Raw genomic sequence first — 142,823 nt, 5'->3', positions numbered from 1 at the left:
TGTCGAAAAAACAAATTAACCGATCCATAATTAAAATAACTGATGAAACCAAACTGATATAAATGAATCACACCAAAAAATCGGTGGGTCAGATTGATGATTTTTTGAAAACCAACAACAGTGGATCGATTATGGTTGGGTTTTCATACCTGCCCAAAATGAACCGAACCCATTATCTGTATTTTTTTTAATATTATGGATTAATCGTTACATTTTTTAACGCTGTGTAATATACTAATATATACAAATGCGTAATTTCAATTTATTCCATGGTTAAAATTTTAAGACCAAACTTTCAAGCCTAAATAAATAAGGCTTCAATTGTATTGTTTTGAGCCATTTTTAGCTAGGAAAAAATTCATGGTTAATTAACCAGCTTTAACCTTCAAAACCGCTTAACTGAAACTGTCATACCTTATTGCTTATGGTTGGTTACCCATTAACCGACATCTCGATTATTGTTATGGCTTTGGATCAAAACCGGCCAATACACACTCCTACCATAATATACTCCTTGTTGGGATTGATAATAATCAGATTATCAATAAGATTGTATAGTACAACACTACATATTACAACAAACTAAATTTAAAAAAAAAAACATTAAAATGAAACCTTGACACATATGTGCTTAAAAATAGGTTATTTTGTATGTGTGTAACATCTAGAACAGAACACAACTGCAGAGGGGGTGTCAAAGCACTTTTTGTTTAAACTTTTTTAACTATTAATTTAAAAAAAAAAACTAATCACTTAGAGCCACCTCACCCACCACCACATTTCAAATTTCGCACTTCTGCGATAAACGTTCATGAGTGTAATATGTGAAACTCTCCCTGTGCACGTGAAGTTTTACTTGGTGTCACTTTCTTTCTTTTAATTATTAATTTATTTTTAATTTTCTCTCACATTTCACACTACCATAAAGATGACCAAACAAAGAAAGTTAACTCTCCATTCAATTTACTGAATTTAGTACAAAACATATTACAAAATGTTTAGTTTAGATCAAGAGATGCAATTCTCACATATGAGAGAAAAAAAAAATTATACACATAACAAAAGGACTCTCCTGTGTTATTTACCCTTTTCTACTTTATGACTTCATCTACTTAAGGACCAAGAAAGTTTCATATATGCATAGGAGACTGTAACACAAACTTTAAAGTAAATGGTGTGTACTTTCTTTTGCAGAATCTGATACCAGCACAACATCGGACAATGATTGCAGAACCAGGGTGGCTGTTTTCAAAGAAGTTTATCAGTTTGATTTACAGGTTTTTTCAATTAATTCAGTTGTAATTGAAAAACCAAACCAAATCGAATTTAGTGTGGTTCACACCAAACCGAATAAGAATTATGTTCGGTTTTCGGGTGATTGAATAACTGAACTCAACCCACATATTATTTTATCGAATAACTGAAAATATTAACCGATTAAAAAGGTTTATTCAATTAACCGAATTCAATATTTGATATCCGGACCGAACACCGATTTGGTCATTCGTTTACAGTTAAAACTCGAACTGAACAACAAACTCAATTCTATTTTTCACGTTGATTCAATTTAATTAGTTACAAATTGAATAATGAACATCTCTAGTCGGTCCCTTTGCGAGAGAGAATTTACAGTCATCAAGCATCCTTGAACATGATTTAAAAAAAGATTCATAATGTGGATTTAGATAATGTTATTAGTGCTAGTGAAGGTAATAGATTTGTAGTTTTTTTGTGCGAATAGAATAAAATGGATTTCATATAGGACAAAGATTCGAATTTGTAATAAACTGGTTTTAATGATTTAGTGAGTATGCTAGATAGGATTTTAGCATGCAATGGTACATTTTCTATCCTTGCTCCCATGAATCCAAAGTGTTTAAAAAGAAGAAAAAAAGAAAACATATGCTACTTTTCTAATCTACACAGTTATTCTATTGTTATAATATATTTATGTACCTACACATTATTCATGATTTTATGATAAATAATCGAACAACTGTTTACCCACACGCGTGCAATTGCATGTGACTTATTTTTTACCATGCATTGTGGATTACTTTTACTAATCTACCTACACATGTAATTAATGACAACCCGATAACCATTTTACTGGTCTGAATAAATGTGTTACGTGAGTCATGTTTGAAGCCTCATGCCACATGGTTTTAAATATGTTCGTATTACAATTATTGTATCAAACATGAAAAATACATAACTCATGTTAACATTTATGAATTTTAACTTGTTATCACGATACATCTATTGGGTTTATGGAGGGTATGGGCTTCAAATTGGCCCGATTACTTGAAGATATGCTATCGAGTAATTTAAGATTGAAGACATGAGATGTTAGTGTATGCGTAGTGGAGTGACAAGTTGGTGGTTTTTTGGGCTAAAAGGAGTTATAACACCGCCCCATAGGCAATAAGTTTTTTTTTTTTTTTGGGGGGGGGGGGGGGGGCGATATAGATTTTTTGTTCGGATGTGTTATGAAAATAATAATAAAAAATTAGAAAGGGGGCGACAAAGGGCGAAAATACCACTACGCCTCTAAATTGAAAAGCGTCCATCTGCAGACGTGGCGCTACGTGTTGAAAATCCCCTCATTTTGTAACCCTCCACTACACATAGTATTATAGACCGACCCTATAACTTTTATTAGGGCCCGTTTATGAACTTTTTTGTTGACTAAGTTTGTAACTCTAGTTAGTCTCTCTCTCTCTCTCTCTATATATATATATATATAGAGAGAGAGATTTTGTATTTGTAATTCTCTCATCATGAAACAATAATAATATATCCTGATTGCAAGGGCGAAGCTTGTATTGTGACCCGGGATGGCTTCGACCGCCCCTGTTTTTTTGCCCAACAGTGTAAATTTATGCGTTTTCGTTAAAAATTTTTATATGTAGTGTAAATTATCATATTTCGTTCGAAAATTTAGAGCCATGCCACTCCGGTTTATGAAAAGTTTTATAAGTATTTAATCCGGTCATCTCAGTATTTTCGTCCAAGTTTTACTATCGTCTAGTTGCAGCATGTGTACATATGTCGGTCAGCTTAAACTAAACCCTGTAAGTTCTCGTGTAGTTACTTTTCCTATGTAACAACTAGCATCCATATATAGAAATAACATAAAATCATTTCAAATAATAATAATAGTCTTGTAATCACCAAAACAAACAAACGACACCACCTGCAGAACTATTACCGATTCTCACCGATTAGGCTGAGGGGTGTGGGGGGCTCTAACGGGGGCGCGAGTGGGGGCTCCAGCCAATAATATTGTGACGTGTGGCAGAGAGAGAAACTGGATAAGATGGGTGTTGGAGCCCCCGCTGGAGCCCCTGGCCCTGGTGTGGAGGGGCTCTAGCAGGGGCTCCAGCGGATTTTTTTTTATTTTTTTATAAATATATTCAAAAAACGTATTATTAAAAAAACTCATAAATTATTAAAAAAAACACACATTAAAAAAAAAACACATTAATATCTAAAAATAAAAAAAAAATTAAAGTACTAAAAAAACATTATTCTTATTCTTCGGCTTGGTCTTCTTCGATCAACCTCTTTCGGATACGTTCCTTTTGCTTTTCCATCAGCATTTGATCGACCGGATTTAGGTTACTGAAGTCTCTTGTAAGGAAGTCCAAATCTCTCATTCGACTTTTTTCCTTTTTGTCATTAGAGACCACCTCTATGGTTTTGTTGAATTTATTGAGGGATTCAACAAGATCGACGATGTTTACGGCCCCCCCCTCAGCCGGTTTTTTCCACTTGGCGTCCCGTCCCAGTGGCCGCCTCCTCGGCGGTGAAGATGTTTCCTCCCCCGCAATGTTTAGGTCGAATCCAACGCGGCAATCCGACCCGACAGAAGTGCTATACGCTCCAGACGAACTAGTTTTAGTCCGTTTCGGCCCTACTTCCGCATCATGGTCCGGCGCCACCAGCTCAACCCACTTGGAACACCTTTTCAACATCTCCCACAACTTTACATCGTCCCACGTCTTCACCGTCCCATACCTCCGCAAACACTCCTGCTTCCACTCTTCGACAGTGAAATTGTAAACCGCCAAATCATCACTGCCACTTGGTCTCATACGACCGGCGTTCCTGTTGAAAAGATTAGTAAACAAGCCGACAAATTTTCTGATTTCGGACCACCGACCCGAAATTATATCGGCGTTTCGCTCTGTACTCCCAACGAGCGTATAGAACGTCTCCCTAACCTTTGTCCAAAAAACCTTGCTTTTTTGGTAGTCGGCTGCAAAATGAATAATTAAATTAGATTTCCAGTTAACTTTCTTATTTAACTTTTTTATTAAAAATCATTTTTAAAAACGTTAAAACAATTACCGCAACGCCGATCCTCAGAAATGACTATCCAAGCCCGACACAAGGCTTCCTTCTCATCCGATGACCACGGAGTGGTTTTCCGTTTCATCCTCGGAGTCGAAGCCGGTCCCGGCCCGTCCGTTGCAAGTTGTTTTTTCCGGTGGACGCGTCTTCTTGCTCCCGTAGCATCATCGTGTGATTCTTGTGTCTCCGGAACAACAAAGTTAGGAGACGGTTGTATGTTGGATGGTTGAAAGCCGGATGTTTCTTGCGACCCCGAAAAAAACATCGATTGGTCTGGTGACGACCATAAATCGTCGTAACTATAACCTGAATCTAGGTTTGGGTACCAATTTCCAGACATGTTTTTAAAAAAAAGTTTGGAAGATGGGTTGATTTTGGGTTTTTTTTTGAAGTTGTGGTAATTGTTTTATGTGATTTTGGGTGTGGTAATTGTTTTATGTGATCTTGGGTTTATATATAGGAAGAACACTTTTTTTTTATTAAATTAAAGAGCCCAACGGCTCATTTCCCATGTCCCAACGGCTCTTTCACGTCTCCCAATGTCCCTTTACGCCTACAGGTCCCGCGAACCACCTTACGCCTGCTTTGAATTCCGTGCTCGCACCCCTCTCGCGCCACGGTGGTGTGGTGCTCGCGCCTGGGGACGCGAGCGGAGGGGCTCTCGCACCCCCGCTGAAGCCCCACACCCCTCAGCCTTACGAGTTTAACAAACACAAAAAAGTCCTAAATAAAAGCAAAAAATATAAAAAGCCAACAAAGTGCCAAAAGATACCATGCTCTCTCTCTCTCCTTTATCCGCATGTCACCATTTTATTCCGTCACCACCAATCACAACCCTCCACGTACACTCCTCTACTAGTCACCACCCGTCACTTTACCGAACCCCACTCCATCAAGACACAAGCCGGAACTCATCACCTATATAAAAGGAAGAGAGAGAAAGAGAAACAGTTATACATATATATGCATAAATATATATATAGAGAGAGAGAGAGAGAGAGAGCGAGAGAGAAAAAAGGAAAAAGAGTGAGTAGAAAGCAAGACGTGTTACTGTTTGTGCAGTGCAGAAGTTGCTGTTGAAAGTTGAAACCCTAACTTTGACGCTCGTGACTCGTCTTGTGAGTTTTCGATGAATAATTTGTACTGTTTTGATGTTGTTTTTTGAATCTGTATGTGTGTGTGTAGGTTCGATCTGTATGAAGTTGAGGTGATGTTGATTGTGTAGGTGCGTTGTGAATGTGGTTGTTAGTGTTTGTAGATATGATATTTGTGTACGGATGTTAAAATTAGAGGACGTTAGGTCATTTTGTGCTTAATTTTGAAGTTGTAAGGTTATAATTATGTAGTTATGAGTCTGTTTTTGTGTAGGCTCGATCTGTATGAAGTGCGTCTAATTATTGTGAGGTGTGTTGTGGATTTGAGGTGATTTTGATTGTGAAAGTGCGTTGTTAATGCGGTTGTTAGTGTTCGTAGTTGTGGAATTTGTGTACGGTTGTTATGATTAGAGGACGATAGGTCATTTTGTGGTTAATCGTGCTTGTTTTGGAAGTTTTATGGTTATAATTATGTAGATAGAGTCTGTTTTTGTGTAGTTTCGATCTGTATGAAGTGCGTCTAAATATTGTGAGGTTTGTTGTGAATTTGAGGTGATTTTGATCGTGTAGCTGCGTTGTTAATGCTGTTGTTATTGTTCGTAATTGTGAAATTTGTGTACGGTTGTTATGGTTAGAGGACGTTAGGTCATTTTATGTTTAATGATGCTTATTTTGGAAGTTGTTAGGTTTTGATTTTGTAATTAGAGTCTGTTTATGTGAAGTTTGGTGGTTGTGATTTTGTAGTTAAGTTTTTTGAGAGAGGAAGTAATTGGTGTTATAATTAGAGGACGTTAGGTCATTTTTGTGGTTAATGATGCTTATTTTGGAAGTTGTTAGGTTTTAATTTTGTAACTAGAGTTTGTTTATTTGATATTGTAGATTAGTTTTTGAGAAATTGAGTAAACAGGGGAAGTAATTAGTGTTATTCAGTGTAATTTAGATTTATATGAAGTTTATCTAAACGTCGTGAAAGTTGTTGTGAATTTGAGATGATTTTAATTGTTAAGGCGCACTGTTAAAGCTTTTGTTATTGTTCGTAATTATGAAATTTGTGTTGTGAAGTAGGAGTCCCTGAAGTTGAATTAGGCTGTTAGATGATAAGGATGTGTATGATTATTATACGTGGAGGACATTAGGTCATTTTGTGCTCAATTGGCTTATTTTGGAAATTGTAAGGTTTTAATTTTGTAGCTAGAGTCTGTTTATGTGATGTTTTGTTGTTATAATATTGCAGCTAAGTTTTTGAGAAATTGAGTAAACAGGGGAAGTAACTAGTGTTATACTGTTATTCAGCTATTGTAAGGTTGTACATTCTGCTGATATGATTTGCAGATATTGATTGAATGCATTTGTTGCAGAAATGGTGTACTGAATTTTGAAGACACTGCTCTTATTGATTCTAGATTATAGGGTGTTGGATCTTTTGGAATTTATTCCTTATTTATAAATTTTTGTGTTCATAACTGAATTTTGCGCTGGAGTGGTTGGGGGTACCTGCTGGAGGAGCCATGTCATCCTTAAGCCGGGAACTAGTTTTCCTAATTCTGCAATTTCTTGATGAGGAGAAATTCAAAGAAACCGTTCACAAGTGAGTGTATTTTTTTAATAATATTTGGAGCATGCGTTTTTAATACCATGGATTTAGAAAAGTTTTCTGAGATAACACTTCTCAAATAGCATTGTAATCTGAAAATATAACTGCCTGATTGATAGTATACGGTACTCATTTTCTCATGTGAACTACATATGTTCAGGTTGGAACAAGAATTTGTTTTTTTCTTCAATATGAAATATTTTGAGGATCAAGTTCAAGCTGGTGAGTGGGATGAAGTTGAACGATATCTATATGGTTTCACAAAAGTTGAAGACAATCGTTACTCAATGAAGATTTTCTTTGAAATAAGGAAACAAAAGTACTTGGAAGCCCTTGATAGGCAAGTCAAATAGTATAGTTATATAACTTAGCTTATGCATCCTTGCCTACTTAATTTTCTACACAAGTCTGTTTATTGATATTTAAGTTGCTGATATCAGGAATGACCGAGCAAAAGCTGTTGAAATTCTTTGTAAGGATTTGAAGGTCTTTTCTACTTTCAATGAAGATCTCTTCAAGGAAATCACACAGCTACTAACACTTGACAATTTTAGGTACTTTTATGACTAGCTGTACTTATCATAGTATGTTACAACTTAGAAGGTGACCTTATTATTTTCCTTATTTGTAATTAGGCAGAATGAGCAGCTTTCAAAGTATGGGGATATCAAATCAGCTCGAAGCATTATGTTAGTTGAGCTGAAAAAGCTTATAGAAGCAAACCCTTTGTTTAGAGAGAAGCTTGCTTTTCCGGCTTTTAAAGCTTCACGACTGAGGACATTGATAAATCAGAGGTCTTGAAACCAACCTTGCATTCTAACATTCTTAATTAATTAATTATTAGTAGAATTTACAAATTTTAATGGGATCTTATCTTATTTTGCAGTCTTAATTGGCAGCATCAACTTTGCAAGAATCCCCGTCCCAATCCTGATATTAAAACTCTTTTTATTGATCATACTTGTAATTCTAACAATGGAGGTCGCGGTCCTCCCCCTACCAACAGTTCCCTTGCTGGACCTGTTCCTAAAGCTGGTGTATTTCCTCCTATTGGAGCACATGGCGTAAGGGTAATTGAGTACTTTTGTCGTTATTTAAATATAATTATATACAGTATATTTGAAAATTTTATTCTGTACAGCCATTTCAACCTGTTGTTTCTCCTTCTGCTGGTGCAATTGCTGGGTGGATGGCGACTGCTAATCCTTCCATGCCTCATGGTCCTGTTGCAGCTGGACCTCCTGGCCTTGTGCAGCCTCCAGTAGCAGGTTGGTGTTTCACATTTTGTCATTTCATGTGCAAATTTTGTTAAAACATTATTGGTCTTTAATTGATGTTTTGCTCTTATGTGTAGCTGCATTTCTAAAGCATCCACGAACACCTCCAGGTGGTCCTGGATTGGAATACCAAATGGCTGATTCAGAGCACTTAATGAAACGTATGCGTGTGGGCCCATCTGATGAGGTATGCAATGCTCTTATTGTTTGATTTTCATTGCTTTTAGGTTATTGTTGTTTCATACAAAAATGCTCTGATATGTCAAAACAGCTGTCATTTTCTGGTTCAACTCACCTTCCCATTCTATATTCGCCGGACGATCTTCCGAAAATTGTGGTTCGGACCCTTAACCAGGGTTCTAATGTCGTGTCCATGGACTTCCATCCTCAACAACAAACTATTCTCTTAGGTTAATCTCCAATTCATTGGATTAAATTCTTTGCAATATCTTAATTCAATTTTACATTTGTGAAAACTGTCCTGCAGTCGGAACAAATGTTGGTGACGTAAGCATTTGGGAGGTTGGAAGTCGAGAAAGGATCGTACATAAACCCTTCAAGGTTTGGGATTTATCTGCTTGCTCTATGGCTTTTCAGGTAAAGTTTCTTTTCATATTGACACACTTTCAAGTTGTTAATTTGTGCTCATAATGCATGCCTCTTATGTATAGCGTCCTTACTATAGTTATAATTAACTTCATGTCCAGACAACTTTGGTGAAAGATGCAGTGATAGCTGTTAATCGTTGCATATGGGGACCAGATGGAGCAATACTTGGTATAATGAAAAGTCTAAATTATGTCACAAAACTTAATAGATACTTTGTGATCATCAATTTTGGGTCCCACTTCCTTTTTTTTTTTTTTTTTGTCATAGGTGTTGCCTTTTCTAAGCACATTGTTCAGATATATACATACAACCCGTCAGGGGAGTTAAGGCAGCATTTGGAAGTAAACCCTCCTGTCTTTTTATTTTTCATTTCTTTCTTAAAAGCATTGATACTTGAGTTTATGATGGATCTTGCACATTACAGATAGATGCCCATGTTGGTCGTGTAAATGATATTGCTTTTGCTCATCCTAATAAGCAACTGTGCATTGTCACTTGTGGCGATGACAAGACAATTAAGGTACAGCTGTCATTTAAAAACAAAATTTCCTGAATCATTTGTATAACCATTGCTGCATCTTTTGTCATAGGTATGGGATGCTGTAGCAGGACGCAGGCAGTACACATTTGAAGGCCATGAGGCTCCTGTATATTCTGTCTGCCCTCACTTTAAAGAAACAATACAGGCAAGCATTGTTTTGTGTCCTTATTCTAAAATATTAGGTGACCTGTGATATTTACATGGAATCATCTGCAGTTTATATTTTCAACATCAATTGATGGGAAAATCAAGGCATGGCTTTATGATTGTTTGGGACCTAGAGTAGATTATGATGCCCCTGGCCTTTGGTGCACGACAATGGCATATAGTGCTGATGGAACCAGGTCATTCTCACATACTGATAATATAAATTATAAAATATACTTTTTTTTTTGAAAAATAATATGTAAGAGGCAAGTGTTAGTTCTTAACTCTTAAATGTACTATTGTTTCAGACTGTTTTCCTGTGGAACAAGCAAAGAAGGAGACGCCCACTTGGTTGAGTGGAACGAGAGTGAAGGAGCAATCAAGAGGGAATATTCTGGTTTTGGAAAGCGGGCCATGGGGGTTGTTCAGTTTGACACAACTAGAAACCGTGTCTTAGCTGCTGGAGATGAGTTTCAAATAAAGTTTTGGGACATGAATGATGTTAATATTCTGACTGTTACTGATGCAGATGAGAGATTACATGTAAGCATGGCATACAAAAATATTTTAATTCCATTAATCAAAAGACTAATAATTATAGTATTATACTAATGTTCATTTGTATTAGGCAAGGCCTAGGTTGCGGTTTAACAAGGAAGGGTCATTACTGGCAGTCACCACAAGTGACAATGGAATTAGAGTATTGGCAAATAATGATGGGCAGCGAATGCTAGCACGGACGGTACAAAATCAAGCTTATGAAGGGTCTCGATTTTCTGATACAGTAAAAGTAATTTGTTTGACCTCATTTGACTGATTTTTATTCTCTATAAATCATGGAATTATCTAATTACTCTCTTCAAACTTCCTCTGCAGCCTGCAATCCCTGGCTCATTAGGTCCCATCCCTAACGCCTCTTCTTCTATGCTATCTGCTACAGAACGTGAAAGAATGCAAACGCCATTATCTATCACCAATCTTGTAAGTTAAAGTCCTTTCACCATTTACCATGTTTTTATCTATGGTCAACTTTTTTTATGTATATTGTGTACAATTGCAGGCTAATGCTAATGCAGAAAGCAGTAAACTTGTGGATATTAAACCTAGAATTACAGATGATGCTGAGAACACTAAAAGCTGGAAGCTCCCTGAAATAGTTGATTCTGCTCATCTTAAAGCCCTAAGGTTGCCTGATCCAGTGGCTTCCAGCAAGGTGTGTTAGTTTGTTTGGCTTTTTACCTTGATAATTTGTTTTGCTTTTTTATCAATATTATTAGTTAGTCTAAATTTTTTTTGAGCGGTATGAGTTAATCTATATTAATTATAATCTTCAGATTTTGCGCCTTATCTATACAAATTCTGGTCTTTCTTTACTTGCACTTGCTTCTAGTGCCATTCATAAACTATGGAAATGGCAACGAAATGAACGGAATCCATCTGGGAAGGTTAGTGGGCCCGGTTAACATTTTAGAATGACATACTCCTTTATTGTTGAATTCTGATTGGTCTTTGTACATGTTCAGTCAACTGCATCGATTGTTCCACAATTATGGCAACCCGCAAACGGGGCCCCCATGTCTAATGATGTAAACGAGAGTAAACCTGCTGAAGAGTCAGCAGCATGCATTGCTTTGTCAAAGAATGATTCATATGTCATGTCTGCCTCTGGTGGGAAAATCTCCTTGTTCAACATGATGACTTTCAAGGTATCTAAAAACTGAAATATTTATTTCATTTTATTTCATCATGCAATTTTGAAATACCAACAATAGTTGAACTGATCTGGTCAAACTTCAGGTCATGACAACCTTCATGCCTCCACCGCCTGCTGCCACCTACTTGGCTTTCCATCCTCAGGACAATAATATTGTTGCCATTGGAATGGAAGATTCTACAATACAAATATACAATGTTAGGGTTGATGAGGTAACTGTTTTTCGCTTTTTAACATCACTTGTTATGTGTTCATCACTTAACTAAGCTTTCAAAATGCTGATTAATGGTCAAAATTGTTTTATTTTAGGTCAAAACCAAGCTCAAAGGTCACCAGAAACAAATTACAGGGCTTGCCTTTTCACAGACTTTAAACTCACTGGTTTCATCGGGAGCTGATGCTCAGGTAAGTGGTAGTAAAATCGTAAAGTTATGCTGATAAAAAGAACATTAAATTCATGTTTTTTGTTCTTACCAGACCTGTATGTTTTGACTGAATTACAGCTATGTATCTGGAACATTAATGGATGGGAGAAGAAGAAATCAAGAAGCATACAATCGCCACCTGGCCATACATCCTCATTGGTTGGAGAAACTAAAGTTCAATTCCATAATGATCAACGCCATATCCTCGTTGTACATGAAAGTCAAATTGCTATTTATGACCACCAACTGGAATGCTTAAAACTGGTACATTTAGTCGTCATTTGATGCTTTTTTTTTAATAATAGTCCGACAATATATCACTTAGAATTTATCCTCTTTTAGTGGTCTCCAAGAGAATCTCTTTCTGCTCCTATTTCAAGTGCAATATACTCATGTGACGGCTTGCTATTATTTACTGGATTTTCTGATGGCGCGGTTGGAGTTTTTGATGCTGATAATTTAAGGCTTCGATGTCGAATAGCACCTTCTGCCTACATTTCATCATCAATTTCCAGGTATGGAAAATATTATTTTGCAATAGAAATGTTAATCTTTGACCCATTTATGCCACATTTAAGCATGCGATTTGTTTTGTTTTGTTTTGTTTTGACAGCAGCAACAGCACTGCATATCCCATGGTGATTGCAGCACATCCATCTGATGCTAATCAATTTGCTCTCGGAATGAGTGACGGTTCGGTTCATGTTATTGAGCCAGCTGATGCAGATCCAAAGTGGGGCGGGTCAGCACCACAAGAAAATGGTACCTTAACATCAAATCCATCAAACTCTGCGTTGAATAGCCAACCGTCAGAAACACCGTCCAGATAAAAGGTAGAGAGTATAACCCGTTAAGAGGATGATTATAAGGAAAACATTAGTGTAGTAATGTAAATTCTAGACTATATTTTTGTTTAAAACTGATAGAGAAGATGTATGAGGTGTCTTGCTACCTCAAAACTATTTCAACCAGATGCTTTCTATTGTATTTTGGTCTTAATATCATTCTCATCAAGTTACAAAAGCTGATATTTGACACAAACTTACAAGGTAATATTAGTCGGGCAGGTTCATGTCACAAGTCAGAATGGTTGATTCAAAACAGGGGTTTTCCTCTGTAACGCACATACGGCTACCAGTTAAAATTGCTTTATCTAATATAGGAGAATACATATACCAGTGCTAGCCGTTTGAGAGCCACCTTTATGTAAAGGCGAGATGGTTTGGCTTCACTGTTGGTTGGCTGGTTTGAAAAAGACCATGTGAAAAGGTGCAATGGTTCATGAAAAAGAACCTGGACCAATGTGATGGCTTGCTAAAGGTGTAAAGGATGTCTCGTTCAAACTAGAAATTAGTCAAGGCCCTTCGGGTTGACATGTTTATATGATGCTTGTACAAATTGGCAACACTCTAGTTCATCACGGTTATCGCCTCTGTGTGTAGAGTTGATTAACAGTACGCACAATTTATAATTGTATCTAGAGGCAATTTACCAACACCCAAGCACACGAGTTAGAATAGACTGATTGAGGTGAAATTGTTTCAAAGGATAAAAATAAGTTAAATTTTTGTTAATGAGCTATTTTTTGTTAAGAATGGGCAATTTTTCACTTTAATAAAGTAGTCACTTGTATAAATTGAAGCATTAAAAAAAGTAACACAAGTTATTTTCACATGTTATTATTTTCCTCTGGATTAATTACATTAGTAGCAGTTTAGTTACGATGTAAGAGCTAGAACAGGTAATGTTTGACGAGATTCAAAATGTGCATAATAAAAATCCATCTGTTGTTTAAAATGTACACATGTATATATCAAAAACCCATTATTGTCTACCATTTACGCATATGCATTGAACTAAAACCAACAGAAAATATAATTTCTAAAGAGCACGGGGAAAAATGATGGGTTTAGAATGAGAGGAATGATGTATGCTCTTATTTTGAATACTTTTGTATCTAGAAGCATATCATATTAGGTGTGATTGAAGATTTAGTGTGTATACTTATGTGTGGGTAGCTGCTTGCTAGTCTTCTTTTAGACCATGTGTATTTATAAAGCCTCACCTCCATGCGTTATGTGATACGTGACGCCCAGTCAGAGTTATAGCTTTATACATAAATATGGTGTAGTCATTGCTCTCCACCCCCAGGCGTTATGCGCCACGTGGTACCCAGCCACCATTAATTGTTTTTGTTTTTTTTTAAATAATAATTCATTTAAATAATAGATGTAAAATTAAAAAAAAATACATTAAACTCACAAATTAAAACTAAATTAAAATAAAAAATACATTAAATTAAAAAATATAATAAAAACTAAATTAATAAGGCTACATGTTGTATTTTTCAAAAAATTTATTTTGCCGAATTGCTTTTAGAGATTGGACTCTCGGGTCGTCTTCGGATAACTCCTTTGTTAGAATCTCGATGTCGTCCAATTCATTTCTTTTAAGTACTTCGACGGCGTCCAAATTTACTTGAAGACGTTTAGCTCCAAGTTCTTGTATATCTTTGAGTCGAATATTCATTTCTTTTAAATGACTTTCCTTCGACATTCGAACATGTTGCCGACGATGACGCGACCCCTTTCCCTTTCCATTTCCCTTGTTCCTTCTACCCCCTGGTTGAGGCATCTCGGTAATATCCGCATAAGGATTACCGGCTTCATTATCGCTTAGGTTGAAGTTTCGATTGTCGAAACGGGGCGTATCCGAATCAACCGAAGACGATGTTTTAGATCTTTTTTTAGGTGGGCCACCTTCGGTATCGGGCCGCATTTCGGTGAAACCTCAGGTATTGTTTCCAAATACCAAAGTATTGGAAAGTCCCGAGACCTTATGTTGATACTCTGTCAACGCCCTTTCCATTATTTCTGCGTCAGAAAGAATGCGACTCCACGTTCGAGTCATCCGAGAGTGAACCGTATGGAAACCTGTGCATTTGGTGTTGATGTCCTTCCATTTCGACTGTAATGAATCTTTTTCTCGATGTGAGTCTCTGTCAAGTTCGTGGAACAACTCTTTAATTTTGTGCCAAAATATGCCCAATGCTTGATAGTTCGCTAAAAAAATAAAAAACATCACAAGTTCAATGTTTTTCTAAGAAATTTAAAAAATATATATTTTTATAAAAACTTACCGCACTCGACATCTTCCGATATCGTGCACCAAGCATGAGCACATAGTTCGCACTCGTCGATACTCCACGGTATGGTGTTCTTTTTAGCCTGAGGTTCGCCGGCGGGCTTTTTTGCGTGTTTTCTCGGACGTCCGCGTGGGGTCGAACCGCCGCGAGTCGCCGGGACGGGTTGTCTCTGGGTTTATTTATGTCTCCGGCACCGTCTCGTTGTCGGGTTGGGAACCCGAACAGGCAAAAATGTTTGTAGTTGGGGTTTGGAAACCGGACACCGTATTTGGTAAAGGGGCTCCCGAACTTAGATATTGCATGTACGCAGCCATATGCGCTTCGAACGGATACGGGGATTGAGGGACGGAGACGGTTGGCATTGGGGCGATAGATGAGTTCATTTGTGGATTTTGGTTGCTTGCGTTGCCTTGACGGACAAATTGACCGAAGCCGAGAACATTTTGGTTGTTATTAAACGGAAACATTTTGGTAGTAGAAAGAATTGTGTAAAAAATATTTGGTAGAGAAGTAGTAGAAAGAAATGTGTAAAAAAATGAGGTTTGGGTGTGTTTTGTAGTATAGTTTGGTTAATATTTTAAAAAGTTTTTTTTTTAAACTCCAACGGCTATCCCCAACGGGCCCCCAAGGGATAATTTTTTGATTTTTGTGCCAATTCCAAATGTTATGTACAAAACGCGTAAAAAAACCCCAAAACACCGGGGGCGGTGTTCCCGGCGTGACTACGGGTGGTCTTAAATCTAAATCTAAATCTAAATCTAACGTTTCAATTTTCGTTTCGGTTCGATTCCGTTGACATCGGGTTAAATACATGATAAAACAATTGGTTAGCTTTACCCTACACCTACCCTCCACTGAAGGCGCACACGTCAGCACAAATCTACCGTTGAAACCAGCAATTGATGAATCAGCTAGCTTTCAGTCACCATCACCTTCAATCAGTTTGAATCAACCTCGCTCGCTCGTGAATCAACTTAACCAATTTGAATGTGATCTATCCACAAATCCTTTAGTTAGGGTTTTTGAGCTTGATCTAGCTTATTATTATTATTATTATTATTATTATTATTATTATTATTATTATTATTGCAATCGCAACCGTTTGATTGATCGGTTCGAGATGATTTTCGGTAGGTTATCACATCTGAAGCTTGTTCTTTATAATTGCGTTTAATATTTATGTTTAACCTAACCTCACTGCAGTTTCAATTGCCTTATTTGATTAATACTTTATCAAAATTTGTTTTCGATATTATTGGTAAAAGCTAGTTTTCCCTTAATTTGAATTAGTTATGTTTGTGTGGTGTGTTGTTATCTTCAATTTAGATGAATTGTAGGCTTAATTTGTTGTATCATGTTTAGGTTATGTGAATTTGTGAAAATCCCCAATTTTTGTGATTTTGGAAGTAGGGGTGTTGCAGGGTTCGGTTATTAGCGTCAATCGAAACCGAAGTCATTGGTTAATCTATTTTGTTAACCGGTTGGTTGTTGGTTAATCGGTTCGGTTATTCGGTTAATTTATCCGCTTTCGGTTAGGTTAGATTAATAACCAAAACCAAACTTGGGCTAAATTTTATACTTTGAAATACATGAAATGAAGGCATAAATACTAAAATACTTGAAAGGAGGCATAAAAGCTAGAATTATATGAAAATATGAATGGTTCGGTTAGTTTCAGTTAACCGAGGGTACCAAAAAAAAACTGTTTTTTTGTAAATTTCGTTTCGGTTTTGTTGGTTTGGTTTCGGTTAATGGTTCGGTTGTTGCTCACCCCTATTAGGAAGTTCATAGTGTCTTGCTGTATATGAGTCTCTGAGGTATATTTTGAGAACATCAATTCAGTTATGCAAAAAATAATCTTCAAATTTGATGAATGGTATGGTCAATTTGTTATATAATGTTTAGGTTATGTGAATTTTTGAAAATCCCTAAATTTATGGTTTAGGTTGTTATAGCGTTTTACTATATAGGAGTCTCTGAGGTATGTTTTGAGAACACCGATTCATATGTGCAAAATAATCTTTAACTACTGTTTATGAAGGTGAATTTGTAGCTTGTAGAGTTATTTCAAATGCAATACCTTTTTTTTCTTATTTTTTTAATAAAATCTAGTAATGCATGTGTTTTCAATTCCATTGGCAGGATGGTTGTAGGATACTTCAAGTTTTTACTCGTTTGAGTAATGGGAAGCAGCGAGAAGGATAAATCCTCCAAGGAGGAAAAAGACCCAACAAAGGAGTCAAAGACAACAAATTCTCAAGTTAATATCTTTCTCTTTTGTCTGCAGTCAGTTGTTAGAACTTTAATGGCATGTGTTTATATTTTTGTTTTATAACTATACTTTATTCAGGAGCAGACTTCTGGTGCTGCCAAGGGCACAGTCAATCCAGATTGGACTGGATTTCAGGTTCCGTCTCAAAAACATTTGAACTTGCACAAATTGGTCCTCTTAAAGATTTGAGATACTTTACTAATCTTAGGTTGTATGCCAATCTTGAACAGCCTTATCCTCATATGCCTCCACATGGGTTTATGGCATCAAGCCCTCAAGCTCACCCCTACATGTGGGGGGTTCAGGTATTATTATGTATAGACCTGCAGCTTATATCTTTGAACTGGTTGACAAGCTTAGGTTACGTATTTAGCTCCTTGAAGTTGGTAATGACGATTGCTATCTGACCATATGATGTGATGCCAATTTCATAAATCTTGAATATGCTGGTCGCATGATGTTATTTAGTTTCATCTATCCACTTCATTTTACAATGGATATATTGTTCATTTTTCTGATATCTACGTGCACTTGCAGCCTATTATGCCACCTTATGGTACTCCACCTCATCCATATGTTGCCATGTATCCTCCTGGTGGCATTTATGCTCATCCATCTATGCCCCCGGTATTTTTCTTATTAATTTTAATGTGTTATTTTTCTAACTTCCTTACTATCTTGAAAAAGTTATATTGAAATTTGTTTCATATTTAACCAGGGATCATATCCATTCAGTCCATATGCAATGCCTTCTCCAAATGGTGTTGCTGGAGCTTCTGTGAGTTGCCTGAGTTAGTATAATTTATGGATTTCTGGAGTGTATAGCTTAATATATTTACAACAAAATGTGAATGTTGTGTAGGGTAATAGTAATAGTCCTGGAAATGCGGAAGTTGATGGCAAATCACCGGATGGGAAGGAAAAACTTCCAATTAAGAGGTCAAAAGGAAGCTTGGGCAATATAAATATGATTACAGGCAAGAATAATGAACCTAACAAAGCAGGCGCATCTGCTAATGGAGCTTATCCAAAAAGGTATAGCTAGTGAATTGTTGAAGTTTAATGGGTCAAGTTATTCAACAAAGAAGAACAAAAATGAGAAGAATGAGAAGGATTTGTAGCCACACAAAATAACCCCTCCAAAAAAATAAGAAAAACAATAAATAAAAAAATTATAACTCAAAATTGAATAAACAAACAAAAAAAGTAAAAACACAAAAATGTTTCCATCGTCTATCTCGTTCTCACAAAAAAAACACACACACACACACACAATGGTAAGTGAAAAAAGTCATGTCTTTTCCTTGACATTGTGTCTTTTTTTTCTTTATATTGTGTTATATTTTGTTCGGCATTGTGTTATATTTTGCGATCTATTGTGTCTTTTTTAGTTATAATTGTGTCTTTTGTTCATTTTCGTCATTGTGCATTTGATCTCGGCATTGTGTCTTTTCGTCAATTTTTTTTATTTTTTTTAACGGGAATGATGGCGGAAACATTTTAGTTTTTTAATTTTTTTCGTTTTTTATTTATATTTTGAGTTATGATTTTTTTATGATATTTTTGGAATATATTTTTAAGAGATTTTTTGTGTGGTCGCAAATCCTTCTCACGCTTCTCATTTTTGTCTCCCTTTGTATTTTAACTTTACCCGAAGTTTAATATGGGTCTTTTCCATTAAAAAAAATGAAAAGAAAAATTACGTGTCTCTAATTTTGATTTGGGATTTTCAGTGCTGAGAGTGGAAGTGAAGGTTCAAGTGAAGGAAGTGATGGAAATTCTGAAAATGTAAATATTGTTTATTATTCTAATTACTTGTTTGGTGTTATTATTATTTTTTTTACGTTTAATAAGATTAACTTAAATTTGAGTTGTTGCAGGATTCACAAATGAAGTCAGGATCAAGGCAAGATTCTATTGAAGGTTTGGTTTCTATGAGTGTCTAATAGGTCGTTTATTGTTTTTGTGCTTCGTGGGATTGAAGCAATTGTTATTACAATGATATTGTTAGCCACAGGTGAAAATGGTAACTCTGCCAATGGAGCACCAAATGGACCTGTTTCTGTGGTCAATCAAACAATGCCTGGTCCCGCCACTAACTTAAATATAGGCATGGAATATTGGAACGGTACAAATCCGTCCCATGTTCCTGCGATGCATGGGAATATAACTGCTGCTCCAGTTGCAGCAGCGGGAATAGTTACTGCTGGATCAAGGGATAACATGCAGTCACAACTCTGGCTACAGGTGCACCTTATGTTATTCTTTCTAGTAAAAGTTTTAATATTATATTTCTACATAGTTGAACACTGAATTGAAACCAAATAACAGTTTAATGCTCACCACAATCCAGTGTAATTTTCCTGTCTGAACCAAGTCAAAGGACCTTTTTATCTTTCACTTTTTTTTTTCCATCTGTTAAGCAATATGTACATCATGTGTGTTGACTTATACCTGTATTTTTTGTATATCTAAAAGGTATATTTGTCGGATTTTTTGATGAAAAGTGAATGCCCAGTTTATGAATTAAAATTATGACTTGCGGTGAATTGCATATAAGAGCTTATTTTCTCTCCAATTTTATTTGGGAAGGAGGGATTAAATAGGTGGTTGCATTTTTGGCATCAAAAACCTTTTTATAGTTCCAAGATTGTTCATTGTGGTGTCCAATTTATTATTACCGACTCTGAAATTCAAATTGGGCTCCTATACTGGAGCGTGGGAAACAAATTCTCAAGTTCCTTATATGGCACTTGTATGCATTTAATGGATTATGTAACTATTTAGGAAACGCAAGGAAAAACACTTTGATGGCTTTTTCTTTATCTTATTGATTGATTCTTTATTTCAGGATGAAAGGGAGCTAAAACGACAGAGAAGGAAGCAATCCAATAGGGAATCTGCTCGTAGATCCAGACTGCGCAAGCAGGTGAATACTTTTTTCTTTAGTCAAAATCGAAACTGTTCTCCAAAGATGACAAATGGGCGGGTTGCCGGATCAAAGTGGATATTTTGGCACGGGTACAGAAAGGCTATTTGTCCAAAACGTATATTGTATAAATGATTTTATGAATGATTAGTGTGTCCATTGTCCAGTATGCTGCAAAGTCATATCCTTTCAATAATAATCTAATTTATTAATTATTAATAAAATAATTTAAGAGGCTTTGTGTATCTACAATAGGGAGAAAATATTAAATAGTAATCAGTTTTCAATAATTTTTACTAAAGTCGGTAAGTTTTTTTTTTTTTTTTTTTTTTCAGTTTAAAAAAATATTTGAAGTTTAAAACTGGGTAACTTAGCATAACTAACTAATTATGTAACAATATTGAAAGTTGAAGTTAAAACACGTAATGTGATTTTGGTTATTGATTTCTTGACTAATGCATTACAATAGATCCCTATATATAGGGTAGAATATTACATTCAACTACCATCTAAAATCAAGATTGTAAATATAAGATCTAACATAATATATTGTCTAACATTCCCCCGCAAGTTGAGGGCGGGGAACGACCTGCAACTTGGACCTTAGAAGTAGAAATCTTTGTGACGGTAGCGGTTTTGTGAACACGTCAGCGATTTGATCATTTGTAGATATGAATTGAACTTTAAGTTTGCCTCGAGCCACCTTTTCTCTGACAAAATGGAAATCAACTTCAACATGTTTTGTGCGAGCATGAAACACGGGATTAGCAGATAGATAGGTGGCACCTAGATTGTCACACCATAGCATAGGTGAAGACTTGGTGACAATACCGAGTTCATTCAAGAGAGCCTCCAACCAAGTTATTTCAGCAACCGTGTCAGCAAGAGCTTTATACTCGGATTCAGTTGAAGAACGAGAAACCGTACGTTGTTTACGAGCATTCCATGAGACAAGATTGGACCCTAAATAGACAACAAACCCCCCTGTGGATCGACGGTCATCTGGACATCCTGCCCAGTCAGCATCAGAGTATGCTTTGAGAGTGTTGTGCCAATGAGCATCGGTAAAAGCATGAAGAGTAGATCCAGAGTCATGTCGAATGAACAACCCAAAATGAGATGTACCATTCAAATAGCGCAAAATCCGTTTAATAGCTAACCAGTGGTTATCAGTTGGGGCATGCATAAACTGACAAACTTTATTCTCAGCAAAAGTGATATCCGGACGCGAGAGGGAGGCATATTGAAGGCCCCCAACAATTTGACGATATTTGGTAGGATCAGTAAGTTGAGGGCTGTCACCGCGAGATAAAATTTGAGAACTACTCATAGGCGAAGAAACCGATTTACAATCAGTAAGCCCAGCACGCGTAATTAGTTCACGGATATACTTTTGTTGAGACAAAATAAGACTTTTTCCATGAGGAATGATCTCAATACCCAAGAAATAGTGAAGATTGCCCAAATCTTTTATCGCGAACGAGTTGCTTAACTTGGTAATAACACCATCAATAGCTTTCGGATTGTTCCCTGTGACAATAATGTCATCAACATAAACAAGCACATACACAAGAGTACCCTGAGACTTCATAATAAAGAGTGACGGGTCAGTTTTGGAACCCGAGAAACTGAGTTGGTGTAGAGCAGCAGATAAGCGTTCAAACCAGGCTCATGGAGCCTGCTTCAGGCCGTATAAAGACTTATGAAGAAGACACACGTGATTTGGATGAGTCTTGTCAACAAAACCAGGTGGTTGACGAAGGTAGACGGTTTCTTTCAAGTCACCATGGAGAAAAGCATTTTGGACATCTAATTGGCGAAGTGACCATTGATTGGTGACCGCAAGTGATAGTACGACCCGAATGGTAGTAGCCTTGATAATGGGACTAAAAGTTTCTTGAAAATCAACACCCGGTTGTTGGCGAAAACCTTTAGCTACAAGTCGCGCTTTGTAACGAGTGACATTACCGTGCTGATCCCACTTTAACCTGTAAACCCACTTGGAATCAATAACATTAGTATTTTTAGCATAAGGGACAAGAGACCATGTGCCATTCTTAACAAGAGCACCAAACTCTTCAGCCATGGCTTGACGCCACTCCGGAAATTTGTTAGCGACGGTAAACGAGGATGGCTCAAGAGAAGGAGTTAGATCAGTGGATGTATGATAGGAAGATGGATTATAGCGAGTGGTGGGTTTCGGATTGGGCCGAAGATTAGCTGGACGAGTGCGAGATGGTATGGTAGGTGTTTGAATGGGAATGGGCTGAAGGTCAGGTTGTGGAGTGGTGGGTTGGTTAGAAGTAGGGACTGGTGCAGGTGGTGTAGTAGAGGCTGTTTCGTTAACAAGGGCTGTTTCGGTCACAAGGGCGGGTTCGGTAGCAGGAGCTGGTTCGGTAACATGGGCTGTTTCGGTAATGGGGGCTGGTTCAGGCTGTTTAGGAGTGGGCAGTGTAGTGTTAACATGTGTTGGAAAGGTGGAGAAATAAGGGGCTAGATTGGTGGTGGGCTCGGTTAAAGGAACTGGTGTAAATGGAAAAAGATGCTCGTTAAATCGAACATGACGTGCAATATACACACGATCAGTTGTCAAGTCCAAACATCGATACCCATGATGAATAGGACTATCCGAAAAATACACAAGGTGTAGATCGGAAATCTAATTTATGTCGATTATACGGACGAAGGTAGGGAAAACATTGACATCCAAAAACACGAAGAAAGGAGTAATCTGGTGTTCGTTTGAAGAGATGCTCAAAAGGGGATTTGTTTGAGTAGGTTTGGGAGGGTAGTCGGTTGATTAAGTAAACGGCTGTTTCAAATGCAAAATTCCAAAAACGTAGTGGAGTGTTAGAATGATAAAGGAGAGAGAGGCCCGTTTCGACAACGTGTCGATTTCGACGTTCAACGATACCATTTTGCTCACTCGTGTGAGGACAATAACGACGATGAATAATACCTAGTGAGGAGAAAAAATGTGTGAGATTGCAGAACTCTCCCCCAGTCAGTTTGCACATTTTTAAGTTTGGTATTAAAATGTCGTTCGACCATTGTCACAAATGATTTAAAAGTGGAATAAACGTCAGATTTTTGTGCTAATGGATAATACCACATATATCTTGAATGGTGGTCAACACATAACATAAAGTATCTATATCCATCAAAAGAAAGTGATGAAGCAGGCCCCAAACATCACAATAAACCAAATCCAAAATATTATTACTATGAAAATTTGAATTATTCAAAGATAACTTAGAAGATTTTCCCATTTGACAAGCAGAACATAAAGCTGGAAATAGTTTTGTAGAAACAGGTAAAGAACAACTAGAAACAATTGTTTGGAAAACACGAGCATGAGGATGTCCGAGACGTTGGTGCCAAATGGTTGAAGAAGCTCTAGTGGCGGTGAAGGAAAGACGTGGAAGAGACTTCAATTGGGGAAGACGGATCGAGTACAAACCACCATTACTTGGACCCGTGAGTAGGATGGACCGTGTAGATTCGTCCTTCACAACAAAAAAAGATGAGTGAAATTCAAAGAAAACATCATTATCAGTACAAAATTGTTGAACAGATAAGAGGTTCTTTGTAACATCGGGTACGTGAAGAATATTAGAAAGATTAAAAATTTTGTTTAGGGAATATATTTTGGAAGAGCCAATACGAAGAATGGGTAAAGGTTTACCGTCGCCGACATGAAGTTTGTCGTTACCAGAATATGCCTCGGAGTTATCCAAACTTGTGAAGTCCGGTGTGACGTGACTGTTGGACCATGTGTCGGGAATCCATGTAGAACCAGATTGTGACCCAAGCTCAGAAAAATTTGCATAGTTTGCTTGAGGTGATGCACGGACAGCAGAGGAATTGGACTGATTAGGGCATTGGGAAGGCAGATGCTGGATGCCACAACGATTACAGTGGCCATAAACTGTGTTCTGAGTTGAAGCCCATGCAAATTGCTGTTGTCGGTTTTGGTTGCTGCCGTGTCCACGAGAGTCATCATGAGTTCTGTTAGAATAATTACCACGTGTATTGCCACGTGAATTGCCACGCCTGTTGCCACGATAATTGTTTGACGGGCGGTTTGCATAGAATGCTTGAGGTTGAGGGTTTTGAGAGACGGTAGGATGAAGTTGATACCCTAGTTGGGATGCTAGCTGATGCAAAGCAGTTAATTGATTTTGCGGGAATGTGTTATTGATTTTGCGGGAATGTGTTTGGTTGCAGCAGGGGATTGGTAGTGGAGGCCATGAAAGCTTGTGGAGAGGGTTTCATGGATTTGTTTACCAGAAAGTCATAATCAGAAATAAGGCCATGCAATTTGTTAAATTTTACCGGTGGGTATCGGCCTAGAAGATTTGCCTTGAGGCCATTGTATTCATCACGAAGACCGGAGATGGCAAGCATAACCAAGTCTTTGTCTTTGGTTGGTTCGCCAATGTTGGCTAGGGCACTAGCATATTCTTGGGCGCGGCTGAGATAGGAGATTGGAGTTTCATCTCCTTTCATCTCAATCTTTAAGAGTTGAGTTTTGAGAGTGTATTCCCGGGAAGAATTATGTGGTGCATATGCCCTCTCAAGAGAAAGCTAGAGATCTCTTGATGTTATTCCTTGAACATGTTGAAAAGAAGCTTCAGATATAGTAGAGATGACAATCATTCTTACGTGTGCATCATTGGAGATTCAATGATGCTAGCTAGGATTATCAACTGATGCAGTATTAGTTGTGGCAGCTGTTTTAGGCAGTGGGCGTGGGATTGTCCCATCTATGTAGCCAAATAAATTGTTGGTGACTAAGAAGGGATGGATCATTGCTTTCCAATACCCATAATTTGTGGGTGATAGTTTGAAAGCGAATTTATGGGAGTTGTGTGTTGTTTTCTCCACAGTTGTAAAGGTAGTAATCATGGCCATGATGAATTAGGGTAGAGTTGTTGATCGACAGAGAAGAGAAAAAAAAATATATGATGTAGGCTGCAATTGGTTGTTGACGGCAGCTAGGGTTTGAATACCTTGGCTGTGATACCAAGTTAAAACACGTAATGTGATTTTGGTTATTGATTTCTTGACTAATGCATTACAATAGATCCCTATATATAGGGTAGAATATTACATTCAACTACCATCTAAAATCAAGATTGTAAATATAAGATCTAACATAATATATTGTCTAACAGTTGAAAGTTGAGTGTTTTTTATACTTGGAAAAAGTTTGACCAACTTTAATGGAACAATGATGAAAATAGTAACTAGGCGACTGGTGACATATTCTCTATAATACACACTTTGGGGGTACTTTCAAAGTATTTGATACGTTACCTGCTATGATCATTTTTCATTCCCGCTTCTTATATAATTTGAATATTATTATATCTGTATGTGGGGCCAGGCGGAATGTGATGAGCTAGCCCAACGAGCTGAAGTTTTGAAGGATGAAAACTCTTCTCTCCGAGCTGAAGTAGGTCGCCTCAGGAGTGAGTATGAGCAACTTCTTGCTCAAAATGTATCACTCAAGGTAACACACAAGTCATGTGTTTTTAAGGCATATAATCTCCTAAAGCATTTCGTTAGAAAAATATTTATTAGTGTAATATTATTTAACCACCCCACTACCGCCACCCCCTCCCCATCTTTATAGGAACGACTAGGTGAAACATCAGGGCAAGAAGAAATGGCATCTGCTGGAAATGAAGATCATTAATGAAGTTATGGTTTTCCCATGCTTAACCTAACGACAGTTAGCAACTACAAAAAACGTGTTTGTACATAGTAGTACAAGCATCTAGTGAAGAGTTCATCAAATACTGACCCTGTTGTCTGTCTTAGATGAGCAAAATAACCTATCGAATCATCATCCATTGTTCTCGATCTGCCCGTCTTTTAAGGCCCGGTGAACCCGGATGATATGTAGACAGACTGTAGTGTGAAATTCATGCCATGCCCTTGTATTCCTAATATGGGTGTTGGTCATAATTATTTTAACACTTTGTGTACTAAATATGTTTGTTGTTTGTTAGATGTTGCATTTGGCTTCATCAATTTATGTTGTAAGGGTGTTTATAAATTGTTGAAACCGATCGTTATATTCAAACCGAACCAAATCAGTCACTTTTTTCAATTTTTTATCATTTTTTAGCCTGTTTTGATCATGAGAGTATAGGAATGGGAATAAGTTTGTTTATTGGAGTATGTCAGTATCCTAAAAATTTTTGAAAATAAATATGATGGTGTCCTTATCTTTTTTTGGGAAAAAAAGTTAGGTTGGATTTATAAACGTATTCCTACTTATATTAAACATACATTTCTGGTCAATTTATTAAAAGTGTCACATTACCATCAATCATTTTAAGTCATTTTAAAGGCATCCTAAATTTCCAAGGTTGCTTAGGTTTATACATCATTGAGGTTCACTTATTTAATATCTTCTTTTGTACTTGATACTACATTAAACTAATACAAGATTTTGACTCAATACATTAGTTTGTATTCTAATATTATTGTTTTGGTTTTTGAATGTCCTAACATTATTTACCTAGTCAGCTGCCCAAAATCTTAACAATATATACTTTAATTGATTTTTGTCAACCAACACATTTCTTATTCTTCATGTTAATAAACAATTGCTTAATCCTAAACGATATTCAATTTATTAAAAACACATTACTCATTGAAGTTATAACATATAATCATAAGACTTTAATAATAGACACATGATATGCAAGTGAGTAATCTCTTATATTAAATCGTAATAGACTACTTTCTTTTTCCCTTACATATATTACTAAAGTATTCTCTCTAACTCAATTTTCATATAATATAACTTCTTCACTACCAACCACCTTCATCATATTTCTTTCTATAATCTCATATTTTATAAATTGTAACTCTAATAACATACATTTTGTAGAAGAATTTTATTTGTTCTATTAAGAATTTAATAATGACACATGTATGATATGTAAGTGAGCAACCTGTAGACCCAAAGCGCTAGTTATGTTAAATTGTGACAACCAACTTTTTTTTTCTTACATATATTGCTAACCAAAACTATCATCTCATACTCCATTTTCATAAAATACAAGTTCTTCCACCATCAAACACCTTGGTCGTATTTCTTTCTATAAATTCTATCATCTTCTATTTTATAACTTACCACTCAAATAAAAGATATATTTAAAAGTAAAATTTCATAAAATAAAAGTTGCTATTGACCTTATAGCCTTATGACAATATGAAAGTGATGGTTAAGATTTAAGATCTTAAGTTCGAAACATAACCAAGAGGATTTTTTTTATAGTGATGACTTCCTCCTTGATGAGTTGCTGGTAGTATTCTTAGGCGAGTCAAACATGGAATGCCAAAATCAGTACGAACATCTGACATTTCGTCTTAAGAACGTTCACTCATGTATTTTGATTAGTTCCAAATATAGATTCACAAAAAACCCGCAATCGGGTGTTTTTATACCCGAGTTTTACTATCCAAACTCATACCTGACCCTACTTGTAGGGTGCATATAGAGTATGCATTTCTATACAAAAACCCGTACCCGAAACCGAACCCGATTTGTACCTCACCTTACCCAAAAATACATGAAAAACACCAAAAAAACAACCAAAAAAGGTCCAACCCCCTTAAAAAAAACCTAATATATACCCGAAATATACTCGGAAAAAACCCGAATATGGGGTTTTTCCAATACCAGGTAATAGGGTATTCAAATACCCGATTTTAGAATACCTGGTTCTATACCTGACCCGAACTCGATGCATAAGTTATAATTTTTAGATACAATATCTAAATCCGAATCCGACCCGAATATTTTCAACACCCGATTCCATACACGAAACTAGGGATTAGCAAAACCCGAGTTATGCACCTCTAGTTTCAATAGTGGTAAAAAAAATTAAAATAAAAAAGTTAATCGTATATGTATAACTTTTAATTCACTCCTTAAGTCAGTCAGTCAGTCAGTCAGTCACGTTCCTTCCACAAGGAAGGGATGTATATATAGAGAGAGAAACAATGTATGTATGTATCTCTGTAAGTATATATAGATATGATGATACAATTAATTTAATAATTATTTAAGAATGAAGAAAAGGCATTAAAGCTTCCTCCTTGCCATCATAATCGCACATGGAATCATCCTCTTCAATTCTTAACCACATCATCATCAACAATTCATTTTCCAGATCTGTTTCACGTTTTCAAACGGTACGCCTTTCGATACTCCTCCTTCCAATGCTGCTAATTATATCATATCGATTCATTTCTATCTGCATTGTTTCTTTCTTTCTTTCAACCCTATCACATCTCCATTCGATGATAACCAATGAATTTTGGATCTGAATCGTAATTCTATTTCTAATTTATTATGTGTAGGTGTAATTAGGTTTCCTTTCGGGATTTTGAATTTCAGGATATCATATGTAATTATTATTATTATTGAATGTTGATTACGTTTAATAATGTTACCAGTATTGCTTCGGATTTAGGATTTCGGTTATTTGTAGGTATGCATCTTTCTTAGGGGTGAGCACGGTTCGGTTATTCGTCTAAACCGAAATCGGTTAATCTATTTTATTAACCAATTGGTGTTCGGTTAATTGTTTTTTTTGTTTGGTTACTTTTTCGGATTTCGGTTAATTTTGGTTAGTAACCAAAAGAAAACCTGGGCTAAAGTTGTCGCTTAGAAATGCATGATATGGAGGTGTAAATACATGAAATGAAGGTATAAAACATGAAATGGAGGTATAAAAGCTAGAAACATATGAAAGTATTGATGGCGCAGTTTGGTTTGGTTAATTTCATTTAACCAAGTGTAAAAAAAAACCAATAACCGATTTTTCGGTTTTTGGTTAGGTTAGTGCTTGTTGTTCTGTGGTGATAACGTTTGTTTTGTTTGAGGATTTTGAAATTGAGAATAGGAAATGATATTGTTTGGTGTGTTGATTAGCGTATTGAATGTGTTCTGATTGATTGGAACCTGAAAGTTTATTTTGAGAAGTTATTTGGTTCATTTGTAATGTTTTTTAAACTGCTTTTTGCTTTTTTTTTGTGGTTAAAGTTTATTTAGAGGAAAGATTTTAAAGTAAAATTGGCTCCCCAACGTCGATCGCAGCGCCACATGGGCGGCCAGATGCAGCAGAGAAATACTGGCTCTCTGTATGATCAACCTGCGGATGGTGGGAACCATCAGAATGCAGGTTCTGCTAGTGATGCTGTGATGGCAAGATGGCTCCAGTCTGCAGGTCTACAGCATCTGGCCTCACCCGTGGCGGCGCCTACTGGTGTTGATCAACGCCTTCTGCCAAATCTGCTCATGCAGGTATCTCTGAATTTCTGTTAAAATTTTAACTGAAAACAATGTCTATAATAAAGTGCATGTGGTGTGCATTTGGAATATGTTTAATGTGTTATCTTATTCTGTTTGCAGGGATATGGAGCACAATCTGCTGAAGAGAAGCAAAGGCTTTTCAAACTAATGAGGAATCTTAATTTTGGTGGTGAATCTGGTTCTGAGCCATTTTCTCCAATAGCCAAAGGTCCGGGAGGGATTGGTGCATCAGATGGTTTTTTATCATCTGAGTTCAGGGGTGATTTCGGAGCAGGGCTATTGGACTTACATTCTATGGATGACACTGAACTTCTTACTGAGGTAAAAATATCTTTCTTTAGTATCTTTTGCCCCTTACACAAGTTTCCTTGTGTAAAAATGAGCACAAGGAGGGCTGATGATTTATTTTTATTGTTTGTGTTTTACTCATAAATAACATTGTATATGTCATGATTGCTATTGTTCGTAAATAAGTATGTTATAAAGTGGATGCGAAAACATGCCTCTTACATTAGTTTCTTTTGCATTTGGTGACTCGTGCTTTTTTCGTTTACCAGAATGTTACTTCAGAACCATTTGAGGATTCACCTTTTATGCCTGCTATGACTAGCGCAGTCGACAACGACTATGATGTCCTGTCAAGCCGGCAGCAAAGAGGACAAACAGATATAGATGCTTCTTATGGTTTGCCTACACTTGAAAAAGAAAGCAGCTCAAGGGAAAATAATGTGGCTAAGATTAAAGTTGTGGTATGTAGCTCCTTTCACTTATGGTCAGCAGTCCCACTTTAAGACATGTGCAATAAATAGTATATAGTTTTTGATGCCATATGTGTGCTCAACATGTTGCTTATTTTTATAACATGGAATGATTAGTTAGAAGTGATCAACTGCTTTAGGAGTAAGCCACTTATGTTATTTGAATGATTGCATTCTATTCTGGGATAATTAAATTTAAAGGAGAAACCAAGACATCTATTTGGTTAAAATGATATGTGGGAGTCGATGTGTTAATCAAGTTGATGCTAATATCAGGTGCGCAAAAGACCACTGAATAAGAAGGAACTTGCTCGCAAGGAGGATGATGTTGTGAGTGTATCTGGAAATGGACTAACCGTCCATGAACCCAAGTTAAAGGTTTGGACATTTCTTAACTTGAAGTTATATTAGTTTTCAGATTCAACAGGTAAATAAAAACTTTTTTTAATTTTTTTTTATAAAGGTGGACCTGACTGCATATGTGGAGAAACATGAATTCTGTTTTGATGCTGTTCTTGACCGGCAAGTAACCAATGATGAGGTAATATTTCTAAAGTTGATCTTCAAGTTGCATCATCTTTTCTTCCAAGTAAATTACAATTTACAATCTTTATGCAATGCAACTGATTATGCTGAAATGTTTAAAACTTTAAATGTAATTGTGCTACTTAATTCAATGGTTTACCTAAAACAGGTATACCGCGAAACTGTACAGCCAATCATTCCCATAATATTTCAAAGGACAAAAGCAACTTGTTTTGCTTATGGTCAGACAGGTATCTTAGGATTTCTAATCCATTTTTTGAATATTATTAATTTCTGTTTGCTTTTTCTGGTATTGTATTAAGCTGAAAGTAAGAGAATATTCTTTATATGCAGGAAGTGGTAAGACATATACAATGCAGCCATTACCTCTTAGAGCTGCTGAAGATCTTCTTAGATTATTACACCACCCAAGTTACCGTGATCAAAAGTTCAAACTATGGCTTAGTTATTTTGAGATCTATGGTGGAAAGTTATATGATCTTCTGAGTGATAGAAAGTCAGTACTCTACCTGATAACTGTTTTACACACTTGTTTCTTTTAGTTAATGTTTGGTTGATTGATTTTAAGTTATTTTTTTTATATTTTTGTAGGAAACTTTGCATGAGAGAAGATGGAAGACAGCAAGTTTGCATTGTTGGATTGCAAGAATTTGAAGTCTTAGATGTACAGATTGTTAAAGAATACATTGAGAAAGGGAGTAATGCTAGGAGTACTGGCTCTACTGGTGCTAACGAGGAATCGTCAAGATCACATGCAATATTACAATTGGTTGTTAAAAAACACAAGGAAGTAAAGGAGACTAGAAGGAATTTTGATGTCAATGAATCCAAAAATGGGAAAGTTGTCGGGAAAATCTCGTTCATTGATCTTGCTGGCAGTGAAAGAGGAGCTGATACGACTGATAATGACCGACAAACACGGTAATCTGCTCACATAAGCACTCTTTTTTACCCATTTGAGTCGAGTTTCCTTATTGTAATGCTTAATCTGTATTATATGTGACCATTATAGGATGGAAGGTGCAGAAATTAACAAGAGTCTTTTGGCTCTTAAAGAGTGCATTCGTGCACTTGATAATGACCAGATTCATATCCCGTTTCGTGGAAGTAAACTAACTGAAGTGCTTCGTGATTCGTTTGTCGGGAATTCCAGGACCGTAATGATATCTTGCATTTCACCAAATGCTGGTTCTTGTGAACACACTCTCAATACCCTGAGATATGCTGATAGGTATTTTTTTGTTTTGTTTTGTTTTGTTTTTTTAAATTCTGTTATCTTATTTTCTTATTACAACATATTCTAATACATTGAAATCACAGGGTTAAAAGTCTTTCAAAAAGTGGAAACTCCAAAAAAGATCAAACTGGAAGCTCACAAACAACTAATAAAGAATCTTCATCAGCAAGTATGCTAGTTTCCTCTGATGTAGATGACAATTATCAAGAGGAAAAAGTTGTGGATACAGGTAAAAGGGGTCCACAAAGATCATACAACGCCACATCAGATTTTGAGAAACAACCACCTCCAAGTTCTTCAAACTATTCCTTCAATACTAGGGATTATCAAGAGGAAAAACTTGTGGACACAGGTAAACGAGGTCCACAAAGATCTTACAGCACCACAGCAGACTTTGAGAAACAACCACTTCCAAGCTCTTCAAACTATTCCTTCAGTAGTAGGGATGACAATGACTGGAATAATCAGAAAGTATATTCGATGCCAAATTCATTTGATACAGAAGAACCCGTGCAAAAGGTATCACCGCCACGAAGAAAGAGTTACCGAGAAGAAAAAACCGAAAGGGGTAATGAAAAATCTGACAAATTTGGGTGGCTAAAACGAGACGGTTATAATACCGACATTCCATCTTTTGGTAATAAGCAACAGGGATCAAGTATCCCCAGTTATATGGCAACAAAACAGTCAGAGTCTGAGCAGCTTCAGGATGAGAATGTCAATGAATTACTAGAGGTATGTTGTCAGTCGATCTCTGATTGACTTTGACCATGTTTGACCTTGACTTTCAGTTACAGCTTTAAAGAGGATTTATGGTTTTGTAGGAAGAAGAAGCTCTAATTGCAGCACACAGGAAGGAGATCGAAGATACAATGGAGATAGTACGCGAAGTAATAATAATTTTATTTAACTGGTACTATCACATACTCAGATTCATCTAAAACCGTATAATTAATAGTTTGATTTTTGGTCAACCAGGAAATGAAATTACTGGCAGAAGTTGAGAAACCAGGCAGCCTTATTGACAATTATGTGACCCAATTGAGTTTCGTGCTGTCACGCAAAGCAGCAAGCCTTGTGAGCCTTCAAGCCCGCCTTGCTAGATTCCAGCACCGACTCAAAGCACAGGAAATACTCAGCCGTAAAATCGCACCTCGTTAATACAAACACGCGGGTCAAAGCACTGGTAATTCTATGTTACAGGTCAAAATGGGTCTGGTTTTTTCTAAAATTAATTATAGTAGTTTGTTTAAAAAATTAGACTATTTTACTTTGCATGAAGCTTTCAACCTCTTTGACTTGTTAGAGATGAAACTACGCTTTATGCTTTGATTGTTTTTGATTTGTTGCGGTTTGCAGAAACAGGTGGCATAGCGGATGGATGTGGGTTGTGGATATTTGATTGGGTGAGGTTTGAAAGATATGTATTGGTTTTTGAATGGTGTTGTGGGGAGATTTGGATTTTGCAAAAGACTTGTACAAGACAAGATAGAAGTGGAAAAGAAATAGAAACATAAAAACTAGTGTTGGTGGTGGTTTTTATGTAATATTGAATTACAGCTTCCAACATAAAACTCAAAACTAGTTCTACTCACTACAAAACTATTGTTATTATTTTGTTATATGTATAAATGAAAAATATGTAAGTTTCGTATATCCCAAATCGTTCCATTTTGAATTGCATTGTCATGTATTCCATTAGTTTATTAGCATACAATTTTTTGGGCCCATTTTATTACATGTCGCCGACAAGCTCAAGCTTAAGTTAAACTAAGTTAAACAAGTCAAGTAGCTCGTGAGTCATACTCAATACAAACTAAGTTAAAATCAAGTTAAGCATAAACAAGCTCAAGCTTATATGAAGCTCGTTTAATAAACGAGCTAGAGCCTTCGCATATCATGCTGAACTAGGCATGCAAAGCTAGGTGAGCTTAAACTAGCACATTACTTGCATAGTTTCCTTTGATTCTCTAGCTTGTTGCTAACGTTATCTTTAAATTGAATGACACCGCTCTAAAGAAAAACTTATATATTTTTTATTTAATTATATATATATATATATATATATATATATATATATATATATAAAACAATTACAAAATGTATATCAATGAAATTATTAAAGAATTATAAATAATAAAAAAGCCAAATCCAAGTTAGAAAAACCACTCACAAGCCAAACTCAAGCTTAAGTGAACTCAATGTCGGATCGACACCCTATACACCTCTAATTACATGTCTCCATTTACCCCCAACAATGAACCAACATATATTTGTCACATCTGCATTGTTTCCAGTGGCGTACCCACCCTTTGAGTAGGGGGGTCGGCCGACCCATGTGAATTTTTTTTACTGGTATATATGTGTTAAAATCCCGACCAACCCTGTATAATTTTGACCCCGACCCATGTATGATTTCGAGAGCGGCACAACGACCTAGTTGGAATTTCGAGAACAACCTTATGAAATTTGAGACCAGCCCTAATAATTTCTTTTTTACATATTTACAAATTTAATTATATAAATGCATGTATATATATATAATATACCAACTAAATTTGAGTTTAATAGGAAACATTTTAAATACGAGTTTAAGCAAAAATGCTCAATTAATCTATGCTTAATTTTTAAGCACAAGTCTCAAAACTCTCGACTTAATCTACATTTAAGCTATTTTTTTTTTAAAAAGGAGTATGATGGTAGAAGTAGCAGGTCAGATAAATTTAATGGATTAAGGGTATGTTTGGTTGGAGGTAATGGAATGAAGTGGGAATGGAATGGGAGAAGGAATGGAATGAACAATGGAATGAAATGGATCATTACCATTCATTTGTCTTGTTTGGTTAACCTATGGGAATGAAATGAATCAAAAGTTAATGTTATTTGGTATCCAAAAAAATTATAGGAATGAAATATAAATAATAAAAACACTTTTTTCTGTAAGTTATTTAAAAAAAAAATGGTGGTGGTAGTTGCGGTCAGGCGTCAAGGGCGGTGGTTATGGTGGTGGTGGTGGGAGGGGTGGCGGTGGTCAAGCAATGGTAGCATTGGTAGTGATGGCGATGGTAGGGTGGTGGTGACGGTGGTTGAGGTCAGGTGGTGGTGGCGGTGGTCAAACGATGGTAGCATTGGTAGTGATGGCGATGGTGGTTGAGGTCAAGTGGTGGTGGCGGTGATAGTCAGGCGGTGACGGTGACAATGGTTGCGGTGGTTACGGTGGAAATGGTAGTGGTGGTTACGGTGACAATGGTGGCGGCGGCGTGGTGGCGGTGGTAGCGCTAGTGGTAAGGTGGTGGTGGTGGCGACGACGGTGGTGGTGACAACGGTGGTGGTGACGATGGTGGTGGTGGTGGTGGCGGCGGCGTCGGAGGTGGTGGCGGAGGTGGTGGTGGATACGGCGAAGATGGCGGCAGGTGGTGGTGGCTATGGTAGTGGTGATGGTTGATGTTGTTAGGTGGTGATGTTAAGAAAGTATGGTGAATGAGGATGGAATGAAAAAAAAAGAAGACGGGTGGAAAGAAATGGTTTTGATGGAATGGGATTCCATGCGTAATGGATGATTGCATTCCATTAAGCAACCAAACACCATATTTTTCATTCCCAAGCAATGAATCATTCCATTCTCTCTATGATTACTGCATACCAAACGCTACCTAAGTGTTTTAATCTAAAAAAATGTTTTGGCTATATATTATTTTGGTCACTTACTTCATTTGCATTGGTGTATTGTTTATTCGTTAATTGAAGTTAGACCTCGCATCATTATTACCCATTGCAATCGTATGCGTTGAAATTTGCTTTTCGGCGATGGAGTACGTGAAATCTGATTTGCGTAATCATATGAGTGATGAGAGTTTAAATGATGGTTTTATTTATTTCATTGAGAAAAAAACTTGCTTATAAATGTCCAAACTAGATGATGTTTTGTTTAGATTTCTAGAAAATGAAACCCTGTATAGAACAAAGCTAAATATATTGTTAAATAATTATGCATTTATAATGAAGTTTCTTGTACTTTTTTTTTTTATATAATGCTGTGTTTGATTATCATTTTTTTCTATTTTTTTCTATATATATGACCGACGCAATTCGACCCGACCGGATAGTCAAAGCGGACCAAAAAAGATTTATACAACGATGGTTAATTGTGTACGGATACAAAAACTTTCTGACCCCCGTGAGAAAATTTCCAGGATCCGACGATCGTTTCTTTAACTTTGTAAATTCAAAATTTTTGTAATATATAATGATATACATTACAGTAGTCAATTAGAAAAAAAGCCAACCAAGCCATTAATATAAAAATAATTGGCTTCCTACCCTCAATTCACCTCTAACCAAAAAAAACACAGCAAATTCTGCCATTGTTGCAAATCACTCTTAATGTTGTATGGACCAACATGTTTCAGGCTTATTTATAGAAACTTTCAGTTGGCTCTCAGTTCCAATATTTCCTTGGCTGTCCTCAATCTAAAATATGGCATGTGCTCCTGCAAAAATAATAAAAATAAAAATGTCAACTTTTAATCATTCATATACTTAATACAAATTTTATGTCTTCAATGAAATTTCAACTAGGGGTGTGGCATGAAACTAAGAAAATGGATCTGTAACTGAAATAACCGAACCCAAACAACAACCGACGTTTTGGTTTTATGTTGTGTTAAATCCGAAATTTCGGTCTGGATTCGGGTTTGCATATAATTAAACAGGGAAAACCTAACAAAGCCGAATTTATGGAATTTCATTTATTATATTGAATGTTAAAGTAATTTATCAGATGTTAATAAATAGTGAAACCCATATATATTAGCCTAGATATATAAAAATCTATTAATCATTATTTCTGGATAGGTCAATTTTGACTATGTTTATCATATCGGGTCAACAGGTAAATTCAAAAGGGTAAGCGAAAAAGAAAACGGTAATATATATCAACACTTACAACCTTTTAGATCACTTTAATTTTAGAAACTTAGTTAGTGTTGTAATAAATTGTTAGGATTAAACGCACACACGAAACCGAACACACACACGAAAGCAGTAAACGAACACGAGGATTTAACGTGGTTCGGTCTAAACTGACCTACGTCCACGGGTGGCAACTAGGTATATCTTTATTGAGTGACCAATATTACAAGTACATAATGTTGTTTATATAGAGACTGAACTAGGGTTAGTAAATTATTATGCAAGAAATCTAAACCGGGCCGGGCTTGGGCCCGACCGCCCACACCCGTCTCCTCTTTTGACTTCATATAATAAACCGGGCCAACAAGGCCTACGAACCCAACAATCTCCCACTCGGAGGCCTTGAGTACTCTCGTCTGCACTCCTGATTGTACTTCTGTAATCTGAACATTAAACTTCTTCTAGTTGCCACCGCCTTCTCATCAATTAACCTGAAGGCCCGTTGAAGCTCCCCGGAGCTCCAACACGTCAGTCACGGCTAAAACTGCCCCTGACCCGTTCTCTGTCCCTACCGGCTCCCACTGTAACGAACTACCGGATCCTGAGATAACCTGAGAACAAACACTCTCCATATTCAGCAAGTAATTCATTGGAGAGACTTTTACAGCTGGAATACTGGTTTTCTTAATCCACTGTCGACCTGGAACTGTAACTGAAACACGAACCGTGCTCCCACTGTCACGATGTCCCCCAACTGATTTAACCTTTCTAGCTCGTTCATCCTGAATCTTCACTTTGGCTCTGGGTTTGTTACTTGCAAAACGAACCTTCTTCTGCCCACGAGATTCTGTGAACCGGACTTTGTCTTTCACCAAAACTGGATCCACTCCTTTCGATGACATATCGACCATATACAGCGAACCCATTTTCTTGCCACGAGCAACCACGAGATTCCCTTTGACTACCTTCCACTGCCCATTCCCGAACTTAACATCGTGCCCTTGGTCATCCAACTGCCCAACTGATATCAAACGTTTCTTCAAACTTGGAATAACCCTCACGTCTTTCAAAGTCCAAGAAGTACCGGCTGAAGTTATCAAATCAACGTCTCCCATACCCGTAACCTCTAAAATATCATCATTCGCTAGTCGAACCTTTCCAAAATCCCCAAATTTAAGATTCTTCATCGTTTCACTACAGTGAGTGGCATGAAACGATGCACCAGAATCCATCACCCAAGCATGAACGCTACTCTCAACACTACAAACCAAAGCCTCATCACTACTGACCCCGTCATCTGTGTCGTCTTCTGTAACGTTCACCTCTTTCTTACCATTCGGACACTGATTCCTGAAGTGTCCTTTCTCTTTACAACCCCAACATTCAATATCCTTACGAGTCTTAGACTGACTCCTCTTCCTGCTCCCACTGCCTCGCTGTTTTCCCCTACCTCTACCTTCTGTGACTAGCATATTGCCTGATGATTCACCTGAACTTCTGCGTCTTGAATCTTCTCCCAGAATCAGATCTCGAATCCCATCGAAAGTAATATTTGTAGACGAACTACAAACTGCAGTCACTGTTTGCGACCAACTGTCGGGCAAAGAGGATAATAACAAGAGACCTTGAACTTCATCATCAAACTTAATGTCAACTGACACTAAGCGGGACAAGATCGAATTAAGATTATTGATATGAGTTGTAACTGACCCACCCTCTTTCATTCTTGTTGTCACTAGCTCTCGGATAAGATAGACCTTATTCGCTGCCGAAGGCTTCTCATACATGTTGGATAGTGCGTCCATCATACCACGGGCTGTGGTTTCTTTCATGACGTTAAACGCCACATCTTCCGACAACGACAATGTAATACAAGCCCTAGCTTTCTTGTCTAACTTCTTCCAATCTGCTTCTGACAACTTTTCTGGTTTTTCATCCTCAAACACTACATCCAAGTCTTTCTGACAAAGTAGTGCCTCAATCTGCATCTTCCACCAACCGAACTTCTGTCCGTCAAACTTCTGTATCGAAACCTTTCCGTCTTCTGCCATGGCAATGACTAAAACGAAAAACTGGATAAAACAGAGACAGACACAGCAACACGAGCCTGAACTTAACGATTGTTCTACTGAACTCTGTTAAAAAATCAACCTATTTATACGCAGCGGAATATCGAACTGAAAATCAGAAATTGAAACTTTAAACTGAAACGATAAACCTGACAAACGCGGTTGGCACTGGTTCTAAGTTTCTTTAAATTTCTTCTGACTTGAAACTGTTCTTCAACGAAAATAGGATCTTGATTCGCTGTTATTGACTCGTACTTTGCAAAGTAGGATCTCGACTCGCAAAACTTCTGCCTTCTTTTCAACCTTCCGGTCGATCGCTGGATACGTCGGCTAGCTGCCAACACCGAAAACCTAGATCGACAACCTGAATCTGACCTGTGGCAACTGGTGGCAGCGAAACCTAGCAGCAGTTAGCGGTAACGCGGCGGAACCCTAGCCCCGATCACTGTAGCGGCGGCGCGGTACTGTAGCGGCGGCGGTACTGTAGCAGCGGCGGTGGAACTGTAGCAGCGGAGCGGCGGCGGCGGAACCCTAGCGCAGTAGGGTGGCGGCGGCTGGATGGTTCAACGTGTTCTTCGCGTGATCTGAACCTAAGCTCTGATACCAGTTGTTAGGATTAAACGCACACACGAAACCGAACACACACACGAAAGCAGTAAACGAACACGAGGATTTAACGTGGTTCGGTCTAAACTGACCTACGTCCACGGGTGGCAACTAGGTATATCTTTATTGAGTGACCAATATTACAAGTACATAATGTTGTTTATATAGAGACTGAACTAGGGTTAGTAAATTATTATGCAAGAAATCTAAACCGGGCCGGGCTTGGGCCCGACCGCCCACACCCGTCTCCTCTTTTGACTTCATATAATAAACCGGGCCAACAAGGCCTACGAACCCAACATAAATATACCTACTTTAATAAGATTTACCGTACTAATTTTTTGTAATATATTAGCACTTACAACCGCTTAAATGCTTGAGATTTAGTTATTATTGTATTAAAAAAAGAAGATTTATTTATTACAATAATATGGTGACTTCGTTTAAAGAAGGGTTATCCTACCTGGCTGAAGCATAATCCTATGCCCCTGCTATAGAAGTCTGCGTACTTGATCATAAACATGCCACAGTCATACCTGCCAAGAAACAAAATAATTAAATTTTCACCCAACAATCTAATATTGCTTTTTCCGTAAAACATTAAAAACATCATTAATTTTCTCGAATAAAGTTCTTGGTATACACACCCGTTCTCTTGATTAGGAAGGTCGGTGACAAACTCTTGATCCCAAGAAGTAACATCAATGCTTTTACCACTCTTATCTTTAACTTCATCCGTGATGTACTTGGCCTGAACACATAACACCACATAATAATATTATATCTTAACAGGTCAAAGAGAATGACAAAAATAATGTTATGCACAAAAAGACATGTAGGATTGACATACCAACATTCTCAAAACTTTCTTGTCGGCTCCTCCAAGCGAGTCAAGGTACTGGAATTTTTCTTCCTTTTTGTTAATAACAGCTAAACACCAATGTATTTCTTTATGGATAGGGACAAATATCTAAATAAAGCTAATATCAGCATACCAAGAAAAAAAAAATTAATCACAAAAATAGCAAGTAGTTTATAATGTCACCTTGTCACACTCAAATAGACCGTATCCCAACTTCTTTTGGGTCGTCCATCTTCTTACTGAGTTATAATCATATCCATTCTTTCCACTTACCAACTGCCAAATAAAAACATATAATTGCAAAAATTAGCTTAATAACGTATACATACTGCCAAAATAGCCAAATATATATTTAATTAACCAACCTTCTTGTAGAAAAATGTGTTGAAGAAATGGCATTTCAAAAACTTTTTCGGCTCCCTATTTTCCCTCTCTTTTAGCAACTCAAGATACAAATTGATAACCTGAAATAAGATAATCAACAGCGTATGCGCACATACATAATACGTTAATGCATTCAAGTATAGAACTTATAATATATAATCACCTCATCGTTTAACCATGCATGAGGACTCAAACATTGCAGAAGTTGCCCCGTGATCGTAATATTTGAGTTCTCATGATTGACCAAAACCTTATTCCTACAAATTTGGAAACACGTTTAATAAAAAAACGTCCTATCGCAAAAAGTAAACGTAACACAATAACATCGAAATTTACCGATCAGAATACAATAAGGCATTAGCAACCATTTCCTCTTCTTCCTCAGTAAGAGGCCTAAAAAGGTCATTTTCCACATCCTGAAATAACAAACAAACTAATATAATAAACCAACCACTAAACATACAAATTCACAATCTTTATACCTCTTTTTTCTTAACCGGACGCGCTTGTTGTCGTAAAGCTAGTTTCGCTTCCAGCAACTTGATATCAAACCGTAATCTACTCAAACTCGGATCCCGTTTTTCAACCGATTCATTATGCAAATTCTTATGTAAAGGCAACTCATCATCTAAATCAATAACACCCTCCTTTTGATCCAATTCCATATACCTCGCCACAATCTCCCGTCTCTCCACCGACACATTATTACTCTGTTCTTCCCTCTCATCCTCAACAATCTCAATCACCTCAACACTCGAACCGCCCGAATCATCCTCATCATCATTGTCATCATCAACATCAATTACCTCAATACTCGAAGTACCCGAATCACTCTTCACATTTTTACACCTTCTAATTGCAGGCTCTCTTAAATTCTTACACTTGGAAAACAGAGCATTACCCAAATCACCAAATAAACCCAATTTTATATCGTAAAGTCTTGAAAGTTTGGCAGTGAACCCACTAATAAACCTACACGGAGCATGAATCTCTCTTAAAACCCATGTTTTGGGATAAAGACCGAGTCTTGAAACGTTACTGTGAGATGAAGAAGAGTTCAGTTTCTTATTAATATGAAGATTGTGATCAAACCCACATGGTGAATGTTGAGATGATGCGTCACGTTTGTTTCGATTGCTGATTAATGCGCCCATTGTGACTGAATTGGGGATATATGTGATTTAGGGTTTTGTAAACCCTAGGATGGATAATTGGGAAATTGGTTGATGTTAGCATGCAATAACGAGATGGAATTGAAGATGGTGAACAGTAGACTGAGAATTGATCGTGAATTTGAATGAGGTTTTTGGTTTACGTATTTAGGGTTTATGTTCGTAATGTGTAAAGGGGGTAATGACTAATGAGTCAATGTGTAACCTCAAGAAACGGTTGCCGGTTAAATTTTTAAAATTTAAATTCTGCGCGATGCAGCGGGAGTTTGAACACATACATTGTTTAATCACGTAACAAATATGAGTGTTTATGGTTCGTTTAAACCTTGAAATCGTTTAAACCGGTCATTGGTTTGACTTCTTTTTTCTTTTTCCTTGTTTACTTTCGGTTTGTTGGTCGGTTTCAAAAATTTCAAAACGTAGTGAACGATTCGTTTGTGATTTATACTGGAAACCGGCCACATGAAACCAGACCAAACTGTAAATGTTGAACGCATTTTAATTTTCTTTATTATTAATTATTAGATAGTTTTGTTATATATATTAGATATAGTTAAAATGTAATTGAACATAATCTTTTTAATACAAATAACTTGGCTATTACAACTTTAAATTAATCTAATTGCAGTACAATTCTTTTCGTAATTCTTGTTATTATTTCACGTTGTAGGTCTTCCATTAATGTTTACCATTTATATATCTAAAACTATCATTCTTTATTATGATCATCTCAAGTAACATATTATGTTGGTGTTTAGTTAAAATTGATGATACAGTTAAATTAATAATTATTTTAAACTAAATTTATTGTTAAAGTTTAAAGTGTGAAACCAAACTGGAATCAGGCCGTTGGTAACGATTCGATTTCAACTTTCAGTGGTTCAGTTTGGTTTTGGAGAACAAAAAATCGGTATTAACGGTTGGGCTCACAAGCTTAACTTAAAAACCATCAAAACCGATACTGAACAACCTTACCTGACATATTAATTTATTCAAATTGAAAAAAATTATAAAATATCATATTCAAATTAAAGACAATAAAATGCCCGTTTTTATGGTATAATTTTTTATAAAAATATTAACGTATGAAAATGTTATAGTCGTTTAAAATCATGGGTGGGAAGTTAGTTACTTAGTTTAAAAGTTAAATTAAAAACATAATATGGTTAAAAATAAGGGACCAAACTTGTAAGTTGAGGGATTGTGTTTAAAAGACAAGTTTACACATACTAACACATGTATATTATGCATTAGCATTTGTAAAACTCTTAAAATCAAGCGTCTTAATTTACCTTTTTCTCATGTATTCATTACCCTTTTCTCATGTATAACCGAGTACTTACAATTACTAGCTCTAGCATGGCTTCTGCAACGTCTCACATCTACTGGAATTATCTCCAACATCTATATTTGAATGACTCTATAACAGGCGGTTACAATATATAACTTTGGATTGATTTAGTAAAGATGTTAACCTTTTACCATTATTTTAAATTTTGCGCGGGTATTTTTGAAAAAAATATGTACATATTATACTGCAAGACATTGGCTTTCACTTTCTGAACGGGACATTTATCTACAAATCTATATTTAAAAGAAATAACAACAAATATATAATAAAAACATTGACATGGAAATAGTGGACACAAAGCCATTTCAACATAAAGATGATCTACAAATAGTGCAGCTACATAGTATTTTCTATCAATGATACTTCATTTGCTTCTGAGTTCTTACATAGAAAATATGAGACCAACAACATTAAGATGAAACATAAACAAACATGTATTCTGAGCCTTCTCTTCTTCATCGTTCTCATCTTTTCCAGTGGTAAACAACCATTTTTGGTAATTCTGAATCACTAACACACGATACGTTCTGAATGCATTTTTTGTTCACATTTGTAGGAGCTTCAGGGGCTACAATTTCGGTTATCAATGATTGTGGCTTCACTGTTTGGCCTGGAATTTCTGGCAGCCCTCCGGTTTCGAGCTCGCAGGGGGGAATAGGCACACCTTACACACTCCAGAAGTATGGCAGGGAAAAATCTGGGGCAGGACCGGTTGCATCTTCAATGGGTCAGGCCATGGATCATGCAAGATCGGTGATTGTGGCTCCGGTGAAATGGAGTGCAACGGAAGATCAGCAACTCCACCTGTTACGCTTGCGGAGCTCACCATTACAAGATTCAAAGATTATTACTATGATGTCAGTCTTATCAAAGGCTATAATTTACCAATGACTATGGAGGCTACTGGTGGATCAGTTAACAGTTTACTTAGTTGCATGAAGACAGGTTGTGTTGACGATTTGAATAAACGGTGCCCAATGGAGTTGATGTTGGAGGGAGGGGGAGGGTGTCAAAGTGCTTGCCATTTATTTGAAAAGCCAGAGTACTGCTGCTCTTCTTTTTCTTGCAAGCCGACAACATACAGTCGGTTATTCAACTCAGCATGCCCGAGATCCAATAGTCATGGGTACTTCTATAACTCTTATTGGTGTGATAGTGACAATTACACTGTTAGATTTTGCCCCCCTGCTGACACATTTTCAACAATCAAAGTGGGCGGCCAACTCAACTACTATGACCGGCTTCTCTCTATCCGGGGAAATGTCACTTTAGGTTTCTTCAACAGCACTGATGGTAGTTACATGGGAATCTGGTACACTAGTGACGATCAAGCTCGAAAAGTATGGGTTGCTGAAGAAACACTAAGTGACCCCGGCAGATTACGGATAATCTTAGGGTCAAGTAGATGTTTCCCACGAGGGTTAGGTCTGGCAAAGATGGTTATTCTTCTGAGGACCTGCAAAACAGACACCGTGAGCTCGTCACTGAGAAGGGGGGGGGGTACCTCCTTGTGACCACCCTCCGGCGTGAGAATCAGACTAGATTGCTCTGAATATAAGTGTATATTAAGAGAAATAGCTAGGGCAGATAAGATATGTGATGGTATATGATAAGATATAAGATGTGATACCGTTCCAAGGTGTTGGAGTATTTATAGCCGAATGTAGGTTTCCAAGCAGGTACAGCCAGCTGTATAATATTCCTTTTCTACCAACTGTGGGCTACGCACGTGCCGTGCTGGTGGTTGGTGGGTAGGCAGCGGCTGATAGTGACATGGCCGGCTGTGTACTATTCCTTTTCCACCAACAGCAGGCTATGTACGTGCCACGATGAGGGTTGGTGAGTAGGCAGCGGCTGATAGTGACATTTTGTACTAGAGCGTGCTCCTCGTCGTACTGTTGTCAGTGAGCTGTCACCCTGTGATGGGCTGCTTTGGTCAGATCTTGTCTATTTTGTCCATACCTTGGCAGGTATAGTACAAAAGATCCTCCAGAAGCGTACGGACTGGCTCATTTGGGCGGGAGTATTCCCGGCTTGCTCGTTCCTTCTTCAGGTGACATTACTGAATTATTGAGAGTTAGTGCCTTGTGCGTGTAGCCTTACTATTAGTGCGGGTAGACTCCGCTGATGGCTTGTATCCGCAGCTGCGGGAACAGGCGGGGTACTTCACCATTGGGAGGCTTTTCCTGCGGGAACAGCTGGCGTATGCGCGTAAGGTCTTCATCTCTCTGAGCATGGTGGGTCCTGCGGAACCAGTTGGTCTTTGCGCAGACGTCCCTCTTCAAGGTGAGTCTTGCGGGTCCAACTGGGCTCTGCTAGGACCTACCTCTTCAGTTGCCAATCCTAACAAGCCTATTATATCCACATCAGCAGCTATCATTGCCCTTTCCATCGACCCCGACACTGGAAACTTGATAATCGTTTCTGGAGGGACGACTCTAATGAGTATTACTAATGTTCAAGTTGGGCCAAACCCAAACGTGACCGCAACACTTGAAGACACGGGCAATTTCCGACTGATCAATGAAATAGACAAGAGGGTTTTGTGGCAAAGTTTTGATCTTCCAACGAACGTGCTTTTACTGGGTATGAAGCTTGGGTTTAACTTGACAACAAGGCAGAATTGGACTCTGACTTCTTGGTTGAGTAAAGAATTCCCTCGCTCGGGAGCTTTTACTTTCAGCATGGAAACTGATAATATAGGCTATTTGACATTAATGATTCGTCGAAGAGGCCAACCCTACTGGACGAGTAGGCTGTATGATCAATATTCATTTGAAGATTTGTTCGCATTGTATCGCCCAGGTCGGCAACCTTACTATACTCTAACTTCTGTTAATAACACAGAAGGATGGTACTTGAGCTATGAGAGTACTAGTTATCTTGAGTTTCCCATGTGGATTTTGACACCAGAAGGGCGAATTACCGATGATGATGGTTCTATTTTTTGGACTCCCGAATTTTGTTACGGGTATGATTCAAGTAATGGTTGTGTAGAGTCCAGTTTGCCCCAATGCAGGAATGACACCGATAACTTTGAGGAGAAAAATGGAGAGTTTGATTCTGGCACTAAAAGTGCTACTGATAGCAACTCAAGCCTAAGCATCGGTGATTGTTTTGCTAAATGCTGGAACGATTGCAGTTGTGTGGGGTTTAACAGCCATACCATCAATGGAACCGGCTGTGATTTTTGGAGTGGAAGCAATAGTTTTTGGGAATATCCTCATGAATCTTTAGGGTCAACTCTAGATCAAAGTATGTGATTAGTTCAAGTACAGGTATGAACATTGAATTTCAATGCTGTTATTTTAATTGTTTCGCATCTAAACAAGTCTTCGTGCAGGAAAAAAAACCAAAAGAAATATGAAATGGATATGGACTCCCATTGGTATTTGTGTTCCTTTTGTTTTTCTTTGTTTGGTGCTTTTATGGTATACGCAGAAAAGAAAACGAACACAAGAAGGTATGGAATTATACGTAACAATAAATGTCTACTTTTGTTTCCTCAACACAGTTGCTTCCGTTATTGAGTCATTGATACCGATTGTAGAATACCAAAGACGAAAAAGAGTTGAATATTCCCTTGAAATGACAGCTTCCGAAATCTTCAAGGATGCGCACCAACTTGAAAGCAACACCGGGCATGGAAAGGACGTGTTATTGTTTAGCTTTGTCTCCATCATAGCTGCCACGAGTGATTTCTCCAATGAAAACAAGCTTGGACCAGGTGGTTTTGGACCTGTTTATAAGGTGTTGTTACATCGGCAACCCAGTTTCATAGAATAGTTTTTATTACATCCTCAAATCCAACTGAAGAAAATAAATATACAATAACAGGGAAAGCTAAGCGATGGACGAGAAATTGCAATAAAAAGGCTTTCAAAAGCATCAGGGCAAGGGCTTGTGGAATTCAAGAATGAGCTAATCCTGATAGCCAAGCTCCAACACACAAATCTTGTCAGGGTTCTTGGTTATTGCATTCACAGGGAAGAAAAGATGTTGATCTACGAATACATGCCCAATAAAAGCCTAGATACTCCCTCTTTGGTATACGTGTTTGTAACATATGCGCTTGACAGTTCATTTCTTGATTTTTGTAATAACAGTCTCTTCCAAATTCTAGATGAAAGCAGAAAGGCGGAGTTGGATTGGCCTAGAAGGTTTAACATCATTGAAGGAATTGGCCAGGGATTGCTATACCTGCATAAGTACTCAAGAATGCGAGTTATTCACAGGGACCTAAAGGCTAATAACATTCTGCTAGATGAGAATATGAACCCGAAGATTTCAGATTTTGGATTGGCAAGAATATTGAAGGAAAACGAGACTGAGGCAATGACTAACAAAGTTGTTGGAACATAGTAAGTCAGCTCTTTCCTTTTACAACATAGAAGATTAGGTCATAAATGGAATCTCCAAAATATATGCTCAATACCTTTTATGTTTGTCAAATTTCATTGCATTTTTTCTTCTAACACAATTAGATTAATTTATAAAGCGTAGTGGTTATATGTCTCCTGAGTATGCAATGGAAGGGACATTCTCTGTGAAGTCTGATATCTTTAGCTTTGGAGTCCTAATCCTGTCAGTGGAAGAAAAAATATCAGTTTTGTTTATCTTGATCGCACATGCAATCTTATTGGATATGTTAAGTGTTACTAAACTCACTTTTTGACACCTTTCGCATACCCTAGCATCTTATAAATGAACTCTTATGATTTAGGCATGGGAGCTATGGCAACAAGGGAATGCATCGCAATTGGAGGATCCAACACTTGGAAGTACTTGTGATGCACAACAATTATTGAGGACTGTTCATGTGGCACTTCTGTGTGTACAAGAAAGTGCGATGGATAGACCAACAACTGCATATATGATCTCCATGCTTCTCAACGACAACATATTGTTACCTTCTCCTAAAAGACCAGCGTTCTTTAATGGCAGGCTCTGGTCGAATTCAACTCCGAAAGAAAGCGAACTGAAACATTATTCTGTGAACAATATGACCCTCACTGTTATGGAGGGTCGAAGATAGTTGGTTTTTAATAAATATATTGATAATTATTTATCTGTGTAATATTGGTTGGTGCATACTCTCATGCATGTAATTTCCATTGTGTCTGCTCATTATGAGATTCCTACAATAAGCCTTTTTGTCTTATTGTCATACCCCAAAAATAATCCCTGGATTGCTTGTTAATTTACATAATCAATCACCTTGAACATGCATCATATTCGAAACTAGCTAACTCTTATTTTTGTTCAAGAACGTATCTATATAAATGGGATTCTTTTATGCTATTCGAATGCCATAAGTTTTCTCCTTAGGATAGTCAACTAATGCCTTAAGTCCTTAACTTTTCTCCTCATAAACCTCTCTGATTTACATACTAAAAGGAGTCAACTTATGCCGGTTTGTTCCACATATACCACTTCCAAAACATGATCATAAACGGAAATTTACAAACATTTATATAAACCCATTAATAATTTTCGTTGCCTACTGAAACGGAAACTTGGCAAAATCCACAAACTTTAGATTCTTTGCCGTTGCCTACTGTTAGTGGCATGAAACGATGCACCAAAATACATCACCCAATCAATAACGTTACTTTTAACACTATAAACCAAAGCCTCATCACTAATGACCCCGTCATCTGTGTCGTATTCTGTAATGTTCACTTCTTTCTTACCATTCAGATACTGATTCCTGAAGTTTCCTTTCTCTTTACAAACCCAACATTCAATATCTTCACGAGTCTTCGCGCTCCCACTGCCTCGTTCTTTTCTCCTACCTCTGCCTTCTGCGACTAACATATTGTGTGATGATTCACCTGAACTTCTACGTCAATCTTCTCCAAGAATCAACTCCAGACCATTAAAAGTAATTTTTATAGACGAACTACAAACTGCAGTCACTCCAACTGTCGGGCAAAGAGGATAATAACAATAGGCCTTGAACTTCATCATCAAACTTAATGCCTACTGACACTAAGCAAGAGAGGTTCTAATTAAGATTATTAATATGCGTTGTAACTACCCGCCCTCTTTCATTCTAGTTGTCACTAGCTATCGGATAAGACAGACTTTATTCACTGCCGAAGGCTTCTCATACATGTTGGATAAGGCCTCCATCATACCACGCTTTGTGGTTTCTTTCATGATGTTAAACACCATATATTCCGACAACAACAAAGTAATACAAGCCTTAACCTTCTTGTCTAACTTCTTCAAATCTTCATCTGACAACTTTTATTGTTTTTCATCATCAAGCACTACATCCAAGTCTTTCTGACAAACTAGCGCCTCAATCTGCATCTTCCACCAACCAAACTTCTGTTCGTCAAACTTTTGTATCGAAATCTTTTCGTCTTCTGCCATGACAATGACTAAAACGAAAACCTGGATAAAAACAGAGACATACACAATAATGACACGGGCCTGAACTTAACGGTTGTTATACTAAACTCTTTTAAATAATGAACCTATTTAAACGAAGCGGAATAACAAACTTAAAATCAGTTTCTGAAACTTTAAACTGAAACGATAAAACCTGACAAACGTGGTTGGCACATATTTTGGTTTCTTTAACGCTCCTTTTGATTGACAACTGTTCTTCAACAAATAGGATCTGATTTGTGTTCATATATTATAAAATATTTCCAATCCATTTGAATAGCTAAACAAAAGAAAACTAAAAAAAAAGACATTTCTTTTTCTTTGATGTTAACTACACGAACAAGAACAAAAGGGAAAAGTGTTCCTTTAGACTAAGGGGTGTGGGGGCTTTAGTGGGGGCAAGAACCAATAATATTATGACGTGTGGCAGAGAGAGAAACTGGATAAGGGGGGTGTTGGAGCCCCTGGCCCCTGGTGTGGAGGGGCTCCAGCAGGGCTCCAGCGAATTTTTTTTTATTTTTTTATAAATATATTCAAACAACGTATTATTAAAAAAACTCATAAATTATTAAAAAAACACGCATTAATAAAAAAACACATTAATATCTAAAAATAAAATAAAAATTAAAGTACTAAGAAGAAACATTCTTCTTATTCTTCGGCTTGGTCTTCTTCGATCAACCTCTTTCGGATACGTTCCTTTTGCTTTTCCATTAGCATTTGATCGACCGGATTTAGGTTACTTGCGGCTCCGAATAAAACATCGGTTGGTGCGGTGACGACCATAAATCGTCGTCAAGATAATCTGAATCAAGGTTTGGGTACCAATTTCCAGCCATTTTTTTTTAAAAAGTTGAGAAGATGAATTGATTTTGGGTGAAGGTTTGAAGTTTTGGTATAAAAATGGGTGATGGAGTATAATTATATAGAAAAAATATTTTTTTTTGTTTTTTTCGGCTCCCAACGGTCCAAAAAACCTCAAAAGGTGTGCTCCTCTCTCTCTTCTCCCGCTAACCACCTCACGCCTCCCTTGTTTTTCACGCTAGCGCCCCGTTCGCGCCCCTGGTGGTGTGGTGTTAGCGCCTGGGCGCGCGAGCGGCGGGGCTCTAGCGCCCCCGTTGAAGCCCCACACCCCTCAGTCTTACATTTACTTGAATGTCACGTGAGCACCAATTTCTCCCACCAACAAAAAAAATCATGCACCTGCCCACCTCTTTACCAATCTTCAGATCTGCTACGCAAAACATAAACATGGCGGCTTGATTTCTAAAACTGTGAGGTCACAATTGCAAGCGACGGCTGTTGAAAATCCGGCAAGACAAATCGGCAAAACTGTCGAGTCTATTTTCTTTCTGATCGGTGTTGTTGCTAGCGGCGGCACTGTGGCGGTCAAACGTTGCTGATGCGATGCTCGACTTTCAAAACAGATACCCCCTTCAATCTTCGCGGCCGATACGAAATTAGGGTGACGACGTTTGTTTTGCCGACAAAACCCTAAAGCGAACGGTCTACTACCTATGCTTTTGATCGGCTGACTGTGTGTAACCCCGATCGAGAACCGTAGCTTTGATACCACTTGTTAGGATTAAACACACACACAAACCGAACACAAACACGAAAGCAATAAGTGAACATGAGGATTTAACGTGGTTCAGTCTAAACTGACCTACGTTCACGGGTGACAACTAGGTATTTTTTATTGAGTGACAACGATTACAACTACATAACAATCATAAATATAGAGATTAAACTAGGGTTTGCATTTTATTCAACAAGAAATTCAAACAGGGCTAAGCTTCGGTCTGACCACCCTCCACCTATCTGCCCTTTTGACTTCAATTAATAAACCGAGCCTAAACAAAAGGCCTACGAACCCAACAAGAAGTTGAATGAAGACACTCTATGGTTAGACCCATTCGGCGTTGAGGTACTTCACTATACTTTGTAATCTTTGATTTTGATAGTGTGTGTAGTATAAGCTCCTTATGCTTAGTACCCTTTCTTTTTCAATATTAGTTCTCCATTTTTATTAGGAAATGGGATGTGATTAGTTCTTTATAATACACAATAAAATATATGAAGTTAAGAACAATTCAATCTCTCTCTCTCTCTCTCTATATATATATATATATATATACATATATACTAGTGTTTATCCCCGTATTACGGAGCTTGTTTTATGTTATTCTTATTTAATATTTATATAGTTTTTGGATTTTAATTTATTTATTGTAAAAAAGTTAATAATATACTTATGATTTGATGATTAAAGATTTTCACGAATAAATGGGATTTTATAACCTGTTTTAAAAGCTATTTGGGTTTGTTGAGGTCCATGACATGCTTATTATTTTTACTGTAAAATTGTTTTCTTGATTATAAATAACTAGCTTTTATCCCCCGTATTACGAGGGTCGTTTTATATTATTTGTTTTTTAATATTTATATATTTTTTGAATTTTTGTTTTTTTAAATTATGAAAGTTAATAATATATTTATGGTTTGATATTAAATTGTTTCACAAATAAGTGAGATGTTATAACCCGGTTTAAAAGCTATATGAGTTTGATGAGACCCAAGACCTGTTTATTTTTTTACTATAAATTTGGTTTTTTTAATTATAATTAAATAACATATATATTTTTTTAAATAAATCATATATTAATTATTAGTGTACTCCTACTTTATAGAATTTTTGTATCAAATATTTGGTAAGATTAGTTTCTAATTTAATGAGATGTTATAACCGATTAAGAAATATCTGGGTTTGATAAAACTCATACCTATGAATTCGGGTCAAATGCATGATAAGCCTCCATTTAAAAATACAGCAAATCTGGTTACTCCAAAAAAACGGGGAGTGACCACATCGCGACACGTAGGATTTTTATGTTTTCGTTTATATATATTATAGATATCTTTGTTAAAAAAGTTGGATATTAACTTTTAGTATATCCTTATTTTATAGGATTTTCATATCAAATATTTGGTGAGATTAATTTTTAATTTAATGAGATGTTATAACCCGTTTATGGGCTATCTGACTTTGGTTAGACCCATACATGTGAATTCGGGTCAAATGCATGAGAATCCTTCATTTACAAATAAAGCAATCTGGTGACTTAAGAAAAAGTAGGAAACAACCACATAACTTTTAAAGGTTTCGTTTATATATATCTAAGATATCTATAATATATATAAACAAAACCATAAAAATCTTAGATGTCGCGATGTGGTCGCTCCCCCCTTTTTTGGAATCACCAGATTTGCTTGATTTTGAAACGGAGGCTTATTGTGCATTTGACCCGAATTCACGGGTATGGATCTTATCAAACCCACATATTTCTTAAATGGGTTATAACATCTCATTAAATTAAAAACTAATCTCACAAAATATTTGATATAAAAATCTTATAACGTAGGGATATACTAAAACTTAAAATATGATTTATTTAAAAAAATATATATATTATTTATAATTAAAAAAAACCAAGTTTATAGTAAAAAAAATAAACGGGTCTTGGGTCTCATCAAACCCATATAGTGTTTAAACCAGGTTATAACATCTCATTTATTTTTGAAACAATTTATCATCAAAGTATACGTATATTATTAGCTTTCATACAATAAAATTGTTTCACAAATAAATGAGATGTTATTAACCGGTTTAAAAACTATATGGGTTTGATGAGACCCAAGACGCGTTTATTTTTTATTATAAAATTGGTTTTTAATTATAAATAATATATATATATATATATTAAATAAATCAAATATTAATTTTTAGTATATCCATACTTTATATGATTTTTATATCAAAAATTTGGTGAGATTAGTTTTTAATTTATTGAGATGTTATAACCCGTTTAAGAAATATATGGGTATGAAGAGACCCATACCCGTGAATTCGGGTCAAATGCATGAAAAACTTTCATTTAAAAATCAAGTAAATTTGGTGACTCAAAAAAAAGGGAGCAACCACATCGCGACACGTAGGATTTTTGAGCTTTCGTTTATATATATATATATATAGAGAGAGAGAGAGAGAAAATGGTTCAAATAAGAATATGGAGTTTCCTAAGAATGGTAAGAACCAACAAATTTTTGATATTTGACATTACAAATTATGGTGAAAGAACAATTTTAGTAAACTATGTCGGTTATAATGATAAAAGAGTAATTCTAGGAAACTAGTCGGTTATTGGTAATTTTAAATCTCAACCATTGATTAACAGACTATGATTTATTCATAGTCTTCCTAAAAAACTATTCATTTTTAGAATAACCCTCCTATATATATATATATATATATATATATATATATAAAGTTGTTCCCCTATATAATTTAATTCAATATGTATTTATGTATACATGCTTCAGAGTGAACACTCGTAGATACTACCATTCATAACATGATAATATATTATGGGCAAATTACCAAAATAGACAAGGTTGACCCAATTTTGTTTGAAAATAGACATATTTTAATTTAGTCTACATCTCTCAAATCATTGATTTTTTACCAATAAACAAGTGACACGTCAGCGATGTCGGCTGAGCTTAGCTGCCACTTTATGGACACAGATTTTTGTAAAAAGTAAACGGGACCCACCTTTAGCCAATAAAAAATCGACACGTGTCAAAGACGGCTAAACTTAACCTACATCTATGGTTATTTAGCCGACATCCTTAACTCTTAGCCGGCTTCGTGATGTGTGTCTATTCACTTAGCCGGCTCTATATATTCCTTCTTAGCCGGCTCTATATATTCCTTCTTAGCCGGCTCCAACTCGGATTTTATGCTAAAGCTTCACTTAGTCGTCTTTTTTTTTTCTTTTAACCTTCTAATTTTAGCCGCCAAAACTTAAAATATTTACCAACCTTACAAACCCTAGTAAATACATAGCCGAATTTTATCTTTTTATCTCTTAGCCGTCTTCTTAGCCGATGTAAATTAACCCCCGAAATTAAATACTTTTACCTACTCAATTAAATATTTAGCCGGTTTATATTTTTTTTCTTTTAGTCGTCAATTTTTATCGGCTAAATTACTAGGGTTGGTAAGGTTGGTAAATATTTCAAAATTTTGACGGTTGGTAAGTATTTAATTTCGGGAGCTAAATTTCCACTTGCTAAGAAGGCGACAAAGAGATAAGATGATTAAAGACGGCTAAGTATTTAATAGGGTTTGTAGGGTTGGTAAATATTTTAAATTTTGGCAGCTAAACTTAGACGGCTAAAGAAAAAAAAGATGGCTAAGTGAAGCTTTATCCTAAAAGCCGAGTTAACCGGCTAAGATGGAATATATGGAGGCGGCTAAGTGTATATACACATCCAGAAGCCGGCTTAGAGTCAAGGATGCAAATAACCATAGATTTAGGCTAAGTTTAGCCACCTTTGACACGTGTCGAGTTTTTATTAGCTAAAGGTGAATCCAGATTACTTTTTACAAAAATACGTGTCCATAAAGTGGCGGCTAAGCTTAGCTGGATTCGCTGACGTGTCACTTGTTTATTAGTTAAAAACTCAATGATTTAAGAGATGTAGGCTAAATTAGACATGTCTATTTTGAAAAAAAATTGAGCCAAACTTGTCTATTTTGGTAATTTGCCCATATATTATACAGTTCAATTGTTTTATGATAAATATAAAGTACTCTTTCTCCACACTCCCGTGTTCGTGTTGAATTGAATCAAAACAATTATTATATTTATATATAATAAAACAGAAGTTTGGCGACACAACCACGTGATTGGTCCACGTGGCCTCACGTGGTTGATTGGCCCTTTTTTATTTTGCTTTTTATTTGTTTTTTTTTTGTTTTAAATTCGCGTCAGTTTGCTGCCGTAAAACGCAAGTTTTTTTTACTATTAACACCGTCAAATGATTTTGGCCGAATTTGTGTCAGCTCGTGGTCGCAACTCGGTTTTTTTTAACACAAGTTTTTTTGTCGGACGACTCTAGGCGAATTCGCGGCCACAACACGCGTATATTTTCGGTTTTTGCCGTGTTTTTTTATTTAACTATGTTAACTTGTTGTATTTTGGGTGTAATTTTGTTGTATTTTGTACGATTTAGTGTCGACAACATCGATTCCAACCAAATTCACTTCAGTTTGCGAACGCAACACGCTATTTTTTCCCACATTTTTGTCCATTAATTTCGGAACCAACAAATTTATATTAGTTCGCAACTGCAACACATGTTTTTTTGTTTGCCGCGTTTTTTTATATCTTACGTATGTTAAATTGTTGTATTTATGTGTGGATGACTTTATGTTTTGCTTTACTTTTGGCGCCGTAGCAAAATACCAACCGAAGCGTCGCTTCGCCAGCACAACGCGTGGTTTTTGTTATGTTAATTTGTTGTATTTGGGCTAACAGAGGTTTTTTAGGTTTATTTCCAGTTTCGTAACCCGACACCGATCGAATTCATCTAAACTCGCAGCCGCATCGCACGGTTTGATAAGTTGTACGACTGTTAATGATATCAACCCGGCGCAACGCCGCGGGAAGCTACCTAGTTTTATATAATTTGGTGTTTTTTTGACGTTCGTCATAGATGCTTGAATCAGTTTTTAAAAGTTTAGATTTCTTGGTTCAGTTTTGAATATTTTGCAAGTTTATCTATTTTGTTAGAATGTCTAGAAGTTAGAGTTTGAATTTAATTATGTTAAACTTATGTTTAGTTTGAGTAAGATTAGTATGATTTATTTTAGTGAAAACAGATGTGTTAGAGGTCATTGTAAATGTGTCAAGAATTATAATAAAAAGAAAATAGTCATTCTTGAATGAGATCAATTCTGTGTTCATGCCTTATTGCCAACATTTAGTTCTTATATCAGTCAAAATTCTAAATCAAATATGGTCCACTATGAAAACATAATACATTAATATGTAACAGCCATTAATATGAGTAATATGATAAACACTATCTCCAACATTTGCCTACAAAATGAGAATTTTGAGCACTTGGGACAAAGGGGTTGATTTTTTCCCATCATCACAGAGTAGCAATCCCAATGCACTGCATGCCCACAGTACATATCTGTCAACGGCTTAATAGATTCAAATAGGTACTCATGACGTACAGGGCAGTCTCTTTTAATAGCGTTCTCCGAACAAACATGAAAACCTCGCAGCCCAACACTAAGACAGCATCCACAGTTCTGGCAATGATTGTAGTTTTTACGGCCATGGAGTCTGCATACGCCACAATCATAACAATGAAACTGCCGCTTTGATGTATCATCGTCATACAACTTGCAAATTGCACAAAAGTATTCGCCCATTTTCACCCCACAATTAGAACAAATATGAGAAACATGTTGCTCGGTGTTACAGATCAAGCATACAACTTTCTTAACATCTTTCAAGACCATTTTATGCCTTTCATTCGGGTCATTTAACGAGCTCGTGTATATGTCGTGGCAGTGACGACAGGAAAATAATTGGTTACAGCAAGGGGCACGGAGTTTGCATCGCCTCTTGTAGTGCTCACACCCGTGTAGCATTTTCCCGACATTGTAATCTGGAGCTAGCTATATTTATGTTTAAAATGTGATTCATAAGTCATTATAATCTATATTCAAATTGTTGTAACTTATAAGCAAATTAAGATCAGAATATGGGAATGAACATAAAAAGAATGAGAAACCATACTTGGATTTCTAGTGCCACTTCAAGTTCTTTCACGATGTGAGTCATTGTTGGCCGTTCCTCACGATCTCTTTTTAAACATCTATATGCTATTGATGCAAACACTTTCAATGACTCTGGATTTATTTGTTCCTTTATCTGATCAAGAATAATTTTGTTGAGTTTGTTGTTTTCAAAGCTTTGTCGCGCCAGTCCTACAAGGGGCCGATGCTCATCTTTGTAGTTACTAATGCACAACCTCCCACACAAGACTTCAAATAACACAACACCGAAAGAGTAAACATCCGATTCTTTTGTTAAAAACCCCATCTCTGCGTATAAGGGATCATAATATCCCACATGCCAACAGCGTGTGACACAAGAAACGTGTGTTGTTGGTTTGCGGGGCCAAGTTTAGATAGACCAAAATCTGAAATCTTCGCTTTCCAGTTTTCATCCAACAAGATGTTAGAGCTCTTAATATCCCGATGTAAGATTCTATGATGTGTTCCCTTAGGATTATGAAGAAACTCTAATCCACGAGCAGCCCCAACACATATCTTGAGGCGTTGAATCCATGTGAGATCAGTGCTACTTAGGTACAAGTCCAAACTTCTATTAGAAGCATACTCATACACAATTATTTTCTCACCACTCTCATCGCAAAAACCTAAGAGAGCGATAATATTTTCCTGTTTGTAAAGGGAAAGCATCATGATATCTTTCCAAAACTCAAGGTCTCCTTGACCATGCACACAATCTAAGCGTTTTACAGCAACCATGGTCTGCACCTCAGAATGAACAAGTTCTCCTTTGTACACTTTTCCGAATCCGCCTTTCCCAATGTAGTTTCTATCGTCAAAGTTGTTAGTGGCCGATTTTATAGCTCGAAGTCCAATCCTAAGGTGTTTGAATTCTTTTATGACGGACATTATGAACGAACATAAACGGAAATTAAACTGTGATTATCGGGCTGTCAAGGAGTGCATGATATATATTTAACAGCTGAGATATATCTCCACGATTTGATTTCCCCCTGTCGGAGCCTTCCTTGATTGTGATAGATTGAAATTTAAAACTACAAAATTTCTTATGTTTTATCATGTGGCAAGGAGCATGCACCTATATTTAGGTTGCTGTCAAGTTATCGTCGTCATCAGAGAACGAGTCAATTTATAGAAATTTACTAACAAGCTAGAATATTTAGGGGAAAATGACCAAAATGTCCATTTTAACCAACTCAATCCCCAAAACGTCCATCAAAATCCAACCGGGTTCATCTAGTCCCTTGCAAAACCAACTGGTCCGCCTGGTTATTGTACACCAATAAACTGCAGACATGTGTGCAATACCGGGCAAAAATGTTCCCTGCAGGGCATCCTGTAAGAATAAATATATTGATATATATATTTATGTATGCCCTCATGATCATTTATATTATAATAGATGAAAGTTAATTAATTATACCTTATTTGTTCATCGACCAAATTACCATTTCTTGCTAATCAAGGGTTTCCCCTTGGGTGTATATAAATATATGGAAAGGCTAATTAACATCATACAACATAACCCTAAACCTCACATAATCATTTTCGTGACCCTCTCTCTCCATATATTATTCGGTTTCTCAAGAACCCTAATCCTCATCACTTGCATTTCATCAGCCGTGGCTTCTCTATCTGCTGTGACAGGTATATTTTAATTGTAGATTTATCATAATATTCATGTTTTCTATTACATACATGAAGAACTAATCAACACGCCCGCCAGACAAAATTGTTCCCGACGCCGTCCCGTTAATTTAAAAGCAGGCGTCCAACTACATTTTTCGAAATCCAGGCGGCTACTAGATTATTCTAGGCGGCACCCAGTTTAGCTACCAGTCTTCCACAGAAAAAGACACGCACATACATTTGGGTTAGTTTATATTCTTTATCATCATTCTGTTACAGTGCTTCAAAGTTTTCTTTCACTAGAGAGAAGACAAAAGCTTTTTGTTGGTTCTTCATTAAGACCGTATATATATATGTATATTAGCATTTCCATTCAAGTATTGCACTACAATTGCTTTGAATACTTGATTCATTTTTCTCTCTGTATATATCATCCAAGCAATGGAGACTTTCTTCGGGGAGTTTCACATTTTTTTTGTGTGAAGTCATGGAATTCAATCTCATTAATTTGTCTTATTTTTCTGGAACAGATTCCAGCTTCAATTCAGTAGGCATTTTTACCATTTCCTTTCAAGTTCTGTCCATGTGAGATTGCTTAGAATAATGTTAAAAAATATCTGCATTCAATGTTCTAAGTCAACTAAAGAGACGTCATAACCACTTGCAAGTTCTTTAGAAGGTTGACATAATCATAGAATTCAACTTCATCAATTTGTCTTATTTTTATTAAACAGATTCAATGTTCTAGCTAGGTCAACTAGAGAGACGTCATAACCACTTGCAAGTTCTTTAGGGTAATAATAGCTGGATTTAAACATTTTTAATATAATCATCAATCATGTGATCTGGACTTCTCAGCTAATAATCAGAAAGATGCACATATAAACGTTTGGCTTAGTAGATTATATAAATAAATCATGCATTTGGCAAGTTTGGTGGTGTAAACTACAGGCCATCTCCGAGAATTTAAATATGTTGGCCGAACCGAAATAAAAAGGTCCGTAGGCTCTAACAAGTAACGAATTATATAAGCTAATTTTTGAAACTACAATTAACGTTGTAATAATAAGTTTAGTTTTGGACCCAATAGCTTAAATGGAGTAGGGATAAAAAAATTATTTATGGCCATGATATATTTAAGATGATTAAAATCCGTACCTATTTTAAAAAAAAAAAAATTGAAACATATATATAGAAAAAAAATTGGCCTCCGAAAAGAAAACTACGGGCCTAGCTCGGCCGATTGCCAAGCTCACACTACCCTAGAGCCAGCCTGGTAAACTCCAACTAAATATTGTGCTTTGAAAAAGCTTTATAAGGGCATTGTTTTCCATTGAACTAGTCTGATCAAATTAAACACATCTTTTGTGTATTGAAGTTATTCTTCTCACTCGTAATAATCAATTCACATCCAGTTAGAGAACTGTAAATTAGCATCACAATTTCTTTGAATATATAATTCATTTTTCTCATTATATATTTTCCGAGCAACAAAAATGGAGACTTTCTTGAAGGAGTTTCAGCATCTTAAAATCCATCTTGAAGAGATCAAATCAGCCACGGAAAACTTTGATGAAAGCAAAATTATTGGAACTGGTGGTTTCGGGAAGGTGTACAAAGGAGAATTGTCTCGCTTTAAGGGGAGAAGCATAGTTGCTTTTAAGTGTCTGGACCGTAGATTTGGGCAAGGCGACCCGGAGTTCTGGAAGGAGATCATGATGCTTTCTCGTTACACACATGAAAATCTAATCTCTCTAATGGGATATTGTGACGAAGATGGCGAGAAGATTCTTATTTATGAATGTGCATCTAACGGAAGCCTTGATCGCCATTTGAGATCCACTACCTTAACGTGGATTCAACGTCTTGAGATATGCCTTGATGCCGCAAGAGGACTAAGCTACCTACATGATGATAAGGGAACTCAACAAAGAATTCTCCACCGTGATATAAAGAGTTCCAACATCCTTCTTGATGATAACTGGAATGCTAAAATTTCTGACATGGGACTATCCAAAATAGGGCCAGCTAACCAGCAATACACGGCAATTATCACGAATGTTGTAGGCACCCTTGGATACCTAGATCCAATGTATATGGAGTTGGGAATCCTATCAAAAGAGTCGTATGTATACTCTTTTGGTGTTGTCTTATTTGAAGTTTTAAGTGGAAGGCTATGCTTTGAGAATAGCAATGGTAAGTTTCCGAGTCTAGTGCGTATGTGGAAACAAAAGTACAAACAAAAAAAGTTGGATGAGATTATCTTTCAAGATCTGAACCAAGACATGGATCCGCGGTCTTTGGAAACATTTACAGACATTGCATTTCAGTGTCTGCAGAAATATCGTGATAACCGACCAACAATGTCTCTTGTCGTGGAAAAGCTTGAGGCTGCACTTGAACTTCAACAGGATGAACCTGACAAGTTTTCTGTGGAGAAGCTTAAAGCATACGACGGCAGCAATCCTCAAAAGCCTCTTCTAGTGGCCATCAAAGGCCAGGTTTACGATGTCAGTCAAAGCAGGTATATTATTATCAATTAGTATTACTTTTGTGCCTTTATGTTAAAAAACCAGTATTCATGCTTCATCTTTTGGTAAGTTTATAATTTGGTGTCTTTTAACCTTCTGAATTAGCTCTCATGTTCTTACCATTAATTCACTGTGAATGCATCTACATGAACTTGGTAAAGTCAAAAGTTGATAAAATTACGGTTTCAAGTTGATCCTTTTGTTTTATTCTCTGTGAAATTAATGATGCACGACTGCACAATCTATATGTAATACATGATGCTGTTGATTCCTGTTCTTTGCTATGCAATTTTGTTCTGGATGCTTTTTAACATAATTAAGTAGTTTTTTTATATTGTGGCTTATAATTGGTGGTGTTTGTGGGTATTATTTCATGCTAATTTCTGAATTATTAAGAATGGTTATGTTGAAGTATGTGTTTCTTGATCATACATTTTGAACAGATGTTCACCTAACATGTAGTTGGATCGAGTGTTGCAATTCTCATGATTAATTTACCGAGCTTACATAATAAACCTTATGCATTATTTAAAATGTTGACTATTTATTTGCAATTTTTTCCTCATGAGGTTACTATATTTGTTATCACATCAAAATCACTACCTGATTTTGATTTAACTTCTCTTTTTCAGGATGTTTTATGGGCCAGGTGGGCCATATTCAGTGTATGCGGGAAAAGATGCCAGCAGGGCACTTGCTACAATTGTTGGTATGAGCAAGCAATAATAAAAGGTAATTGAATAGCAAATGAATCACTCAAAGATTACTTTCTGGAATTAACAATTGAAAGTGAAGGAAAATATCTATCTAAACAAGAACACAAAGACTCCTTAAATACTGAAACAAACTAACGTAAACTAGAGCTTTGACCAAATAAATAGGACCTCCAGCAACTACTTCTGAACGTCTCTTATTCAACAGAAATTACTAGAAAGTAGGAAACTTCAACCACTTCAATTTGAATTATATTTTAATATCCTCCCTTAATTCAAATTCTCGAACACCTATCAGATGTCTGAAATACACAAACTTCTCTCGAGATAAGGCTTTAGTTAAACCATCAGCCACTTGATCCTCGGTTCGGCAGAACTCCAGAGACACCTCCTTCTGAGCAACCATTTCTCTAATAAAGTGATGCTTTAGCTCAATGTGTTTTGATCTTCCATTTAACACTGGATTCTTGGTAAGACAAATTGCTGACTTGTTATCACAGTAGATGACCGTAGCTTGGTCTTGCTCAACACACAGATCCTTCAACATTCTTCTTAACCAAATGGCTTGACACGTTGCACCCGTGGATGATATATACTCAGCCTCAGTACTTGACAAAGCAACTGTATGTTGCTTCTTAGAACACCAACTAACCGCACCACTTCCCAATCCAAACACGTTGGCCGACACACTCTTTCGATCATCTACACATCCGGCCCAATCACTGTCACTATAGCCCACAAGATTTATTTCACAGCCCTTATCATACCAAATACCAAACCTTATTGTTCCTGCCACATACCTCAGAACCCGTTTCACTGCACCATAGTGAATTTTGGATGGAGTTTGCATAAACCGTGCCAGTAAGCTAACAGCAAAACTGATATCAGGCCGCGTATGAGTTAAATACATCAGCCCTCCAATTAGACTTCTATACAAGGTGGCATCCACCTTATCTGCACCATCCTCAACTTGCAGCTTTTCGCTTGGGTTCATAGGAGTCTCTTCACTATTGCAGCCCATCATTCCACACTTAATTAGCAAACTTTCTGCATACTTTCCTTGACTAACAAACACACCATCTTTTGTTTGTTTCACCTCTAGCCCGAGGAAATATTTGAGAAGGCCCATATCCGACATTTCAAACTCCACCATCATACCTTTCTTAAATTCTTCAACTAGTTTCACACTAGAACTTGTACAAACTATGTCATCTACATATAGACACACATAGATAACATTATTTGTACTATCCTTCTTAACATACAGTGTAGGTTCATTGTAACTTCTAATGAACCCGTTTGAGATAAAATATCCATCAATACGGGAATACCAAGCACGAGGTGCTTGTTTCAACCCGTATAATGCTTTCTTTAACATGTACACCTTATCCTCTTGACCTTCAACTTCAAAACCAGGTGGTTGTTGAACATAAATCTCTTCTTCAAGATCCCCGTTTAAGAACGCAGACTTCACATCGAGTTGGTGGAGGGACCACCCACGTTGAGCTGCTGTGGCTAAGACCATTCGGATAGTCTCAAACCGAGCAACCGGAGCAAAGGTTTCACTAAAGTCTATCCCCTTTTGTTGAGAATATCCTTTAGCTACAAGCCTTGCTTTATGTTTTAGAATCTCCCCTTTGGGCCCGAGCTTCGTTTTGAATAACCATTTCAACCCAACAATGTTTTTATTTGGAGGCCGAGGGACCATTTGCCATGTTTTATTCTTCTCTATAGACTCCAATTCGACTTTCATAGCATGCCTCCATTCTTTCACACGTGTTGCCTCATCGTAGGTTGTAGGGTCGGTGACATTAAGGGCAAATTGGCAGGCAGCAAATTCATCCACCGGTGAACTGTCATTGTAACACTCTTCCAAGTCTTTAAGTCTTCTCGGTGTTGTACTTGAATCAAGCATGGCTGAGTCATAACTTTGATCACTGCCTTGACCCGTACTTTGATTTGTTTGAGGGGTAACCGGCTCATGAGTCTGTGAACTAGGAGTAGCCGATTGATTAGCATTATTATTAGATTTGTGAGAGACATTTGTACCTGAACCCGATGATGTGGAATCAGTGGGCTCATTAGTGGGCTCATTGATCTGCTGAGGTAGAACTTCATCAAACCCACTAAGATCCCACATATATTGATACTTGCTTCTAACATCTTTGTTCCATTCCCACTTTGCACCTTCATCAAATATCACATCTCTTCTTGTGAGAAATTTTTCTGTCATGGGATTGTAGAGCCTATATCCCTTTGACTGTTGCGAGTAGCCAAGGAATATGCATTTCTCTGACTTGTCATCCAGTTTGTTTCTTCTTTGGGCTGGGGTATGACCGAAAACAATTGAACCAAACACCTTCATATAGTCGACACTTGGCTTCTTTCCATACCAAACTTGAAAGGGAGTTTTGTTTGCCAAGTTCTTTGTGGGTGAAAGATTAATATTGTGGACAGCCGTGGCTGCTGCCTCGGCCCAGAAATAACTTGGCAACCCCTTCCATTTGAGCATACATTTTAACATTTCGACAATAGTTCTATTTTTTCGTTCTGACACACCATTTTGCTCGGGGGTGTATGGGACCGTGAGTTCCCTTTTGATTCCATTTTCTTCACAAAACAAATTGAATTCATTTGAGGTATATTCCCCACCCCGATCAGACCTCAACATTTTAATGGGCCACCCAACTTCCTTTTCAACCATAGACTTGAATATTTTGAATTTTGAAAACACTTCTGACTTTTGCTTTATGAAATATATCCAAGTCATACGGGAGAAATCATCAATAAACAATACAAAATACTTACTACCACCAAGGCTTTGCACCGGCATTGGTCCACACACATCGGAGTGGACAAGCTCAAGTAGTTGGGTGGTTCGTTGTTTGCTGCTGTGAAATGACTTTCTTGCGTGTTTACCGAGAGCACAACCTTCACAGTTTGTTAGTTCCTTCATATTAGGTAGACCATTCACCATACCCTTGTTGTGTAACTGCTGCAGCCCCTGTGTATGAAGATGCCCGTACCTGAGGTGCCATAGTTTGGTTGCAGCATGTGGAGATGGAGAGCCCGCAAACATCTTAGTGGAATCAAGAGGGAACATGTTGTTAGTGGCCATCATAACTTTCATTAACACACAACCAGACCGCTTATGTGTTATGGTACACATATCATCATCAAAAAGTAGTGAATATCCCTTCCTCATAAGTTGACCAACACTAAGTAGATTATACTCCAACCTTGGTGCATAATACACATCATCCAAGAGCCTGAAGGAACCATCTTTCATGAACACTTTAACCGACCCCTTTCCTTCCACTTGAACTTGGTTCTTATCACCCAAATGAACCAATAACTTAAATGAAGTATCAAGATTCGTAAAGTTATTTTGCATACCGGTCATATGGTTTGAGCACCCTGAGTCTACAAACCACATACTTGCAGCCGTGTATTTTGGGTCATCGGTGATTGCCATAAACAGTCGGGGTATCTCTTGATTGTTTTCTTCCTCTTCATCTTGCCCGTTCACAGCTACATTAGCTTGTTGGTCATCATTGAACCAACAATCCCTCTTAACATGGCCATATCTTCCGCATTGATAACAACCAGGACCCCTATTTTGGTCCATCAGTCTTCGTCTACCTCTCCCACGAGCAGCCCCACAGGCTCTGCCTCTACCGTATGCGTTCCTGTCTCCTCAACCATTATTCTGCATAACTTGTAACGCTTGCTCATCTTGTCTTTCTCCAGATTTGTACTCACCCGAGCGACCCAGGATTCGTTCTTCTTGAGATTGGAGTGACCCCATTAATTTAACAGGAGTTAAGGTAGTGAGATCGAATGCAACTTCAATAGATGGAACAACGAAATCGAATTTTGGTGTGAGACTTCTGAGAATCTTTTCAACAATGGTTTGGTCGGTAATTTCTTCACCGAAGGCCCTTCGTTGGCTAACATTACCCATAACTCTAGAGAAATAATCGCCAACTAACTCTCCTTCCTTCATGATCAGGTTTTCAAACTCTCGTCTAAGCCCTTGTAGTTTGACAGATTGAACCTGAGTGTCACCTTGGAACTCCATACGTAGGGTTTCCCACGTCTCTTTTGCCGTATTTGCCGCTGCAATTCGTGAGAACAGCTGGTCATGCACACCTTGTTGTATAACAGCCATTGCTCTTTCATCTTTCCTCACGGCTGTTTTGTAGTCTTCTAGGGTTTCATCATCATTGGGAAGGCCTTCATTCACGAGCCCCCACAGGTCACGGGAACGAAGAATCGTCTTCATCCTTATACTCCAATGTTCATACCCCTCTCCTTTGAACACCGGGATGGGAGATTGAGGTTGTGATGTGCTTGAGCTGGCCATGAATGCTTTAGAACTCGATTGACTGATTAACCTTGCTCTGGTACCAAATGTTGGTATGAGCAAGCAATAATAAAAGGTAATTGAATAGCAAATGAATCACTCAAAGATTACTTTCTGGAATTAACAATTGAAAGTGAAGGAAAATATCTATCTAAACAAGAACACAAAGACTCCTTAAATACTGAAACAAACTAACGTAAACTAGAGCTTTGACCAAATAAATAGGACCTCCAGCAACTACTTCTGAACGTCTCTTATTCAACAGAAATTACTAGAAAGTAGGAAACTTCAACCACTTCAATTTGAATTATATTTTAATAACAATGTCATTTGATGAAAAAGATATGAATGATGATCTGACTGGTCTTAGTGGATTTGAGCTTGATGCATTACAAGATTGGGAATACAAGTTTATGAGCAAGTACGTCAAGGTTGGAACCATTAAGAAGCCTAAAGGTACACCCGAAGCTCAACTGCAAACCGAACCCACTGATACAACTGCCTAAATATTTTGTGTAATTTAGTAGTTACTAAAACGATCACTTGTATAAAATATTATAGTGGGAGATGCTCGAATCAAGAAGGCTTAAAATCAGGTTTGATTAAGAATATGAACGAGATAGATTTTGAGAATTGAGATGGTATAAACTGATCGAATAGTGAATAAATGAATAACAACACGGGTTTTCAGTATTTGAATGCAAGGATTGTACAGGAACGAAGTAATTTCATTCATACTTGTTATAACCTAAGTATTAATTGTGATTAAAATTCAGGAGTCTGGTAGTTTCACCTGTTATTCGATCCGCTTTGCAGTTTATACGTTTTGTTAATCATTGCCTGCAGGTGTTCGTGGTTTTGTTACCACCCATAATCAGGACTCGGGTCCAAAAACAGCAAAACTGGATCAGTTTTCTGTGGAGAAGCTTGAGACTGCACTTGACAAGTTTTCCGTGGAGAAGCTAAAAGGCCAGATAGACGATGTCAGTCAGGGCAGGTATGTTATTATCAATTTGCATGCTTCATCTTTCGGTAAGTTTAAAATTAGAGTTTTAAACTTGAATCTGTGTAACTTTTGGTGTCTTTTAATATTCTAAATTAACTCTCATGTTCTTACCACTGATTCACTGTGAATGCGTATATATTTACATGGAAAAGTCAAAAGTTAATAAAATTACTGTTTTCATTTGATCGTTTGGTTTTATTTACTGTGAAAACAAAAGATGCACGACCACACAATCTATATATAATCCGTGATGCTGTTGATTCCTGTTCTTTGCTCTGCAATTTTGGAGTGTTGCAATTATTTACCGAGCTTACATAATAAATCTTATGCATTATTTAATTTAGTATGTTCACTATTTATTTGCAAACTTTTCCTCACATGGTTACTATATTTGTTATCACAACAAAATCACTACCTAATTTCGTTTTAACTTGTCTTTTCCAGTTACGGGCCAGGTGGGCCATACGCCAGGTTTGCGGGAAAAGATGCCAGCAGGGCAATTGCTACAGTGTCATATGATGAAAATGATCTTGATGAATTTGAGCATGAGGAATCCGCAGCCAAGCCTCGTAGTCGAAAGTATCGATACGCTGATTAAAAGATTTGAATGGATCCTCTTCAATATTATCAAGAATCTGAATTCTTGGTCAATTAACAAGTTATTTTATTTTAAATTATGAATTTGGTTCCTAGTTAGTTTATCATTGTTTTTTTATCTTTTAGTACCCGTTACTTTTTATTAATAATCATTAATCATTGAATTTTATTTGGTTTCTCATCTTTTATTTTGTGTTCTTAGAGATTTAACGATTGTCTTGTTCGTTTCAACTGATGCTTTCATCCACTTGACCATGCTGCCTCGCTGTGAAAACCCCTCCCTCGAAGAATTGATTGCCAACTTAGTCGAAACATTGACCACTACTTTCCTCGGCCTCTAGAAAGATACCCAACAAGAGTTACCCATCCACAAACCTAATATCGCTATGGGACTTGCAAAACTAGTTGAAGACAAACTAAACTCAATGACTAGCGTTTCCACTCACGTCCAACACCACCCTTATGTACCACCCTTGCTCCAAAACAATCTCCTACAAACCCTCAAGTCCCGTCGATTTAAAACACGAACTAAAGAAATAACTCTCGTTTATATTAACTAGAAAATATAACTCAAAAAACTAATTACAATCTTTTAAACCCTAACTCGGTTGCATCTCATGTACTTTGATGAACCCTGGGCGCGTTTGTTTCATAGAATACGTGGGAATTCAAAGGAATTGAAATTAAAATCTCATGACATGGAGTGTTCATTTCGTTGGAATTGGAATCTTAATTACGTTTTGTTGTGTTTTCGGTTGTCAAAGAATTGGAATTGGAATTCAATTTTTTCAAATTCCTTTAAAATAAAGTAATTATAAATCCTTCCAAAATGTGAAGGAATTCAAGTAAATTTATTTAAATATTTTCTCGAGTTTTTTTTTAACAAGGACAACGAAACATTTTAGTTTTTTTTTAGTTTTTTTGTTTTTTATTTATATTTTGAGTTATGAATTTTTTTATTATTATTTTTTAGGGGTTTTTGATCGTAATAGAAAACCAAAAAAAAAAGTCATAACGTAAAATATAAATAAAAAACAGAAAATCTAAAAGAACTAAGATGTTTCCACCGTTATCCTCATTAAAAAAACAAAAAAAAATGATTTTAATTCATTTGTTATGATAGATAACAATTCATTTGTCAAACGAACACATGAGTAATGGATTGGATTTCTATTTCTTCCAATGGAATGTTCAGATTCCAAATCCAGTTCTTTCCAATTCCAAATCCTATGCAAATTCCAATTCCGATTCCATTCCATGCTGTGAAACGTACGTGCCCTAGGTCCTAACTCGAATGTTTTATTATTTAGATTTGTTTCCATCATGGCTGCCACGAGTGAATTCCCTGTTGAAAATAAGCCTGGACAAGGTGGTTTTGGACATGTTTATAAGGTATTGTTACTTTCTCCGACAACCCAGTTTCATGGAATTGTTTTCATTAAGTCCTAAAATCCAACTGAAAAAAAATACAATAATAGGGAAGAATAAGTGATGGGCAAGAAATTGCAATAAAAAGGCTTTTAAAAACACAGTTGAATGGCTTGTGGAATTCAAGAATGAGCTAATCCTTATACCCAAGCTCCAGCACACAAATCTTGTCAGGGTTATTGGTTATTGTATTCACAGGGAAGATAAGATGTTAATGTACGGATACATGCCCAATAAAAGCCTAGATTACTTCCTCTTTGGTATATGTGTTTGTAACATATGCACGCATGACAGTTTTATTCTTGGTTTTTCTAATAACAGCATCTAATTCATATTCTAGATGAAAGCAAAAAGGCAGAGCTGGATTGGCCTAGACGTTTAACATCATTGAAGGAATTGGCCATGGATTGCTATACTTGCATAAGTACTTAAAAATGCGAGTTATTCACACAGATCTAAAGGCTAATAACATTCTGCTAGATGAGAATATGAACCAGATTTCAGATTATCAATTAGCAAGAATATTCAAGGAAAATGAGACTAGGGCAATTAGTAACAAGGTTTTAGGAACATAGTAAGTAATTAACTCTTTCCCTTTAACAACATAGTAGATTAGGACACAAATGGGAGCTTCAAAATATTCGTTCAATACCTTTTAGATGACTTTATGTTTGTCAAAATTCATTTTATATATTTCTTGAAACATAATTAGATCGATTTATTATGCGTAGTGGTTATATGTCTCCTGAGTATGCAATGAAGGGATTTTCTCTACGAAGTCTGATATCTTTAGCTTTGGAGGCCTATTTTGGAAATAATCAATGGAAGAAGAAATAGTAGTTTTGTTTATCTTGATCACACATGCAACCTTATCGCTTATGTTAGTGTTACTAAACTCACTTTCTGACACCTTTCATTGCACAACAATTATTAAGGATTGTTCATGTGGCACTTCTATGTGTACAAGGATGTGCGATTAATAGACCAACAACTGCATATATGATCTCCTTGCTTCTCAACGACACCATATTGTTACCCGCTCCTAAAAGACCAGCGTTCTTTAATGGCAGGCTTGGGTTGAATTCAACTCGGGAAGAAAGCGAACTGAAACATTATTTTGTGACTAATATGGCCCTCACTGTAATGGAGGGTCAAAGATAGTTGATTTTTATTAGTTATATCGATCATCATTTGTGTAATATTGGTTAGTGCATACTCTCATTTATGTAAACTCCATTGTGTTTGTTCATTATGAGATTCCTACGATAAGCTGTTTTGTCTTATTGTCATGCCCCCAGAATCCCTGGATTGCATGTTAATTTACATAATTCATCACCTTGAACTAGGGCTGTAAGCAAACCTAACATCCGGTCATCCATTCGGCAAGAAGTTTGTTTATGTTAGTCCGTTTAATAAATGAACTTGACATGGACAAAAAAAATTCCATTCGGTAAGCTTAACGGACTAATACGGACAAGTGCCAAGTCCGTTCGATAGTGTTCGTGAACGCCCGATCACGTTCGTCCGATTATGTCCGGTAATGTCCAACCGGTATTGTAAGTGTTTAAATCTATCCAGTATTGTACTTAAAATATGGATTTAGAAAACATCCATTCTTAACACATTTTACACCAAAATCTTGTATTTTGAACACCTTTTCACACTAATTCACACTACCAAACACATAATATCAACCCTGAAGCAAGAACACTTGTACTTTTGAGCTTGTAAACACTTTTTCTTCAACTTTAGGAACCTGTAACCCACTATAATACTTGAAACCCCGTATTCAACACAAATAAGACCAAAATCCAAGGCTGTGACCAAGATCCACAAGTAGTAGAGATCGAAAGCTCTGATACCAATTGTAGGTCCTATGGACGGATCAAACAACACAACAACCAGTCTACTTAAATCAATCTCAACACTAGCTAGCAAAAATCACTAGTGAGGAACCGAGATCTCGAATCTTGTTTGGTTGGTTTATTACCTGAAGAGGATAGAAGGAAAGTGAGAGAGGAGAGTTGGTAGATTAGAGGATAAGGTTTTGTATTTGCAAAAGGTTATGTTAGCATGTGCATGCTTCACCTTTTATAGGTGAAGCCATGCCATGCTATGCTTCATTATTAACGGCCCAATGGGCTTCATGCTATGCTATGCCATGTGCATGCTTCATATTACATGGCTTTAGGCCCAAACATACAAATAAACAAACTGACGAGCTAACTAAAATAAACGTTTGTAGTGTGAGTAAATACAAAATACTAATATACAATACGGGACCCTCCAATTATAAAGACCCCTCACATATCACCGGTTTTTGCAAAACCCTCAATTTCTAGGGTTTTAGATTTTTGACAATTAGCATTATGAATTCTATGAATATGATTTATGTGCAGAGGATGGAACTTATACTATGAAAATACATTTTGACTCATATGATATAGATGATATAAATGGATGAGTTGCAGAACAGAGACCAGGAGAGATAGTTTAGAGGGAGAGATAAATCTTATATATATATATACACACACACACATTAAAACGATTTTTGTATCTTTTCTATATATATATATATACACACACACAAACACATTAAAAATATTTTTAAAATGAATACGTAAAATGACTAACTTGCCCTCATGTGCAAGACACATGAGTAGAATTAACGAGAAAAACTAACTAGGTTATGGCCAAATGACAAATGTGTAGCATTTGTAAACGTAAAGTACAAAACAAGTTAATTTTAAAGATAGAGGACAACGAGTGAAATCTGATACAAACTGTTGAGTCACAAATAATCAAGTATTGAGGATATGTTATTCTTGGTGACCAGCCTAGATCAGTTATCCTTATGTAGAACTCCAGAGTCTTGTCAGGATCAAGGATCCTCGGTACTTGGTATTATTAACGGTTGTTTTCTGTATGTAGGTTGATATTTATCAGATGCAACGGCTCCAAGACTTAGTCCACCACCTATTTCGCTCTTGGACTTCTAAAGCACGTGGTCAAATGGCACGAAGGAAGTGAGTGGAGAGATGCCGGATTAATAGGACATAGTAGTTAGCTGTTATTTTTGTTTGTTATATACCGAATTATGATCGAAGATTAGGTCACGACACTTAAGTACACACTCATATACTTACTATTGATATTCACAAACACTCTCGAGAAAAACACTCAAGGCAAATCACACACTTAGTTTTATTGTAACCTTTGATCATATGCTCCACCTTTGTAACCCAATTTTGATATTAATAAATTGGTGATCGATAAGTTGTCATTACCAGGGTTTTTTTTTTCTTTAATCTGATTAAGATTAAAGGGTTTTTCCTCGCAACAAATCACGGTGTTCATCTCCATTTTGTTCAAATATTCATTACTATCACCATAGCACTATACCTCACAATTACGGATTTGGATACATTATCCTTAGCAGATTTTTGTCCAAAACAATTTGGCGCCCACCGTGGGGTAATTGGTGCTATAATCCAGAAAATACCCTATCAATAATCAACTTTTCACTACCCATATCACCATCAATGTCCTCTCAATCAACCTCAGCTTCATCAACCATGCCATCTTCGGTTCCTCTCTCCTCAAGAACTTTGCCACCGATGCCTCCTCCGATCACGGGGACAACAAGGGCTACTGCCGCTGGAAACAAGACGCAACTACCAGTCTTCCAGAGCTCGAAAACTACTACGGTCACTTCGGTAGTTAATACTAACAATGATGTTTCTAATATGTTTTCGCAGGTCAAAGCATACATGGAGCAACAAAACAAGACCAACCAGAGGATCCTTCGGGAGATAGAAGACCTCAAGAGGACTAAGAGGTCGGTAGAGGATCAAACTCCAATGATGCCAAGGATGTTGGATTTTAGCATTCCAATATCCTTGGCTCAACCTACTTAAGGATCATCCATCCTTCAACCGGGAGCCATGAGTCTACAGACTCACGGACCCTCAATTTTCCAGCAAGGATCTTCTATCCTTAACCCGGGGTCCATGGGTCAACAGGTTCAAGGATCCTCAACCTTTCAGCAAGGATCGTCTGTCATTCACCAGGGTCCATGGGTCAATCAGCTCAATAATCCTCAACCTTTCAACAAGGACCATTGATCCTTCAACCAGGATCCTCCGGATTGTATCTTCAAGGATCCTTCAACTCCCAACCACTAGGATCCTTCATCCACAATCAAGGATCCTTCTTCCTGGATCAAGGATCCTCAGGGGTTCAACATGAACAGTCCTCTAAAGTCCATGAAGGAGATATAATCCCCATGCAGAGCATAGCTTCTGGTGGACCAACTCCTGTTGCAGACGCTTCTTACCTCAACCACTTTTCTGGGATACCAACCTTTACCCAACAAGGAGGTAACACACATGATCCTATATCCTTAAATGCTAACCGTGGTCCCATGCAGGATGCAGGTATTAACCAAGCTATGGCCAAGGAACTGCAAAAGCTCAAGGATATGATATCCAGCGTACCAGGGATGGTCCGGCCGATTCCTGAGATACCTGAAGGGAGTCACAAATTATCTAGATTTGCTCCATCTATCTGTGATTTCGAAATACCAAAGCGGTTTCAGACCCCAACATGAAGACTTACGACGGGACCACTGATCCTGAAGAACATGTCGCTCAATACAGGGAAAGGATAGAAATCAATCCAATTATTGAGAGACTCAAGGAGGCTTGTTTGCGCAAGGGTTTTGGATCCACTCTAATAGGATCTGCGCTCAAATGGCTGCTAAGTCTCCCTCCTTACTCTGTTACTTCATTTTCTTATTTAGTTAGCTTGTTCAATAGTCAATTTTCCTGTAGTAGGAAATTTGAGAAGTTAACTAGTGATTTATACCGAGTTATCCAACCTTATGATGAATCCCTTAAGGATTTTGTTACAAGGTTTGGCAGGGAAGCCTTGGAAATTCCCAATCTTGATATGGCTACTACTGTTGAAGCATTCAATATGGGACTTCAGAGGGGCTCCCCCTTTTATGATGATCTTGTGATGACTCCTTGCAGGTCTTTATATGAAGTAAGGAACAGAGCATTAAGGTTCATACGGCTGGAAGACGACAAAAGGATCCAAGAACGGTTGGGGGCTCAAACGAAGCAAGAATATCCTGACAAAAAGCAAGGATCCTCGTTCAGAAACAATAACTCGAAGCCATATTCCAAATTCAACAATCAAAATGTCCGAGCAGTTGAAGAAAGAGATGATGATGAAGAATACCCCCGCATCTCTGAATATTGCTTCTTCGTAGATACTCATGGCTTGATTTGTGCCATGAAGGATCTAGGGGAGAAGGCAAGGTGGCCCCGAAAGAATGAGAAGTCAACCAGCTTCAGAGACAAATCCAAATGGTGTGCGTTCCATGAGGATTTTGGTCACATGACAGACGATTGCATCGGTTTGAGGAGGGAAATTGGATACCTCCTAAGCAAGGGCCATTTTTAAGGAACTGTTGGGAAGAAAAAAGTCAAGGATCCAGGATCCTGAAGAGGTTCCTCAAAAAGCGACTCCACCTCCACTGGATGCTCAAGTAATAACTTCATCTCCGATGGCTCAGATATATGCGGCACTTCTTTCTGTTAAGCAAAAAGGCACGTCAAAGAGACCAAGTTGGAGAATGGAGAACGACCGGCCATATCCACCACTTTAACGACTGACAAAAGGATCTTCTTCTATTAAGAAGATAAATCAAACATCCAGGATCCACATCATGACGGTTTGATTGTTACTCTGTTTATTGCTAACCATTATGTTCGCAGGATCCTAGTTGATGGTGGAAGCTCGGTTAATATCATCCAGCACGATGTACTTCAGAAGATGAATGTCCCAGACTCTGAGATCATCCCAAGGACATCAGTGTTAGTTGGTTTCAGTGGCGAAACCAAGAAAACATTGGGGGACATCAAACTCCCAATATACACCGAAGGGTTAAATTCTTACAAAAAAATTCTGTGTTATAGATAACTTATCTTGTTACAATGTTATTTTGGGCAGGCCTTGGCTACATAGGATGAAGGCAGTGGCCTCTACTTACCATCAATGCATCAAACTATCAACTCCTTGGGGAGTAGTAAGGATAGATGGTGACCAAGTCGAAGCCAAGAACTACTATTCTTCATCAATGAAGCCAGCAGCTAAACAGACGATAGCATAGCAACCACAGCAACATCATAGGGATGTGTTGGAAGCTCGGGAGAAAAACATAAAGGAGGTGTCTTTGGATCCCGAGGATCTAGATGTGAAGGTGTTCCTAGGATCCAGTATCCCTAGTGAGATCGAGGAGGATATAATATCATTCCTAAAGCGAAGAAAGTCCACGTTTGCCTTCAAACATTCAGACATGACAAGTATTTCTAAGGAGGTAATTACTCACAAGTTAGGCCTTGATTTATCTGTTAAACCCGTCCATCAGAAGCGAAGGAAATTCGCTCCTGAGAAGAACACGATCATACAAGAAGAAGTTGAAAAACTTCATAAGGCCGGTATGATCAGAGAGATTAAGTATCCTCGATAGTTTGCTAATGTGGTTGTTGTTTCTAAAAATAATGGAAAGTGGAGGGTGTGTGTCGATTTTACTGATTTAAACAAGGCATGCCCCAAAGATCCTTTCCCATTACCACATATAGACTCCATGGTGGATGCGACGGCAGGACATGAGATGCTCACCTTTATGGATTCTTCCTCTGGATTTCAACAAATTCGGATGGAACCATCTAATCAATAAGATACAACATTCATGACTCCTACCGGCATATATTGTTATATTTCTATGCCATTCGGACTAAGAAATGCAGGGGCAACATATCAAAGATTAGTCAACATGATGTTCAAGGATCAATTAGGCAAGGCTATGGAGGTCTACATTGATGACATGGTGGTGAAATCAAAAAGGGGCAGAGGATCATCTCAGAGATCTAGAAGAAGCTTTCAACATCCTGGATCAGTACAATATGAAGCTGGATCCATCAAAATGCCATTTTGGTGTCAAAGTTGGGAAGTTCCTAGGATACATGGTGACCAAAAGAGGAATAGAAGCGAGTCCCGAACAGATAAAAGCCATCATCAATCAATGTCTCCTGTGAATGCTAAGGATGTCCAGAGATTGACGGGAAGAATAGCTGCTCTCAACATATTCATTTCCAGATCCTCCGAGAAGTGCAAATATTTCTACGACATCCTTAGGAAAAACAAGAAGTTCGAGTGGACGGAGAAGCATAAAGCTGCCTTAAAAGCCTTAAAGGATTACTTATCTTCAGCACCAGATTTAATGAAGCCTGTGGATGGAGAATCCTTATATCTGTACCTAGCTGTTTCAGGAAATGCAGTAAGTGCAGTCCTAGTAAAGGATCATGAAGGTGAACAGCATCCCGTCTATTATGTAAGTAAAAGTCTTTTAGATGCGGAATCCAGATATTCTCATTTAGAAAAGTTAACTCTTGCACTTATTATGGCTTCTACTAAATTGAGACGTTACTTTGAAACACATACTATTATTTTGAGAACTAATTATCCTGTTAAGAATGTGCTCAGAAAAGCAGAATTATCAGGAAGGATGGCCAAATGGGCTATAAAGCTGAGTGCATATGATATTCAGTACGAGCCCAGAACAGCCATTAAATCGCAAGCACTAGCAGACTTTGTGGCTGATTTCAGCAGTGACATGCAAAAGGAAGCTGATTTAGAAGTACAACAACTAGAGGAGACCAAGGATCCTTAGATCCTTTTCACAGATGAAGCATCCAATGTAAGAGGAACAAGATTAGGTATCCTGCTGAAATCGCCACAGGGGGGCATATTACCCCAGTCTATAGCCTGTGAGTTCCAAGCGACAAATAATGAGACAGAGTATGAAGCTCTGATCGCAGGTTTGCAATTAGCTAAACGCATGAGGATCATGTATCTTCAAGTATATATAGATTCGTTGTTGATAGCTAACCACTTTAATGGCTCATATGCTGTTAAAAGTGAAAAACTAATCAAATATCTAGATGTTGTGAAGGAATTAGCAAAATCCTTCGATTTGTTTAGTATTGATCAGGTACCAAGGGAAGAAAACGCTGGGGTAGATGCTATAGCAAATTTAGCCTCGTCTTTGAAGATTCCAGAAGACACAAATATACCAATCATCCATATACTCTCGCCAACAATAGGAGAACAAGAAGTTGGAGAGATAACAACTGACAAACAAATCGTACTTTGGGATCTATCATCCTCAAACAACCAAGAATCCTGGATCCTCCCAATCAAAAAGTACATCCAAAATGGAGAAATCCCAGCCACAAAGAATCCGAAGTCCTTCAAATTTAAGATATCACAATACATTTTATTACATGATATTCGGTATAGGAAATCTCTTGCAGGTCCATACTTGAGGTGTATCGAGCATCCTGAACTTCAAGAGGTGCTCAAAGACTTTCACGAAGGAGATTGTGGTAATCACACTGGAGGTAGAGCTCTATTTTCTAGGATTCTAAGAACAGGATACTTCTGGCCAACCATGAAGAGAGACGCCATGGAGTATTCAAAAAAGTGTTATGCTTGTCAAAGGCATGCAAACATTCTTCATCAACCGGCAGAACCTATGTATCCTATATCCTCATCATGGTCTTTCATGAAGTGGGGCATGGATATCTAGGTAAGCTACCTAAAGCCCCTGGTGGAAAAGTATTCATGCTTGCAATGACTGATTACTTTTCAAAGTGGATAGAAGCAGAAGCTTTTGTTCAAGTACGAGAAAAGAGGTGATATCTTTTATTAAAAGAAATATCATTACTAGATTTGGTATACCTTCAGAAATTATTTATGACAATGGTTCCCAGTTGTTAGGGCGTGAATTTTATGCTGAGGATCCTTAATCCTTAACTGTCTTATAGATAGATTATCCTTGAGATATGTATCAAGGTATAAAGGATCAACGATCCTCGGTATTATTTGTTTACTAATGATTGTGTTTAGTATGGTGATGTGTTAGACAGGTGTAACAATTCTAAGACGTACTTGCATCAATTATCCTCATGGAGTATTCTCTAGCTGGAGTATGGATCCAGGATCCTAATTCAACGTAGCTGTTAATGGATAATTTCGTATGAAGATTGATGTTTAAATAAGAGCAACGGCTCCTAGACCTGGTCCTCCACATAATTCGTTACTGAACGGCTTTTCGCACGTGGTCAAAGTCATGGGAGTGGCTAGTGGAAGACTTCCGGATTATTAGGAAATCTAGTTATTTGTATTTTTTTATATAATCGAGTTATGATCGAGTAGAAGGACACATGTATCATCACACACACTAGAGCAGAAGCAATAAACTCTCTCTCTAATCACTAGTTTACTTTGTAATCTCGATCATCAACTCCACAACACTTGTAACCATCTTTTATTATCAATATAATCGACGGTGATAGTTTTCACCGTCCGGGGTTTTTTGTGCCGAAGATTACTATAATCACGCACTATCCGACCAAAGGTTACCTCGTTGATCCTTGACCGAAGTGATTCGACCAAAGATTACCTCGTGAATCCTTGACCGAAGTCAATCGATCAAAGATTACCTTGTTAAGTTTTGACCGAAATGAGATTATCGTATTCAAGGGCTTTTTCCCTCGTGATCAAATCAGTGTGTTCACCAAGATTTCGATTACACATTCACTATTATCGTGTTAGCACTATACCTCACTTGATAAATTTGGATACATTATCCTTAGCTGATTTTTATCCAAAACACCAGTTTATCGGGAAAAGAACCACTAACTTTTGTGACAGTTGGGGCATCAAGATGATTACCTCTACTCCAGTGCATCCTCAAGCTAATGGCCAAGCGGAATCAAGCAACAAGATAATCATCAACAATTTGAAGAAAAAACTAGGATCCAAGAAAGGCAAGTGGGCCGAAGAGCTACCTTATGTTCTTTCGGCTGACAGGACAACACCCAAGAGTGCAACAGGCCAAACACCCTTCTCATTGGTGTTTGAATTAGAAGCAGTAATCCTTACAGAGATGGTGGTCCCTACAGCCAGAACAAACATCCGTGTTCCTGAAGCCAATAAAGAAATCCTTCTCGAAGACTTGGATACTGTGGAAGAACTCAGAGACCTAGCCAAGATCAGGATGGCGGCATATCAACAAAGGGTAGCTGGGGCATACAACAAAAGTATAAGGATCAGAAGATTTCAAGAAGGAGATTTGGTCTTGAGAAAATCCTTCCAAAATACAACCAATCCGGCATATGGGAAGCTGGCACCCAAGTGGGAAGGTCCTTATTTGATTGAATCAGAGGCAGGAAATGGGCCATATCATTTGCTCACTATGGAAGGCAACAGGTTACCAAGAGCCTGGAATGCTATCCACCTCAAGAAATACTTTTTCTGATCAAGATTAAGTATCTCCTGAGGGTCGAGTATTCTTAAAGGATCAAGGATCCTAAAATCGGTAATATCTATCTGATCACTTATTCATTTAAATTTTTTATTTATTTAAGGATAACATATTTTTAACATTTGTTATTTCCAAGTTTTAAGTAACAATGCAGGATATTAGTGAGATGTTCAATGTCTAAGAGGTTGGCCACCTCTCCTTCACCTTTAAGGTACTTTACTACTTCCATTGGCCTAGCCCACGATTAAGGTATGACCCCGATGGTCATATCTTCCAAGGTTTAAAGGTTTTCACCTTTCTTATAAATTAGAGTTTCTACACTCTCGCCTGGAGCGCACGCTATCCAACGTATAGTCCGGGGCAGCGGGACCAGTACACGCTTGGTGGCTTACAATTTCGTTGTATTCGGATATATGGTGGATCCTACTATTTATGGTAGACGTACCATACCACCGGTTTATAACATTTTCATGTTATCTCAAGACAAAGGTTTCTAACATTTTCATGTTAGCTAAGGTTTTGGCGTTTTCACGTCACTTACATTTGGGCGAGTCCCCAGTTGACACCCGTATCTTTGGGCCAGTCCCCAGTTTGGGCTTGTCCCCAGTTTTTGGGCTTGTCCCCAGTTCACTGGCTTGTCCCCAGTTAATATATGGGCTTGTCCCAAGTTTGATGGGTCTAACCCCAATTAATCTTATAAGTTATTTGCAACAGATGTCCTAAGTTTAATTAAGAGGATCAAGACTTATGGATTCAAAATCCTTAATTTACTTCTACAAGGATCACAGAAGGGTCACTACTTATGGTAACTTAGATCTAGCCAGACCTTGTGGTATGATTTCTACCTATCAATTTACATGTATTTGGTTAAAATCTTTGTAAATTCTTTTATTTAAGGATATGAAATTCTTAATTTATTTTTACAAGGATATTGTATCCTAAAAATTGTTACTCAAATATATTTTTTAAAATTCTCAATAAAGCTAAAGTTATATCAAACAAACTTACAAAATAATAAATAACAAGCGAATAGTCAAAAGTTTTCAATTATTATTAATCATAAGTCACCTGGACTTACCCAAAATCCTTAACCCGGATTTCACCATACGAAAGATGGTCCATCCACCCGGGTTAAGCAGGTGTTACTAACCGTTCATGAAGTGCAGGAAAATAAAAACAATGGCACCAAAGGCTTCATCCCCACAAATAAAGGATCTCTTCACCTTTGCTACCCCTGATAATTGTCTTAAGGATCATAGATCCTTTACCCTAAGTTACTATTGTCTTAAAGTATACAACCACATTATCCATAAAAACATCAATAAAAGAAAAAACAAGAACGGGCTCAGGCCTTGGCTTTATCATCCTTCATTGCCCGTTTCCACAACATCCCCCTCCGTTGTCGTCTACTTTCCCTCATCCTTGTCAATTGCATCCTTTACGCCACTTTTCCTGGCTTCACCCTCATCCGCAGCCTTGCTTCCTTCTCCAGCATCCTCCTCGTCCTCTGCTGCTCCTAGTATAGCCAGAGATTTCTTCCATTCGTCCACTTACCAGTTAGCCTTATCAAGCGAAGGATCATTCGCCTCGGACACAACCTGGATCCTTGCCTGCAAGATGAGCTTTGCAGCAAAAATCTTGGCCTCATCAGTTGCAGCTTTGATTCCCTCTTTCATCTTCATTTCCATAGCATGGACTTGGGAGTCAGCCTGTTTATTCTCCTTTGCGAGCTTAGCAACCTGCTTGTCCTTAGCCGCAGCAATAGTCCTCATTCCGGTCAAAGTCTCCTCGAGCTCCTTGATGATCGACCCATAGTAGGAGTGGAAACCTTGGATGCCCTATAAGTCACAAGCTTTGGATCAACAATAAGTATATGACAAGACTGATAAGAAGAATATAGGATCCTTACCTGGGTGACTGCTTCTTGAAGCTGCTTCTCAACATCCTGAACTTCGGCTTGAGGCTCTGGTAGCTTTCTTTTCTTCCCAGACTGAGCCTTAGCTCTGGTAGTCACTATGTGAGGGCTAGGAGCAGGGTTGGCTTTGGAGGATTCCTTCTTCACCATCTTTGGAGAAATCAAATGGTCAATGTCATCCAGAGAGAATTGAGCAGCAGGCTTGTTGGCAGACTTGGTCATGTCTTCAAAACATAACAAAACAGATAAGTTTTTCATTATTTACCATACAAAATCAACATATATATCTTTTTAATTATACTTACTTGACATATTGCTTTGAGGTGAGATGTCTGACTGTTCAGCTTCTGAATCAGAATCAGGGATCCTGATCTTGAAAGACTGAATTGTTGGGCTCAATTCAAGAAATACGGCTACTCTCTCTTTGGTTCCTGGAAGCTTTGCCAGATGTGCGAAGTTGTCAACTGCATAAAGGAACGAATCAAATCAGTATTTCAACCTTGATCAGTAAGCAACAATATACACAGAAACCCTACCCTGCCTAATCCACCTAGTAGGAAGGGTATTTCCGTTTGAAATGGAATCTCGTTTGACAAAGAAAAACAGATTCTTCCAATAAGAATCGTTTTGTGTAACTTTGTCGAGCGGAATAGGCTGGTGAGGCTTGGATTTAAGCAGGAAACAGGTGGAGCCATGGGTGTACAGATAATATATGTACGACAATTCGGAGAGTCCAAACTCAAGGTTGTGGTCAGCTATGATTTCTTCAAGGGTCAACAATGCTCGCCATATCATCGGCATAGCCTGAATATAGTTAATGCCGGTAAGGGTAAAGAACCTCTGGGTAAACTCCAGGAATGGATACGAGAAACCAAGTAGGAAAGGACAGGCTGGAAAATAGACCCATACCTTTGAGGATATGTCGCTTGCGGTTGATGAATCATAGGGTCTAAATACGGTATTGGAAGGGAAGAGGGAGGCTATTTGGTTGATCTCGGGGCCCGTGAATTTGCAAATCTCCGACGAAGGATTTTGCAGTAACCCTTGACTCTTCATATCTCCAAATGAGTTTGAATAACAACTATCGATAGACATCAAATACGATGAAATATAAAAGAGAAAGGGGATAAAGGATTACCTGGGCTAGGATAGATAAAAGATGAGAAGCTTCCGGAATGAGGCGAATTAAAAGGGAGTTGATTATTTATCTTTAGTCCCTATGTTAGTTAATTATTTTTTATCTAACCCCTACTTATATCCTTTCATCTTATCAATTTGACAGCCTTTTTTTGAATTTTGAACGCAATTTGATAGTTGTGATATTATCATCAACCGCCAAATTGGGGGCAATTGTTAAGTCACAAATAATCAAGTACTGAGGATAGGTTATTCTTGGTAACCAGCTTGGATCGGTTATCCTTATGAAGAACTCCAGAGTCTTGTCAGGATCAAGGATCCTCAGTACTTGGTACTATTAACGATTGTTTTCTATATGTAGGTTGATATTTATCAGATGCAACGGCTCCAAGACTTAGTCCACCACCTATTTCGCTCTTGGACTTCTGAAGCACGTGGTCAAATGGCACGAAGGAAGTGAGTGGAGAGATGGCGGATTAATAGGACATAGTAGTTAGCTGTTATTTTTGTTTGTTATATACCGAGTTATGATCGAATATTAGGTCACGGCACTTACGTACACACTCATATACTTACTGTTGATATTCACAAACACTCTTGAGAAAAACACTCAAGGCAAATCACACACTTAGTTTCATTGTAACCTTTGATCATATACTCCCCCTTTGTAACCCAATTTTGATGTTAATAAATTGGTGATCGACAAGTTGTCATCACCCGGGTTTTTTTTTAACCTGATTAAGATTAAAGGGCTTTTCCTCGCAACAAATCACGGTGTTCATCTCCATTTTGTTCAGATATTCATTACTATCACCATAGCACTATAACTCACAATTACGGATTTGGATACATTATCCTTAACAGATTTTTGTCCAAAACACAAACATAAAGGACAATTTCTGTAATTCTGTATATACTAAATGTGATTAATAAGTCATTATATATATTCTATATTCAAATTGTTATAACTTATAAGCAAATTAAGATCAGAACCGGGGAATGACCATAAAAGGAATGAGAAACCATACTTGGATTTCTAGTTCGATTTCCAGTTCTTTCACGATGTGAATCATTGTTGGCCGTTCCTCACGATCGCTTTTTAAACAACTATATGCTATTGATGCAAACACTTTCAATGAATCTAGATTTGTTTGTTCCTTTATCTGATCAAGAATAATTTCATTGAGTTTATTTTGCTCAAAGCTTTGTTGCGCCAGTCCTACAAGGGGCTGATGCTCATATTTGTAGTTACTAATGCACAACATCCCACACAAGACTTCAAACAACACAGCACCAAAAGAGTAAACATCCGATTCTTTTGTTAAAAACCCATCTCTGCGTACATGGGATCACAATATCCCACAGTTCCCACCATGTGTGACACAAGAAACATGTGTTGTTGGTTTGCGGGGCCAAGTTTAGAAAGACCAAAATCTGAAATCTTAGCTTTCAAGTTTTCATCCAACAAGATGTTAGAGCTCTTAATATCACAATGTAAGATTCTATGATGTGTTTCCTAAGGATTATGAAGATGTTCTAATCCACAAGCAGCCCCAATATGTATCTTGAGGCGTTGAATCCATGTGAGATCGGTGCTACTTAGGTACAAGTCCAAACTTCTATTAGAAGCATACTCGTACACAATTATTTTCTCACCACTCTAATCGCAATAACCTAAGAGAGCGATAATATTTTCCTGTTTGTAAAGGGGAAGCATCATGATCTCCTTCCAAAACTCAAGGTCTCCTTGACCATACACACGATCTAAGCGTTTTTCAGCAACTGTGGTTTGCCCCTCACAATGCACAAGTTCTCCTTTCTACACTCTCCCAAATCCACCTTTCCCAATGTAGTTTCTATCATCAAAGTTGTTGGTGACCGATTTTATAGCTCCAAGTCCAATCCTAAGGTGTTTGAATTCTTTTGTGACGGACATTATGATATAACAGAAACGGAAAAGAAACTGTAATTATCGAGATGTAAAGGAGCTCGTGATATATACTTAATTAACGGATGAGATATAACTCTACAACTTGATTTCTCTGTGTCGTGGGAGCCTCCCACACATATATATAGGTTGCTTTTGAAGTTACTGTCACCTGGGAATGAGTCAACTTACAGAAACTTGTATAATCAAATCTAAGAAAGATGAATACAAAGTGCAGTTTATTGACAAGAATATATAATCATCTAATGAACAAATTTGTTGTTGAGTTGTCCATTCATAAAAATTCTAGAACCTAAACTCACAAGGCCAGATATTGTTGACAGAGGCCCAGTAAAAAAAAGTGTGATAGCCTAAAGATAGTCTGTTGGGCCCACCAAGTATGTAATCAGGTCTATGAAGAGATTATGAGATAAGTATACCGGCCTTAAAAAAAACAAAAAGAAACCATTAACGGGTCATGGAGCTTTTGGACCGACTCAGCAGGTTTCCAGTAAATAAGTTAAGCATCGATTCCAACGAACTGCTGCCGATATTACCAAAGGAACTACCATATTAATTGATTTGCGTATATATATATTCTGGTTAGAATTGTTGCTTGGGCACATGTGACAGCAGTTTGTTCGATGTGGTCATGTTAGTTAACAACCATCACAACAGATTGAATATCTATTGAAAACCTTTTGCTGGTTCTTTTTCAACATTACTTAAAGAGGTATAATAACATATATATACATTCTCCACTCGAGTACCGCATCATCTGCAATTGCTTTGAATAGTTGATTCAATTTTTCTTATTATATGTGTTATCCCAGCAACAATAATGGATACTTTCTTCGAGGAGTTTCAACATCTTAGAATCCAACTTGAAGCGATCAAATCAGCCACCGACAACTTTGATGACAAAAAAATTATCGGAACCGGTGGTTTTGGGAAGGTGTACGGGGGAGAACTTTCACACTTTAAGGGCCGAAGCATGGTTGCTTTTAAGCGTCTAGATCGTAGATTTGGGCAAGGGAACTCGGAATTCTGGAAGGAGATCATGATGCTTTCTCGTTACACATATGAAAATCTAATCTCTCTATTGGGATTTTGTGACCATAATGGCGAGAAGATCCTTATTTATGAGCATGCGTCTAATGGAAGCCTTGATCGTCATTTACGTTCCAATACTTTAACGTGGATTCAACGTCTCAAGATATGTCTTGATGTTGGAAGAGGACTAAGCTACCTACATGATGATAAGGGAACTCAACAAAGAATTCTCCACCGTGATATAAAGAGTTCCAACATCCTTCTTGATGATAACTGGAACGCTAAAATTTCTGATCCGGGACTATCAAAAATAGGGCCAGCTAACCAGCAACACACTGCACTTATCACCAACGTTGTAGGCACCTTTGGGTACCTAGATCCAATGTATATGGAGTTGGGAATCCTAACAAAAGAGTCGGATGTATACTCTTTTGGTGTTGTCTTATTTGAAGTTTTATGTGGAAGGCTATGCTTTGAGAATAACAATGGTAAGTTTCCAAGTCTAGTACGTATGTGGAAACAAAAGTACAAACAAAAAAAGTTGGATGAGATTATCTTTCAAGATCTGAACCAAGACATGGATCCGCAGTCTTTGGAAACATTTACAGACATTGCATTTCAATGTCTGCAGAAATATCGTGAAAACCGACCAACAATGTCTGTTGTCGTGGAAAAGCTTGAGGCTGCACTTGAACTTCAACAGGATGAACCTGACAAATTTTCTGTGGAGAAGTTGAAAGCATACGACGGCAGCGATCCTCAAAAGCCTCTTCTAATGGCCATCAAAGGCCAGGTTTACGATGTCAGTCAAAGCAGGTATATTATTATCAATTAGTATTACTTTTGTGCCTTTATGTTAAGTTAAACAGGATTCATGCTTCATCTTTTGCTAAGTTTAAAATTAGAGTTTTAAACTTGAGACATGGTAAGTTTTGGAGTCTTTTAATCTTCTGAATTAGCTCTCATGTTCTTACCATTAATTCGCTGTGAATGCATCTACATGAACTTGGTAAAGTCAAAAGTTGATAAAATTACAGTTTTCAATTGATCCTTTTGTTTTATTCTCTGTGAATTTAATGATGCAAGACCACAAAATCTATAGGTAATCCATGATGCTGTTGATTCCTGTTCTTTGCTTTGCAATTTTGTTCTAGATGCTTTTTGTAGTATAATATTATTAGGTTCTAACTTTAGTAGTTTTTTTATATTGTGGCATCACAACTGGTAGTGTTTGTGGGTATTATTTCATGCTAATTTTTGAATTATTAAGAATGGTTATGTTGAAATATATTTTTCTTGATCATACATTTTGAACACATGTTCACCTAACATGTATTTGGACTGTTGCAATTCTCATAATTTACCGAGCTTACATAATAAACCTTATGCATTATTTAATATGTTCACTATTTATTTACAAATTTTTTGTTGAGTTACTCACGCCCCTTTTTACGCTTTTACTTTTAGGGTAGCATACAATACTTAGTTTTACTTCGCTTCGTATATTCAAACTACAATTCGTTATCATGTATTTGGACTGTTGCAATTCTCATGATTTATCGAGCTTACATAATAAACCTTATGTATTATTTAATATGTTCACTGCTTATTTACAGTTTTTACCTCATTAGGTTACTATATTGTTATCACATCAAAATCACTACCTAATTTTGTTTTAACTTGTCTTTTTCAGGATGTTTTACGGGCCAGGCGGGCCATATTCAGTGTTTGCGGGAAAAGATGCCAGCAGGGCACTTGCTAAAATGTCATTTGAGGATAAAGATATGAATGATGATCTGACTGGTCTTAATGTATTTGAGCTTGATGCATTACAAGATTGGGCATACAAGTTTATGAGCAAGTACGTCAAGGTTGGAACCATTAAGAAGCCTAAAGCTACACCCGAAGCATCAACTGCAAACTGAAACCACTGATACAACTGCTTAAATATTTTGTGTGATCTAATATATAGTTACTAAAAAGATCACTTGTATAAAATTTTTGTAGTGGGAGATGTTGGAATCAAGAAGCCTTAAAACAGGTTTGATTAAGAATGTGAATGAGATAGATTTTGAGATGGTATAAACAGTGAGTAAATTGAATCATTGAATGAATAACAACACAGGTTTTCTATATTATTCGGTTGGTTCTTTCCCCCTGGTCTCTCACGGTTAGGATATGCGAATTTGACATGGATTTCTAGTCAATGTTATTTTTCTTGTCACAACTATTTTGAATTATCAGTTATTAAGCCAAAAATTAGGATAAATAATACTTATATGACATTCAGAGTAAAATGTAAGGTGATGTTTACAACAAATTTAAAATAAAAAAAGAAGTTAAAATACAATGAAGCTTATTTAGACTCATATATATTGCATACCTATGTGATTACTAATATCACTTTATGAGCACACATCTTATGGGACATCCTTCAGCTCCATATAACCTTAATGGTAAGCAATGGGCATCATATATTCCTGCTTCTAAGCCTTCAAGTTTCAAACCTTCAACAAGAATGATTTCCTAGAGAAGCATACAACATAGCAGTTTAATGATTTCAAATACACAAATAATTATGAAGTTCACACAAAATTAAACTGCAAAAATTAAATATGTTTTTGTGTAGAAACAATTTCTTGTTGGGAGATATGTATCACGTCCCATAAAGTTGCAAGGTTTTTCGTAATGCATGTTTAGGAAGATTTGCAATGTTTCAGTTTTTAAGAAGTTTTGGAATTACAAATACACGTATACTTATATTAATCATCACAAAAAGTACGATTTTGATGTTGCTGGGAAAAATCTATAACCACCAGCAACTTTACCCTCAAAACTTTAGCAGTTTCTATAAACATGTAAGTTATAACAAACCGTGTCGTCTTATAGTTGGAAAAGAAATATGAGTGTTGAGCTCGTAACAACATCAAAGGTTGACTTAAGTTGACTCATTCTTAATTATTGAAGGGTATTTCAGATATACAATAAATAATGTTCGTATGTATGTTCTGTGTCAATGTTACATAAGCGAGTAGCAGATGACTTACCCTGTTCTTTAAGAAGACGCGATGAGCAGAAACCAGATAATCATACGCAGCAACTGACAAGTAATCAGTGCCTACAAAATTATAACAAATGACTGATTATGTTATGCACACAACCAAGATAGGGTTAAGGTAGGTAGTTCCTAAAAGTCTATAACAAATGTTTTCTGATAGAATCTTAATTCAAGATATTAATGAAGTGAATCGACATAGGTTCCATTCAGGCAGTTCTAAAATGAAATGAGCATATTTGATTACCAACAAGTTTAATGTCAGTGTTGTCCTTCAGCCACTGGGCTCCATCCTTTGTAAATCCCACATAGCTTGTGTCAAATCGCTTTTCCCACATTAGCCGCCTGACAAACGTTATGATTCAAATATTGATGAAATCAAGGTAGAACAAGCACCATATGATTATATATTGATCCTAGTTGCAAATAAGAAGTGGGCATGATATTACCTATCAGTGTTTAATGTTCTGAAAAGCACACGCCTTACTCCCTTGGGAATGTTCAACGACTTCATAACTTCAGCTGAAATTATTTAACGAGTAATTAACACTAACCCGATAAGAAATTGAAAACACTAGTTGTATGAACAAACACACACATGCAAGCAGCCAATAGTCATTTGATTAAAACACCCATGACCAGCTTAAACATTATACTAATATCAAGTAATATTAATGTCTAGTTACCACATTCAACAAGTCAAAGTGGTAACTAGACTTACAGAGTGCTCTGTTGAACATAATTTGTAGAGTGAATATGTGTCGCCTATCGATCGACACGTAAAGAACCATATATAATTGAATAAACAAATACCTGTTATGTTAGTATCCCTTGGAACATCAACTAATAAAGCTGGACCTGTAAATAAAACAATATTATGTGTTAAGACTCTTGATGATTAATAAGACAACTGTTTCAACTATATAAGAGGTGCAAACTAGCCGAGCAGCTCAAGCTCGGATCGACAAAAGGCTCCAAACGAGCCGAGCATTTTCGAGCTCGAGCCCGAGCCTCAGATAAAGCTGGTTCAGCTATTAAGCCCGAGCTCGAGCCTTAAATGCAGGTGAAGCTCGTTTTCGTTGAGACTTAACGAGCTTTGTGTGTTTTTAAGTTTTACCTCTTTTGAACTTCTATATATTAATTTCATACTGCACAACCAAGCTCGAGTTAAGATTTGGCTCGTTTAAGACACTACACGCGCTCGAGCCGAGCTTAACCTCATTTAAAGTTTTTTCCAAAAGTATATAAAAATAATTAAAAACGTATATAAATTAATTAACAAATAATAAACGAGCCGAGCTCCAGTAAGTCAAAACGAGCCCAGCTCAGGCGTTTATGCCCTATATAACTTTCATAAACAGAAACTAACAAGTTAATAACAAATCATACCATTAAGTACTCGTAAATCAAGACTATTGACATCGAATCCAGCTTCATAGTAATTTTCATAAAAATGTCCAGGAGCATCAACATGAGTACCGGAATGAGCAGGCAACTTAATAATCGAGAAGTTATAATCGGACCCGTTCCTCATGCTGTCATGGAGTTTAAGGTAATCACTCCCAATCCCAGTTTGAGAGATCCCTGTGGGTGTTTCTGCAGTGATTCTGTGTGTAATATCATAGATTTTACCATTGTCATAAACATCCCATCATGGTGGAATCAACTTATCACTATCTTGTGATGATAAAACAAGATAAGGTAATAATAATAATAATGATAATAATAATAATATGATGAATATGAACGGAGGCTTCATGTTTTCAGGTTCCTAGGATCTTCAAAGAAAAAACATAAAACATAAGATTGGTCGAACCAGATTTGTATATAGGCGGCTGTGATTGTGTCATCTGTGACATCATTATATTTGTCATTTTTCTTCTCTTAAAGGTCACAAAAGTCTTATAGTGGCTAAGATGGATAATGAACAAAATGTTAACGATCAAGCTCGATAAAATGTCCATTTTATCCACCAATTTCTAAAATGTCCAATATGCAATATGTTGACCCAGTTACTTTGTAATCATTAACAAGCTTTTTTTTTACTCCCGTGTTAGGGCGGTTGATTTAAATAGTCAACAACAGACGACAACGGGTAAAGCAACCGTGACTCCAACATCACCCGGATGAAATCCGACTACGGTAGATTATCATACTTAAAACGTAAATTAAAATAAACATGTCCTAACTATATGTTCGGAATTTAAAAAAACATAGTATTTAAAAGATTGTAAGAGAAAATAATATATGCTAAAACTTAAATATGAAAATAAAAAAGATGTTAAAATCAAACTTGAAAATTAATGGAATTAAAATTTTATGTTTGCTATATATAGAGGTGTCTAATATGAAAATTAAAAATAAGTTAACTACTATCGACAAAGTTTGTACACGTGTGAAGAACTAAATGGTTTATTTCATAAATAGTGTTTATTGTGACATGACTGGCATTTGGTTTTTAATATATATATATATATATATATATATATATATAATTGATGAGATTTTTAACTAACCAGATTCTGTCACTAGTAAAAAAATATCGTTGAAAGCCAAAATAAATCTTGTTGGAAGCCTAAAATCCCTTTGGCTCCAACTATTTTTTAAAACTAGCAACCCGACGTTTTTCGTGTAGTAGAATCCGATTGTATGATTAAAAAGTCATCGGATCGACGAGTTTCAAGGTGCACATTTTAGAAATTAGTTGGTCAAATCGACATCTTGTCAACATTGACCAGTCAAATGATTTTTTTTTTTTTTTTTTTCATTTTCCTCATATAATCGTATATGTGGTCAAACTTATCTCAAATTTGGGAAATTTATGAGTGATTAGGTGGACTACAATCAAGGGTCGTTTTCTTGATATTTGACATCTTGACCAAACCAATTGTTTTATGTCCTAAAAGAAAAATAATTGCATTTTGACCATGATGCAACATTGAAACACATTTTGTTTTGATGCTAATCTTAAAAAACCTTTGATTTATAAAAAGATAGTCGGCACTTCATAGTTAAATGTTGATGTTATTCATAAGTTGAAAAGCAGCTAATTAAATCAAAGTTTCATTGAGACATTTAATCAAGCATCAACTATTTTCGACCACATGCACTCGCCGTCAAGAACATCAAAATAGTGATCACACACGTGTCCTGGAGCATCCATGTAGGCCATGATGAGAGAAATGAAGAACAAAATGCTAACAATAGGGAATTGTCATGTCAAAAGTTGGGGTTTTATAAAGATTTATTAGATGGTGTATGAAGATTAATAGAGAAAAATTGTTATAAATAGATGAAGAATAAAAAAAATTCAAAGTTATTCAAACTCATTAAGTAGAGTTCTTCACAATTTGCTATTTTTTATCCGTTTGGAATAGAGGTGCACAAAATCGGGTATTATTTAAACCTGGAACCGGGTAGGAACTTTGAAACCGCTGCCACGTACAAAGTAAAAAATCCTAGCTAATTTGCATTTTGTTAATATAAGCAGTATTAATGATCAATCCCAAACCACCCAAAAAAAAACAAGAAAACATAGGTGACAAACTGTTGATAACCTTCCCACTTGAAGCACAAACCAAGTTTTACAAACCTAAGAGTGTGCATTTGAAGTTGAAGTTAGAATACAAGTGCAACGATAATCTGGTATGATATACAGAACAAGATTGTCACCAATCAATGGGCCAATTTCTTAAGGTGATTAAACATCCTTTGTCTGATCCATTGCCGATCATTTGGCAGGTATGCCTGGATTGAGTGATCATAACTGCAAGCCAAAATAATATCTGTTTAGCAACAAAAGCGACGTTTCATGTAACAAGGAAGACTTTGATATTCATGTAGCATGTACAAAGCAAATATACACCAAAAGTGTGCAATTTTGACCCACTTATGAATGAAAGAGTCAATCTGGGTTATTTTTAATCTAAAATGGGTTAAACAAAATGGTATAGAGATATAAACTGTTAATGGGCCCCCAAAGTATTATTCTAATGCATAATACGATCTAGTCTTGCTTTTGTAATCCTATATAATGCATTAAAAAAATAGACCTAGGGGATGGGTCACTTTATTCAAAGATGTTGACTATTATTCTAACAGACTAACTTTTAGTCTTGTTTTCTAATCACAATTAATGCAATATTGATTATACAAAGACAAAAGGTGTTTTCATGTGATCCTGCCACCTCCAGCATAAAGTGTGAAAATTGAGAACTTTGAAATTAAATTGATGTATTCAAAAAACAATGTGGACTGAGACAGTAATTCTAAAATTCAAAGATCACCAAAAAAATAAAATCTGCATAATATTCTTAACAGCAACCGACTAATATATATTTCATATATACTCGCATGCAACCGACTAATACATATTTCATATATACTCACATGCCTTGTACACCTTGTACATTCTCACACACCTTCTAGGGTTTTTAGTAACTATAACCAACCATTGCTTCATCAATTCAAGTATGCAGGACATAAAATTCACAAATTTATTTAAGACCAGAAGGGGTTTCAAAGTATTTGATTTTACATTGTTTTAGCAGTTAGTAATGAATAATAATTATTAAGAATAAGAAGAAAACGTACACTAAAGCACTCAAGTCAGTAAGGCCATCAATGAAATTATAGAGATCTTCAATGTCATAAGTAATATTTCTCATAGCTGGATTCAATTCCTTAAGTTTTCTTTCATATAGTGCACATATACCTGCACATAGCACATGAAAAATTTAGACAGTATTGCACACAGTAGTAGATTAAACATATAATGAATGAAACTTGTATGTATACAACTATACACAGTTTTTAGCACACAGTAGTAGATTAAACACATAAGAATAAAATTTGTATGTATACACATTTTTTAGCACACAGTAGTAGTTTATCATTCTTGCTATCCATGATATGTTCAAAATAATAATCTCTTAGTAAACTTAATTTTTTGTCACTAATATCATTGAGCATCTACCTGGTAAAACAGCTAATCGCTAGGCAAGCTGTCTGGTGCAGTTTATGAATATATGAGTGAATATACTCCAAAACAATAAACTTACAGCTATTACAGTGCTGGAGATTTCAAAGTAATTTTAACCTGCTGCATGTATAGAAATTTATAAAACAACTATATGCAATTAAGTATGGGTTTAGACTATGTAGCATTCAATGGTGTGGCTTTGGATGATTGGGTCTAAATAAGTTTGAATGATTTTGACCTCTGATTGGCCTGGCGGTCCTCTTCTTTAAAAGAAAAAAACTTTACAGCATTTAGTAACTCCTCAAACATAAAGTTTAACCAGATGAGGCCTAGAGAGTGTCATTTATCATTGTGAAGCAAATAAAAGAATCAAACACACTTCAACATCATAACTAGTCCTCCTGACACTAAATAAATTATAATTTACATATTAAGTTTTACAGGAAATATGTAATGGTAAGTTATCAGGTAACTAATCAATAGAATCGAACACACTTCAACATCATAATCAGTCCTCCTGGCCGCTAAACGGATTATATTTTAGACAATAAGTTTTACAAAAAACACATAAAAGCAAATTATCAACCCTTTTGCCACAAAAACCTTGGGCATAAATTATACATACCATCCATTGCTTGACTTATTGACTCGTAATCCATAAACGTCCTAGTCGCCCGGTTATGAGAAGTCTGCATGAGTATAATTGTGTGCTTGTTGCTAGCCTGCACTCCAACAAAGAACAACAAATAATCAGCACAAGCAACAAAATGTCAGACACGTAAAATCACATATCAGCTCGCTAGCATTTCATATCATTCAACATAATTTACCACACCAAAACCCTGCAAATTAAATCAACATCTAAACCATTCACAATCATTTCGAACAAATCATTCAGATCATGTTACAAATAATGATTACTCAACCAGTCTATCACAGCTAAAAGCTAAAAGCATCTACAGTCGACCACTTGAGCTGCAGAACATTAAGCAGTTAATGCGGAAAAATATCAGATACCGGTCAGGAACCGATATTTGAGATATCGGTTATCGTGGTGGGATATCAATCAATTTAGTAAAATGCATAATTTATATATACAGCAATTTAACACTTAACAATTCAGTATACACTCGTACCATTAACAAATTAACATTGTGCAACTTACAAAACACTAACAATTGTAGCAAGTAGGAACTGATTTAAACACTAAGAGCTAAGAACTAAGACATCAAAAACTGATATCGGGAAATTCAGTGATATATCGGTCCAATATCGGTCAAATAAGAAATTTCATATAATATTATACATCATCAGATACATCTGAAGCATTAAATAATGAAAGTAACAAAAACGCGATAGCTAGGGTTTACAGGACTCGAATAAATTGCATATACAAATATCACGAGAACGCTTCGTAAATCAATTCATAATGATTGTGAGAGCTCACCATTAGAGATTCGCCGGGGGTTGACCGTTGACCGGAGCTATGAGCACTGCGTCGTCTTCTTCGAGTCTTTTGAATCAAAAAGAAAAAGAAAAAGAAAAAGCAGAATTGCTTCCGGTGTGGGTTCTTTTTAGCTTTTGGGAAATACAGTAGTAACCCCATGGTTTCAATAAAACTTTAAATTGGTCCTCTTATGTTTCACAATGCAATGTTAGATCCAAACATAAGAAGATAAGACGGAACGGACGACAAAATTCGGGTATTGAGTTAATTACATAAAGAAAAAGTTACTGCATTGCGACGGATTTTTGTGATCATATGTGGCGTCTGCATTGAAACACAACATATAAACATATTGTACACTTTTTTAAAAAAATACAATAACTGGTATTGTGAAATTGTTAGAACTTAGAACAAGTGGAGTATTTAATATTTTAAATTTTTAAGTTGATTTTCGGGGTTAGTTTAGGATCCGGTTTTAGATAGTGATAATCACTAACTTTCATATAAAACCATATACACGTACATTCAATCAGTGACGGATTCAGGAATTTTTTTCAATAGGTTCACTGTTTTTAAATGCTCTAATTTTATACCACCGACCATAAAATTTCTGGTTCGATTCGAAGGTTTGGGTCGGTTCAACGATTCGGGTAAGGTAAGATTCATTACATAACATAAATATGATAAATTAACAAAAAACAAACATCGTCATAAAAAGGATAACATACATAATAAAGATACGATTGGCTTTTAAAATTAAAAAAAAACTTACTTATAGTTGTTCTCTACAAGTTTTCATCTTTTGAAAACGTTGCATTACATCTTCGATCGAAACTTGTTGAATGAACCCTCTTTCAATGTAACAAATGCAAGTATCGTTCAAGAATCCATCACCCATCCTATTACGCAATTCCATCTTCAAATGCTTCATTGAAGAAAAACTTCTTTCAACACTCACCGTTGCAACGGGTAACACTAACGATAACTTTATTAAACGATAGACCAACGGGAAATCGATGTATTTTCTTGTTTCCGCCATCTTTTTGGCAACTTCACTTGCCCCATTCAAGTTGTCAAACCGTGTATCTTCTTTCACATTAGCAATGTAATTGCCTAGTTCATAGATAAGCTTGTGTTGTTGATCAAAATTAAAATCACATGGATACATCTCGGCCAACTTTAGCAAATTTAGTTTATCAAAGGCTCCAAAATTAAGACACGGGCTCAAAAAACTCATATAAATAAGCAAGGTAGTGGTTACCTCGTTAAAACAGTTACCAAGCTTTTGATATTGCATATCGAGAACCATGTTAAAATTGTTGACCACATAATGGTGACGATTAGTAATGCCAGTCTTTTTTCTTTGATTTTTCAGGTCAACAACCATTTCAATATCATATTTCTCACAAAAAGGATGTGACACCTATCAAAAGTGAGTCAAAACCTTCAAGTCGATAGGTTTGTAATTCTTCTTTAGTAGCTTTGACTAGCTTAACCGCATTCAATATATCTTGATCTTTTCTTTGAAGTGCTTCACACAATGTGTTAGTAACACCTGAAATGTGTTTCATCAAATGTAGATAAAACACAAAAGTATACGTTCTCATGTATAATTGAAGTCCATTTGCTAGACTTTTATGAGCATCAAGTTCTCCTGAATTTTCTATATATTCAAGCACATCAATAACACTAGAGAAAACAACACAAAACGCGTCGGTTACCGTGATAGGCTAAACCGATACCGATACCAATAAAGCAACATAAGTATCGGTGTATGTATTATCGGGACCGGTAACTATATAGTTTTTATCGCCCACTTGTCGGCATCTTTTAAAACATTAGTACTAGTGTCGATGTTATTGGACCGATAACGGTATTTGTTTTTTTTTTATGATTTTTGATCGATGTAAAAACTCTGCCATAACGCACGAGCATGTTTGGTAGTTTATAAATAAAGTATACAAAAAAATCTTTAGTGTTGACTATTGAGCTGTGTTTTTACCATTGAGAGTTAATAAAATAATATTTTTTATTTCCTACCTTGTTAATCTTATAGTAATCGGAGATGTAGTTGGAGCTCAGATTACCCATTGGACCATGTGGCAATATGAGTGTTGACTAATTTGTTATTTGGTTTAGTTTCAATGTTAGATGGTCTTATAACCGGATACCAATAGTTCACGTTGACTCGCAATTGAAATTCACAAGTATCACCAACCGTCTACACATCGTTTTAAATATGTTTTTTATATCATAAATATCATACGCTCTCTGTTACAAACTTAATCGATACCAACCGAACTCGCTAAGCTAATGCACACACACAGTTGTTTCTTATTATTCACGGAACCATTTATCACGCACAAAGACCCAATAATAAAAAGTTGTCGCCTCCACCTCCGGAGACCGGATTATTGCCTCCTGAATCAGTTTTCGCCGCCGATCGAACATCACGGTAACTTTTAATTCTATATCTAATAACTATAACTTAAATCGTTTATTGAATCCGGATATTTAGGTTAAAATTGCGTTAATTGAAACATGAAACATCACCTGTTAAAAATTAGGGTTTTTTTCTAATTGTGTGTGCTGCTGTTTATTTTGCGGTTAATCGGTTTAGATTGAAACTGTTAGGTAGTAGTATTCGAAGAATGTAGAAGCTTTGGTTTGAAATAAATGCTTCATGTGCTAGGGTTTGCTTCTGTTTATATATAAAACTAGGTTACAGATGCAATATGTTGGTTTGGTTTTATTACAGATGGAGCTCATTTTGTGATGTTAGAGCGCGTTTAGGTCTAATTTGTTATTTGAAATGTTTGATTATGTAAAGACATTATGAAACTCGTGTCGTAAAACTCTACGGGTTCTGTTTAACTGTTGCTTTCTGCATTTATGGAGAATGTAATTGTCATTGTAAAAGTGTTTTAAGTGGTTGAAGTTAATGAAACTCGTGTCGTATGAAAGGAGTCAATGAATTTGTCTACAACTTATTTGCTTGTTTCAGGTTAACGACTTAACGTGTGTTCTCGTATTTGAGTTTTTGGGAAACGCATGAAAGCTATTTGACGGAAAGATGAGTTCTTTTTCAATTACAAGGAAGAAGACGCCTTTTCAAAAGCACCGCGAAGAAGAAGAGGCGAAGAAAAAGGTAAGATTCTTGTGAGAATCTGTTACTGGAAATAGGCTTACATCTTTTGTAAGAATTCTAACAGATTGATTGAATGGTTATATATGCAGAGGGCTGAGGATGAAACAGCTCGTCTATATGCTGAATTTCTGGAGTCTTTTCAAGGAGATAGTGCGTCCGGGTTAAAATCTTTTGTTCGAGGTGGAACGGTTAACCCAGACGACAAAGTGAAGTCTGATACAGGTCAGTTTCTGTTAACAGATCTTCACATGCATTTTCTAGTTTGATTATTTAATATTAAGTTTTTGAGTGTGATATTGTTTTGTGCATATATATGGATAAATGAATGATTTATTTTTTATGGACACATTAATAAGCAAATGGGCCTTTTATTCATGCACAAATCGCAGGTGGAAATTCCAAAGATGTATCTGGTTCAAAGAAGGGGAGTAGGTAACAAATGCTTTTGATTAACTATGTTCCAATGCTCTTATTATAAGGTTTTCTGAATGTAGAACCTATAAGGTGATGGTGTCATCAGACTTTTGCTTATTTGTTTAGGATGATAGTTTTAGAAGCTAGGAGGCTTGTTATATGTTGCTCATAAATTGATTTAATTTAAGGCCCGCTATGCAATAATATATTGAATGTGAATCATGCTACCAAGTTCACATTTTTATATCCAACTCTTAATCTGTGCAATTAGTTTTACTTCCCTCATATAGGATCCTCATGGTCTGAAGTGTTTGTACACACTCTTGAGTCCTGACCGAAGAATTAACTTTTTGTATAAAATGTAAAGTTTGGATTATGGCTTTTAACTATCTGTTTGCAACTATGGGTATATTTCATAACTGGGATTGAGCTTGGTAGGGTTTAGGTTTTGCGCATAAAAATTTTGGTTGGCCCTGGAAGGCTAGGGTTTGGCTTGTTACTCCCCAAGCTTGAATACTTTGAGCAAAAGCTGTGTTCTCATAGACCTTGAATTTGGGCTTGTATAAACATTACTCTTATCTCTGCTTTTCTAGGGTTGGCTCATTTGTGCTCATATAATGATAATAATAATAATAATAATAATAATAATAATAATAACAATAACAATAATAATAATGACATAAGGTCGATCTTTCAGATGACTTTGCAGTTAAATTTTTCTATAGGGTTGATAGACAAGTGTCATTTGTGCTTACTGATTTACTAACACCTAGCCACTCTAGGGTTGTACTCATAGTCACATAAATCGCTCAGTATGCCGCGAATTTCGTTTTGGTACGAAATGTACCGGATCGGAATTCTTTATCGTTCCGATCGTTGTTCAATTCGTGTACCCAATTCGCCAGTCCGTCGATCCAATCTAACGAATTTGGTGTCCCAATTGAACAAAGTTGGTGTTCTAATCTAATGAATTCGGTGTTCCAATTGAACGAATTCAGTGCCGATGGTTCATTGTCTCGCCGGAAAGAGGAAGAAGGAATAGATGATGAGGAAGATGGAGAAGAAGGGAGCGGCTATATGTTATTTTAGGGTTTAAAAGTTTATATAATTTAACATGAACTCCCTATTTTTTCATCCTTAACATTTAGTCCCTAAAGTTTATAATTTTTTACATAAAAACTATTAAAAATGTAAAATTAATTTGTGTATTCTAACAATTCACCCCCTCTATTCTCACTAGTTTACGTTTGATCCTTAATAAAAAAGAAAATCAAAATGAATAGAATATGATAAAATATGAGAAAAGAAAGTAGTCAAAATAAAAATGAATCAGCACGTTCAATAAAAAAATTTCTTCTTCCCAGATTCTTCTTTTTTTTTCTTATGACACGAGAATTCAATCCGGATTCTTGGATTTTGACCACAAAATAGAAATCCGCGTTTGAATTCGGATGGGGGTTTGAATTGAAGTTAATAAAGAGTAAACCAAACTTATATTTATACATAAAAAGTATTAAATTAAATTTATAATATATATAAATTATAAGTAGCTAGTTTTTTATTTGGGTGCATCGAACCGAACTACATGGTACACCGTACCGGTTCGTACCGAAATGAACCTACCCCCCTCCGTACCGAATTCGTCTAGCCTAGCGAACCGGGTATCCAAAACGCGTAGCTGTACCGGAGCGTACCACGATTTATGTGACTATGGTTGTACTAGACTTTACTATGTAGTCTTCTTTCCTTCACCACATTCTTTTAACAATCTTAAATCAAGATTTTAGTAACCGGTACAAGAATGTGAAGGCTGCATGTTTTTATAGTTAAGAGAAGTAACTAAAGTCGAGCTTCTTGGTTGGCCAGACTAGCCTAAAGTATCATTTTCCTTGTGAGTGGGTGTTTGGGTTGACATGTCTTGATTCTGGTCTTCATATGAAGCATTCTGAAGTTCAGTCGGTCGCTCTTTTAGTTTTCTTTGGTCGTTTTATTCAATCAAGCAATATAGTTTACACAAATGTGATGTGGATCTGAGGAAGATCGTATTAAGTATGGATGTGGTAACAACACATAAAGTACACTAATACTGTAATAACCATCTTATGTGATGAGGATCATTATCACGATGGATTCACTTTTTTTTTGTAACCACCATTCTATAATCTAGAATCTAGGTAGGGGTATCATTGTGTGCATGTTTGAAGCATAGAGAAGCAGACATATACATGTGGTCTAGACCGTGCCTCATGTAGTGAACATTACACATCGTTATATTTCCTCTGCAGATATGTTCCTTCTTTCATACCTCCTTCTATGGCAACCAAGGGTAAAGAAGAGAAAAAGGTTAGTGAACAGATGAAGCATTCTTCTGCTGTTAGTTACCTTGTTGATTCTTGTATTTGTGATTTTGACTTTCTATAGTTGGTTCTAACGATCTTCTACTACTAACAGAAAGAAGAAGAGAGGCCAAAACACAAAGGAAAAGGGAAGGCTAGGAATATAGATTTTTTTATGGAGGAACTAAAACGTGAACAAGAAATGAGAGAAAGGCGAAACCAAGAGCGAGAACAATGGTCAGATGGGCGTCACACTGCTACTTCAACTGTACGATATATTACTTAATAAATTATTCTTTTTCTCATATTCAGTTTATAATTGCTTTTACACTTAATATATTTGTGTCTAAACTTTGTTTCAGTTATCTAGTCGGTTTGACGAGTTGCCTGATGAATTTGATCCAAGTGGGAAGCTTGGGTCCTTGGATGATGGAGATCCTCAGACCACCAACCTTTATGTTGGGAATCTTGCACCTCAGGTTAGATTGTGAATTGTGATGCTAACACGGTTCTTAATTTGGTTAGGTAATGCAAGTTGACCTTTTTGTTTCTTTCGCCAACTTGTTCTAGGTAGATGAAAACTTTCTTTTGCGAACATTTGGAAGATTTGGACCCATTGCTAGTGTGAAGATAATGTGGCCAAGAACAGAAGAGGAGCGCAAGCGCCAAAAAAACTGTGGTTTTGTGGCTTTTATGAACCGTGCAGATGGACAAGCTGCAAAAGATGAAATGCAAGGTTAGGTTCTTTTAAGAATTATTAGCATTTTAACTTCCACATAAGATGAAACTGAAAACACTTGTTGAAGGGAGAACTGACATGATTTGTAGGATTTGTAGACTGAAAATCCAGTAGTTTTTGAAGCGTAGTTGAATCATTTATGCAGCATTTAAATCACAAACGTTTATTAGCTTCAATGGTATTCAAAAGTTATTTAATGTTGCAGGAGTGGTCGTTTATGATCATGAATTGAATATTGGGTGGGGTAAATCTGTTTCTCTTCCTTCTCAGTCACTCCCCGCTCCTCCTCCAGGACAAATGGCCATCAGGAGTAAAGAGGTGTGCTACATTTTATATTTCTGAAAGACTGAAACTGTTTTGTTACCACAAGTATGCAATATGAAGATTATTGGAGATAATTATTTAAAATAGTAATGGTAATGACTTTGCATGGGTCTTATGAGATTATGGTTTGTGGAATGCAGGGTGCCACTGTGATCTTATCAGGTCCATCTGGACCTCCAGTAACTTCTATCCCAACTCAGAACTCTGAGCTGGTAGGTTAACCTTGTATGCTACTTTATCTTTGCAGAAAATAAAATTATTGCAAATGTAATATTATGTTAACCTTGATGACCAGGTTCTAACTCCCAATGTGCCTGATATAAACGTTGTTCTGCTTGAAGATGTTCGTCTTCGTAAAGTAATTGATACAATGGCTCTTTATGTTCTTGATGGAGGTTGTGCTTTTGAACAAGCTATAATGGAAAGGGTTCGTGGAAACCCTCTTTTCAGTTTCTTGTTTGAACTTGGTTCTAAGGAACACACTTACTATGTTTGGAGGCTGTATTCCTTTGCTCAGGTACACACTTAAGTCGATGCATCCTTGCACATGTGATTGAAGTACTCTTTACTTTTAATGACTAAACAGTAGCACATCAAACTTACTTTCTACACCAAAAAACAAGTATTATTTGATTTAGAATTCACCTTGATTTAGAACTCAGTTTCTTGATTTAGAACTCAGTCAAGTCACCTTGCAACCTTTTTTACCCTTTATGAAGAATATACTTATGAAATTAATGCTTAATGCATGTAATTATGTATATAACAAAAAACACAACATATACTAGGGAAGCATAGAAACGTGTAATGACACTTGCCGAACGTGATAGTATTCATTTCTATTAGTTTCTGGAATATGAGATATTATATTGAATAAAAGAATAATCTTTGGTCTCTCAAATGCAGGGTGATACTTTGCATAGGTGGCGAACTGAACCTTTCATCATGATAACTGGTAGTGGGAGGTAATAACTGCGCAGAACATATCTTGATGCTTCTAATTATTCATATGTTGTATCTACATGTTTCGCGACTTCATCTTTATTTGATTTTCGCTTAAAAATCATAATTTATGATATACCATTTGGTTGTGCAGATGGGTCCCACCTGCTTTGCCAGCAGGCAAAAGCCCAGAAGATGAGGAGACTGGAGCGACATTTGCTGCTGGAAGAAGCAGGGTACTATATTGTTAACATATTCCTTTCAGTTACACTTAATTCGGCTATATGTCCTGGAATTATATATAACACTTTTTAATTGATTCTTCTATGGGGCAGCGTGTGGAGGCTGAACGTACACTAACTGATGCACAAAGAGACGAATTTGAAGACATGCTTCGTGCGTTGACTTTAGAAAGAAATCAAATAAAGGAAGCAATGGGTTTTGCATTAGATAATGCTGATGCTGCTGGAGAGGTATGATGACATTAGAACTTACAAACTTGTGATATATTGTAGTGTCCATCTGTTGCTGAAGCAACTCTATTTGTTACAGATAGTTGAAGTGTTGACCGAGTCTTTGACTCTTAAGGAAACACCAATACCCACTAAGGTTGCAAGACTCATGCTTGTTTCAGACATTCTTCACAATAGTAGTGCTCCTGTAAAGAACGCATCTGCTTACCGTACCAAGTTTGAAGCCAATCTTCCTGATATACTTGAAAGCTTTAATGATCTGTATAGATCCGTCACAGGAAGAATCACTGCAGAGGCCCTAAAGGTAAATTTCAACCTGTTTTCAGCCTGAACCGGTTTTAACCTGTTTTCAAGTCTAACTATTCTTATCTACCAGGAACGAGTGCTAAAAGTTCTTCAAGTATGGGCTGATTGGTTCCTGTTTTCGGATGCATATGTAAACGGGTTACGATCAACGTTTCTTAGATCCAGCAACGCTGGTGTTGTCACGTTTCATTCCATTTCATCGGAAACTGAGGACAGGACTCATTATGATGACACTAGAGACGATGGAAAGATCAATCCAGATGCAGCATTGGCTATAGGAAAAAGTGCAGCCATGAAAGAACTGATGAGTCTTCCTCTTGCTGAGCTGGAAAGGCGGTGCCGCCATAACGGGCTATCTTTAGTTGGTGGCAGAGAAATGATGGTTGCTCGGTTGCTTTATCTGGAAGAATCAGAAAAGCAAAGGGGTTATGAAGTCGCTGACAATTTAAAATATTCACAGAATTATCCAAGAGAAAGTACTGTTGATACCGGGCCTGTGGGATTTTCAGGAAGGAATCAACAAGTGGAAGATGACATAAAGATTCCAACCTTAGCCTCAAAGATTCCAATCCCACAACCTGAGTTAAAACCTTTTCCTAGTAAAACGAAACCCGATTCTGTACTGCCTGCCTCTAAGTGGGCCAGAGAAGAAGATGAAAGTGATGATGAACAAAAAAACAGTAAAAATCTTGCATTGGGTTATTCTTCTTCTGGAAGTGAGAATGCCGATGGTGGGTTTAGTAACACGGAGGCAGTGGAGCCCACACGCGTTCTCACGAGTTCTGATAGTGGACTAAGTGAAGAAAAGAGGTATGCTTATACAGTTATACTTCATTTTAATTGAAAGTATTAGTTATTCTAGCTACTACTAGGATCATGGGTGTTTGGCTAATTGATTGTTCCACTTGCGCAGGCAAAAGTTGAGGCAGATTGAGGCGGCTTTGATTGAGTATCGTGAATCCCTGGAAGAGCGGGGAATAAAGAAAGAAGAAATTGAAAAGAAAGTGACGGCGCATCAGAAACATTTGCAGTATAAATACGGGTTAACGGATGCCAGTGAGGATGCATCAAACAAGAGTATGTTTTTAACATTTGGTGTTTTGTGGTTTGGATGTCCTTTTTCCTGACTTTTTGAATATATTGATAATAATATATTTATATATAATGACACAGGAGGGGCATCATCTGCAGATAGAAGGGAGAAAAGAGAGGATTCACGTGAATCTTCTAGAAAGCGTCACAGAAGTCGTAATGACAGTGAAAGCCCACCGAGGAAATCATCAAGTAGAGACCGGGAGAAGGGTAGAAATTATGATCCACAAACTGAAAGAGACCATGATAGAGATAGACGTAGAGACAGAGACAGGGACACCAGGAGAAGATGAACTCAGCTGGAACTCTTACGTGTGATGAAAGTAAGCTAATATATTTGCCCTGTTTTGACTTGTTAGAGATTGAACGCAACTTTAGCTTATTCTAGTTGGCACAATAATTTTCTCTCTGATCTCGTGTTTAATGTTTGATAAAATTGCAGGTTTTTCATGGTTTAGCTCTGCAAACAGCAGCGTGATGTGGATGATGATAAAAGCCTGAACCGCAGTTTCCAGTAGATGGTGGACATTCTGGCATTTTATGTGGGATTTTGATATGATTAATAGATCATATATGCTCTAAAAGACATGGTAACCTTTTCTTTTTGCGTCCTGTAACGAATCTGAATGTTTTGTTCTGCGTACGATAAATATTTTGTATAACATATACTTTTCTGTTAGTTTATGCTCGTTATCGTTAAAGTGGTTCATTAGAAGTCGACAATGGACGAATGTTTCTGATTGATGAATACAGTTAAAGATTTATCATTTATGGTATCCCTGATAGTACAAATAGAATTATTTTAACAATCCGGCTCAAACCTAAGAACAAAAACTTTTTATTCCTACAACATGACGTAGACAGAAACCAATATGTGATTAATTCTTCCGAGAAGAGAACCTATATGGGTCTAAATTCAAGGCCTTGCACAGTAATATCCTCAAGCGACATGTCATAACTGGAGAATTGAAGATGCATGTCAATCGTTTTAATGTTACTATGCATTTGAAATTCATATAAATGTACTTCCATCCAACCATCTCTCCTCTGTTTTGGAAGGCCTTTTATCACGGGTCTAATCGACGGGTTGTAGGTTCTTTCGATATTCAAATTCTCTCTGATAACCGGGGTTTTAGGAGTACGTAAAAAGATGTTATACGCTTCAGAATCAGAATTTTTATCAACCACTTGCAAAGGAGGGTTAATAGCATGGTAGTTCTCTGGTAATTCGTACACAAGGAAAGCTGCATATGGTGTTTCAGGTGACAGCATTTTGGAGCTAAATTTGCAGAAAATACCAAATGTTTTAGAGATACAATAAGCCACTTGTCCAAATCTGTGAAAGCACATATTGCATTTAATAAAATGTTAGAATTTGACAGGTAGCATATACATACCCAAGACATTTAAATGCAAGTGTTCCATGTGTTAGAATCCATCTCATATATGCGATCAGTTAATATGAGGACATGCTCACTAAAAAGAGGAAAAAGGTTCCGTTGGACCTTTTACGGTAGCTATCATGGGAAAACTTAAAATATACGAGAAAACAACTTTTAAACAAGAATTTTTTTAATTCTTTTTATATCTTATTAGTATTTGCCAAAAACTAAAACAACAAAACTATATGTAGTTAGCGAATTACATATATGTAACTCATAAGCTACATATTATGATGTATCTCCTATGTGATACATATATGTAACTTCTTGAGATACAATTTTTTATTCAAAGAAACGATAAATTTTTTTTGATTGTTTGGTAGCTAGTAATTTTCTCGTTCTTCCCATAACTCAATAGTTTTCTCATGAACCCTCCCAATATATATACACACACACAAACACACAAATTAGTCTAGGAAATAACAAAAGAACCTTGTTTCGGGGTTGGAGTCCCAATACCATTCGTTTTCTTTCAAAACCGCTTTTGCAGGCAGCATTAGACATCTCTTCCCATCTTTGGCTAGAGAAAACCACTGAAAATAATAACATATACAAAGTACTTGTTTAAAAATCATGGATTGTTTCCCTTTAAATAGATAGAACTGTGTTAATGCTGAACGTATATCTTTTACAACGCTGAACGTAAATATGATATAGTTATGATAAAATATACCTCTTCACCAGAATTGATTAAAAACCCCTCGGAAAGAATGTGGTACAGTTCCTTCTTTGTTTTCCATTGCACACCGTCTTTTGACAACTTAATTATTTCTTCATAATCAATCGGCAACTTTTGTTCCCAATATGTCTCTGTGTCTGGTATAGGTTGCATGTCAACCTCATCATTGGTTAACACTTCATGTTCTACCTATAAAACACAATGTAAACAATACATAAATCATAGAAAATAATGTAAGTAAATAAATTGTTGTTTGTGAGCTTACTTTCTCCAGGGGGCGAAACTCGATGCTTTCTACTAGTATATTTGAACACCACTGGGTGTAAAACATAATTTCAAGATCAACGGCTTTTTGTTGACTAGTAAACTGATACAATTCAACCGTCAACCATCCATCTTCTCTCTTGTCTGATACGAACAAATAAGACTTATCTTCCTCCCCTTCCAACTTGTATGAGAGGCCTATATATTGTTCATTACTATTCTTCCTTTTGAACACAAGGTTTACAGTGTACGTGATTTGTGGTGACAAGAATTGCGTTGTGACATGTATTTTGAAATTTTTATTAGATGGTTCATAGCAGCCCACTGCAAATCTGTATAACATATGTATAAGTTATATACTTATCGAATGGTGCATACAACTAGAGAAAAAAAGCGAGTAGGAGGAGCACGTCACCTTGTAGTGTATCTAGGCGTGCATATATAACGGGGAGATTTACTTGCAGTTGAAGTTAAACATGCTTCTATAGATATCATTTCACAATGATCTCCATTCATATTGCGTGAAAACCACTGTCCATCAAACAAGTTCACAATGATATCATTTTACTATTTTGGGAATATGGATAAATGTGAGAGTGTGTCCTTTACCGTTTTGCCCCCGTTAACGAGGATCCCTTGAAGGAGTTCGCTTTCTGATCTATACTTCAAATTTGTCAATTTTACTCCTTCACAAAGCTCCTGATTTTCAAGTGCAGCCTCAAGTTCTTCCACAACACGTGACATCATTGGTCGTTCTTTACGAGATTTATTCAGACATTTAAATGCAATGTCCGAATATATATTCAAAGACATCTGATCTATCTGTTGTTTCAGATAATCAAGGATAATCTCTTGTAATTTATTCTGTTCGTGTTTTTTTTCCCACACAGGCACCAGAAATTGACTCTTGCTATTTCCAAAGCATAATCTGCCGAATAACACTTCTAGCAATAACACGCCAAAAGAGTACACGTCAGACTCTTTCGTTAGGTAGGAAGTCTCCATATATGAAGGATCACAATACCCATATGTGCCAGCAACTTGGGTGATAATACCCGTGTAATTCTGATTAGCAGGTGCTATCTTTGATAGTCCCATGTCAGAAACTTTAGCGTTCCAGTTTTCGTCGAGTAGGATGTTGGCACTCTTTATATCACAGTGGATAATTCTTTCTGTAGTGCCCTTCGCATCATGTAGGAAACTTAGTCCTCTTGCAGCACCAAGGCATGTCTTGAGACGTTGTGTCCATGTGAAATTTATTGAGCTCAAATGATTATCAAGGCTTCCGTTAGATGCATGCTCATATACAAGGATCATTTGACCACCCTCGACGCAGAATCCCAAGAGGGTGATAAGATTTTCATGTGTGTGACGGCTAAGCATCGTGATCTCCTTCCAGAACTCGGTCTCTCCTTGCCCATGTTTACGATCCAGACATTTGATAGCAACCATGGTACGCCCCTTAAAGTGAGACAGCTCTCCTTTATACACCTTACCAAAACCACCACGTCCGATGACTTTGGCTTCATCAAAGTTGTTGGTGGCTGATTTTATGTCTTCAAGTTGGATTTTAAGATGTTCAAACTCCTTCATGAAGGACTCCATTATTTGTTGATCAAAGGCAGAAGTTAAAAAGTGATGTTAATGTACCTAATCAAGCATAATAAAACACATGATGATCAAAGATCGAAAAAGTCTTTAACCAGTCAAAAATCGCAATCTTGATCAGGTGAAGGCTAAACACAGCTACACGTTGGATAGCAAATCAAAAATTCAAAAAGAAATAGTGAACAGAGAAATGCGTTGAATAAGTTTAGATCAGTAGCGTAAAGTGTACTTAAAATGCATAAAACCTCTTAAAATCACTTTACTAAACACGATTAGTCGATTAGTAAATATGGTATGTAGTTTTTTCATCAATTCGTAATTAAGTTGTGTGTTTGTAATGCATAAAAATACCCTCCAGCAACACTTTAGAATCTGTTGACTAAAGATTAGTATTCTGCAGTTTTCTCCCAACATTCTGACCAGACCCCTTGTGTCAAAGTTTTATATTGTTCTGTGCAGGTCTCTATTTATCTAATCCAGCAAGTAGTATTAGTGTGAAGTGCTGCAAAAATCCCGAATATGCGTCGATTAATCCCTGATTAATCGCTAATCCCCACCCCCACTAATTCATTTTGGGCTAGTTGGCCAATTAATCGGTCAATGGTCAAATCCGGCCAAAATCACGATTAATCAGACTTAGTCGATCTTTTCTGGTGAGGTTCCGGCCAAAATCAACAGTTTCCGACTAGACACTGACCAAATTTAGCAGTTTCCAACGAGATTCCAACCAATTTCTGGCCAAAATGTGTGTGTATTTAAAAATGAAAATTACATATAAAAATGTGTGCGTGTGTATAAAACTGAAAATCATACATTAAAGTCCGATCCGATTAATCTTGATTAATCTCTAGTCCTCATCCCACCGCCCAACTAGCGAATAGTGATTTTTACAGCACGAAGTGTGTGGTATATCGGGAGGGTTCACGAGAAAAACACAATGTTACTAAAAACCGAGAAAACTACTACTAGCAAATCATTTATGTTTACATTTCTTTTAATTGTATTAGAAATGTAATACGTACATACATACATACATACATACATACATACATACATACATACATAGGATGAGTATCATTACGGAACTCTTAGATTATTTAAGAACTTGAAGGAACTCTTGAAAACTAACGTTTTTTTTTATAAAAAATTTTGTATGTTAATGTTATTTGAGTGTAGTTTATCATTTTTTATATCTATATTTACGGTTACAATTTTGAAAATTAATTTTTGTACATATCTATGTTTTTTACACATCTGTAAATTTGTTAATACATAAACTTTACACATATGTAAACTTGTGATTAATATATGTAATAAAAAAATATATATAATATGATAAAACAACTCTTAAACAATGTTAATATATAAAAAAAAAATTAAAAAAATGTTTGGTTGTTAAGAGTTCTTAAGATTTCTTAATTTTTTTAGAGCTCTTAAATGATACCAACCTTATATACATATAGGGGAAGTTAACGTACAAATGAAATTAACGTGCTAATTGTGAGAATCAAGTAGCATCATAGTAATTATGTAATTACATCATAGTGTAATAATTGCACTATGATGTAATTACATAATTAGTCTACATGATTCTCACAATTAGCATATTAATTTCATTTGTATTTGATTCAAAATATATATATATATATATATATATATATATATATATGTATATATATATATATATATATATATATACATATGGATGGTTCAAGAGAGAAATGATATTATTGCAAGAAATGCAAGAAATGAATATGGACCACTAGTTTTGTTTTAAGTTTTAAATGCTTAAAGCTAAATAATGAAAGTATTAATTATTCTCTTTCTTCAATTAATATAACTAATAAATAATAATACTTATTTACTTAATTAATATAACTAATTAAATTATTATAGTTGGAAAATATTAAGAACTCATTTATTTTATAACTTATTTTTTGTGTCTTGAATTTTTATTCTACACAAGTATAATTTATTCATACATTAAAATTTCTTTCTATCCAAAGCTAATTTCTTCCAACTCAATATATTAATACCCGTCAAAACATACTTATATTATAATGAATAATACCAAAAAACTATTTTACATGTGTTTGCACTAAAAATCAACAAAAAACGTACAACCTACACAAAAAGGAATAACTTACACTTGTTCTAAGAAAAAGACAACATATAACCTACACACAAATTTATCATCAATGAAATACACACGCACACGAAAACATATAACCTACACACGAAAAACATATAAACTACACACGAAAATTTTATCTTACACAAATACAATTTATTCATACATTAATTTCTTTTTATTCAAAACCAATTTCTTCAAACTCAACATATCAATATCCATCAACACGTAATTACATTGTGATGAATAATACAAAAAACTATCTTACATATGTTTGCATTAAATGTCAATAAAAATATACAACCTACAAAAAAACATATAACTTACACTTGTTCTAAGAATAAAAAAACATATAACCTACATACGAAAAACATATAACCTACGAATGTGTAGGATATGTGTATCTTTGTGTAGTTTATATAATTGTTGATGTCTAATTACATATGTAAGTTGTATGCTTTTTGTATGTTGTACGTTTTATCGCTCAAAACAAGTGTATGTTATATAACTTTGTGTAGGTTGCATATTTATTGTTTACATTTAATGGACACATTTGTATGCTATTTTTTTATTATTATTTATGACAATAATTTTTATAGGCATACCAATTGAAAAAATATATATATAATGTTTTGATATTTAGTGTTAAAAAACATGCTAATAAATTGAGTGAAAATTATTTTTTTAATATAAAGAATAATATTATATGAATAAATTGTATTTATGTTGAATAAAATGAAAAATGTGTAAATAAAAAATAAAACTAAAGTAGTGTTTTTATCTTTTTAATTATTATAGTTAAATTAGTTAGATATATTAATTAGAGAGATATTTATTATGGTTATATTAGTTGTATTAATTGGAGAGAGAGATTGCATTTATTGTTGCATTTACATCTTTTTATATATTTTTAAATATTTAAAACCTAAAATAAAACTAGTGGCTCGTATTCATTTCTTTCATTTTTTGCAATAATTTGATTTCTTTCTTGAACTTAAACACACACATATATATATATAAATTACGAAGTTACATATAAGTAAGTTCATGTCCTTCGGGTGTTGGTAATTCCGAACCGTGTTCACAAGTTAGTGAATATGGGAGGACCTAAGTTGACGTGTTGGTCAAGTTGGTTTAGTTTCCTAATTGTAACATGATTATTCTGGTAATGTCTTGGTCACCAAGTTAGGGTTAGAATACAAATATAGGGCTTGGTTAGAGGCTTAGATATATCATCAATAGAGATTTATTGTAACTAATTTTTTAATCAGTTTTCTTTTGCAATAATAAAGTGATTTATCGATCATATGCCTTGATCAGGGACATACGATAAAATTGAAATGTTAAAAGAAAGAATAGCATGGCCCCTACACATGTGCAACAATGACACACACAAAACAAATATTTAATTTTATGAGCTACATATATACGTATTAACCTTATATAAAAAGATGTGAAAACAATTTAAAAGAATTATTGATTGGTCCACAGTTTTTTTTTTGTCAATATATCTATGTATATGTAACACCTCTCTCTCTCTCTACACACACACAATTCTCTCTCTCTCGCTTTATATATAGCTTTTATCCTCCGTATTACGGGGGGCTGCTTTACATTACTTGTTTTGAATATTTATATACTTTTTTGGGTTTAATTTTATTTATTGTAATGAAATTTATAATGAGTTTGATAATAAAAAGGTTTCACAAATAACTAAGATGTTATTACCCGGTTTAAAAGTTATTTAGGTTTGATAAGACCTAAGACCCGCTTATTTTTTTTACTTTAAAATTGTTTCTTAGTTATAAATAATATTTAAAAAAATCATATAAAATAACTTTTAGTATATCCTATTTTATAGGACTTTCAAATCAATAATTTGATGAGAATAATTTTTAATTTAATGAGATGTTATAACTCGTTTAAGGAATATAACCCATACCCGTGAATTCGGGTCAAATGCATGAGAAGCCTCCATTTAAAAATCAAGCAAATCTGATGACTCCGAAAAAAGGGGGAGCGACCACATCGCGACACGTAAGATTTTTATGTTTTCGTTTATATATATATTATATATATATATACACACACTAGTTTTTACACCCTGTATTATATGGGTTGTTTTAAATTATTCGTTTATAATATTTATTTATATATTTTTTTGGATTTTAATTTTATTTATTGTAAGAAAGTTAATAATATATTTAGGGTTTGATAATGAAAAGGTTCACAAATAAATGAGATATTATATCCCAGTTTAAAAGTTATATGTGTTTGGTGAGACCCATGACCCACTTAATTTTGTTCTATAAAATTGTTTCTTAATTATAAATAATATCCTTTTTTTAAATCAGATTCTAGCGTTCAGTAAATCTCTATTTTATATTATTTTATATCAAATATTTGGTGAGATTAATTTTTAATTTAATGAGATGTTATAACCCGTTTAAGGGCTATTTTGGTTTGGTGAGACCTATACCCGTAAATTCGGGTCATATGCATGAGAAACCTCCATTTACAAATAAAACAATCTGATGACTTGAGAGAATATATGGATGTTTCATTTATATGTTTGAGATATATATATATATATATAGGATTATGATCATGTGAAAACCATTTTGAAATTGAGAACTCTGAGAACCATTCCGATCCCATAAAAAGTTCTTTTAAAAAAAGTAAAAAAAATATAAAACAAAAAAAAGAGAAAATACAAAAAGTAAAAAAAACCAAAAAAATATATTTTTCATCCCGGTTTTATAAAAAAAATATTTTTTTAAATATCGGTTTAGCAAAATTATACATATATGTATAATACATATTTTTATTTTAAACAAATTATTCTTTATACATATATGTACAATTAAGATAAATGATAATATACATATGTGCACATCATGTATATTGAGAAAATAAAAATATACATATTTGTATAATTATGGTTTTTTTATGAAACCCGAATGAAAAATAAATTTTTTTGGTTCTTTACTTATTTAAAACTTTCGTTTTTTCGTTTTATAATTTTTGTAAAGGTTTTTTTGGCTTAAAATGGTTCTTAATTTCAAAAAATTCTTAGAATCCTTACCCTATATATACACACACTAGTTTTAGACTCGCATACTGCACAAGTAATTCATGAAAATCCAATATTTATAAATATTCGATATACAATATACAATCGTCGTATAATAGTCATTACAACAATTTTAAAATAAACAATAGACTTTTATTTTCTGAAGGGTTTTCAATTTTTAACATAAATTAAGTAAACCGAAAGAAAAAAGAAAAAGAAAATACCCTTAAACTTTCTATCAATAGACTTGGAAAAGTTATAAATAACGAATATTTTAGTTCGTACCAGTATACTTTATTATTTTAATCTATCCTAAAATAACTTAAATCGTAAATCATACATGTTTGTCACTGATTAATTAGACATTAAAAAGTTTGATTGTGTAAAATTTTATGTGACACAATTTACAGACTAAAAATATGTTTAATTTAAATTATTATGGGTACTAATTGGTATGAGAGATACAAAACATTATTATGTTTCTTTTTATATATAGCACAATATGATAAACCTACAAACGTAATAAAGTTTATCAATTCCAGTAAATGTATGCCTTGAATAAAGTTTTTTTTTATAAATAAGAGATAATAGCTAGAAGTAGAGAACTCACTTGATGTTTTAGTTAACAGAAGATTAAGAGCGCGCTGAGGTTACGAAAGAGCCGGAAATATGAACTGAGTACCTTGGTTCAGAGACATATATAATGGAAATTGCTAGAGTGCTAGTGGGACATATTAATGTTGATACCTTTAAGCCGAATAAGTCTTGGGAACTAGAACACACAAGTTGTTTGAAGCAAAGGTTGACCGTTGACCGTTGTTATTCATAGGTGAACACTTAATACCAACGCACGAAGGTGTCTGTGAATTAGCAATTGAACAAACAATGTGGATGCATGGTCCCCAATGATCAAGGGGGACTTTAAATAAGTTTAAGCCAAATAATTAACAAGTGTATACTATGATAAATTTTTTGAACCAGCAAGTTGGTTGTGTCAGAGGCGATCAAGCAACTAAACCATGGTTTGGGTCAAGTTGTCGGTTGCCATACCCATTTAATTATTTGTTTATTAGTAAATGAATTCAACGCAAAACAGTGTTTTGAGTCTTGTGGAAATAAAGAGGAGTTGTGCATGATTTGACACAAGTAATTATTTTGTATCTTATACTCATTACATCTCAAAATATGAATTATATTTTACTCGGTCCAATGAAACGTCAACTTCAAAAACATATTTATCATATTTCTTATTACATATTTAATCACTTAATTAAGTGTACTAGTAATTTTCTAAAATAGTGTAAACTTTATAAGAGGGAGGGGTAGTTCCATTTTCCTCACATACCACACCCAATGGTGGTGTATCACGTCACCAACCTCAAATCCATCACATGTGATGGAATTTACTAGGGGTGGTGGTGTGGTATGGTGTGATAGGAATTTTTTTTTTTGCAACTTAAAAAATAAAAACAATATTTTACTAGAACATAATTCAACTTAAAAATTAGAATTAAAAAATAAAAGTTATAATAAACGTCTACTCCTCGTCTGAATCCGGAAATTCCAAACCTAAAGAACCTATAAGCTCAACTAGATCCTATCTCAACCGATAGTGAATATCTTCACCCCGCAAGTCTAATTGCACATAATCGGGAACGGGAACTTGAGTAGGAGTATCCGGTACCCAATCTGGAGAAATTGCATTTCCATATTCTTTTATTAACATATTGTGTAATATGATGCATGCATACACGTAGCTAGAGATCGTGGGTTTTTTCATTGCACGAACCGGTCGATTAAGTATGCACCATCTACCCTTTAAAACATCGAAAGCTCTCTCAACATCTTTTCTTGCCGATTCTTGCAACTTCTTGAACGCTTTTTCATGTTCCTCGACAAGAAACGAAAAGGCTTTCACAAAAACAGACCATTGCGGGTAGAAACCATCGACAATATACTAGCCACGTCTGTAATATATCCCATTGACAAAATACGGACAGAAAGGTGCGGTACCATTTGTTACGCTCTGAAACAACGGTGATGTGTACAGAACAGTGATATCGTTGTTTGAGCCGGGAACACCAAAATAAAAATGTCAAAACCATAAATCATTTGACACAACCGCTTCAAGTGAGATGGTCGGTCGTTTGATATCACCCCTAACATACGCCCCTCGCAACTCCCGTGGACAATTCCTCCATTCGATACGTGTACAATCGATGCTATCGAGCATCCCTGGAAAATGCCATCTAGCCTCGTGCGCGGCGTAAAGACGTGTAATGTCGTGTCTTGTTGGTTTTCGTAGAAACTCTTTGCCATACAATTTAATAATCGCGTTACAAAAGAATTGTAGACATTCATGTGAAGTTCTCTCAGACATTTGTAAGTATTCATCGAATTGGTCGGGTGGGTTACCTGTCGCTAATTGACGAATAGCAGATGTGCATTTTTGAAGCGTCGTAAAAATTTGTTTGCCCCTCGCGTCGTAAGATTCTTGAAACCATTCTTCGTTTGCTTCGACGTCGGCTACAATCTTTAAAAATATAGATTTCGGCAAACAAAAGTGTTCCCTAAACGTCTCGTCATTGTATTTCGGCTCCTCCACAAAATAATCGTTCATTAGCACTTCGTGGGCATGAATACGATCACGCTCCACCATTTTTTTCTTTGGACGGATCGGGCCTTCAAGTTTGTTATATAACAACGGGAACCATTCGAGAATGTCATCGTCCGAAGACGAAGAGCTATCGGTGTCTAAGGGAACCAAGTCTTTCGGAAATTCCATTTTTTTTTGCTGTGAATGAAGGGGAAGATTGAGAGTGTTTTGAGTTGGATTTGGTTTTGAGTTGGATCCGATTATGTTTTGGTTTTGGTTTTATATTGGTTATTTTTTTTATTTACCCCCCCTCCCAACGGCTCCCTCACCTAACATTCATATTTTCTCGAAAACTCCCCCCTCACTGCATGATAGCCATCAAGCACACTACCCCCCATCACGCGTGATGGGGGACCGGCGGCGGTGTGTATGAGGCCATCACGCGTGATGGCTCCTCAACACGCACCAGCCCGGCTCCTCTAAGGGGCATTCAGGTATATATCATAAAAGCAATATAAATTTATAAAAGCAATATAACTTACTTTATATTTAATCGCTCACTAGTAAATTTATAACAAAAAACGCACATTTTTATAAATTTCTATTTCATAATTTATAAAAGTGAGTATAAAACAAAATTATGGAGAAATCTTCAACAAGAAACTTAGCAAAGGGAGCACTTAAAACAATAAATAAATAAATAAAATTTTGGTTTTTTTATTGACGGTGGGCTTATATTCTTGGAACAAATGATGACTTTTAACGTCGTATGAAAAAGTCTTCATTTTAAGATAAGACACGTTAATTTCTTCAATGCTTATTTTTTTTAATTGGTGACTCACGTGTAGAAAAAGACACAACAAGAAATTGAGGATATGACTATACATGTATTGGTGACGAGGGCTATAGTGCCATCGTTGATCAACTATACGATAAAACTTTAATTTTCTAGCTAATCACACATCTATTTAAACAAGTATTTTTCACACTATTAAGTTCACCTCTTGAGTTCAAAAAACACGACGACTTTCTTGAGTGATTAGTAATACATACAACAAATTTTAAAAAGTTGGTGTCACATACCCACAGTCGGCAAGTGACCCTTATTGGTAACTTGGTGGTGATTGGCTCAACCTTTTTTTAAAAGTTGCATTTGTGACATCCAGCTGATGTACTGGCCATGACCTTGATAAGGCAACGATTATGTAATTAACTATGGGGGTTTGATTCGCGAAGCATATAGGAAGATGCAGACGTGATTAACTGAATTATGAACAACTGTAATAGGTATAACCTTATAATAAATAAAGACGGTTTGTATATTATGTCAATTACATTGATCTTGTTTTCCTAATTAACTGCGTCAGTGTGATCGTTTAGGTAGTATGAACATTTCCATGGATCAATTTCAAATTTAGAACAAAGATTAAGGCTCAAGAAATAATCTGGATCACGGGTTACAGGTTTATGGGCTTGGATATGGGTAAAGGAATATAATATTAGAATTGCACTTTAGTCCCTGAACTATAGGTGTGGATACATGATAGGTTAAAACTTAGTTTAGGGTGTATTTTGAATATACTTCAAAGTTATTTTGATAAATAAAATATATATAATAAACAATAATAATAAAATATTAATAACTTGATAAATGCGATATTTTATTGATAAAATTACCCGAACATAGAAACGGGTCGGGTAACGGCTAAGGAGACAATAACAAAAAATCCGGATTGTTACACTCCTCGTTCACCTAGGTCCGCATCTGTGTATATGAGTATGTGAGAGTCACCCTTGAGGTTTGAATTAAGAACTACATGTTTGATCAGTCAAGTTGTCGGTTGGCACAACTATTTATTAGTAAACGGATTCAATGCAAAAAGGTTTTTACCTTTGGAAAGAAGTTAGAGCAAGTGGTACATGATTTCAGATTTAACACCAGTATTTTGTATTTATACTCGATCATTGCATCTCAAAATACATTTTTTTAGTTTACTTAATTTGTTCCAATAAAACGTCTACTTAATTCTAAAAACTATTTATTATCATTTAATAAAGTGTTATACTTGTAATTTTCTAAAATGGAATGCACTTTACATGGTAAATTTGACCATGTTTCGGTTCATTTATGCCCGTTCAGGTTAAAGTGGTTCACTAGAAGTCGATAACGAATGAAGATTTTTGAGTAATGAATACGGTTAGCAAATGTTTTTAATAGATCAACGAATCATGCTCAAAATGTAACATGGTCATAATTTATTAAAATAAAACGTAAAAATAATAATCACAAAAAAAAGAGTTTCTGCAATGAGATCTAGACAAAGAAAACAAAATGGTTAGTCTTTCCCAGAACAGAACCTATATGGGTCTGAATTCAAGGCCTTGAACAATAATCCCCTCAAGCGACATGTCATAACTGGAGAATTGGAGATGCATTGTAATCATTTTAGTTCTAGTACGCGTTTGAAATTCGGTAACATGTACTTCCATCCAACCATCTTTCCTCTGTTGTGGAAGGCCTTTTATCGCAGGTCTTATAGATGGGTTGTAGCTGGTTCTTTTGATCTTACGATTCCCTCTGATAACCGGGGTTTGAGGTGTACATAAAAAGATATTGTATTCTTCTTCAGAACCCGAATTTTCATCAACCACTTGCACAGGAGGGTTGATATCTTTGTAGTCATCCGGTAATTCATACTCGTAGACAAGGAAAGCTGCGTATGTTGTTGGAGCTGAATTTGCAGAAAACACCAAATGTTTTAGAAATGCAATCAGCCACTTGTCCAAATCTGTGAAAACACACATCACATGCAATAAAATGTTATAATTGAAAACATACACTTGTATACAAGAAAAGAGGCTGGGAAATAACAAGCTTTACAAACCTTGTTTCGGGTTCAGAATTCCATTCCCATTCGCTTTCTTCCAAAACCGTTTTTGCTGACAACATTAGACTTTTCTTCCCATCTTTAGCTAGAGAAAACCACTGTAAATCAATATATATAAGTGTTTAAGTGAACACGCGGTATGTCTTCAACAATGTTGATCTCAAATATGATAGAATTGGATCATTCTATTCGAATTATTACTCTTTACCGTCATTGATTAGAAACCCCTTACAAAGATTATAGTACAGTTCCTTCTTGTTTCTCCATTGCACACCGTCTTTTGACAACTTGATTATTTCTTCATAATCAGACGGCAATTTTTGTTCCCAGTATGTCTCCGTGTCTGACACGGGTTCCTTGTCAGCCTTACCATCCGTTAACACTTCACGTTTTACCTGTAAAAGATAACCAACTTAGACTCTAAGCTAAGGAAAATATTGTTTTTTTGTAAGAATGTGTGAAAAATCGGTGTTGTTGAGCTTACATTATTCACAGGCTGAAACTCGATGGCTTCTACTAGTAAATTTGGACAGTGCTTGGTGTAAAACCATATTTCAAGATCAACGGTTCTCTGGTCACTAGTAAACTGATACAATTCAGCCGTCAACCATCCATCTTCTCTCTCTCCGATACAAATGAATAAGACTTTCGTTTCTCCCCTTCTAACTTGTACTCAAGCCCTATGTATTGTTCTTTACTCTTCTTCCTTTTGAACACAAGGTTTATAGTGTACGCGATTTGTGGCGACAAGAATTGAGTTGTGACATGTGTTTCGAATTTTGCTCCAGATGGTTCATAGCAGCCCACTGCAAATCTGCATAAAAATGACATGTTTTACTTTATACTTATCGAACGGTCATATAATTAGTAAGAGAAAAAAAGACGTAGGAGGAAAAATCACCTTGAAGTATATTTAGGCGAGCATATATAACAGGGAGATTCATTTGCAGTTGAAGTTAAACATGCCGCTATAGATATCATTTCACAATTATCTCCATTCCTATGACACGACAACCACTGTCCATTAAACAAGTTCAACTAATTAGTTTGACTGATTTTGGATTGATTATTCAATTAAAGAGAGCAGATTTGAGGATTCAAAATTTTTTTTTCAAGTTATGAGTATGTGTACCTATAGTGTCAATATTTTAAAATTACATTTGTATTCTAATGTTTTGTTGTAAATGTATAAATATCTTGGATGGATGAATTTTACTATTTTAGTGTTGTTAGTAGTGATGCTGATTGGGAATATGAATAAATGTGATAGTGTGTCCGTTTACCGTTTTGCCCCCGTTAACGAGGATCCCTTGAAGGAGTTCGCTTTCTGATCTATTGTTCAGAGGATCCGAAACAGTCAAATTTGTCAGCTTTACTCCTTCATAGAGTTCCTGATTTTCAAGTGCAGCCTCAAGTTCTTCCACAACACGTGGCATCGTTGGTCGTTCTTCACGAGATTTCTTTAGACATTTAAATGCAATGTCCGAATATATTTTCAAAGACATCCGATCTATCTGCTGTTAGAGATCATGAAAGATAATCTCTTGCAACTTATTCTGTTCGTAGCGCTCTTTCCACATAGGCACGCAAACATGAATTTGGCCATTGCTATATATAGAGCATAATCTTCCACACAACACTTCTAATAATAGCACGCCAAAAGAGTAGACGTCCGACTCTTTCGTTAGGTAGTAAGTCTCCATATACAATGGATCACAATACCCACGGGTTCCAACAGGTCCGGTGATGAGACCCGTGTATGGCCGATTAGCCGGTGCTATCCTTGACAATCCCATGTTAGAAACTTTAGCATTCCAATTTGCATCTAGTAGGATGTTGGCACTCTTAATATCGCGGTGGATAACTCTTTCTTCAGTGCCATTTGCATCATGTAGGAAACTTAATCCCCTTGCAGCACCAAGGCACGTCTTGAGACCTTGTGTCCATGTGAAATTTGTTGAGCTCAAATGATTATCAAGGCTTCCGTTAGATGCATGCTCATATACAAGGATCATTTGACCACCCTCGACGCAGAATCCCAAGAGGGTGATAAGATTTTCATGTGTGTGACGGCTAAGCATCGTGATCTCCTTCCAGAGAACTCGGTCTCTCCTTGCCCATGTTTACGATCCAGACATTTGATAGCAACCATGGTACGCCCCTTAAAGTGAGACAGTTCTCCTGCGTACACCTTACCAAAACCACCACATCCGATGACTTTGGTGTCATCAAAGTTGTTGGTGGCTGATTTTATAGCTTTAAGTTGGATTTTAAGATGTTCAAACTCCTTCATGAAGGACTCCATTATTTGTTGATCAAAGGCAGAAGTTAAAAAGTGATGTTAATGTACCTAATCAAGCGTAATAAAACACATGATCAAAGATCAAAAAAAGTCTATAACCAGTCATAAATCACAATCTTGATCAGGTGAAGGCTAAACACAATTACACTTCGGATATAATATCAAATTATTTTTAAGATTCAATAAGATATAGTGAACACATGATGGGTTGAATAAGTTTAGATCAGTATCGTAAAGTGTATTTAATATGCATGAAACCTCTTAAAAACACATTACTAAACACGATTAATTAGTCGATTAGTAAATATGGTATGTAGTTTGTTCATCAATTTTGCAGTTTACTCCTAACATTCTGACTAGACCCCTTGTGACAATTAGATTTTGTTATGTGTAGGTGTCTATTTTAATCTATCATAAGAGAACTTAACCGTAATACATGTTTGTCATTGATTTAATTAGATTTTAAAAAAACTTGAATGTTTAGAATACTAAAAGTAAGAGTTGAAAAATTTGTATATGACACCCGATATGTACACTGTTTACGGAGTAAAAGATCTGTTCAATTTAAATTATAATGGGTACTAATTGGTATGAGAGATACGAAAGATCATTATGTTTATTTTTATATATAGCAAAATATGATAAACATACAAACGTAATAAAGTTCATCCATTCCAGTAAATCTTGAATAAAGTTTTTTTTTATAAAATAAGAGATAATAGAAGTAGAGAACTCACTTGATGTGTTTGTTAACAGAAGATTAAGAGCGGGCGCTGAGGTTACGAAAGAGCCGGAAATATGAACCGACTGTCTGTCACCTTGGTTCAGAGACATATATATAAATGTAATTTGCTAGAGTACGTGCTAGTGGGATATATTAATGTTGATAACTTTAAGTCGAATAAGTCTTGGGAACTAGAACACACAAGTTGCTTGAAGCAAAGGTTGACCATTGACCGTTCATAGATGAACACTTAACACCGAGGTGTATGTGAATTAGCAATTGAAAAAACATCAAGGGGACTTTAAATAACTTTAAACCAAATAAACAAGTGTACTATGATAAAATTTGAACCTGCAAGTTGCTTGTGTCGGATGAGATCGAGCAACTAAACCACATGGTATGAGTCAAGTTGTCGGTTGCCACGCCTATTTAATTATATATTTATAATCAACTTATTCAACGCATAACAGTGATTTGAGTTTTGACTTATGGAAAGAAAGATCGAGGAAGTGGTGCATGATTTGACACAAGTAATTTTTTTGTATTTTATACTCATTCCATCTCAAAATATGAATTTTATTTTACTTGGTCCAATGACACGTCTATTTCTAACAAATATTTATCATTATCATATTTCTTATTATATTTAATCACTTAATTAAATGTACTAGTACGGCGGCATGGGGACGAAAAAAGGAAAGAGAGGGATAGGGTTTCTCTCGCTTTTGGCATAGTGGGCCCCCGGTGGGTGTTCATATCGATCTATTATGCGCCTCTGCATCTAGCACTGGGTAGACCTCATACAATAAATGTCCTAGCTCTACCGTATCTTTTGTTTCATTTCTTCTGCAATAATCACAAAAACTTCTTTTATTATGGATCTACTATCAGAAATTCAATGCGTAATCTCAGCATTCAATGTGTATTCCTAAATAATCTCATTTTTTAATTCCAGGGTTTCTCTGAATTTGAAAGTGATCACTTAGTAAGTTTCCATACCAAGGCTCAATCCAATTAAGTCCGTAGCGTCTACCAATTTCGCCATATCCCCCTTTTATGTGGAAAAGGCCCGTATCAATAATTATGATTTTACGTATGGACAATTCCTCAATATCTTGTTCATTCGCAACAAAATATTTTCACTATATGTCATAACATCATGTGTATTGGATGGAGCTTTTATGAATGTATTATACATCATGTGACGTCATGTCATCGTAGGGATGTTTAGATACAAAAAATATAATGAATGGAACCACAACCAATCATTATCATATTATCATTTTATTATTATTATTAGCTATCAAAAAAATAACAAATAAAAAACACATAAATCAAACTCAACCTTTTACCACCCGTCGCTATTGTGAAGCGCCCGCCCCCCCCATAGCGACCCTGGGGATGGTGTTTGCGGTGCTATGAGCTCCATGGGTGGGGATGTTGCCCCACTACGGATGGTCTGAAAGAAATATATAGAAACCTGTCTTGTTTCTTATTTTATATTTAATCACTCACAAGTAAATTTACAAAAAGAAAAAAAATACATTTTTATTAATTTCTATTTCAAAATTTATAAAGAGAAAATTCCAATTTGACTCCCTGAAATATATCGTCGAGAGATGGAATAGCCCCTGAAAACTAATTTGCGTATGTTGTGCACCTGTATTTCTCCGGCGAGTTCTTCTGACTGTCAGTTGACCGTTAGTTGACTGTTGGTATTTTAGTAATAATACCAACATATTAAGGGTATTTTAGTAATATTCTAATAAATAATAAATATAATAATAATAGTACTAATAATAATAAATAGAAATAATAATAATCTAGAACAACAGCTTCATCATCTTCATAACATCAACAACAACAACATCATCTCATCTTCATCAACATCTCATCTTCATCATCATCAACCTCAAATCCCCAAACCCACCACCAAGTAATCCCTCTTAATATCATCATCTTCATCATCAGTTTCATAACAAGTAATCAAATCTCTCAAATCCTCAAACCCTAGATTTCATCACTCAAAACCTCAAATCTCTCAAATCCCACCACCAGTCGCTTCAATAATTCAACCACCGCACCCATAAATCATTCCGATCAAAACCCCTAACCTCCGGCACCACGTCGTCGCCACGGCAGCCACCGCCGCCATGGATTCCGGCCATCTCGTTTTTCCGGTCATCTCGTTTTTTCGATCATCAACGTCACGACAGCTACGAAGGTAATCTTCATCCATCCAATTATGAAAGTCACCCACCCAAACAGTCCGGTTCACATCGGACCAACCACCACCACCGGCGACACCGAAGGAGGAAGCTGGTGGTGTGGAGCCATCGGATAATGTCCAGGAGACGGTGCCATCATGGGATGTTGCATAACCATAGTCGCTGCCGGGTACTGCACTGGAACCCATTGTGACCCAACGCCGACAGCCGCCGGTGGTGGCGGTGGTTGTAGCCACCTGGGTTTTTAAAATGAATTAAAGGGTTAGGGGTAAAAACGTAATTTCAACATTTTTTAACAGGTCAACGCTTGGTCAACTGACAGAAGGGCACAGATTGCCCCACCCAAATATCACAGACGTCCAAAATGCGCAAATTAGTTTTCAGGGGCTATTCCGTCTCCCGACGATATATTTCAGGCAGTCAAATTGGAATTTTCTCATTTATAAAAGTGTGTATAAAACAAAAATTATGGAAAAAATGTTCAAGAGGAAACTTTTTAAAGCCAAAACCTTTTTTTTTTCATTGAGGAAATGGGCATAATTTTCGGAAACAAAATATGACTTTTTGTGTGGTACGAAAAAGTCTTCACTTTAAGATAAGAGACGTTTTCTCGTTACTTATTCAAAACGACTTAAGTTTGTGTTCTTTTTTCTTGGTGACTCACATGTGGATAAAACTTTAATTTTCTGTCATACTTCTAATATTTAAACAAGCATTTTACAAACACTTAATTGTGTTTGAATAATACAAAGATTCGAACATAGCTTCTTGAGTGATTAATCTTAATCAAGCTCAAGATATGATTGAAGATATGGAAGAAGCATGAAAGAACTTTGAAAACCAACCACTCTTATTTGACAGTATTCTTATGTAAAGGAGATCGATCACTTTCTTCATTAAGTGGGATCTTCTTCTTCTTCTTCTTCTTCTTCTTAATGACTAAATTTTTTTGCATTACCATCCCACCAAAGTGAAAAGGCTCGTTAAGTACTGGGAAGTTAACGAGAACCTTTTTGCGTTTGCTAACTATGGAGAAGCAAAATATATACCTTACTAAGTTACTAGAAGACATTTGTATATCCTCTTAGAGACTTGTTTATTTCCGGTGGTGATCTTTCCCATTTTGAAATCTATCGATTTGTATCTAAAAGCGCTAATAGGTGTTGGTAATTAAATTAAACAAGTTATTTTACCCGCGCGCAGTATACCATAGACGAGTTTTGATGATTTAATGTACAATATACATATGTTTTGAACCACATTAAGGGTGTTCACGGTCTGGATTTCACGGTTTTTAGGTTAAACCGTAAACCAAATTATTATTATTACTTTTAAATGTTACTAGAATCTCGGTTTACATATATAAGATAGGGTTGAGTTATAATAAGAAGATTAGTTTTCCTAGGAAGGATAGAAAATAATCTTGTCCATTCATTTTAAAATTGAATGGTTGGGATTAGATTAGAGAGATCATCAAATGTAAAATAATGGTAAGGGCATAATAGGGATAACAAATTTGTTGACTTTCTCTCTCCACATGCAAGGCACATGTCAAATTCCCCCATCATTTTAAAACGTCCATAACTTATTTATACGACATTTTTTTTTCAAAACAATTTCACCATAAAAACGAGTGTTTTTTTATCTTTTATATGAGTACCATATTGCTTTATAAAAATAAAATAAAAATTTCATGGGTTTTTACAATGTGTGTTTTATCATAATTGTGTTTTACAAAATTGTGTTATACAGTTGTGTTTTATTTTTTCATAGTGTTTTTTGCATTGTGTTTTTTACATTGTGTTATTTAATTGTGTTTTCATTGTGTTTTTGTCATTGTGTTTTTATTTTCATAGTGTTTGTTCCATTGTGTTTTTTTCATTGTGTTTTTCATGGTGTTTTATTTTCCGGCGAAATTTCCGGCAAGGTGGTGGCGGTGGGTGGCGGTGGGCGGTGGTAGTTGTAGGAGATGAGTGAAAACTTAAGTGGGTTTTAATTAAGTGAGCTTTAATTAAGTGGGTTTTTGAAATTAAATTAAGTGGGTTTCAATATTAAGGTAGTAGACTAAAATACCCTCTTTCCTAGCCTTCTTAGGAAAACCAAACTTCTTATTTGATCCTTTCTCATATAAGATATATACACATTTACATTAACACAATTTGACGGTTCATTTTTATTTTAATTATTGTTTTCAATTTTATTTTACTCATTGTAACCCTCTAACATATAGATTTCACAATTCATATATTTTGTGTATATGATATATATATTGACTTTTAAATTTTGAATTTAAAATGAATCAATTTGAAACAACATTTCATGTTTAATTAATTAACCAAAAATTTACATAATCTTACCTCCCTATATAAAATGCATGACCTGAAGAATTTTTACACCAACATCGATCAATCTAATAATCAAATTCACAGTCATTGTAAGTTTCATTATTACTCATTGTTTCATTCATATGTGTTGTTATTTGTTGTTAATATGCATACATTACATTTATATCAATGTACTTATTTGTTTCCAATCTTATTATTTCACAAACGGCAGAATGGAGCCACAAAACATTTTGGTTGATGTTGATCGTTTGTCCACTGTAGAATAGTGTTTTAAGTTTTATCACTTCGATTATTGATATTCTGTTTACCGGTAATCTAAGGTACGTTATTTTGCTAATACCTTCGACTTTTGTAACGCACATATATTAAAGTTGTTTATGAGGTTCTCCATATTAACATGTTGTGAATAAACATAAAACTCTCTACACAATCTGTTTTTTAAATGTTATGCCAGTTGCATTATCGTATTATCCTGTTTTTCAATCAACAAACATGCGTAACCAATATTACATCAGAATCTTAAATTTATTATTAGTAATTATATTGATTAATTCAAGATTTTATGTATACAGTTATAAGATAATGATAATTCCAGAGTTATGTTATTATGGTGCACTTTTTTAATGATATAAGTGTCTAACATTTGCATATGCATAGGATATATTGTTGTAAATTTTGTATTAAGATTGTTTGACCTTAATTTATATATACTGTGGTTTTTAATTAGTTAGTCGAGATAAAGATTACATAATGGTTTTTAATTAACTATTATATATTTGTTATGACATGTTGTGAATGAAATTGCCATCTTTTGGTTGACAATTGTCCATCCCGTGATGCTAATGTGCTATGCAGCTTGAAAAGTTTTTTTTGATCATAGTTATGTATAAAATGGTTTGAAACTATATGTACATGTTTTAGTATTCTAAATACTTTTGGAACGCTGGTTGGGTTTATGAAGTTGTATTAGTGTTATGATGGTTAGTATGATATCTTAAGGGTGTGTTAATGTATATATAATCATTTTAGATTCATTTTCTATCTCATGTATGTTATAATGTTATATCCAACATTACAATAATTAATAGCTTCCAATTATATAAATCATCATTTGAATAGTTATTCGTAAAATCATATTATACGAATTGTCCATATTATATATTCACTAACAATAATCTTACTCCCCCTTCCTATGTGTTTAATTAACATTGTTTGTATTTTCACATGTGGTATCCACTGGTCAATAACCTTGAGTACTTATGTAACATTCGTCATTTTCGGTTTAACTTGTATTTGTTTTCGTATCGGAAACCCGACCCGTTTTTGTCTTTCGGATCTTTCGTTATTAATAAAATATCGGGTTTTATGTTCGTTTATGTTACACAATTGTCGGATCAAGAAATCATATCTTTCGGTACGTTAAAACACCTTTTTTTTTGCTAAAAACAAGTTAAAACAAACTTAAGGGACTAAAATTGTCAAATAACAAAAGCATGTAACTCTTGAAAGAAACATTACGACCAAACCTTCACTCTTTCCCTATATAAGCAAGACCAATGCATCCTATTTGGGTTTGCTCATTCACCTCAAACTCTCCCCAATCTAGATCTAAGTATTATTTCTTCAAACTCTTGATAGTTTGACTTTTCAAGGTCAAACTTCTTCTAATCTTTATTTGTAACTAATTCTTGTTAATTAAAGCTTGTTATTATAGCTCGTTTAAAACATATTTCCCTTGTTTCCATGGCTTTCCCTTCTCCGGTCATGGTCGGTTTAGGTGTATTGTTAGGCAAGGCTTCATGGAGGACTATTATAATCCTTGTTAACACTCTAAATTTTGTTTAAGCTTCATGGAGGACTATTATAGTCCTTGTTAACACTTTAAATTTTGTTTAAGCTTATTATTAATGTTGATGTTTAGTTATGTTTATTTTAGTTTCCAAATCATTTTAATGTGTTTTATGGTAATGGGTATTTGGCAACCATCCTCGGTTTCATCCTCAGTCAAGAGCCGAACCAAAACCGAACTTTTGTTTAAATACTTTTATTGTTAACATATTGTATGTAAGACTTGAGTATTATCAATTTTAAGTTTATTTTAATAAGTTCTATGGTATTGGATATGTGGTAACCATACTCGGTCTTATTCCGAGTCAAGGACCGAACCAAGACCGAACTCTCGTTTAAATTTTTTATATTTAAAATGATTTATCAATATGTTACATGTAAGATTTGTGTATTATAATTTCTAAGTTCTTTTTAATAAGTTCTATGGTATTGGGTAAGTCGTAACCATCCTCGGTCTTATTCCGAGTCAAGGACCGAACCAAGACCGAACTAAACCGAGTTCACTCGCTTAAGACACACTAGTTGTGTTTTGGGCCACCGAATCTCGTATTTTTCTCTAAAACTATATTACAAACTACTTTTAGTTATTTTCTCAAAACACTTGTTATGTTGGATCCAACTTGATCTTATAACAAATTTGGACCGACAAAGCCAAACACCCGCTTAATGGACGTTAAGGTTCTTCTTAATAGAACTAAACACTTGGTTAAGCTTCTTTGATTTCATTGAGTTATCTCATAACATTTATCACTTTGGAATCTCGACTTCGGGCTTGACCAATTATCAAGAATCGAACAGACAAATCCGAACACTCGTAAAATCTCGTCTTAGTATCTATTTAACAAAGGGTCTTGCAATAGCATAATTATACCCAAATATTTACTTAACAGAGGTTAAGTAAAACTAATGAATAGAATACTGAGACCCGATTTCGAGTAAACTTACCTTATGAAAACCATTACTTTAATCCTTATGCATTTACACTTTGACTCTCAAAATTTAATTATTTATTTTACGTGTCATATCATTTTACTTTAAAGCTTAAAGTCCATCTACTAACTCAAGACCCTCTTTAATCTAGGTCTTGCTCGTTGAACTTACATTTCCGTTTGATCACAAACTAATCCTCAAAGTTACTTATTTCATGTGAGTACATTTTATCCCCAGTTTTCGTTTTTATACTTTGGGGGTAACATGTGTGACACTCGTCAATTTCAGGTTAACTCCATTAATCCAAACTCCATCAACTCAAACTTAAGATCACTAGAACTATAACACACATCTCATTACATTTAAACTAGGGTTTTAAATGACGCTTGAAAATCACTACACATGTAGTCTTTAAGGATTGCACCGAAACGCACACGAGTCGACTCAAACCATTGGTGAATAAACGACAAATATCAAAACAATAAATACGTGATAATTATGTGTTAACAAATATGTTACTTGATATGTTATGTGTAATGCTAAACACAAAAAGCAAGAACTAATTGTTTACACTAGAAATTTAATAACTAGAAGTAGAGGGGCCATTGTGTAACATAATTATTATTAAATAATAACAAAACCCTAATCCCCCTACCCTCTCCCTAGACCGATCGCCCCCCCCTCCCTCTCTTCTTGGCTGCCGTAAACATACACACACACATACAAGGATTTTTCAAGCTTTTGTTGAAGAATTAAGGTGCTAATAGGTAATTAACTACTTCTCTATGCATTCTTTGTGTTTAATTTTGATATTGAATGGGTTAATCAACACCCTAGATTCTTGAAAGTGATGATTAAGATGAGTTAGGGTTTGATTGTATGTTTGATGATGAATTGCTAGTGAATTGATAACTAATTGCTTGATTAATTACATGTTCTTTGATTTTAAACTTTCAAGTAAAACCCTAACTATGTGTGTAACGTAAAATTGATATGCATGGTTGGTAAATATTGTGTCTAGAGTGTTATATGCATGGGTTATGGTTCATATATTGTTGTTATGTTGAGTTTTGATGTAAACTGGTACTGGACAGATTGTTGATGTGATGTTTAGACGACTGTAACTGGATGTTAATGTGGTAATTGATCGAAATTATTAATACTACAGTGTACTAGATTGAGTCTAGTTTCTAAAAAGTCCAAATTTGTAATTTTTGGACGTGTAAAAGTTAACTTTTATTATTTTACAAAACTGTAGTGCAAGTCTGAATTGTGGGGTCTGCTGTTAGGCTGTTTTGAAATTATCATATCTCATAGACTACAAGACCAAATGGGTTTGTTCCACTTCTGGAAGTTAACATTTTGAGTTAAGAAGCTAACCCAATTGGTCTTGGATTGATTGGAATTAACATTTAACGGGAATAACAAATAACATTCTTTTGCGCATGATTTTGACTGCTGTGAGTTTACTGTAATGTTTTGATCATTGTGAGAAATCTATGTGGAATAAAAATACAATAAAAATATTTCTGGAACCTAGCTCATGTGTCCTTTTGTGACGATTTTTGGTGAATTAATTGATATATTATGATCTGTTGAATAGAGTAATCTTTCAAGTAGACATCTGTCTTGATAAAACTAGCTGCTGAACTATGTGAAAATACATGAAACGTGTTTGTTAATAGATAATTGCCATGTTTTGACTAAATTGCCCTTGTGGCGAGATAATTTACTAGTAATGTACAATGTTAGTATTTGATGCTTAAGTAGTTGTATACACATGTAACGTGCCACCAATGTGTTTGTCGAGTCGCACATAATTCACAAACGAAACACGAAACGTATCTCATGCATAGGTATTATGTGTCGAGTCTAGAGACTCAATAATAGTTTAAATACTTAGAGAATCTCATTTTTGTTTTAGAGCACTAATGAGGATTTTCTTTGACGCGCATCTCTCGGATTTGTTTTTGAATTCTTCGCAAACAGTGAGTTTCACGTTCCCCTTTTACTCTTTTAAACATTTTTTACTTGGGGGAGATAACATACTCCAAACACTTTAGATTTTGTTATTGGTTATATATCGCTTGTAAGGCTAAGTGGCAAACAAACCAACTAAAGTCCTTCATAACATCGAACCGTTTAGTATTTGTATAATAGCGAGTCACTGTTGAGTAGTACTACTGGGTTTGACAAACCCCACCCAACTCTAAACTCGACGGCAGGTCGAGTGGGTGTAATCTTGGCTAACACATTTTCCATGGTCGTGGTAGACATGGTGGCAAGGCAATTGATAAACAGTCAGCTTCGGTGTCGAACACTTAGTAATACTTGTTTTATAGGCTAGCTACCTATTGATATATAATTGACTTAACACTATCTGGTAACGCAAACGCAAACGCAAACGTAAATGCAAACGCAAACGCTTTATTTATATAAACTTGTGAACTCACCAACCCTATGTTGACACTTTTAGTATGTTATTCTCAGGTAGCCGAGGCGGGCGCGCGGTATAGGATCATGCATTCGTTGAACACCATCATTTTAAAAACTTGTTTTGAACTTTTATTTATTTGGTTTTAAGTCGTCCCATGTGACGCAACACTTGGTTATGATTTACGCTTCCGCACTTATTTAAACTTAAGGTTTTGTGATTTGAAAACTTTGAACATCATGTTGGATTATAACTAATGATTCCGATCCTGTTAGTTCACACCCTCTGACGGTAAAGCTCCGTTAGTGGATTTTAAGGGTGTGACAACATGCATACCTATTCAAAACAAGAATGATTTATAATACTCTATCCCCAAACCACAAACTCTAGGTTGTATGATACTTGAAATACTTGCTCTATTGTGTGTTATATGTTTCATATGTTTAACGTGCACGAGTGCTTATTTTTATGTTGTTGTTGAGCCTCAATAAGTATGATCATACGCACCCCTAACTACTTTAGCCTTGTGCTAGTTAATGCCTCATTATCTGAGTATGTCGGTTGTTACCGATTAGGAAGGATCCTCATTTATTTATGATTTATATACCACAATACTCGCTCTTATTTATAGTTTCATATACGATTTGTGGATTTTGCCTCATATATATATATATATATACTCAAAACTATGAAATTGCTCACCAACATACGTGTTGACAAATATTAATTTATGCATTGCTACAGTTTGATTATTGGTTGATTGGAGTTTGAAGATGTTATCTTATTTTGAGACCGTTTAGGTTATTAGAAGAATGAAAAATTAAATTCTTATCAATCAATCAATCATGCACAGCGAAGTCCCACAAACAGCAAAGCTATAAGTAGGGTCTGGGGAGGGTGGGATGTAGGCACACCGTACCTCTATCCAAAGGGATAAAGAGGTGGCTTCCAGAGAGACCCTCGGCTCTAAAGTACATATGTATGAAACAATACAAGTAATTAATGTTCAACAGTACTACAAATATTAATAATAATAATAACAATAATAATAATAATAGTACTAACGCTAATATTATATATATGTAAAGAAAATACCATTTTGGTGTGTCACCAAAATAAGGAAATTAGAAGCCCTAAGGTATCCCTTTATCCCTAAAAATTCTTAACTTTAATTTTACTTCATCAATGATTCTTATCCTCATTCATGTCCTCGAAGATGTTTAGGTCTATCAAATCATGCCTAATCCTTTCGTACCAAGTCAATTTAGGTCGTCCTCTACCCCTCCTCTCTTCTATAGTAATGTTTTCTACGGATCTAACATGATTCATCGCCTGTCTTCTCTTCACATGTCCAAACCATTTCAATCTCCACTCTCTTATCTTGTCTGCTATGTTCGCTACCCCTAATCTCTCCCGAAACACAGTGTTTGTTATTCGGTCTAACCTTGTGTGTCCACACATCCAACGTAGCATTCTCATTTCTGCTACCTCCATCTTCCGCACGTGTGCCTTCTTGATGCCTCAGCACTATGTTCCATATAGCATTGCAGGTCTAACTGCAACCCTATAAAATTTTCCCTTTAGCTTAGCTGGGAAAGTCTTGTCGCACAATATACCTATGGCTGCTTTCCATCTACACCATCCTACCTGAACTCTATGGGTCACATCACTGTCTAATTCCCCGTCGCTCTGAACAAATGATCCTAGATACTTGAACTTCGTTACTTGCGGAACCACTTGCCCTTCAATGGTGATCTGTGCGTCCTCATTGTCATTTGCCCAACCAAAATCACAGTGTAGGTACTTCGTCTTAGAGCGACTAATCCTTAAACCTTTTATCTCTAAGGTTGTTCGCCACTCCTCAAGCCTATTGTTTAGATCTTGTTTTGTCTCAGCAAGTAACAAAATATCGTCTGCGAGCATCATGCACTAAACAATTAAATTCTTATATTTGGTGTTATTTTGTATGAACAAGATGTGTTACTTTTGATGATTGAATGAAATTAATGAGTTGTTTAAATATTGTCACTTTAATAGTGTCTTGTGTTCTTGAGCAATCCGTTGCATCCCGGCATGTTCCGCCGCCTTTGGTCGGGGTGTGACACTATAAAAAAACAAAGGATATTAGTCTTCAAATAAATATTATAAATATAAAAATCAAATTCTCCAAATATTAAAACATAACAATGAAAACATATCATTCCTTTATTAGTCAATAAATATTGATCATAATTTTAATTGGAGGATGAAAATAATTAGAAGAAGTCGTCAATTATATCATTTGATGATAAACTGGAGATGAAACTTGTGGATGTGTTTGACGTTGATGATGAATCTAGCATGTTAGCAATTAAGTGTAAAACATCAAATGTGGAAGATGATGAGACCAATGTGTTTAGTGGTGTACGTTGTTAAATATGGAGTTGATGGCAAAATGACATATGGTGTTAAACTTGCAACTCCAAAGTTTGAGAATGTTTCAAAAAGAATGGTTATAATTACCATTTATTGATTAATAAATAAAGACAATGATATGTTTTTATTGTTATGTTTTAAGATTTGGTGGCCTTTTTTTTTATTGGAGACTATTTTTTTTTTGGTTTATTGTACTGATCATGGTATAAGTTATAATAATGTTTTAACTTTTCATTTATCTCATTTATCTTTGTAAATTTTCGTATGTTTTAAAATTTGAATTAAATAAGTTATGGTGCCTTTTAATTCATATATAATAATTATTTATGCATAAATACCCCATTGCATTTCAATAAATTTATATGATTTTACATATATATTACGTTTTATATATGTTCAATCTGTGTTAAACGCTAGTAGTATGTTAGTATTACAATAAAGCAACTCTCAAGCATGCATGCAACAAAAAAGCTGACGTGGAGCTGAATCACATTTCATCAACAATCACAAGCAGGAAAATGAGAAAACAAACGTCAAACATGTTTGTCTTTCTAAACATGAAACACTAGTACATAAGAGGCTTGAAGATGCGGTCCATTTTCCCACAAGGTGCGGGTCAAGGACCGCACCTTATACCATAGCATCATTTGTTAATATTCAACCGCATCTCCTTCAAAACCGCACCTTCTGCTTATTGTAATGAGAACCGCACCTTCTTTGCATCCAAATTTGAACTGCTTATGTTGAACCTTTAAATATGAACCTCCTCTGCCCAGCCCAACTGATGCTGGTTTGGTGACCGCACCATCTGATTCCTTTTTTTTTTTGGTAATTTCCATAACACAAATAATATTATATATAATATAATATGAATTTCCAGATTCCTAAAAACCCAAAGATAATCATATACAGAAAAGTTTCGTTGTCACAAAAACATATAGGTTTAAAAGTTAAACTAATACACAATAACTTTCAAAAACGACGTCTTCATTCTAACAATTCAAAACTGATGTCTTCATTCTTGCAACTTGAGCCGACGTCTTCATTATCGCAACTCAAACCGTAGAAATCACCTAATAAAACATATTACATTAGTAAAATGAAGCTTAAAATTTTGTAAGCGTTTTCGATAAGAAAAGGAAAGCATTCGTTTATGTTCGTTCACTAACAAAATAAACGTAACGGTTCACTAGCATTAATGAATGAACATAAACGAATAAACATGTCAGCTTCAGATTAAGATTTATAACAGATCGGTTGTTTGCTTATCAAGGGTAATTATGGTAATAGGCAATTTTTGGTCACAAGCTTTCAAGGTTAATGGGTCATTAACTAAGCAAAGTATGACAATTTCAGTCAAACAACAAGTTATCTTCTAGTTTGGGCCGTTAGATATAAGCAAACATTAAAATGATAGAATTTGGGCTAACCTTGAGACGCCTCAACAGTCCAGCCCTCAAGCATTTAATATCTGCTGGTCCACAGATATTAACTAAATACGATTATCAAAACATTAGTACTTGAGTAAATATATGTGTGTGTACATACAAATTGTTATATAAACAAGTTTTTGAAAACTAACCGCATTTAAATAACCATCTTCAAAAAGATTTGATTTTAACACTTCAGGCTGGTAATTGTCTTCATCAATCTAAATTAACAAACAATCTGTTATAACACTAACAAATCAAACTAAATGAACAAAAAATATGAGAGTAAATGGGCCGGCTACCAGTTGATAAAATGAACTGCTCGCGAAGTTCTCATCATGAAATTGTGGGGAGACACGACCCACTTGATTAGTCTAAAATAGCAAACAAATTTTTATAATATAAACAAATCAAACTAAATTAAAAAATATATATTAGAGTAAATCGGTTGACCTTTTGTGAACATAAAGTTAAAGTGTTCGCGGTGTCATTGTCATTGTCATTTATTTGTGGCGAATTGCTTGTATGACTCGGTGAAGAAGAACTCAACTCCACTCTCGGGGAACTTGGTGACTTGCTTGGTGCCCTTTGGTTCACAAGCTACAATTTAACAAAAAAATATTCTAGTAAATACTGATGCACTAAAATATATTTTAACACTAAAATAAATTTTAACATATAAACAAAAATATACCCTTATCGATTTTCTTGGCCACTGAATGATTTGACTAACCAACGTCTCAACCGTATTAACTTCTGTTGTTTTTGTTACATTGTAGACTTCAAAATCTTTATATGAATCAACAATGCCATCCACGGAAACCTTGGCACAATCTACCATTATTGGCTTAAAATGTAAAACCGCACCGATGGTCGGCCACGCCTTACCATCAACCACCTTCACTAGTGAGTCACCCACATTTATTAGCAACTCACATCGGGTTTCGCTCTGCAAGACCATTCAACATTTTTAATATACATATACATATACATATATATAGCAAACAATTAAAATATATTACCATGATAGGTGGATAGTTGACCTGTCCATCAGAACACGTGTCCACTTGTCGTATCGAGTTTCTACCATAGTTCACATTTTTAAACAACCCTCCATGGACTTTAGTGTAGCCTATAAACTCATTATAACAATATCAATTTCATCAATTTATATATATATATATATATATATATATATATATATATATATATATATAAAAGGGAAGGATTCTGTGCAAAATTTGGTTAACAAAAAAATCATGGCAACATTATTATAACAACAAGCAGCATACCAACTTTTTGTTGCCAACAAAAGTATAGCAACATTATTATAACAAAATATAACAGCACGCATCATAACAACAAAAATATATATCTTTATTTATTTTTTATTTTTTTTTGGAATAACAGATGAACAATTAACAAATCTAGAATGTGCGTACAAAAGATTTTTTGCAACAAATATATGTGTATATGTATAGTCATTACCTATGATATGGGACACCGTTCTTGATCGCCCGCCGTGCTCGGGTCCAACAACTCGAACCAGCGGGTCTTCCTTATTTTCATTGTAGCTTCCATCAGCTATCATAACTTGTTCGACCCGATACTACAAAAAACATTTGTTAAAACATCTAACTATAACATTAATAAATCAAACTGAATTCATTTTCATATAACTAAATAGCATAATCATTTACCAAAGCATCAGCCTTCTCAATCCCATCATCATCAAGTGAATACTTCTTGGTTTTTTTTTTTTTTTTGCATGACCCATTATAAACAACCTAGAACGTGAGTTTTGTATTCCTTTAAGTCCCGGGTAGCTTTCCTCAAGTTGGGGCCATATTATACATTGCTTTCGTTTCAAACCTCTATAGCCTTCTCGTCCTACCTTAGGCATGTTTTTCTTCTTAACGATATACAGTATATAAAACACTCAAAATAAAGCAAACAAATAAAACACATATTTTTTTAAAAGTTTTAAATGAAATCATACAAACAATCGAAAATGTCTCCTTAACACTCATAATCAAGCACGTCTATTTATCTTCATCATTCTTGTTTATTCTGCATAAAATAAAATTATTAATAAACTGGTTATTAAAAATTTAAAAAAATAAAGATAAATTATATTAATAAACTGACTATATCAAACCTTCATCAACATAAATCTCATCAATGTCATCATGTAATTATGTGGTGTGCCTCATATTCTCGTAATCACTTGGTTCAATATCGACCGAAAACGGTGGTAGATCATCAAAGCGGTCATGCTCCTCTTCGTTAACGACATTATCGACACCAAGAATATGTCGTTTACCTTGCAAGACAATGTGGTATCTTGGTTTGCTCGGGTCCTTGACAAAAAAAACTTGTGTGACATGTTTTGCCATAACGAATGGTTCAGATCTATAGCCGTCGGTTGCAAGGTCAACAAGTGTAAACCCATATTTGTCAACTTGAACACTTATACGGTTGTTCACCCATTTACATCTGAACAAAGGAATCTTAAAATCATGATAGTCCAATTCCCAAATTTCTTGTATAACTCCGTAGTAAGAATCCTTGGCGATTTTTATCATTGTTTCACGACGATGACCGTAGAGCTCGGTCGTTGATGCTATTAATGTAACTCCACTATTTTGAACGGCACTCTTTTTATCTCGATCACTGGTGTAAAACGTATAACCATTAATGTCGTACCCTTGATATGATTTAACTCTACAATCTGGACCATCTCCTAATCTTTTCACGGTTTCATCAACATCAATTTCTTTTACCTTATTTCTCATTCACCTCGATAACTCTTTGTTTTGAGTTTTTATGTACCATATATCATCCTTATTCGGGTTTGTTGACCATAACATCTCCATGTGTTCATTAACATACGGAGCAAGACATGCCATGTGTTTTAGGACCACTAAATGTGCTGTTTGTACATCTTCACGATTTGGAATGATTGCTTTAAGACCAACTACGTGACCCTCAAGTCGACCCGAATGACGAGTTTTAGGAACACCAACACTGTCGACACCCTCCATATAGCTTGTGAAAAAAAAAACAATAATAATATTGTAAATTAATACTAATATATATCATATGTTAATGGTAACATTACCTTTGCAGAACTTAATCACCTCTTCAGAAGTATACCCTTCAATAATACTACCCTCTGGTCGATTACGGTTTCTTACATGACCTTTTAAGACACCCATATATCTTTCAAATGGGTACATGTACCGTAAGTATACCGGACCACAAGCCTTAATTTCTTGAACGATGTGAGCTATTAGGTGAACCATTATATCGAAAAATGATGGTGGAAAGTACATCTCTAGTTCACAAAGGGTAACATAAATGTCTTTTTCCCATTTATCAAGTTGTTCAACATCAATAACCTTTGAGTGAATGTTGTTAAAAAACAAACACAGTTTTGTGATTGTATTTCGGACGTCATCAGGTAACAATCCACGAATTGCTATAGGAATCATATGTGTCATCAAAACATGACAATCGTGAGACTTCATTCCAAGCAATTTACGGTCTTTCAACGACACCAATCTTTTAATGTTTGAAGAATAGGTTGATGGAACCTTAATATCATGTAAACATTGACAAAGTTGTCTTCTTTCTTCTAGTGTTGTATTATAACAAGCAAGTGGTAGAAGAACACGGTCACCTATCTGTTGTGGGGCAAGATTTGTACGTTTATATAAAAGTACCATGTCTTTTCGGACCTTTTCACCATATTTAGTTTTACCCTGAATATTTAATAATAAGCCTAACAAGCTATCACATACATTTTTTTCTATGTGCATAACATCTAGACAATGGCCTACCTTTAAATCTTTCCAGTAAGGTAAATCCCAAAAGATTGACTTTTTTTTCCAGATGGTTCCTTTCTTATCACGAGATCTTTTCCCCAACACAGTATTTTTAACTCATAAATATGGATTGGACCGTGTTTGCATCGTTCGGTGCTCAACCTCTCCGTTAAACTCAACTTTTTTATTCCTAAAAATGTGACCCCTCGGAAGGAATCTTCGATGGTCCATGTATACAAGTTTTTTTGCAATTTTTTAAATATATTGAGCTTGTTTCATACTCACAAACAGGACAAGCTTTCTTACCCTTCACCTTGTATCCCGAAAAGTTACCATATGCTGGAAAATCATTTATTGTACAGAAAATCATGGCACGCAATTGAAAGTGTTCTTTCTTATAAGCATCATATACCTTTACACCTGAATCCCAAAGGGTTTTTAAGTCATCAATCAAAGGAGACAAGTACACGTCAATATTATTACCAGGCTGTCTCGGACCCTGAATCAACAACGACATCATAATGTATTTTCGTTTCATGCATAACCATGGTGGAAGATTGTAGATGCATAAAAGAACCGGCCACGTACTATGGCGACTCTCATGGTCCCAAATGGACTGATCCCATCTGAACTAAGCCCAAACCGTATGTTTCTAGCCTCCTTCCCGAATTCACGATACTTGTTATCAATGGTTTTCCATTGAGGTGAATCCGCCACGTGTCTTAGTTTTCCGTCAATTACACGTTCTTCTGAATGCAACGTAATAATTTGGCTTCTTTTTCGTTTGAAAATAACCTTTTCAGTCTCGGTATAATAGGGAGATACCACAATACTTTAGCAGGCGGTCGTTTTTTTGTCATCTCATCGTCAACGTCACCCGAATCGTTTATCTGTTTATACCTTGATGCACCGCACACAACACATTTATGGTTATTTTCATTCTGATTTCTATACAATATACAATTATTTGGGCATGCATGAATTCTTTCAATTTCTAATCCCATCGGACACATTAACTTTTTTGCTTGGTATGTTGAAATTGGTAATTCATTATCTCTTGGAAGCCTGTCATGCCAAAACACCAACAACTCTGTGAAACTTTTATCACTCCATCCATTTTTTAACTTCAAGTTAAGCAACTTTAACACTGTATCAAGTTTCTTAAAATTAACCAGGATATAATGGTTTTTCTGCATCTTCAAACAGGTGTTGTAAATTTTCAATTTCAGCATCACCCATGTCAGTCTCCATGTCATGTAACATTTCATTTACGTTTTCATTGGGATCATTTGAATGGTTATCATTGTCTATGGGGTCGTTTGATTTTTCATCATCACCGTTAAGGTTTAATGAGTCATTGTTATATGTGTTATCATTAGTGGTCGATGACGTGCTAAAATCAGCTAGTGATTCTCCATGCCTTGACCAACAATGGTATCTAGGCTTAAAACCATTTTCGAACAAATGTGCCTCTATTTCATTGGTATCATTACAATACTTAAAGTTTTGACATTTGGAACAAGGACAACAAATCGACCGACTTCCTTTATTAGCGCGATGTGCTTCGGCAACCCTAAGAAAACTTTTAACACCTTCCGCGTAAATTTCGGATTGTCGCAAAGCTTTGTACATCCAATCATCACGATCCATCTGAAAATTAAAATAAACAAACAAGTGATGTAAATGTATGTAAACCGGCACTCTAAGGTAGTGGATCCTAACCCACTTTTTGGATATTCTATCTCATATGTATACATTTTAACGTGCTAGCTATTTAAGAAAAAATCGGCAACATTTCCCCTTAACTCCTCAGGTATGCGTATAAAACGCATACCCGATGGAGTAGGAGAAAAACCTACCGTTTTTTCTTACTTAGTCAACACGTTAAAATGTATACACGTCCTAATGAGATAGAATATTCAAAAAGCATTCCCAAAGGAGACAATCCAAAATTTATCTCTATTAGATAAATTTTGGACGGGTTTTTCTATAAGGTTATCTTAAATGCATACTATGACAAATATATCATATATAAAATATCTCTTAAAACTAAAACGTACCTTCAAATAAGTGACAAAATTTAAGATGTGAAATTTTGAGCTTTTCTTGCTTGAAGTGAGGAAGAAGGAAGAAGCTAGAGAGTGAACCGTGAGAGGGAAAGAAGATACTATATATTTTTGAAATATAGGCATTCACAAAATAAGAACAATAATGGAACCTATTGCATTTGTACCGCACCTTTTGCATTTGATAATATACATTTTTGAACCGCACCTTTTGCA

At 35.8% G+C, this 142,823-nt stretch overlaps 11 protein-coding genes, 1 long non-coding RNA gene and 3 pseudogenes across 21 annotated transcripts; 7 read left to right on the top strand and 8 right to left on the bottom strand.

The window, feature by feature from the left end:
- Positions 1–5,316: 5,316 nt before the first annotated feature.
- On the top strand, positions 5,317–13,444 carry LOC143603620 (protein TOPLESS-RELATED PROTEIN 2-like). 2 transcript variants are annotated; one of them, XM_077080373.1, is made up of 26 exons: positions 5,317–5,474; positions 6,809–7,038; positions 7,205–7,384; positions 7,485–7,598; positions 7,680–7,838; positions 7,931–8,108; positions 8,186–8,312; positions 8,399–8,508; positions 8,593–8,731; positions 8,809–8,918; positions 9,029–9,098; positions 9,198–9,271; positions 9,355–9,450; positions 9,521–9,616; positions 9,688–9,815; positions 9,927–10,161; positions 10,247–10,408; positions 10,495–10,599; positions 10,679–10,831; positions 10,953–11,063; positions 11,142–11,324; positions 11,416–11,544; positions 11,642–11,737; positions 11,836–12,021; positions 12,100–12,272; positions 12,371–13,444. In XM_077080373.1, exons 2-26 carry the CDS (start codon positions 6,959–6,961, stop codon positions 12,585–12,587), a joined length of 3,411 nt encoding a protein of 1,136 aa, XP_076936488.1. In that variant the 5' UTR covers positions 5,317–5,474; positions 6,809–6,958; the 3' UTR covers positions 12,588–13,444. The 2 variants fall into 2 exon arrangements, with proteins under 2 accessions (XP_076936488.1, XP_076936493.1); XM_077080378.1 differs by having other exon boundaries at positions 12,374–13,443.
- Positions 13,445–15,708: 2,264 nt separating this feature from the next.
- On the top strand, positions 15,709–26,174 carry LOC143603670 (bZIP transcription factor 68-like). 4 transcript variants are annotated; one of them, XM_077080424.1, is made up of 13 exons: positions 15,709–16,032; positions 17,045–17,162; positions 17,259–17,309; positions 17,405–17,479; positions 17,712–17,801; positions 17,893–17,952; positions 18,037–18,209; positions 18,908–18,962; positions 19,055–19,097; positions 19,186–19,421; positions 20,026–20,103; positions 25,493–25,618; positions 25,742–26,174. In XM_077080424.1, exons 2-13 carry the CDS (start codon positions 17,085–17,087, stop codon positions 25,802–25,804), a joined length of 1,128 nt encoding a protein of 375 aa, XP_076936539.1. In that variant the 5' UTR covers positions 15,709–16,032; positions 17,045–17,084; the 3' UTR covers positions 25,805–26,174. The 4 variants fall into 4 exon arrangements, with proteins under 4 accessions (XP_076936539.1, XP_076936526.1, XP_076936536.1 ...); XM_077080411.1 differs by having other exon boundaries at positions 15,710–16,032; positions 17,253–17,309; positions 19,046–19,097; XM_077080421.1 differs by having other exon boundaries at positions 15,712–16,032; positions 17,253–17,309; positions 19,192–19,421; positions 25,742–26,173.
- Positions 26,175–28,286: 2,112 nt separating this feature from the next.
- LOC143603636 (kinesin-like protein KIN-13A) lies at positions 28,287–33,294 on the top strand. 2 transcript variants are annotated; one of them, XM_077080392.1, is made up of 13 exons: positions 28,287–28,320; positions 29,174–29,434; positions 29,543–29,764; positions 30,001–30,192; positions 30,478–30,579; positions 30,665–30,742; positions 30,896–30,977; positions 31,081–31,243; positions 31,339–31,668; positions 31,760–31,978; positions 32,068–32,719; positions 32,809–32,874; positions 32,963–33,294. In XM_077080392.1, the coding sequence occupies exons 2-13, from the start codon at positions 29,234–29,236 to the stop codon at positions 33,143–33,145; spliced, it is 2,490 nt and encodes an 829-aa protein (XP_076936507.1). In that variant the 5' UTR covers positions 28,287–28,320; positions 29,174–29,233; the 3' UTR covers positions 33,146–33,294. The 2 variants fall into 2 exon arrangements, with proteins under 2 accessions (XP_076936507.1, XP_076936502.1); XM_077080387.1 differs by lacking the exon at positions 28,287–28,320 and having other exon boundaries at positions 28,918–29,434.
- A 2,944-nt stretch (positions 33,295–36,238) lies between these two features.
- LOC143603652 (putative ubiquitin-like-specific protease 1B) lies at positions 36,239–42,205 on the bottom strand. 2 transcript variants are annotated; one of them, XM_077080404.1, is made up of 10 exons: positions 41,623–42,205; positions 41,299–41,562; positions 41,153–41,232; positions 40,980–41,073; positions 40,798–40,896; positions 40,616–40,708; positions 40,421–40,540; positions 40,218–40,321; positions 40,034–40,106; positions 36,239–36,474 (listed from the first exon to the last, which is right to left on the bottom strand). In XM_077080404.1, the coding sequence occupies exons 1-10, from the start codon at positions 41,968–41,970 to the stop codon at positions 36,412–36,414; spliced, it is 1,338 nt and encodes a 445-aa protein (XP_076936519.1). In that variant the 5' UTR covers positions 41,971–42,205; the 3' UTR covers positions 36,239–36,411. The 2 variants fall into 2 exon arrangements, with proteins under 2 accessions (XP_076936519.1, XP_076936513.1); XM_077080398.1 differs by having other exon boundaries at positions 41,299–42,204.
- A 2,021-nt stretch (positions 42,206–44,226) lies between these two features.
- Positions 44,227–48,374, top strand: LOC143604432 (G-type lectin S-receptor-like serine/threonine-protein kinase At1g67520). Its single transcript, XM_077080914.1, has 7 exons — positions 44,227–44,704; positions 45,713–46,594; positions 46,683–46,802; positions 46,890–47,089; positions 47,177–47,700; positions 47,843–47,945; positions 48,063–48,374. The coding sequence occupies exons 1-7, from the start codon at positions 44,227–44,229 to the stop codon at positions 48,372–48,374; spliced, it is 2,619 nt and encodes an 872-aa protein (XP_076937029.1).
- Positions 48,375–56,627: 8,253 nt separating this feature from the next.
- Positions 56,628–57,371, bottom strand: LOC143604422 (E3 ubiquitin-protein ligase MIEL1 pseudogene; annotated as a pseudogene).
- On the bottom strand, positions 57,358–58,327 carry LOC143603714 (receptor-like protein kinase HERK 1 pseudogene; annotated as a pseudogene).
- Positions 58,328–60,281: 1,954 nt separating this feature from the next.
- LOC143603706 (receptor-like protein kinase HERK 1 pseudogene) lies at positions 60,282–87,858 on the top strand (annotated as a pseudogene). The gene is made up of 2 exons (XR_013148120.1): positions 60,282–61,648; positions 87,752–87,858. The product of XR_013148120.1 is annotated as a receptor-like protein kinase HERK 1 pseudogene (transcript).
- Positions 85,909–88,229, top strand: LOC143603697 (receptor-like protein kinase HERK 1). The gene is made up of 2 exons (XM_077080429.1): positions 85,909–86,936; positions 87,814–88,229. Exons 1-2 carry the CDS (start codon positions 85,909–85,911, stop codon positions 88,043–88,045), a joined length of 1,260 nt encoding a protein of 419 aa, XP_076936544.1. The 3' UTR covers positions 88,046–88,229.
- A 157-nt stretch (positions 88,230–88,386) lies between these two features.
- LOC143602792 (cyclase-like protein 2) lies at positions 88,387–90,887 on the bottom strand. The gene is made up of 6 exons (XM_077079789.1): positions 90,565–90,887; positions 89,989–90,033; positions 89,625–89,697; positions 89,423–89,520; positions 89,168–89,238; positions 88,387–88,646 (listed from the first exon to the last, which is right to left on the bottom strand). Exons 1-6 carry the CDS (start codon positions 90,707–90,709, stop codon positions 88,521–88,523), a joined length of 558 nt encoding a protein of 185 aa, XP_076935904.1. The 5' UTR covers positions 90,710–90,887; the 3' UTR covers positions 88,387–88,520.
- A 1,787-nt stretch (positions 90,888–92,674) lies between these two features.
- LOC143602781 (enhancer of rudimentary homolog) lies at positions 92,675–95,674 on the bottom strand. Its single transcript, XM_077079784.1, has 4 exons — positions 95,604–95,674; positions 94,782–94,878; positions 93,769–93,889; positions 92,675–92,941 (listed from the first exon to the last, which is right to left on the bottom strand). Exons 1-4 carry the CDS (start codon positions 95,604–95,606, stop codon positions 92,851–92,853), a joined length of 312 nt encoding a protein of 103 aa, XP_076935899.1. The 5' UTR covers positions 95,607–95,674; the 3' UTR covers positions 92,675–92,850.
- Positions 95,675–97,906: 2,232 nt separating this feature from the next.
- LOC143603604 (protein RRC1-like) lies at positions 97,907–106,045 on the top strand. Of its 2 annotated transcripts, none has more exons than XM_077080361.1 (19): positions 97,907–98,058; positions 98,608–98,751; positions 98,841–98,973; positions 99,141–99,183; positions 101,451–101,538; positions 101,617–101,769; positions 101,864–101,980; positions 102,072–102,237; positions 102,446–102,558; positions 102,705–102,776; positions 102,860–103,081; positions 103,471–103,529; positions 103,661–103,742; positions 103,842–103,979; positions 104,059–104,283; positions 104,356–105,095; positions 105,199–105,362; positions 105,459–105,691; positions 105,836–106,045. In XM_077080361.1, the coding sequence occupies exons 2-18, from the start codon at positions 98,677–98,679 to the stop codon at positions 105,668–105,670; spliced, it is 2,802 nt and encodes a 933-aa protein (XP_076936476.1). In that variant the 5' UTR covers positions 97,907–98,058; positions 98,608–98,676; the 3' UTR covers positions 105,671–105,691; positions 105,836–106,045. The 2 variants fall into 2 exon arrangements, with proteins under 2 accessions (XP_076936476.1, XP_076936480.1); XM_077080365.1 differs by having other exon boundaries at positions 101,451–101,508; positions 105,836–106,044.
- Positions 106,046–106,194: 149 nt separating this feature from the next.
- On the bottom strand, positions 106,195–109,713 carry LOC143602771 (receptor-like protein kinase ANXUR1). Of its 2 annotated transcripts, XM_077079779.1 has the most exons (5): positions 108,372–109,713; positions 107,764–108,293; positions 107,493–107,687; positions 107,252–107,352; positions 106,195–106,713 (listed from the first exon to the last, which is right to left on the bottom strand). In XM_077079779.1, exons 2-5 carry the CDS (start codon positions 108,103–108,105, stop codon positions 106,278–106,280), a joined length of 1,074 nt encoding a protein of 357 aa, XP_076935894.1. In that variant the 5' UTR covers positions 108,106–108,293; positions 108,372–109,713; the 3' UTR covers positions 106,195–106,277. The 2 variants fall into 2 exon arrangements, with proteins under 2 accessions (XP_076935894.1, XP_076935891.1); XM_077079776.1 differs by lacking the exons at positions 106,195–106,713; positions 107,252–107,352; positions 107,493–107,687 and having other exon boundaries at positions 108,117–108,293.
- Positions 109,714–119,950: 10,237 nt separating this feature from the next.
- LOC143602763 (uncharacterized) lies at positions 119,951–121,553 on the bottom strand. Its single transcript, XR_013147906.1, has 3 exons — positions 121,342–121,553; positions 120,960–121,075; positions 119,951–120,864 (listed from the first exon to the last, which is right to left on the bottom strand). It is a non-coding gene; the product is annotated as an uncharacterized LOC143602763 (long non-coding RNA).
- A 14,328-nt stretch (positions 121,554–135,881) lies between these two features.
- On the bottom strand, positions 135,882–139,509 carry LOC143604403 (uncharacterized). The gene is made up of 10 exons (XM_077080899.1): positions 138,923–139,509; positions 138,863–138,872; positions 138,203–138,323; positions 137,737–137,846; positions 137,409–137,663; positions 137,168–137,314; positions 137,017–137,088; positions 136,867–136,935; positions 136,715–136,776; positions 135,882–136,357 (listed from the first exon to the last, which is right to left on the bottom strand). The coding sequence occupies exons 1-9, from the start codon at positions 139,507–139,509 to the stop codon at positions 136,741–136,743; spliced, it is 1,407 nt and encodes a 468-aa protein (XP_076937014.1). The 3' UTR covers positions 135,882–136,357; positions 136,715–136,740.
- Between the last annotated feature and the right edge of the window lie 3,314 nt (positions 139,510–142,823).

The sequence above is a fragment of the Bidens hawaiensis genome, unplaced genomic scaffold (assembly GCF_021521415.1).
Source record: "Bidens hawaiensis isolate Kalapana, Puna unplaced genomic scaffold, B.hawaiensis_p1.1 tig00001961_1, whole genome shotgun sequence".
Lineage (NCBI taxonomy): Eukaryota > Viridiplantae > Streptophyta > Magnoliopsida > Asterales > Asteraceae > Bidens > Bidens hawaiensis.
Note: the sequence above shows the minus strand (reverse complement) of the source record. Positions and strands in the feature narration are given on the sequence as shown.

Excerpts from the sequence above, each read along its gene's own strand:
- LOC143603604 (XM_077080361.1), top strand. The coding sequence starts at position 98,677 with ATGAGTTCTTTTTCAATTACAAGGAAGAAGACGCCTTTTCAAAAGCAC. Across the intron at positions 101,981-102,071 it reads TTGGGAATCTTGCACCTCAG|GTAGATGAAAACTTTCTTTT; the intron begins GTTAGATTGTGA and ends AACTTGTTCTAG. Across the intron at positions 103,980-104,058 it reads ATGCTGATGCTGCTGGAGAG|ATAGTTGAAGTGTTGACCGA; the intron begins GTATGATGACAT and ends TATTTGTTACAG.
- LOC143603652 (XM_077080398.1), bottom strand. The coding sequence starts at position 41,970 with ATGGGCGCATTAATCAGCAATCGAAACAAACGTGACGCATCATCTCAA. Across the intron at positions 40,897-40,979 it reads ATGCATGGTTAAACGATGAG|GTTATCAATTTGTATCTTGA; the intron begins GTGATTATATAT and ends ATCTTATTTCAG. Across the intron at positions 40,541-40,615 it reads GTCTATTTGAGTGTGACAAG|ATATTTGTCCCTATCCATAA; the intron begins GTGACATTATAA and ends AGCTTTATTTAG.
- LOC143603620 (XM_077080373.1), top strand. The coding sequence starts at position 6,959 with ATGTCATCCTTAAGCCGGGAACTAGTTTTCCTAATTCTGCAATTTCTT. Across the intron at positions 8,109-8,185 it reads CTCCTATTGGAGCACATGGC|CCATTTCAACCTGTTGTTTC; the intron begins GTAAGGGTAATT and ends TATTCTGTACAG. Across the intron at positions 8,919-9,028 it reads CTTGCTCTATGGCTTTTCAG|ACAACTTTGGTGAAAGATGC; the intron begins GTAAAGTTTCTT and ends CTTCATGTCCAG.
- LOC143603636 (XM_077080392.1), top strand. The coding sequence starts at position 29,234 with ATGGGCGGCCAGATGCAGCAGAGAAATACTGGCTCTCTGTATGATCAA. Across the intron at positions 30,580-30,664 it reads TCCATGAACCCAAGTTAAAG|GTGGACCTGACTGCATATGT; the intron begins GTTTGGACATTT and ends TTTTTTATAAAG. Across the intron at positions 32,720-32,808 it reads ATGTCAATGAATTACTAGAG|GAAGAAGAAGCTCTAATTGC; the intron begins GTATGTTGTCAG and ends ATGGTTTTGTAG.
- LOC143603670 (XM_077080411.1), top strand. The coding sequence starts at position 17,085 with ATGGGAAGCAGCGAGAAGGATAAATCCTCCAAGGAGGAAAAAGACCCA. Across the intron at positions 17,310-17,404 it reads CAGATTGGACTGGATTTCAG|CCTTATCCTCATATGCCTCC; the intron begins GTTCCGTCTCAA and ends AATCTTGAACAG. Across the intron at positions 17,953-18,036 it reads ATGGTGTTGCTGGAGCTTCT|GGTAATAGTAATAGTCCTGG; the intron begins GTGAGTTGCCTG and ends AATGTTGTGTAG.
- LOC143604403 (XM_077080899.1), bottom strand. The coding sequence starts at position 139,509 with ATGAGAAATAAGGTAAAAGAAATTGATGTTGATGAAACCGTGAAAAGA. Across the intron at positions 137,315-137,408 it reads GGCCAAGAAAATCGATAAGG|CTTGTGAACCAAAGGGCACC; the intron begins GTATATTTTTGT and ends GTTAAATTGTAG. Across the intron at positions 137,089-137,167 it reads TAACTTTATGTTCACAAAAG|ACTAATCAAGTGGGTCGTGT; the intron begins GTCAACCGATTT and ends TTGCTATTTTAG.
- LOC143602771 (XM_077079776.1), bottom strand. The coding sequence starts at position 109,367 with ATGGAGTCCTTCATGAAGGAGTTTGAACATCTTAAAATCCAACTTGAA. Across the intron at positions 108,294-108,371 it reads TCGTTAACGGGGGCAAAACG|TGGTTTTCACGCAATATGAA; the intron begins GTAAAGGACACA and ends TTTGATGGACAG.
- LOC143602792 (XM_077079789.1), bottom strand. The coding sequence starts at position 90,709 with ATGAGGAACGGGTCCGATTATAACTTCTCGATTATTAAGTTGCCTGCT. Across the intron at positions 89,521-89,624 it reads AGAACATTAAACACTGATAG|GCGGCTAATGTGGGAAAAGC; the intron begins GTAATATCATGC and ends AACGTTTGTCAG. Across the intron at positions 89,239-89,422 it reads CACTGACATTAAACTTGTTG|GCACTGATTACTTGTCAGTT; the intron begins GTAATCAAATAT and ends ATAATTTTGTAG.
- LOC143604432 (XM_077080914.1), top strand. The coding sequence starts at position 44,227 with ATGACTATGGAGGCTACTGGTGGATCAGTTAACAGTTTACTTAGTTGC. Across the intron at positions 46,595-46,682 it reads AGGGTCAACTCTAGATCAAA|GAAAAAAAACCAAAAGAAAT; the intron begins GTATGTGATTAG and ends GTCTTCGTGCAG. Across the intron at positions 47,946-48,062 it reads CAGTGGAAGAAAAAATATCA|GCATGGGAGCTATGGCAACA; the intron begins GTTTTGTTTATC and ends CTTATGATTTAG.
- LOC143602781 (XM_077079784.1), bottom strand. Across the intron at positions 93,890-94,781 it reads AATAAGTCAAGCAATGGATG|GTATATGTGCACTATATGAA; the intron begins GTATGTATAATT and ends TGCTATGTGCAG. Across the intron at positions 92,942-93,768 it reads ACTGACTTGAGTGCTTTAGT|TTATGATCACTCAATCCAGG; the intron begins GTACGTTTTCTT and ends TTTGGCTTGCAG.
- LOC143603697 (XM_077080429.1), top strand. The coding sequence starts at position 85,909 with ATGGATACTTTCTTCGAGGAGTTTCAACATCTTAGAATCCAACTTGAA. Across the intron at positions 86,937-87,813 it reads TACGATGTCAGTCAAAGCAG|GATGTTTTACGGGCCAGGCG; the intron begins GTATATTATTAT and ends TGTCTTTTTCAG.